This window comes from Calonectris borealis, chromosome Z, assembly GCF_964195595.1.
Source record: "Calonectris borealis chromosome Z, bCalBor7.hap1.2, whole genome shotgun sequence".
In the NCBI taxonomy this organism is placed as follows: Eukaryota; Metazoa; Chordata; class Aves; order Procellariiformes; family Procellariidae; genus Calonectris; species Calonectris borealis.
In genome coordinates, this window is record NC_134352.1 from 4,479,831 (window position 1) to 4,624,009 (window position 144,179).

The 144,179-nt window shown below is 40.3% G+C and overlaps 1 protein-coding gene across 3 annotated transcripts; it reads left to right on the forward strand.

Annotated features, from left to right (window-relative positions):
* Positions 1-16,589: 16,589 nt before the first annotated feature.
* On the forward strand, positions 16,590-73,464 carry TMEM161B (transmembrane protein 161B). Of its 3 annotated transcripts, XM_075137253.1 has the most exons (13): positions 16,590-16,727; positions 28,029-28,132; positions 34,219-34,299; positions 39,170-39,267; positions 41,013-41,169; positions 46,973-47,124; positions 47,665-47,725; positions 49,421-49,561; positions 52,927-53,040; positions 54,165-54,339; positions 58,248-58,344; positions 68,757-68,958; positions 73,047-73,464. In XM_075137253.1, exons 1-13 carry the CDS (start codon positions 16,725-16,727, stop codon positions 73,087-73,089), a joined length of 1,428 nt encoding a protein of 475 aa, XP_074993354.1. In that variant the 5' UTR covers positions 16,590-16,724; the 3' UTR covers positions 73,090-73,464. The 3 variants fall into 3 exon arrangements, with proteins under 3 accessions (XP_074993354.1, XP_074993355.1, XP_074993353.1); XM_075137252.1 differs by lacking the exons at positions 68,757-68,958; positions 73,047-73,464 and adding an exon at positions 59,212-65,829 and having other exon boundaries at positions 16,598-16,727; XM_075137254.1 differs by lacking the exons at positions 49,421-49,561; positions 68,757-68,958; positions 73,047-73,464 and adding an exon at positions 59,212-65,829 and having other exon boundaries at positions 16,597-16,727.
* Positions 73,465-144,179: the final 70,715 nt, after the last annotated feature.

The window sequence follows — 144,179 nt, forward strand, 5'->3', positions numbered from 1 at the left end:
ACCTCTAAAGTAAAAAGAAATCTCGTTCCACAGTAAAAATGAACGGATTTCCCTTCATAAAAAACCAGCATCTGATATTAAAAAATTACCTAATTTTAAGTGCATAAATATTTCGGGTGGATTTAGAAGAGCTTTAATTACACCTCTAACCTATCCGGGAACAGTAATTTCTCCTTTAAGTAGTTTTTATTTCCTCTTGCAGATTGAGTCTCCAATTCTGTAACTTGCCTACATTTATGTCCAAGCGTGCGTTTTGAAGGTAATGCTAAAAAATTACCGAATAAAATATAGTCTGCATCATCCTAGAGAGAAACAGGGATTGATGAAAGGCCTTTCTAGGCCCACTGTTTCTTTAAACAGGGTTCACAATACACTAGGCGAACATTGTGGATTTAAAACGCTTTTAAATATTTATCAGAAGTATTTTATCACCATATTCAAATGACACCTGGAGTGCACTCACCTTTATTGACAATCTCTGTTCTGAAAGTCCATTTGCTTCACGAAAGCCCCCCAAGCAGAACAAGGACTAACCGTTTTCATTCAGTTAATGTTTAGTAAAAAACCAAGCAACCTTAATCAGCATGCTGATTGCATCGTCAACTAACAAATAATTTACTACTCTGAGCATTGCATTCCATTAAAAGCTCATTAAATTTTCTGTTCTCCAATGGGAGCTTTAGCTTTTGAGCTGCATGCTTTTGCTCCGAATTATCACTTATTCCATTTTTTTTGCAATTTTTTTTTCCCCGAAGCATAGGTGAGAATTTCAATACCTAGATACAAGAAAGACACGGGGAAATAGACCTCCGATTTTGATTTCTGTTGTAAATTCAAGATCCTTGGATGTCGGGGGAGGTGCAGAAGGAAACTACTTTGCTGGATTCTCACTCAAGCAGTTTAACTTTGGTGAAACACCCCTCTTCGACGGAGAGGAATGGTGGGTGATTTAGACGCCGGTATGCTTTGAACAATTGCCGGGGCGGGGAGGGAGGGAGAATATCACACGACAACATTTTGTCCTGTAAGTTGGAAGCGATCGCTTAACAAAATAAAAGGAAAGGAGAAAATGTAAAAAACCCCAAGCTGCTCCTATTTTATTCGTGTAAACAATGAACAAAAGGAAAAAAACTACCCTTTGGGTTACAGAGTACAAAACTTCTTGCCTGTCCCAAATATCAGGGACTGTAGTTAGGATGCTTTGGGGAGCTCATGGGGGGAGTAAAATGCTCATCTTCCTCAACCTTGCATACTAAGCTGCACATAATCGTTATATTTAATAAGTAAAACGCAAGAAAATGTCAGCCCCTAAATTAACATGCATCTTTGGATTGCTAATTGTGCTCATTGCAAATTTGGGTCATTTTGCATGAGTGACTCTAATGCAGGGCTGAGATTGCCATATAGCGCAGTGGATTTCTGATTCCCTGTGCTAATCCTGAACTCGGTGATTGTGTCAGGTGCAGTTCTGTATGCTCCAGCAGCTGGTTCATCCTCATCAATGCAAATAAGGCAACTCCTACAATCAAAAGCCTCGTGAGTCTAAAGCCTGATTGCCGAGGGCAGGCTAAAGCGCTGCACAGGCTCACTTTCAAATCACACTAACTGACAAGACAACTGTAATGTCCCTCCTGTTCAAAACCAGCCTTTTGCCAAACAAAACAAACCAACAGCGGAAAAAAATAGTAATAATAATACAGGGACGTGCATCGGTTTGGGGGTGTACAAAATGTAGCCAGGTCTTCCGTGGTAGGTGGGTGAAATAAAAAGAAAATATATATACCTTCTGAACTTGAATAAAAATCTGCAGTGGCGATAATTAAGGTAATACTTGAATGCTTATGAGGAAGACGGGCAGCCAGTGATTATCTGTAAAGCCGGGGCCGCCTCTTTTCTCAAGGACGTTTCCTCAGGACTCCTCCACAGCGCCCGGCCATTTCCAGGGGTGCAGCGGAAAAGCCCGGGCGAACGGCGGGCGCCGTCCCGGGGCTGTGGCCCCCCGACCCCCCCCCCCCCAACCAAAGGGGAGCTCTGCCCCGCCACCAACCAAAGGGGAGCTGGGTTTGGGGGGGTCTCTCACCCGTCCACGCACTTCTTCCTCCCAGCTCTCGGGAAAACTCTAAGGAGACACCCCCCCTCCCCCGCCCCGAAATGTCCCCCCCGCCTGCCCCCAAACTTCGGGTCTTGTTCTAGCTGCCTTTCCAGAAAGCCTCCAAACGAGAGCAAAACGTTGCTTGAAAACGATTAATGGCGTGATTGAGACTGTAAAAACCCAAAGGCCACTCCAGTGGATCCGAATCAACGTATATAACACGTGCATATACTATAAATATAATACATACAATAATATAAATACAAAACAGGGAAAAACTAGTTTTTGCAGCAGCAGCAGGTTACAGATCCTCACGGACAGGGGAAAGCGGCGACCTGCAGCCCCAGCAGCACCGCCCAGGGGCTGAAAATCCGGCACAGGCAATATTTGGTGCTGGAAAGCCGCTCCACGCAGCGGGAGCCGCGCCGCATCCCTCCCTCCTGCCCGCAGATTGGCATCAGGCGGGGATGCGGGGATGAGGCGGGGATGAGGCAGGGATGCGGGGATGAGGCAGGGGTGCGGGGATGGCGGGATGCGGGGATGATGCAGGGATGCGGGGATGATGCAGGGATGCAGGCGCCCGCAGCCCGGCCCGGAGACAGGGCTCCGAGCCGACCCCCGGACGGGAAACGCGGAAAACAAACGTCCCCTGCAAAGTTTGCGGAAGGAAACACCAAATTTCCCTTTCCCCTTGCCCCTTCCCTCCGCGCCTCACTCCTCCTGCCGCCCCCTTCACAGAGTTTGGGGGGTGGGGGGGCAGCGCCAAAAAGTGCGGCAAGTAAACCCAACCCCAAAATCCCGGATTTCCACAGCGGCTGCAGCCACACACCCGGTCCGCGCCCACTCGCGCCTCTCCCCCTCCCTTCCCCTAATAGGATTAACAGACATTTTCCCGAAAGCGAATCAGAATTTGTCAAATCGCGTGTGACAGTCGATTTGCTCACGATATCCACTTTCCTCCGGTGCGGGGACAGCACCGTCCTCCGACAGTTTAATCCTGGGCATCTTTCAGGCAAACGTTTGCCTTGGCAAAGCCCCTACACCCCCCTGAATTCTTCCCATCTCCTTCAAGCACCCCCGAGCGGGGGGTCCCGGAGCCTCGGGGGCCCTGGCATCCTGATGATGCAATCCGTGCACAGGATTATTGCCGTGAAAGGATCCCTAATGGTTTTTTTTTTTGTAATCTGCTTTCTGCTCTGCCCCAGGTTCAGTAATCCTTTTTGGGGTCCCCGAGCCGTGCCAGCGGGGGGGTGTGTCCCTGGGGCGGCACTATGCCCATCCCCTCCCCAAAACCCTGCGACCCTTCCTTGTTTCGATTCGCACAGGAGGAAAGCAAGCTCTGCTCATCCAGAACAGGATCGAATCCTGCAAATTAATACACCTGAACTCCGGCTTTCAGGTCGTGCCGGCTCAAAATGGGACGGAGCAGCTGCCCCCCCTGCCTTGGGCTAGCGGCAGGGCTGTCCAGCTCGCCACGGGCGCTGCCGGGCCCCGGCGGGCTCGGGGGAGATGCTCTGCTGCCTCCGGTGCTGCAGCTACCCATCCTCTTGCAGGGGTCTTAGAAAGAAAAACCCTGTTCCACTCCGAAATTCTCTTTACCTTAGGGGATTTCGGGTTTGTTTATTTGGTTTTCTGTTGTGGTTGTTTTTTCCTCCCCCCCCCCCAGCAGGAAGATTTTCTGGCTCTTTCTGTAAATAGGTGCAGTTAGGCAGCAGAGACCTCCCCAAAGACGACTCACTTATGCAGAAGCCCATACGAAGTCTCTCACCGCAGTTAACATTACAGATAAAGTTTTTTAGATTGATCTCAGCTCTGATTTTGCTACACATTGTGAGGACAGAATGAGGAATCTGCAATTATCTAACTTCCAATAACTATACATCTCTCTCTCTATAATTTTGTGCTGTTTTCCTTGTTCTTCACAGGTGAAGACATCAGATTTGAATCGAAGGCTACTTGACTTTTCAGTAATCTTCTTAAAAGCTAACCAGAACTTGGTGAAAATAACAATAAAAATTATTTAAAAGGATAATTACTTTAAATTTTCACCAGTCACATTCTATTCTAATGTCATTCTCCCTCCTGCTTTTACAAACATTTCCTTTATTTGCAACTGATGATTTTTGAAGAATTGGGGTGTGTGTGTACACATTACCAAAATGATACACCAACTTGGGAAACTTAAGAAAAAGCCACATAGCCTGAGTAACTCAGAGTGAGCTGATGGAGCAGTTGCTCCACGGTTGGCAGTCCTGAAGAACATGGCACAAAAGCTTTAAGTGCGTCGAAAAAGAGGAAACAACACTGCATATGCAAATAATCTTTACAGCAAGGGAGCCCCCAGCCAGCAGCAACCTCCTCAATCCATTTTACTAGATACATAGGCGACTCTTCCCAGCGCAATCTGAGAGCTGTTTGGCTAGCAGCTTTCCAGGACTACAGATTGCAAATTAGATAAATTCCTCCCCTCTTAGGAAGACTGAAAGGTACCTTACACTCATTTGTACAAGCCTCTCGGTGGACTTGATAAACTCGTTGCAGCTTGAGCTAGCCTCCCGTCTTCTTCCTGACCAGAGCAGAAACAGATACTGCTTTTTTTATAATACCAGCTAAGGATTTCTGACTTGTCCCACAGTAAGGGACATATATTTCTTTTTCACCCATGGAAAAATTGTGACAGAGGTTCATGCCCATTATAAACACACAAAAATACTTCAAGAGCCTGCTCCTGATCAGTGACTGTCCTTGAAAAGGTTATTTCAGTATCTACCGTTAACTGACCTATTTTAATATGGCTCAGCCTTTGCTCACACTCCTTGGAGCCACCCTGTGTAGGTGATTTTGTAGCAAATGCTCAGTATGTATTATGTGTTCTTATACTTCATGAGTTATCACAGCCATTACATTTTATGAGTTGGGATGTCCATTCAGTACAGGCTGAACAAACAAACCAGTAGGCGAATAAAAAAAGCAATGTAGCTCAAAAAAAACTTAATCATGAATACACGAAGATGATCTAATGTTGAAATGGCTCAGTGATACATTCTAAACACACAATTTCTGGATAACAATAGCATATTCCACGGTAAGAGTCACGGTTTTGGTCAACACAGGCTTTTTAACTGACAGTGTCTGGAGTGAAACATTAGTCCTAAAGCTAAATCTAAGAAGTCAACCGCCATGGACAGAAATTGTACCAAACTCAGTTTTCCTTGCGGTTCAAGTGCAAAGAGGAATATATACCAGGGTACACACAAGAAAAGCTCAGCGAGACACAGGTTGCAAGACAGCAGGGAAAAGACAGAATGACCCGGGCTAGCAACCCGGAGGAACCTCCCTGCAGAGCTGGTGGGGATAGGTGTGTAGGAGCGGACTAAAGCCTGGTGCCAGTGGCTGCCTGAAAGCCCATGTACACCACACCACCTCTCAGCTAGCCACAAAATATTCAGTCCTGTACTAGACAAGAGGGAAAAAAGAGATGCCAGAACATAAGGTCATTTTAGGTATACGCCGTAATCTTCAGCATTTGTAATTCCATCTTTACTCCATCCTTAGTTTGAAAGCACAGCCATGACCCTAACACATTCATGCAACTATCACGCTGTTCCAGGACAGGCTTTCCAGTGTCTTGAATTTATCCTATGTGTACACCAAAATGCCTTAGCCAAAGTTCATATAAAAACTGGAAAATGATCATATAATTTGTAAAATGACAGCTCTGACCATTAAGGCAATACCCAAGATATTCTGTTGGCAAACAAAGAGGAACAATTCTTGCTATGATGAGCAATGTGCCAAATCAGAGCTATCAAATCAATTTCATTTTCCATTATTTCCTGGTTTTCTGCTCTTTCATTGCACAGACAACTAGCCAGTATTTAAAGGAACGTGGGAGGGTGGAGCTGTTTGTAACGTATTTACTCAAGTAAGTACTTCGATGTAGTAATGAGTTTGTTTTAAAATATTCATATTATATAAACGTTAGTTGAAGTTGACAGTAAATATTGAATAGACATGTCAAAAGGGCAGCACGTCATCTTCACTTCCCCTATGTTGTCTAACATTCAGGCAGCTGTTTGCTCTGTTTGTGTCCATTTTCTCACAGAAAATTAATTTTTAAAAATTATACCAAAACGATGATTGAGTATGACAGAAGAAGAAAGAAGGAGGGAGTTTAAAGATCGTGCTGCCCACAAGAGATTACAACCAAATTCCCAGGACTATTGTTTCATTTGTATCAATAATTAGTACTTAGTTTCTAGGTTTCTTTTTCAGGACCTCAGAATGAAAGACACATGGAAGAGCGAGGTCTAAAGCTATTGTAATTTTTCAGCACAAGGGAAGCATCAGGAAAGTGCTGTTACTAAAAAAAACTTCCATCAGTTTTTTCTAAGTGATGCACGACAAATGACTGTTTCATAAGCATTCACGCAGATATGGCAAAGATCAAAACCACTCCCGAGACGGGGACAGAAAGAAGAAAATAGGACTAAAAGCGGTGTGAGAGAATGCCTCAGCTACATGTTCCCCGTCGTGTCTAAAGGCACAACGCTCCGATTCCCTCCTGTCTTTTACAATATGGTTTCTAAATATGGCATTACTTACCAAGACAGCTGATACTATTTACATCCTTTTTAAGCTAAAAAAATTCTCCCACACCCAAAAGATCGCAGCATAAATGTCTCTGCAACACTTGCGCTCCTAAAGATGCTACCTATAGGAGTCTGGAACGGAGGATGGGTCTACCAGACTCAAAATACTGCTTGTGTGATGTGAACAGAGATTTGAAGAGGGAAGAGATGGTGTGATCTAATTTCCTCCTAATTTAATATTGACATAATTCCGTCTGCTACTTGTGGGTTACTGCGGGTGGAGTTCACATTCCTCGTGTCCTCTACAAACCTTCAGAATTTATATGGGTAGATTGTATTAAGCATGTGTAAATGCAAATGTATTCACAATTACGTTTGTTTACTTTCATGACTAAAATACTATTTGTTTGTCTGTTGGGCTTGTTCGCACTTGTATATAACCGATGTTACTATTTGCAAAGCACTTCTGAACTAATACCCTATTATGAATGCTTCCTTGTTCTGCAGCCAGGCTGAGTTCAAACATTTTTGTACGGAACTTAGTTTTTGTGGGTTTTTTTTTCTTTTTTTTTTTTATCCATAGACAACTAAACCAAAAAGCTTTGAAATATTTATAAAACACTCACAAAGGGGGAAAAAAGCCTCAAATGATTGCAGTGAATAGAGAAACATTTTGAAAGCCAAGGGGCTATTTAAGCATTGTCTTAGCTCTTCTTTTTCGCCTCACAGTCAGCGAAGTCTTTCTGCTGAAAAAAACTATCAGAAGCCTTCCCTGTTAAGCTGCCATGTGCAGTTTTGGTTAGAGAATTACTATTAACCTGTTGTTTTCCAAGTCTTACACCAAAAGAGGATGTAGATGCATATAAATGCCAGGAAATCGAGACACATGAAGTGAAAATTGTTCTTCTTGGAAGGCTTTTGCCACTAGCAGTTTCATGATTTTGAAGTTTCAGATTTGACTTATTTCTTATTTGACATAGATGGTCATAGTCTCCGGGCTGTAATTGAGAAAACACGCTTCTTTTGCAAGCGCTCTCACGCCAGAGGCACGCTGGACTCATCTCTCCCAGATTACCTAAAGGCCCACTCCTCTACTTACCTGGAATAGAGGAGTGGGAGGGAAGGGGAGGGAAGGGAAGCACTTGCCTGATGCGGTCCTTCTGCCTGAAGACCAGTATTTGCACAAGACGTACATAAACTCATTTTGATAAAGCCATTTTTTGGTCACCTGAGTGGCTCACTTTTCAAAGATTCACTCAGCAGTATTCACTGGCGTCCAAGTGCAAAGTCCTAAACCAAGACACCTCTTCTTAAAATTTTAACTAAGAAGGTGGTGACAGCATTTTGTCTAGTTTTCTGTGGCTATAAACATATACAGTATATAGACACACATATGTGTACATAAACACACACATAGATATGTATCAAAGATTTTCATACATTCATACATATATATACACACACATATATATAGTATTTCGATCTCTCTCTCTATACATGTACTTCTGAGTACCTGCAAGGCCAGGTGCAGACTGCCTTTACGATTTGTGAAGAACACTTCACAGATTATTGCATAAAAGTCAGTGCATAAACTCTAAAAAAAGACTTTAGAACAGACAGCTTTCTCTGCCAGGGTGCTATTAAATGTCAGACTCAAATTTGCCCGAGTACAAATATCACATAGGCAGCGGAGCTAATGAAGCCTGCTCTCCTCTATATTTGTGCCTTGTGCTTGGATTTGCCAATGTCCGCATAAGATACGAGGGCCAGCTGATGCTTTTAGCGTTTAGCCGCATTTAGCGTGCTCTTCCACGTAGATTTTAATAAGGGGTGAGCTCACACCGTAGCGCTACCCTTGCTGGTAGCAATAGTGAGGGTCTCCTCTTGACACTGGCTTCACATTTTCACCAGACTTGTAAAAACTTAGTATCTTTCAGGCAGGTTTGGTGGGAATTGGACAAGAAGCTCTGAAGTATCCAGGTGAAATGATGATGAAACTATCATGTACACACTCACACACAAACACAGAGCGATTACAAACAGTTTAATTCCTTAGGAAACAGGCTGAAATGTTGAAGAATGAAAAACATGCTTACTTCCACTGTGTTTGAGTTTCCCCCTGCTCCACAGTATTGCAGGCCGTTAGGAGAATCATTTTAGAGGAGGTACCTCTATAGCAGAGAGTTTGCCAGCAGAACTATTTTTATTTTTTGTAAGTCCTTTTCAATTTTTATTTTATTATTCCCCTTTAATCTCAGAGAATGAAAAGGGCATGATTGAAAACATTCAGCTTTTTCAAATATGTCCCAAAACTCAAAGGTCCCGGCATTCAGAACCATGTATTCCTGGTTAACGCCGGCACACCAACTGTTTCAGCATCATTTACCCAAAGCCAGTTTATAAAACTCATTGATCTCTCCTTTGCATACCGGAGAACTAATGCTCGCGCTGCCTCTGTGAGATTTCGCATTACAGAAGGACGGCAGAGTCCTTCACATTTTTACCTCAGGGCGACGTTGGACTCACAGTAAGGCACAGCTGAAAGCGCTCAACAGATGTGTTGTTCTGTTCCACTTTTTAATTTGAGCCTTACATCTCGACTACATTTATTTTAAACATTTTTGACCCAGATTCATCCTTAGTATAGCTGTGCTGAAATAAATGGATTTACATCAGGGATTAATTTGGCCGTTATGCTAACATCCCTATTCCTTCATAATCAGCCTGTATCAAGAGGTTTTCAAGGTTTCCTTTATTTTAAACTGAGTGAAGAATTGCTCCTATAAATAACACTCTGACAGACTCGGGGAGAGAGAGCGTAAAGAGAGAAAAAAATACAGAGATGGATAAGTACAGGCAACAAAACTCCTCAATAGCTTTTATTCTGTGATCACAGAGCATCATTTCCAGCTAACGCTACTGAAGCAATGCCAGACTTTACTATTGGGTATAAACAACACATAATGAGCATCTACGGGACACTGGGTAACTCCCATTAGTGAGCGAAGATCTTCATAACTCACATGTTGGTTTACCACTTCATTTTATTAACTCTCACTCATTAGATGGTAGCGCTGCCTTCAGCTACGACGACAGTTAACTTCGTCAGGGCCCGCTGCGTGACAGGTTTCCCGATGTTGGCCATTTGGGGATTGTTCTGAAGAGAGGATCACACATCTGATTTACTTGGCTGTTGTCAGGAAGTCAGAGCTGACAAATACTGCTTGGTTTTCCGCGCGTGCAGCCCTTGCCGCTCTGCACAGAGCTGACCGAGCCAGCCCTGTCCCCTTCATAGACAGCACGGGGAAGTAGAAAATTCATCAGCGACCTTGTCTCCTCTTCTAGCAGAGGGACTGGGATGGGGGAAACTTGTCTCCTGATGCTCGTCTCCCTTTGGCAGCAAGGGACTGGAACAAGAGGATGTCACTGCCCGATGCCTACCCGCTGACGGTCATTCGCCCCGGGGCCCCTTTCACGGTGCAGACTCTACAAACCATCATTCTTGCGAGGAACACAGAGGCGTCTGCTGCGAGTATCAACAGGGGGTGGAGGAGTCCTAGTCCTGAGCCTTGCAGACATTGCTTCTTTAATCTGATTCATAGAAGTAAAGGAGAAGAACAGTCTTGGAGTGTCAAGTTTTTGCTTACTTTTTTTTTTAATTTTACAAACAGAATCAGCTGACGGCTCGTAATAATACCTGCAAGTGCTTGGAATAAATTTCTGGATGCCCAAGGAACGAGATGCTGAGGCCTATGGCACTTTCGCCGAGTGTTTGAAGAATGCTCCTATTAGGTTGCTACCTTGCTCCCAAGCCTCCAAATATACCGGAGTGACTTTATTCATTGCACTGCTTCCCCATGAAGCAGAGGATTGATTTTAAAATTCTCTTTCTGACCTGCAAGACCTTCAGCGGTCCAGTTCTTGCAAACCGCTACAAGGTCTTTTCTTACACTGCAGATTTGAGTGCGCTGTTTATCATCTGCTGCTAGCTCTAATACCAAAATACCAAAGAACTTCACCCTTTTTTGCATTACACACCTGGAACACTTTGCCAATTTCTGCTCCATTCACTCATGGTAAGATTTTTTACACACGAATGCTACTCCAGGAACCTGTAGCATGTACTGGCCCATAGCTGATATAATGACATTCTGATTGCTGCTGTTACGACTTCATTTTTCAAGCACTTTAGTGTATATTAAAACAATGTAGATGAAACCTTAAGGTGCAGTACAAAGAAGAACACACCAAAACCACTCAGTGCTTTTTAAAAGGAAATATTACTGTCAAAGACATTTATTTTTAAATTCTTTTAACATGTAGTGGTTGAGTGAAGTCACAACACATCACCAGGCCTTTTTAGCTCTACTGCATTACTTGGCAAGAAGGTACTTGCTGCTCAGTAACTTGATTTTTCAGGAAAAAAAGGAAATGTGTGCTCACCATCAGAAAGTACATTTCAAGTTAGCTTAGTTGAACAGAACAGTAACCACTTCAGAAGTGACACACAGTAGATAAAATGAGGAGCACCTTGTTTTAAGTGGCAAATTTGGATCCTACAGTTTGATTAGTCTGCTATGTGTTCTGTTCCCATTTGGAGGGGCATGTGTTTTAAATAACACAAGTTTTCTACACATGTAAGTATATATATGTGTGTGAATGTGTGTCTGTATCGCATAGCCATGGGAACCAAAAAATAAAAAGATGTACTTTCATACATAGTTAAAATAATTTGGTCATAATTTCAAAATATGATAGAGAGGTTGGGCGTGGGGATTAATATCTAGAAAACTCAGGCCAGACCTAGGTCCTCTGAGGCCACTTACTACACACACACACACAGAGATGAACCTACAGCCCCTGTAGTCATAATTTTCTGACTTAAGGCATGGTAAAACAGGTGAAATGAACACACTGCTGGCACAAATACAAGTGTTTTCTCTCCTGCCTGATTTCCTATGGAAATAATCCATATATGGTCCTGCAGTGTGGCCATATGTATATTCATATGGATGTGTGAATCCGTCTGCTAGTGATTTTTCATTCAGTTTGGAACCCACTGGCTTGTATCAAACACATTTGTAAAGTAAAATCCTCAATTATAATTGCACTGCCTGATTGTAGAACAGAGACATTGTAAATGCCCGAAACAGACACACTCTTAAAACAGAAACTTGCATTTCTAATCTATCAATCACAAGAGAGAAATCCACAGGAAACCAAGCTTCATTAGTCCCACTATTCACAGAACCAGCTGAAATAAGCTGAGCAGCCAGCTACCTCAGTCAGAAGAACCACCAAGTAAACTCCCTTCCATTTTGTATGCTAAATGGCTATGTTTTTATTTTAAAATGCTGGGAAATATTTTTATTTTACTCAGAAGATTTAGAATTATTCATCTAAATGGAAACTTTCCAATCTGACACACTGTCTTCCAAACTAGAAACTAATGAGCCCTCTCCAGAACAGATTTTGATGGTTTTGCCACCATTTTGCTTCAATATCCTCTCATGTGTCAAATGAGGCTTTAAGTGAGTCTCTTAATAGTCTTCACCTTACAAAACCTGAAAGTGTCCAAAAAACCTAAACGTGGAGAATAAACAGAACACATTGCAATGACATGTGTTCTCATTGTTCCCTTCATAACTTTGTACTGACATAGGACTGTAAATTTTCACATATTTACAGGGATCTATCCACCTATAGAGAAACTCAGTGATTTTCAAAGAACTTAACACAAAGGTCAGCCCCGGCTTTATCTCAGATTCCTCTTCACGAAATAATAGCAACTTCCCTTACCTGGTGGGTCAACTCCAGTGCCAAACACGAGAGATCCCCACGCTACGGTAGTGGTAAAGGAGAGCCACCCCTGTTGGTGCATTCAGGGCTTGGCAGGACCAGGGAAAATAAGGGAAAATTTTCAGGCGGCCAAAACTGCACCCAAGTTTCAGTGGGTGAGTAGGGGGCAGGCTGTTCAGTATCCGAATCAGATCTCTGAATGACTGTCAGAGAGAGTTGAACCTCTTCAGTAATTAGCCAGAGAGACTCAGGAGGTATTTAGGCCATCTGCATCTGAACCATAAGACTTACGGATATACTCTAAGTGATAAACCTGGTGTGACATTTCATATCAACTTTTGGAAGTCTTACGGCTGGCTCTGCTTCACTCTGTGGAACAAATTCTTCAGAGCAAGCAAAGATGCTCTTTAATTTTTCTCATAGATCCACCGAGAAGCAGAACTTCCACAAATCTAGGAAAATAGTCAGGAACATTCATTTCTTCAACCAGTTCTTGTTCATCCTTTGTGGAATAACAATGGTGCAGCTGGAAGAAGAGGTTCCTTAAATATGTCTCTGTGCTTGATTCAGAAGAACACTGAAATTTCTAGTACATTTCATGTTTTGGCTTATGCTAGACAACTGAAATCCCAGCATATTGTAGGAAGTGGAGCTCTTATTCTTTCCTGCAACTTGCTCTAAAATGTTGCTAAGTAACTGCATCGTTTTTTTTTTTAATTAGGTGACTTGGCCCTTGTTGATCTAAACTTACCTTCTGCTTACTGTCCTGTCATCTAGGGACTGTAGATGGTATTATAATAAAATAAATATTCTTGTTTAAATTTTTGTTTCAGCAGCTCAGTTGCCTTGCTTTAACATTACATTGCAGATTTCTCAAGTGTCTGTAAGCGTTTCAACTCCTTCCAGGCTTGTTTTCCAAGAGGAACATTGCTTGGGTTTTTTGCCACATGGGAAGCTGTGAAATAAAATGCATTTTCAAAAACGTTTATAACATTTTATCACTTTCAAATGATGAGGATCAGATGGAAGTCACTGAAACCCCCCAACTCCTGACAGCAAAGCACCGACCCACAGACAACCATGAGATTGGATCTCCTTAGCACTTACCTTGAAAAAAGGGAATCTCTTTGATAGAAGTTTTCCTCCTCTCCGTTTCCTTGAAACTCTGCCTTTGTGTGGAGCAAGACTGCTGCCATATCAGAGAATGCAGAGTTATTTCATAACATAGCTGTATAGGAGATGAGAAACAATTGTGCCACCACACTGCTAAGCTTCCTTATAGCCCCAACGATGTAAAGGTCTGCTGGATGCAGAAGTGAGGACGATCCTTAACACATCAACTGTGATGTCACGAGGAACTTTGAAGGCTGAGGACCCTGTTTAAATATTTTCTCACTAAATGTGATTAAGATGATGTTGTCTCCCTTACTCTCTTTGCTGGAAGTCATTACCCGTGTGGCCATGGCAGCAGAATGAGACCCGTGGCACAGCCTCCCTTCGTAAAGAAGGTGGGACAGTGATCAGCTCTAATACCAAGCTTAAGGAGCCTGCAGAGATCATAATGAAAATGCTCTCTGAGCTCGTCAGCATTGCGAGTCCTGCTCCTTCCTACACGCGCAAAATTTTTGTGAACCCCTAACGATGTGACCTCAGGATACATTCGGCAAAACTGGCAAGCTTATGTCTGCTTAGACCTAAAGTAGAGTTTAAGTCATGCTAGTAGCCGTATAACATGTCGCATGTTATGCAGAAAATTGATTTTCTCCCATGGAGGTTAAAGAATACTTGGGAAGGAAATGGTAACCTGCAGGAAAAGTTTAGCAATGTGAAATAAAGGGAACAGAGAGGCTGCTGAGACACATTTGATAGTCTAGAAATGGCTAGGTGTTTTTGGGGAGCCTTGCCTGCTTCCTGAAGAACGGGGCATACATGTTGCGCTTAACGCAGCCTCGTATGCAGGCGACACGGGCAGCAAGGCCGTGTCTGCACTAATGGGTTTCTTAAAACTTGCCTGCTGTGCGAGACGAGGGTCGAGGAGAGCACCAGCGCAGGCGAGACGGTGTTTGTGTCAGCCGCACTTAGTAACGCACAGGACAATCTTCTTTAGCTTGCTCGCTGCAAAGGTCCTACGCAGCCCGTATCAATCCTTGCAAACAATCCATTTTTGCATAGCGATTACAACAACTTTGGCCTCGTTTTTGTGTGAATAGATTGTTTCCCTTTAAGCAATACTAGAATTAAATTACTAGAGCTCTAAACTCATGCTTGTAAGAGTTCAAGCCCACCAATACGTAATTCAGTTAGTGAAATAGCTCTGCTTGTCACCAATTTCGATTGCTTGTTCTTCATAATATGCCACCAAATTATCAGCGATGAAATCTTATGCCAGAGTTCCACAGATAAGTAATGAATTTCTTTTAAAAGACACACTTTTGAGACTTTTACACTCAGAAGCGTTAAATGCGTCTGAAATCGGTTGCTCTCCAAATGCCTCTGCTCTCTTACTATTCCTACACTAACAAGATTAATGCTTTTCAGTTTTAACTTTTTTAAGAACCTACTTATTTTCTGTAGTATTCTCTGTATGCCAGCAACACGATTAATGGTGTGAACAGAATGCCTTTAGAATTTGTTATTTTCTTAACTCGACAGTGTTGTTCTCTACCATTTGCCACAAACGTCACCAAATTAGGGTTAATAAATTGGGAGGCTGAAGACTTGTTGACTAAAATGGAATGGTTTAAATAGGTCAAAACTGTCTTGTCTTTGTCCTTGGTGCTATAATCTCTGGTATCTGAGAGGATTTCCTGTGAGGTTTGTTTGCTCTATTCTTTTATTATGTTGATGTTGAGTGGGTTTTGTCAGGTTTTTCTTTCAGCTGGCATGTTTCAAAGGAACAATTAAAAATGTCGGAACGTCAGAGTTTGTAAGTCTCCGTGACAGTTGCTAAGATGCTATCAAATTATCTTTTTCTAGGTATTTGCCTGCGGAGCGAGATGAGATTCACTGTGAATCCCCCTCTCGGGATTCTCTGAAAGGCAGGTAAAGCTTATCAAAATACGAAGATGCAGATAAACATTTTCTGTAAAAATACTATTTATCCATCCAAGCAGAACGCTTGCGCTTCAGTTTCCAGTTCACACACGACAGATCGCGGCGGTGCATCCAAAGCAGCGGGATTTACAGGAAAGCTGTTTTTTATTTCAGTTAAGAAATGCGACAATTTGCCATCGCTCTTTGGGGACAAGCGGGGCTACCGAGGCGCGTCCTCTTACGCCAGGCGCTTAGCGGAGATCAACGGCCCGAATACTCTTTTGCCTTGGAGAAGCAGACAACACGCTACGTTTTCCCTCAGCTCAAACGCCTCCCCCGCCTTTTCCCGCCTCCGGCGGGGCCCGTCAGGCGGCGGTTGGGCCCCACTCTCCTCAGAGCCGCCGGCGGGTCTCTCTCCGGGCGGGAAGGGCTTTTCGGAAGGCCTGGCTAGGCCCTCGCAGCCCTCAGGTATCACCGGTAACCCGCCGCTTGTCCCCCCGCGGCAGCGCCTCAATCGCCACCGCCGGGGAGGGCGGGGGCGGCCTCCGGCGCCGCCCCCGCCTCAGCAGCACTTCCGGCTTCACCCACCACCTCTGCGCATGCGCCTCGGCGCCGCAGGTCCGGGGGTGGGCACCACCGCGCATGCGCGGATGCGCCGCCGTACTCCCCCCTCCCCCCGCCCCCGCTTCGCACCGCCGCTGAATCTCCGCCGCCCACCCCCCGCCCCCGCGTCCCCGTTTCTCTCCCGGTGCCCCGCGGGGTGGAGTAGGGAAGTCAGCGCTCGAGAAGAACTCCCGCGTCACGTGGTTGAGGTCGCACCGGTGCCCTGCCCGGAGCCGGCTGTCCGCGCGGCGCCTGACGGGGCTCGCGCAAAGGGACCGGCGGGCACCGTGTCCCGGCGGGCGCCTCCCCCCGCCGCCTTCCCCTCCGCCGAACGGCAGGCGCGGGGGTGGCCGCCGAGGCGCGGTCTCCGCTCTCCGCTTGCCCCGCCTCCGCTCAGGCAGTCGTTTGGACAGCTCAGGCGGTCCTTGGGCTGTCGGGGGTCCTGACGTGACCTCCGCGGCGAGGCGTGCGCCGGGCGGGAGCCGGCGCGGCGGGGCCTGGCGGGGCGGCGGCGGCGGATTTATGTGCTGGGAGCGGGGCCGGGCCGGGCGGCTGGAGGAGCGGCGGCGGCGGCGGCGGTGGCGGGCGGGGCCGGTTGGAGCACCATGGTGAGCGGGGCAGCGCGGGGGGTTCGGGCGGCGAGGGGCCGGGGGGTGAGGGCCCGCCGCCGCCGGCCTGCCCCGGCTGCCGGGACAGCTCGTGGGTGTGGGGACGTCTGGAGCGGGGGGACACACCCCCACCCCCCGTTACCTCTGTGATTAGCGCTCATGGAGAATATACCGTGCCCTTGGCTTCCTCGCTGCGACCCTACACCGGCGGGTTTTTACCTCCCAGCGGTTATTTCCCTCTTCGCTGCTTTTCCACCCAGACGTAGCGCGGTGTGCCTCAGGTTTAAGGTGTGTTTTTATAAGCGTATAAAGCTGTCTTCCCGTCTGCTATAGACCCCTGTAAATAGATCATTAAATCGCCTGGAATGTGACTAGAAACCTTTGCCAAAGACTTTGGTTTTCACGACCAAAGCGCTCGGCGTCGCACGGCAGCTGCAGCCTGTGCTGTGGCGAATACGTCGGGTTTGTGAAAAATCCCGCCTCGGGGTCTCGACAGATGTTTTAGCGCAGACACAACTTGCTGCGCCCGGCGTAACCCACCCAAAATGAACTTCTCGTAATAGAATGGAAGAGCAAAGTTTGACTGATGTCATTGCTGCTAACGACATGAGCTTATTGCATACATGTGGCTTAAATAGTGGCGGCTCAGTGTTTCATGAATGGACCTCTTTTGCCATAAAGGTATGCTGAATTTTGTATTTAGGTCTTAGGTATCGTTTAAAACACCGGAGTTGGTTGGTTCTGCTTTTAACATACGTATTTCACAGATATGAGGTATATGGAGCACTGTAGCTCTATATATCCATATAGCACATGAGTGCAGGTGTAAAAGCATGTTTTGTATGTGCCATTAGTAAATATATTTCTCTTCCATATGGATATAAATGTCAATGTGTCATTTTAACATAGTGTTTGTTTAAATGGTGGAAGTCTTGCTTAGGGAATACACTTTAGAGTTATCCTTTGAGTAAAATCTGACTTTTAATTGTTCTAACATTTAAAGGTTTCATCACCTGATTCTACTAAGGTATTTTTTAATAGTGTATGTTTTGAAATCTGAAAGGAACTGTGTAGTTTTTTTTCTCATTACGTCTTTTCTTCCATTTTTCTTTCTTTTTCTTTTAATCAAAAGGTCTTAAGAGACTCCTGTCTTTTGTAGGAGTGCACGGGTGCTGTCATCTAGCTCTGTATTTGAACCTACTTTTGGAAAGTTGCAAGCAAATAGAGCTTTTCCTCTCAGTATGGGTCCTTATTTAAATAAAGTGAGTGCTTGCTTCTGTTGACTGATGGGGTTGAAAAAATCAGGTCCAATTTTCTGTGCTAGTTGCTAGGACAAATAATCTTTGTGCGTGATTCCATGACGTAAGCAAAGTGAAAAGATGATGGTCTACTTTTATGCTGTTTGGAAGCTGTATTTTCCAGTTCCAAAGCAGCAGGAGAATGAAACGTTCATCAGTTTCTTTTGCATCAAGAGGTTTATAAATCAAGTCATCAAAACAATTTGCTGGCAGTACTCTGCCAAGTTGGGGCCGCCAGGACTCGTCTATGTTGTTGCGACGCCGGTTATGCTCACAATTTTAAAGTTTGCACAAGTATCTTTATACTACATAAGACCACGGTGTTTTAGAGTGTTCAGCAGAGGCATTAAAGTCTTTTTACTTTTTATACTTGGAATGATTCCTGTACTGGCAAAGCCTGCTATTTAAAAAGCAAATGTTCTGGAGAGTGAGAGCTTCCATAGCTTGTGTTAATTAGGGAGGTATGGGTAAACTAGATTTTAAAAATCTTTGAATAGTATTGTAGACTATAACCTTGTTTTTTCCTCTGTAGAAGATCAGTTCTCTCAACTGGTTTTACTTGTGATTTAATAATACATTGGATATGTATTGGTGTTTTGCACAATAGACATTCTGTATTGGCTTCTTCAGTAATAATGATAATTCTGTGATTTTATATATGCCCTTGTTCTGGTCATGAGATTTCTATAGCAATAACTTGATTGCCTAATGATCCCTAGTTCCATAATCTTTAGAGAGCCACAGTGGAAAAAGAAGCAAGACTGTCAGGTAAAATGTAGTTGGCTGACTGGAATGTAGTTTTTTTTTAAACAAAACACCTCGTTTCAAAGGGAGTCACGCTGCTGGTGACTGCTTCCATCTAGCAGTCTGTGGCTCTCCTTTGAATATGTGGGAAGACACTGGTCAAGAGAGAAGCCACCTCTGGGTGGGAAAGACCCGCGAAGGTGAGCAGTTCGGTCATTCCTTGTATGTTCTGCATGCCACTTTATGCATCTTGTGTTCATCTCTGCTGTGTTGTAAACAGTGGTAGGTGTAAGAAAATACTAATTCAGGGAAGACTTGGCCATGAAAAAAGGAAAAACAGAATCTGAATTTTGAAGAGGTCTCTTGGCATAGATTTCTTTCCCAAATTAGCTTTATGAATGTCCGATTTTTACAGATCGTAAGATTTGAACTGCCTCAGATTGCCGACTATGCCAGATATCATTCTGACTATAGGTATTTTGTGAAAGTAGTCTTTTTCACAGGAAGCATTCATTTTAAGACTTTGCACTTTTCTTTGGCCATCCCATATAATGTTTTCTACTGTTTAGCAAACAATTTTAAATTACATTTATGTTTTGGGAGAGCACTGTCTTGCTTTTGCAAGCTACAGCTTGAGCATGGACATATACATATGGAGAAAATTTTGCCTAGGGAAAAGTCTCATCTAATAGCAAGAGCAATAATGTGTCATGCATTAAATGGCATTTCAAATAGGTTGTATTGATTTAGCTTCTAGGCTTCACAAATACCATTGCGCTTTTGGATTGCAGAAGGTAAGAGTATTTGTTATATTCTCCTAGAAGTCTTGCTGGTCACTACTAATATAAAAGCTTTTCCATTTCTTACTTGAAAATTCACAACCTTGTTAGTATGTTTGTGTGCTACCATTGAAAGAGATTGATATGTCCTGAATTAACTATAGAATGGTCCAGTGCACTCGTGTAAAAATCTTGTTTTTACAAGACTTGCCACTTCATAAAGTAAGTAGCTGGCAGTGCATTTCTGAAGGTGAAGTTGTAAATTCGACTCTACTAGCTGCTTTTTCAGGCATGCAGTTGTATTACTGCTGCAATCCTGGTGCGTACGGCCGTTGGCTTCAGCTCAAGGCCCTCGTCTTGCAATGGTGGTGATGGTAGAGAACAAATAGTTTCAAAGTCCCGTGTAAAGCTAGGTGTTCGAATTATTTGTAGTATCTAGGTAGGTGGTAGGGGAAAAAAGAGGGGAAAAACCTGACCTGTTACTACAGGTGTGGGAGGATAACCTTGGGCAAGGTCAAAATGAGGAGACTGGAGTGGTGTCTTGGCATAAAACTATTAACCTTGGCTATCTTTGCTCTGCATGTTCTGTAAATCAATTCATGATGAAAAGAAAAATGTCCTCTAGGCAAAGCAAAAATTTGTTTGGTTTTTTTTGGTTACTGTTCTGAGATAGCTGTCGGTGTATATAAGTACACTTAACTTGTAGATAAGAGTATTGTAACTTTATCTTAATCACTTATTCTTACTTTTTGTTCTCCTAGTTATCAGCAACTGTGTCTCCAGGTACGTAGTATAAAAGGTATAGACTGTGAAAACCAAAGTCTAGGTCGTACTTTATTCAACCTTATCACGTTGCCTTTTGGACCTGTCATCTTTTTTTCATGATTTTAAAAAATCTGGCAATCTTCCCTTTACTGTACCTGCTAACACTTCTCTGGTAGACCGCTTACGCATTCTCTGCTGTGTTTTATGAAAAGCTTTCTTATAAAACATGTGCTGTGTTGCACAAGCCAAAGTAAGAATGCCATGCTTACTGAAGGTCCGGGAGCTGAGCACAGTGCTCAAGACTTTTAAGACACCTCTAACCAAAGACCTTCCTCTCTCACAGAAACACAGCCAGACTGCCGTTTATTAGACAGCGTAGTCCCTACGTGTTCCTGCTATTTCAGTCTCATCTTTGACCACGAGGTTTCTTTGCAGAGAAACTGACTTAACTGTCTTACGTAGCCGTCTTTTCTTTGGGCCGAGTGCTTCTCGGCGTTACGCACATTGGCAGAAATGTCTCTGACCAGCGAGATGCTGACTTCTCTCTCCAGGGTCTTGAATTTGGATTTCAGATTCCAAGCTGCGAGGCTGAAGTATGATAGGAACATGGATGCATGTGGAATCAGAGGGCGCGAAGGTCTTATGAAATGGATTCAAATAATGTCATTTTCCACAAACTGTTCTGTAACTGCAGGCACTTTATTTAATCTGTGCAGCAGTTCCTCATCTCTAAGAGGTGAAGAAGCTTCTATTACTTTTGAGTAAAGCCTGTCAATGATTGTGTGCTCAATTACTTTATCACAGATCACAAGGGTTGATGGGTTGAGGTTTTGTTCACCAGAAGCCCTCAAAACCCCCATGTGATTGTGGACTTTGCCCTTGAGCATCTTCTCCCTCAAACATGTATTATACTCTGTTAAGCAGGGCTAGACTTTTTGTTTAAGTTGTGGATTTCTGGCTAAATTCTAAACTCTGTGTCCTCTAATTTAGAGTCCAGCAAGTAGAGGATATAAGATATTGGTGGGAACCAACACCTAGTCTTCATTCATGTTCCTGAAATGAATGGTTTTGAATTTAAACTGGTATTAGTGGTAATGGGAAGACTTAAAACTCTGTGGGAGGCTTGACCTAGACACAGCTTGAATTGGAATGAACCCTGTATTTTGTGGTTTTGTCTGTGTGTGGGGAAAAAAGATGTATTCTGGTGTTGTAGTATGAGATAGTTTGGGATGTTGTAGATTTTTCCAGAGTGCATTAATAAACATAAGTAGTGTTTAATCACGTACAGGCAAAAGAGTAGAGTTGGCAAAATGTTGTGCTTTGCCTATAGCATGTTGTTTTGAGTGGGCATATCACCTCCTGTACTCCTGTGCCACGTGTTCTTGGCTGCTTGCAAGAAGATTAATGCAGTGGAAGTTTTTAATTTCATGTGACGGCTTTACTCTGTTAACATACTGCTCGTGGTTGATTACTAACCTTCAGGAATCAAAAGAAAAATGCCCTGATCAAGTGAGTGGGTATATCCATTTTTTTAATTGCTTGTGGAAAAAATACCAGAAGGATATTTCCACCACAAAGTCAGATTTAAAATTAAGATTAGGGATATCGTTTTTAGTTTGTTTTGGGTTTTTTAAAAATTCTTTTAAAATTTTTTTTTAATGGCTTAAAATTTGCTAGGTTGTTTTCAGTTGTAAGCTGAAATATTTTTGTAAGTATTTCTATTTCTATTTTTGAGAAATACAGCAGTAACCTTTGTGGGAGTGAGTACGGTGAATTTTTGCTGGAAGAGGGCAGGGAGGATGCGGGGAGACATTCAGTGGCTTCAGACGAAAGGATCCTAAGGGGTTCAGTTACAACCTGCAGCCTTCACTTGAGTGAGGAAATGGGTTTCTGTAGGTGCACTTTTAAATAGTCTGTTGAACTGTAAGTATTTTAGCTTAGCTAATGGACCTGCTATCCTGTATAAAAAATAACTGCTTTGATTTGCATCATTTTCCCTCCTGTTATCTTGGGTTGAAAAGGCATTTTCTTTCCCTTACAAATAGGAAGCCATAGAAGTAATTGAAGAGACACACGGGCACCTGATTAGGCAGTCCTCCTAATAAAAACTTTATTCTAGAGAAATATTAATGAAACTTCACACTGAGATAGTGAACTGTGAGGATCATGGCTTAGTAGGCAGGCTAGATGGAGGGACAGTGGTTTCTCTCGCACATTGGGTGGAAGTGGTTAGGCTTATCATGAGGTGGTCGGAATAAACATTTGATTTTAAAATGCATGGTTTGTTTTGTAAGCAAATTAAAGAGTGTATACTTCCTGGGCAATTTAGTAATTTAAATATATGAAATACATTATGCAGGCAGCTTGTTTTAATAACGCTTCCTTTCATTTTAAGTACAATTCCCCTTAGCTAGGGAATTGGTTTGAGTAATCTTATGCACGGGACTCCAAGGTGCAAAGAATCCCTAATACAGGCAAGAGTATTTAAAATAACACATCGTACAGCTTTCAGTCCTGATCTTGATCCTGGTCTTGGTGACATGGAGCATAAGCAAAAGTGAGGTCTTACTTTTTGAGGTACCTCAAAGAATAGACGGCGCCAATGTAAAGGAGCAGTAGAAATTTCAAGGAGGGAGGAGGGCTTGGCAAAGAGAGGCTTGAGTACTAAAGAAACTTAATGATATTTAAAAAAAAAAACCCGAAGGTGTTATTTCAAGTTATAAAAAAGTAACAAGTACTTCTAAATGATACTTACACTTTGTTATGAGATGTGTGGTAACATATTGAAAGTGTTTATAAATGCTGAAAGGTAATTTATGCTATCTTAGTCTCCATCAATCGTGTTTTATTAAGGATGATACTGGACACCACCTGTAACATTTCATCTGCCTATAATTTTTAATAAAAACAGTATTGACACAATTTATTTAAATGAAAAAAAAAGCATTGAAGGGAGAAAAGAGAACAACTTTCCTTAGTACAATATTTAAGACCAAAGAAGATTTACTGGTGAGGAGGGGGAAGGTGGAGAAGAGTGGTGGATCCTGTAGCTGGTTGCATAATAGGTGTTGTCAGCAAGGACTTGGCTTGTATGACCGTAGGACCCTTTCTGAGGTTTGAGGACTGCTAGGAAGGGACAGCATCCACCTGACTAAGTGGGGCAAAAGCATCTTTGCCAATAGGCTGGCCGAACTGGTATGGAGAGCTTTAGACCAGGACTGAGAGAGGAAGGAGGTGATGACTCTCAAATCAAGAGGAAAAAGTGGTGGACTGGGTTGGTAAGCAAGGGATGCATGTGATGTGGTGATGTGGAGAGCAGTCCTTGAAAATGACAAAACAGGGCAGAAGGGGGCCCACACACTTATATAAATACAAAATAGGAAATACCTGTACGCAGATAATGAAGCCAGCATTATGGGGGAGAGGCTTTTTTACCTTTTCTGGGCAATTGGCACCCTTGGGTGCATCTCTGACCTGCCTGTACACTAATGCATGCAGCATGGGGAGAAAATGGGAAAGTAGGGGGGCTGTATGAAGTTGCAGAGCTATGATTTCTTTGGGATAACACAAAAAAAGATGTGATGGGAGAGCTCATACGATTGGAGTGCAGCCATGGATAGATGCAGGCCCTTTAGAAGGACTGGTGGGATAGTGAGGAGGGGGACTTGCTCTTAAGTGAAAGAGCAGCGGGGATGCATGGAGGTCTGCCATGGGATGAATAATGAGCCATCTGAGCGCTTATGGGTGAGGACTAGGGGACGGAGCAACATGGGTGATCCTGTTGTAGGTGTCGGCTGTAGATAGCCTTAATCATGAAGAAGTAGAAGATAAGGCCTTCTTCAGACAATGGGAAGAATCCTCAGGTTTCCAGGCACTGGTCCTATAGGGTACTTCAACTACTCCAGTACCTTCTGAAGAGACAACACAGCAGGGCACAAGCAATCCAGGAGATTTTTTGTGTGCTCTGCTGGCAGTTTCCTAACACAGGTGATTGAGGAGCTGATGAGGAGAGGTGCTCTGCTGGACCTCAGACTTGCAAGCAAGGAAGAACTGGTTGGTGATGTGAAGGTCACGCAGCCTTTGCTGTGGTGACCGTTGGATGGTAGAGTTCATGATCCTGAGAGAAGGAAACAAGGCAAGTAGCAGGTTCGCAGTCCTAGACTTCAGGAGAGCAGACTTTGCGCTGATCAGGCCTCAGCTTGAAAGAATCCTGTGGGATATGGTCCTTGGAGAGAAGAAGTGTCTGGGAAAGCTGGTTGACTTTCAAGGATTACCTCCTCCAAGCTCAAGAACAAGCCATCGTGATGTACATGGATGAACAAGGAGCTCATGACTAAGCTCAAACATGGAAAGGAAGTATGCAAGAGGTGGAATCAGGGTCAGGTCACCCAGCAGGAATATGGAGAAACTGTCTGAGCATGCAGGGGTGGGATTAGGAAAGCCAAAGCCCACCTGGAGTTGAGTTTGATGTGGAACATGAATCGCAACAAGAAGACCTTCTATAAGTATATCAACAGCAAATGTATTATGACGGAAAACATGGGCTGCTGCTGGCTGGGGCAGGAAACTTGATGGCAAAGGACATGGGAAAGACCAAGATACTAATGCTGCCTTTGCCTTCGTCTTCACTGATAAAGTTTGTCTTCAGAAATCCCAGGCTCCTCAAACCAGTAGGAGAGTCTGGAGCAATGAAGGCTTGCTCTCCATGGAAGACTCTCATGGTAGGGAACATTTAAAGAAATTGTAGATACACAAGTCCATGGGTCCTGATGGGATGCACCCACCAGTGCTGAGGGAGTGGCCAGTGTTGTTGCGAGGTCACTCTCTTTGGCCATCCTCACTCTATCTTTGAAAGGTCATGGCAGTCAGAGGAGGTTGCTGAGGACTTCAGAAGTCAAGTGTTACTTTTGTCTTCAGGAAGTGAGAATCTGGAAACTACACGCAGGTCAGCCTCCCCTTGATCCCTGAGGATGAATAAAGCAAATAACCCTGGAAACTAAATCCAAACATATTGAAGACAAGACGAAGGGTTTGGGAGTAGTCAGCTTGGATTTATGAAGGGAAAGTCATGCTTGACCAACTTGATAACATTCTACAATGAAATGACTAGTTTGGTGGACAAGGGGAAAAGTGGATGTTGTTTATCTTCACTTTAGCAAGGCTTTCAGCACCGTCTGCCATAACATCCTCGTAGACAAACTGATGAAGTATGGGCTAGATAAGTGAGCAGCTAGGTGGACTAAAAACTGGCTGAGGTGCTGAACTCAGTGTTGTGATTAGTGGCGCAAAGTCCAGCTGGAGGCTGGTCACTATTGATGTTCCCCAGGAGTTGATACTGATGCCAGTGTTATTTAGCATCTTCATTAACGACCTGGAAGATGGAAGAGGGTGCACCCTCAGCGAGTTTGCAGATGGTCCAAAACTTGGAGTGACTGTTACGTCAGGTAGTTGTGTTGCCATTCAGAGGGACCTCTACAGGCTGGAGCAACGGGTCAACAGGAATCTCGTGCAGCTCAGCAAAGGGAAGTGCCAACATTCCTGAGGAGGAATAAGCCCAGGCACCAGTACATGCTGGGGGCTGTCCAGCTGGAAAATAGTTTGGCAGAAAAGGACCTGGGGGTCCTGGAGATCATAAGCCAGCAGTGAACCCTTGTGGCAAAGGTGGCCAACAGCACCCTGGGCTGCATCACGCGGCAGGTTGACAAAGGTGCTTATCTCTGCTCAGCGCTGGTGAGACACTGGAGTGCTGCGTCTGGTTTTGGGTTCCCCAGTACAAGAGAGACATGGGCTTACTGGAGAGAGTCCAGGGCAAGGCCACAAAGATGGTGAAGAGACTGGACCATCTGTCATGCGAGGAGAGATTGAGAGAGCTGGGACTGTTGAGCCTAGAGAAGGTTCAGGAGGCATCTTATCCATGAGTATAAACATCTGATGGGGAGGAATAAAGAAGGTGGAGTATGACTCTTCTCAGAGATGCCTGGTGAAAGAACAAAAGGCAGTGGGTACGATACAGAATATTCCATTTAAACATACGAGAGAAAAAAACTACTTAAGGTGAGGATGGTCAAACACTGGCATAGGTTGCCCAGAGAGGTTGTGGAGTCTCTGTCCTTGGAGACATTCAAAACTGAACACAGGCTCTGAGCAACCTGCTCCTGTTGACCCTGTTCTTAGCAGGGGAGGTTGGACCAGCTGATCTCCAGAGATCCCTTCCAACCTCAGCTGTTTCACCATTCTGTAAGAATTGCTCTTTGCTTTCCCAGATTATATTTACATTGAGAGAAACTTCTGGTAAAAATAACGTGCGGTTAAATTTCCTCCAAGAGAACAGGTATGCTAGGTGGGAGAGGACGTGTTTGAATGATGGCAGTGCGGCATGCTGTGCTGCTAGTGAGGTGTTCTTGAGGGATGAATCTCGCTTCTTCCTTTGGGGAATTTTGGAGAAAATGTTTCTCAAGTGTATGAGCTAATCTGTGTTTTATTTGCCAATGGTTAATTGTGTACTGCTTCCATATGTAGAAATACTTTTGCCTCCTGGCCTTCTATAGCACATTGCATCTGTACAAAGCTAGTGAAGTAATTCCCAACTTCTACAACTATAGAGGGAAATATTTTATCTTCAAAATGTTAGTAACTAGCAATACCCAAAAGTCAATATCTAAGAATTAAAGTGAATATGAACTTTTATATGCCACCAGTTAAATGTGGCATGTTGTGTCCTGATTGAAAAAGTGCCTGTATTCCTTTCCATGAAAAAGTATTCTGAAAAACAGTTTAAAAGAGTGGAAATAGCTTGTTTGTTTGATTCTTAGCGTCTTTTCACTTGCATGTTTTTGTAAATTTCCCTTGCCTATCTCTGTTTCATCCTTTCTATTATTGCTTGTGATGCTTTAAGCACGAAAATCTTGCATGCAAGTCGAGGAAATATGGTGTATATGCTTCATGCTGGTTTTTAACATGATGTTAGTATTAGTTGATAGAATTTCATGAGCAGGATAAAAGTAATACAATGCAACACTTCATTCATTGTTATTTAGCTTTAGAAGTTTAAAGTTGCTGTATTTAAAAAAAAAAAACCAACAAAACAAAACCAATATTGGGAATTAAAGCTTGCTGAGTGATTGGGAATGAGATTGCTGCTGGCTCTGCTGACGTGCCAAATCCCGATGAAGAGTTGGATGTTAAGGTGAAGCTCTGCCGATTCTGTGTGCCCTCCCCTGCCTTCCCCACCTCTGCCTGCAGCTCAGCGAGGAGCCAGTGCTCTGCACTAATCAAAGGCTGAAGTTTCACGACGCGGATGTTGTAAATGATTGTTAATTGCAGTGGGTTTTTGTGGTGTCAGCTGTTAAATCGTGTCAGAACTGAAGAGACCACAAAAACCAAGGTTGTAATCGGTGATGTAATTTTAAGGCATAATGTCTTGTGAAATGCCACATCCACACGTGGCCTTACGGTCTGTGAAACGGGACATACGTTACCGGCCTCGTGAGCTGGCAATGCCTTTTCCCTTCGACGAAGTATGTAACTGGTTATAGCAAGTTCCAGGGGATTTCTTGAAAACTGATACGGTATGGTTTCTTTCCCCTTCTAGTTTAAAAAGAACCAAAAAATGTTATCCCTACCATGCAAGGTGTTCTTAATTTTTTTTTTTTTAAAGGTACTTCAGCACTTCTCTGAAACACTTATTGACTTGTTATTAACTTATTCCCCTACAGGGTGTGATAGGTGTACAGTTGGTGGTTACCATGGTAATGGCTAGTGTCATACAGAAGATCATACCTCACTATTCTCTTGCTCGTTGGCTTCTCTGTAGTGGCAGGTAAGATAAGAAACAGTTGCTATACTGTGTGTGAATATGGTAATGCAATATGCATTAGAGTAGTAACAGTAAAACAATAATTTAGGTTGTTTTCTTGAAAAAAAATTAATCTGCTCTTCTTAAATTTATTACCATAGCATTGTGACACCTGACTTACAGGCTCAAGGTATAAAGACCGTGTTGCTGTAAGAGAACAGACTTGTTTGTTGCTATTAATTGTATCAATCATAAAGTTAGCTGTTGTCCAGCTCTTGTATTATTAAAGGCACAAGCTACATACTTTAATATTAAAAACCTAAACTGAATACAAGACACTGAAGAATGGAAGGATTTTTTTCTCTACACTGCCTCAGTGTTCTTGATAATCCACCTGCTGATTAGCCTTGCATATAAAGAGTGCTTAGGTATTTATTAAAAATTCTATTTTTTTTCATACTTCATAGAACAGGATTAGTATAAATTTCAATACACTACTTCCTTGTAACAATAGATCAAACAGGCATAATGAGTTGCAAGGGGAGCATTCCCTCTGTGGCTGTATCCATAATAACAGCGAAAACCAGCAGCTGTTTTGAATATAAATCAGTATCTTAAATATTAAAAGAATCATAGACACTGTGTTTTTTCGTTTGGGAAGAAGAACATTTTGTATGATTAGAAGGTAGCGTGCTGTCTCTTGTAATTGTTAAAATTTTGAGAATACCAAATCTCTACTCCCTGATTTCTGAAGGAGTGTCCTTGAATAATAATGTGCTCCATAGGAGTCTTAACCAGTCTTGCATAATTTTCCTTTGCCTTTTTTCCTCTGCATCTTAGAATTATCAACTTTTTTCTTTTTAATTTTCCTCATTTCATGACCCAAAGAGTTGCTAATGAAAAACGACTCTAAATGTTGTTTAGATGCGTGTTAGGTATCACTGGTTAGGTATAATGGAAAACAGTAGTTGTCAGGTGAATAATATGAACAGGAATCATACTTTTAATTGTTGTGTGAAGTTTCATTGTTGACCACATCTGGCAGGGTATTGATTACCTTTTTTGTGCTCTAAAAAGAATATTACATTAATGAATATGAAATTGCATACCGTTTATTTTTAAGGTGTGTTACTACCAAAATGTTTTTTATCAGCAGTTATTCAAATGACATTTCCTACTTTTTATGTCCTATTTAATTGCTCTTTCTAAAGAATTGCTCAATATCATGCCTGTGTTCTTCATTCTTGTGAAGTTTTCACTTTCTGTGTCCTTGTTCTAAGGCATGCCTTGTGCCAATGATAGGGAGAGGTTTGCTGTTCAAATATTTTTCCTAATACTTTTCTCCTTTTATCTTTGCACACCTGCAGATTGATAAATATGTAAAGCAGGATTTCTGCACTTGTGCTTATGGAATTCTGCTCCCACTGAAGTCAATGGGAGTCTTATTATTGCCTTTCATGTTAGTAGCCTTGAAAATCTCATTGTTGCTTTTCAGTGTTCTTCTATTTATCTGGTAACTATTTTAGTGCATTGTAATTTCAGTCATTGTGAATAACATCCTTGAATACAAGAATTATGTAAAGAGCAAGAAATAATTCTGTGTTCCAGAAATAAAAACAAGTCAGAAGCTTCACTGCAACAAGAATCTGAATTCTAATGGCAGAAAGAAAAACAGTTCTCTTCTTAATTTAGCTGACAAACTATCTGTTATGTTAACCCATTTTCCTTAGTGCTGTTTTTTTGCCAACAGTGTTTTCTTCGACAGAGCTGTGTGGGTGGGGTGATGGAGGGTTTTATACACACGTAAGTGTACAGGCGCAGGCAGACACACTCTTAGGCAGCCCAGCTTTCCTAGGAAAAGTTACTGCCTGCTCCTCCTTTCTTTTGGCAATATACTTCAACTAGTCTTTGGTTCCCAAAACTGTTTTTAAAGTTATTTGGCTTAACTGTCTGTCTTCCAGAGGGTTGGGAGGCGTTTCTAAGCAAGGTAGTCTGAAATGTCTACAGTCCTTGCCAAACGGGAGGGAGGATAAACACATTACCAGACAAGCCAGAAACTCTTAAGTGACCAGTTGGTTTCAAGATGCCTGTATGTGTACATTCAAAGTCCATTAAAAGGAAACGTAGACACTTCAAAATTTAAAAGAATTCTTAGAGTAGATAGGCGTAAGATAATACTCGTTTACAGAATGAACAGCTATCATTGACTGTTGAAAAACTATTTACTTAAATTTGTAAATTTTAAATAGCATTTTCAATCAATGCTATTTTCAGAGCTTGAACAGAATTTGAATATTCATATTTATTGAAGTCAATGAGTTGGCAGCCTAAGTATCTGCATAGGCCTTTGCATTTTTAACTAATAAAATATACCCTACCAACGTGTTGCTTTTAAGTTGCTCAGCTACGTTCTGTTTTCAGGCCACTTCAGGAAGACAGGAGAAAACGGATGTTTTGTTGTGCATTCATTACTGACCTTCATTCAAATTAACTGGGGCATATCTGTGCTGCTGTTGCTATTCAGACTAACTTGGATATGTCAAAGCTACAGAGTAATCAGTTGTGGGATCTCAGTTTTAAACATACATAAGCTAAAGCAGATATGAACTACCTTTTTTTAGCTCTACCTTTATGAAAATGTTTGTTCAGATCTCTTGGTTTTGAGATTTTAAATGCAAGACGTGTAGGGTTTATTAACTAAAAAAACCCCAAACTCTTGTATCCTATTAGTTGCAATTATGAATCACTTGCAACATAATTCTGTAGTGTAATTAAGAGCAAATTGTGGTTTAAGTGTTTGATTTGTGTTAATATGTTACACAGAGCAAGAATTTTGTCTGTTCTGCTGTTATAGGTACTATTTCTCTACTTGTGCAGGAAAGATTGTGAAAAATTAGCTTCCAGCACAGGTGATTTTCATCATTACAGAACTATTTGTGGTACTCTCAGCGTGACAAGTTCAGATCTGGGAGATGGTGAATGACAAAGCAGAAGACTATTTCTCTGCTTTCCCCCACTTTCTTAGATCGTGTGAAAGACAGGAAGAAGTTAGTATCTCCAATGTAGTTTATCTTCTCGGATGAGAAGGTAGATGCTCTGGTTTTTGTGTGATTCTCAGTCTTAAGAAAGTGTCTTTTGCAGCAAGGTTTGCAAACAGCAAACTTTTCAGCTGGGACCACACATGATAAAAATAAATTAATGAAACAAATTTCACTCTTACTGATGCCTCAAAAAACCCACAAAATTCAGCCCCTCTCCTCCCCCCCCCCCCAAAACTCCTTTTTCATGCAAAGCCTGTAGTAGTTGCCATTTTCAGTTTTTGAAGTGGCAGTGAATTCCTTCAAGGGAAATTTGCATGCAGTGGTTTGGATCTCTGTGATGTATTATTGGTTGGTACTGAAGTTCTTTTCTCCTGAAGAAATCCCAGCATCAGCTGATTCTTTAGCCCAGCAGTGCATACTGACACAGGCTTGTGGAACCCCCTATTAACCAGATTGTATTCTTTGTAATATTGCTGGCTTGAACTCTTACTTATCTTTTACACCAGTTTTTAAGTTATTTTAAGATGATGTCCATGAGCTCTGTGTAACTGCCTGTTTAATGCTTGATTATACCAGCAATGAAACTGCAGAAACTGGGAGCTCTTCCTGAAATGTATTGTATTTTTGTCGCACGATTTTTCTTCATTCCCACTTCCCTGTCCTCAGCCAGGTTTAGTGCAGTGTCAAGGACAGTGGGGCTATGTCTCCCGTTTAAGATCTGCCAGGGAGGCATATGCTCAGTGATACATACATTTCATTAAAATTGTACCTATTCTTTCCCATAGTCTTTATCCAGTGTCTCTTGCAGCCTGTGTGCACACACGAAGTGTCCATGCCATCGTGAGGAAGGTGGAAGATGTATAATATTGCTTGTTGTGGCTGCTTGCATTTAGGACAGTTTCTGCTTTTAGTATGAGTCTCGTAGCAGTGGACGTCCCTCAGTATTTGTTGTGTAGACAATCTTCCATGAAGAATGACAAAATTTTTTATATTTTACATGAAAGACCATATTCTGTAAATATAAAGATGGGTAGACCAGACTTCCACTTGGGACAGAAAGCCTTTCCAAAATAGAGCTGGGAATCAGGTGTTTTCAAGTGGCTTGAAGTTATTTGGGTTTGATGTTTATTTTCCAAATTGGCCTTGCTGTCTTTTTGAAATTGGATGTAACACAATCTCTAATTTGCCCATGTAGAGCTGAATGGTCCTACTTGGTGTGGTTTTCTTAATGTGAGAAGTACTGAAGGTTGTGGATTCCATTATCGTCTCTAACTATTACTCTGTGTTAACCCCTGTCACCAATTGGTGGCCTCCTACTCCAGAAAAGTACTTCCACATAAATACAGATAAATTTCCCAAGTCTGTTCCTGTTCATACTTGGGCTCCTTTGCCTCAGATCAGAGTGACATCCTTCCTGCATCTGGACAGCAACCCTCCCTTGCTGAATGTGGAAAAGGCCTTGTTTCAGCTGCTAAGGTTCTTGACATGCTTAGGGATTAGGGTAAAATGTACCATCTTGGAGACTTAACCATCTCTGGTTTTCCTCTTCAGAATTTCCTTGCCACTACTTGCCTTTTAAATAAATGAGCAATGGATGGTGCATTGACTTGTGAAAGTGAAAAACTTGCAGCTCAGCTACATGTAAATTAGTGATTTTTTAATAGCACTTTTTCTAGTGGGAGTTGAAGATATCACTGAGGACAGGGAAAGGAATGTTGATGTTACGGTCTGCTCTGCCTAAGAAAAAAGATTGGTAAAAGTTATTTGATAATAGCTATTCCAGATTCTGGAAAATTACTGTTTTTTTGAGAGGCATAATTATACTTTATAAAATCATTTAGAATATGGTTCTGATGGGTAATTGTAATGGTATAATTATTCTAGTGAACTTTTTCCAATATCAGTACAACCTTGTTTGCGGTATTTGATTTGAAAATTTGGTGTTTTGAGAAGTAAAGGGCTTTCACTTGAATGACAAAGTGGCAAAGCTTTCCAATTACAAATAAGCATCTCATATGCTGAAGAGAGCTGAAGTTTAGCAGTGATTGTTCAGTTCAGGCAGGGTTGGTGCTTGCACAGGGTATTTTCATAGCATCATAGAATACTGGGTTGGAAGGGACCTCAAGGATCATCTGGTCCAACCTTTCTTGGCAAAAGCACGGTCTAGACACGATGGCCCAGCACCCTGTCCAGCCGAATCTTAAAAGTGTCCAACGTTGGGGAATCCACCACTTCCCTGGGGAGATTATTCCAATGGCTGATTGTTCTCATTGTGAAGAACTTTCCTCTTGTGTCCAGCTGGAATCTCCCCAGCAGTAACTTGCACCCATTACCCCTCATCTTTTCCGTGTGACTCCTTGTAAAAAGGGAGTCTCCATCTTCTCTGTAGCCACCCTTTAAATACTGGAACGTGGTGATAAGGTCTCCCTCTTTTCTCGAGGCTGAACAAACCCTGTTCTCTCAGCCTTTCCTCACGTGGCAGGTTTCCCAGTCCTTTGACCATCTCTGTGGCCCTCCTCTGGGCCCTTTCCAGCCTGTCCACATCTTTTTTGCATAGCGGGGACCAAAACTGAACACTGTGTTCTAGGTGTGGCCTGACAAGCGCTGAGTAGAGTGGGATAATGACTTCTTTATCTCTGCTGGTGATGCCCTCGTTGGTGCAACCCAGCACCCCGTTGGCTTTCTTTGCCGCAGCAGCACACTGTTCACTCATATTGAGCTTGTTGTCCACCAGGACCCGCAGGTCCCTTCCCACAGAGCTGCTCCCCAGCCGGCTAGATCCCAGCCTGTGCTGCACTCCTGGATTATGTTTTCCCAGGTACAAGACCTTACACTTGTCCTTGTTCAACTTCATAAGGTTCTTGTTAGCGCACCCTTCCAGCCTATCCAGGTCTTCCTGCAGGGTGGCTTTCCTTTCCGAAGTGTGAGCAATTCCTTTGCTTAAGTGTTGCAAATGACCATTGCTTTATTATGCATATACATCTGTGTTGATATGTAGTTTTTTTTTTAAAAAAAACACTAAATTGCTAATACTGATATTGTTTTACTTGAGATTTTCTTTTTCTTTAGTTTACGGTGGTATCAGCATCCTACTGAAGAAGAACTACGCATTCTTGCAGGGAAACAAAGAGGGAAGAGCAAAAAAGATAGGTAAATATTTGTTCTAAGATTTTTTTCTTTTTTCTTTTTTTTTTTCAATATGATCCATATAATAACTTTGCCAGCTAACTTTTGGTTTTGTGTGAGTTAAAAACTGCTAGTTGCATATGACTGCCCTGCTTGCATTAATTGTCACAGCTCTGTACTGAACTGTGTTCTTTCAGAGAGTCAAATATGCAAATTATGCAGGACTGGATGATTTCCAGTCCACAGAACTGGTCTGTGAAATTACTAATTTGGTGGCAAGGAGTCTTTTTAGTGAATGTATTCATTTGGATGAAAACTGAGGAAAGCAAATCTTCTATAGGATTGAAGCTTTTCATCTTGAAGCAAGAGAAGAAAGATTTGAGTATATTAGTTCAACATAGGATTACTATGAGCCACCACTCTTACACAAGCTGTGAAGAAGGTGAGTGTGCTCCTAGGGTGTATTAGGTGAGGTATTTGTAGTAGAAGAGATAGGAAAATATTAATCCTTTTGGACAAGGCACCAGTGTAGAACTTTATCTGGATTACTGTGTACAGTTCTGATCACTCATGTTTAAGAAAAATGAATTTGTATGTGAACAGGTGAACAGAGGGCTGCTAGGATCATCCAGAAAACAAAGTCTGTGTTACAAGAGGAGGCTAAAAGAGCTTGGCTTGTTTAACCTAGCAAAAAGACACTGAGAGGGATGGGATAGCTGTCTATCAGCTTAAGGTGGAAACAGATTTCTGACATTCAGGTGTGAAGGTCTGGAACAGCCTTCCAGAAGTACAACTGCAGCAAGAATCAAGACAACTTGAGGTCTTGGAGCTGCTATGTTGATGCAAGATTTCTGAATTGGCTATATTTAAAACAAACAAACAAAGCCCTCCGGCTTTCTTTTTGGTGACATAGGAGCTTTCCTTTAGTCCTTTTTCTTTTATTCCAGTATGAACTCTCTTATAATCCACAAACTGCACATATAATCTATTCATTCTAATGTGATTTTTTTTTTTCTGTTTCGTAGCTCTTAAGCTACATGGTTAGCAACCTTATTTGCCAGACTTTAGGGTAAAGAATTAAGTTGTTCCTTTAATATTAAATAACTTTAATTTTAGAAGTTTGTTGCAATATTCTTTCAAATTCAGAAATGTTAATTTTATCTAACAGTTTTCTGTAACAAATTGAGACAAAATAATTGTGAATAGCATTACAATTTATAACTGTCCATTTAACCAGTGATATTTATTTATATGTAAGATTAACTTTAATTACGTAACTATACCTTTAAGTCCACCCATAGGAGCCTTAAACAGAAAAACACAATCACATTGCCAAATAGTAATTGTACATTGCTCTTACTACCTTTCCTTAGTCTTGCCAGTCTTTTGCCATCCAAAACGTGTGTTCTCATTTTCACCGGAGCAATTACATGCTCTCAGCTGAGTGGAAGCATGGCATGTTAATGTGTGCTGACATATAAGCTTAAATTTTGGAAAATTTACTGTGAAATTTAGTAGGAACCTGTATCACAGTCACCTATATATGCATTAACTCCTTTTTCAGTTACTAAACTTCTACATTTAATGTTTCAAATGCAATGCTATGTTTTCATGTCTGCGCAGTCAAATTTTATTGGTATAATTTAGTTATAATAAGATTGATATAATCATCTTCCTATATTAACATGTAAATTGTAATAGTCGTAGGTAGTTGTTTGTACTAGGGTAAATGTTAATCACAGGGAGATATGAAACCAGGATAGTAATGTGGCAGCTTAAGTGGCACTTTCTTTGCTTTGCTGTTGTAACAGCAGAATGAATAATACACTTATTTTTTTAGTCAATAAATACACCTCTGTGCCCTCTGAAGAAGAGGCTGTTGTTGGAGGAGAACCGTGGTTTAAAGTAGGAATTGTTCCTATTGAGTTGGTTTGGATGTACTGTTTTAGGCTGCACAAAACAGAATGCAATGCTCCTTTGAGCCAAGGAGATGTGAAACAGATGGTGTAGGAGAAATAAGGACACATCTATTTGATTATCCCCATGCCTTTTCAAGATAAAGAATTTGCTTTGTCAAGCCCATAGTCTTGCAAAATGTAGTACCTGCTCCTTATTTAAATACTTTTCCAATTTGGACTAATTAAAGAGAAATGGCAGAAGGAGATCCAAGAAACTTGTTTGAAAATGAGCCTTAGAAACAGCTGTAGTGTGAACTTGTAGTCCATTTTATTCAATGCATTATTACACTTCAGTATATTATGCTATAGGTTATAATAGCACATGAATTTTAGGCAGGTTTTCTATTTCAGAATCGTTTGTGTTATTTTAAATGGTTAGGCTAATGAAAAGGTCCATGAAAAGGTCCATAGCTACCATGAATTACTTTGAATTAAAGCTGTCAGTGATCCTGGGTATGTTCTGACTGTGTCTCTTGGATTATGAGTCCCCTGAGATAATTAAAGTGTAGGAACACCAAATTTTGTTGAGCTGAAATGGCTTCAGTTATCAAAATGCTCATCTCACTCAAGATGATGGTACTCCTGGGTGCATGCAGTAGCAAAACATCAAGAGTACAACTGTGGGCAGGGAAGCACACAGAAGCTTGCAGATAGTCAAGTGGCTGGGCAGTATTTGGGACTTCTTGTTTAGATTTGAGCACCTAAGTTTTTTGAGTAATGCTTTAGATTCCTATCCTCAGTTTTCAGTTTGTCCATTAAAATTCTTGTGCTTCGGATGGTATTAAGAATTAATGTCACCTGGAAAAAAAAATTTATTAATGCTTTCTGCTTCTATTCTCTTCTCGCACATTAGCTGAGAGGACATCATTCCTTAAAAAAAAGTTCACAATTGATTGAATTTCTTTTTAATGCTTATGTCCCAATGACTTGTCTTTCTATGGAAAATCCACCTCTCCTTTTCTAATTGCAGAGGTGCTATTCTAAAATCTGCCAGAGTTTGTTTCTGTCTAGCCATTTAGGGGTTTTAAGTTTTGGTTTTGATTTTCCTTTTTTTTTTTCTTTAAACCTAACAAAACATTTTCTGATCCGCTTTAATGATTTTTTTTTTTTATAGTGATGAGGTAAGTTTCACCCTAGTTAGTAATGGTAATCTCTCAGCCCGATTTCATGTAACTTGACTTTGTTCAGGTTCTTTTAAAAGCATCGTGTTTTCTTCAATTTAAAGTCTAGTACTGTGGCTTATTTTCAGGAAAGTGGAGATCATGATGTTAGTATAGTTTCAGAGCTGCAGATGAAAATGCGCCTTTTAGTCAAAATATGTCATATTTTATGGTCTTTACATATATTTCTGCTGTGAAAAATGATTCCTTAAAGACGTTTGTTCTCACGAACAATTTGGAAAACATAGTCTAACTTCTTATACATATAAGGCATATTTTTGTTTATACCGTATTTCAAAGATGATTCAGTAGAACTGGGAAAGGGGAGCGGTGGTGGCTAGAAGAAAGGCTTCCACACAAGGAGGAGAAGCGTAAGGCTTACCAGTCTGGGAACTGGCTGAGGGAGGGTTTTGCAACAGGTACGTATCCAGTGTGCACAGAGGGTGGGTAGGGAGTAGTAAACTTACTACTCTGCTATACAAGGAGGTACCGAATGACGTCAGTAGAGTAGATGTAAGGACTTCTCCATTTGGCACACACGTTACGGAGCTTGGTGCCACCAAGAGAATATGCAGCTCATCAAATTTCAGACTGGGTTCAGAAAGGGATTAGGCAAATTCATGTAAGTTTTGAAAAATGATGGTTTCAGAAGATGCAATCCCTGGCTCAGATTACCCTCAAATTGCTTAATGCTGGAAGCCAGGAAGGGTTTAGCAGTGTGCTTGCCTTATTCCTTCCATTTGCATAAGCAAGTAGCCACCTGTATGATAGGAGCAAATGAATCTGTGTGTAAGTCTGTGTGAAGCCCCTGTGTTTAGCAATGGCTAACACCTGGGACACCCTGGTGCTGTATTGCGATGGGCTTAGCTAGCTTTGTCTGTCTTCCCAAAGAGAGCACGATGGATTATTTCTTTTCAAGATAGTAATACTGTGATAAATATTTCTTTTTTTTGCTTATTTTCATAAGCAGGGTGTGAATTGAAACAAGTCTATAGGATTTCTACACATACCCTTTTAGACAAGAGAGTTTTCTAAAAATTGTCTTTGCTTGATGGCCAGTAGGATGGATGTTTCAAGTATCTAGGTTGGTCCAGCTCACGTGGCGTACTTGCTGAGCACCCTGTTGTGACAAAAAGGCCTAATGCTTTTTGGGGAAATTTGTTTTTTATTTTTTTCCTTATCAGCTATCTTCTGAGATAAATTACTGCCTGTTGTTATTTCCAGTGAACGTTCAATAAATTAACACTGTAAAGTCTGTCTGTCTCTTTTACTTTCAGTCCAAAGACTTTAACACTCTGTCTTTCAGCATCCTGGTCTAGACCTCAGTTAAAAAGTCTTAGTTTAGCTTTGATTTTCTTTGGGGTATCTGAATGGCAGGGTGGATATATTCTGCTCTGTAGGTGTACTAACCTTTTGAGACTGTGGGAACTTACAAGAACACCCTGTAGCTCCCTCAACAGAAAAAATCAGTGGGCTGAAGTAAATACTGGCCACCAGATCTTGCCCTAATACATGCTCAGAATGAAGCATATAAAAGCTATTTAAACCCATACCAGTACGTCAGAGCCTTGCAAGGTAAAGCTAGGAGTCATTGACATACCTGGTTGTTTCTCAAGTTTTGAACTTGAATTAATGCTTTTAGCTAGCTAGCTAGAAATGTTTGCATTTGGCAAAAAAGTGGTCTGCGCTTTTCTTAAATTTGAAATGCCATTATATATTGAAAAAGTGTATTTTATCATATCCATGTATTATCTATTTATTTATTTATTTTTACAGAAAATACAATGGTCATATTGAAAACAAACCCCTAACCATTCCAAAAGACATCGATCTTCATCTGGAAACAAAATCTGTGACTGAAAGGGACACTATTGGTAAGAATAAGTGGATGCAGTCGGTAATATATTATTTCAAATATATCCTGATTCTTTCTATGAAGTGTTTATTTGTGGTGAATGCTGGAATATCTTTTTTTATAGACAATGAATGAATAGAAGTACAGCTGATAATAAAGTTAAGCAAGAAAGCAAGAATTAGAGCTAAGTCTCCTTTGTTGTTCCATGTGACATCTTAATAGCAGTGTTATGGAAAAGAATGAGTAGGTGAAATCCAGCATAAAGCACATCTATTGTTGTATAGGCATCCATAGCAATATGAGACAACACTGAAAGGGTCACATCATGGTCTATTTGAAATAGAGATCATAGCTTTGTACAAGAAAATGTTATTGACAGATGTCGAAACATATACTTTCTCCTTATCTGAAATAGGAAATGTACTGTAGCATTGAAACCTAGACCTTTCAACCACATATCTGAAACATTGAGGTAAAATTCTTAGAAACCACTACAGAAATAAGCAGCATTAAGTGTTTTGGAAGTTGCTATTTTTTTAAAATGATAAGTTTTGATTACTTAATCATAACCAGTCATTCTGTTACAGAAAACTCATATATGGATATGTATGTATGTGTGATGCATGTTTTCTTCCTATCTACATTTTCATATGCCTGTATTCCATGCATAAATATAGAAAGAAAGGGAGCACAGTCCTATGCAGGAGATTTCTCAGCTTGAATTGTCGGAGACAGTGTAGAAAATACCTTTAACAGAAATGCAGAGTTTTTTTTAAGCTGGCACATAAATAAACAAAGCAGTCATGAAGTTTATTGAAACAAAGTTTCAATTAGTGTTATTTGCTTGAAATTATAGCATTTAACTATCTTCCTGAGTGTTTATAGATACTGATACAGTGTAGGGTTTAACTGTCTGTAAAAAGCAACGTATACAAACTTTTGTTGAATCTAACCAGATAGTTATTTCAAAATAACTATAGGACTTGGAAATACCTGAGTTTGGCCAGTTTCATGTGTTAGACATCAGGTAGCTTGTAGTCAACAGGCAAATGCTCAGTAATGTTTTGTGACTTTTTAACTGTGTAGATGTAGGGAAGGTGTTTGGGAGGGACAGGCTGCACTTCATTGTCACAAATTGTTCTTTGCAGTTCCCAGCACCTATGGGAGCTCTCTCTCCGTAAATCACCCAGCCTGCAGGCAACACAGTATGATCACCGGAATTTTTACAGTGGAATTTACACAATAATTTATTGCTGTGCAGGAGATAGTAACAAAATCCGGAAGAACAAGCCATCAGTATCTTAGATGTTGGTTTTTTTAAAGAAAAAGAGGAAGTGATTATATGTAGTATTTTAAATGATTGCCAATTTTAATCTTTAACAGAGTCAAAAAACCTCTTACCTTGAATTGCAGCTAGACTCAACTGGAGAGTTCTCTGTCGTGATGTCGAGATCTAAATTAAGTCTGCTTTTTGAATTTAGGATGTTAACGTATAAAAGCTGAGATGGTAAAATAGTAAAATCTCGTAGCCTTACAAATTTGAGTACTAATCAAGTATCAAATAACAGAAGTTAAGAGTGAAGTTCGGGTTGTTGAATGGAAAAAATGTGGCTTTTTTGCTGTTGTTGCTCTTTAATTGGATGATCTGGATCTACCTAGATCTCAGTTAATTGAAAACATTTTTAACTGTTGCTCCGTTCTATATATGTCAGTAACTGCCTTAAAATATCACACCTTTAATATTTGCAAACTTTTATTTTTCAGCATTGCATTATTTTCCGGAATATCAGTGGTTGGTGGATTTCACTGTTGCAGCCACAGTCGTGTATGTGGTGACAGAAGCCTATTACAGTATTGTGAAGCCCTCACAAGAAATGAATATCAGCGTAGTGTGGTGTCTGCTTGTCTTGGCTTTTGCAGTGTATCCTTTTCTGTTTTCTTAAATCACTCTATCTGTTCCAAATAGTTTACATCATTCTCCAATTCATATAAAGCTCTGTATTTTTGATGGGCAGGATACACAAATGTTTAGCATTTGGAAAAAGGATCGTGTAAGCTAGTGCCGTTGTTGGGTAATGTACGTGCTGTACATGCTCTTTGTACATGTGATATCAATAGCTTGTTAACATTAAGAGCAAACCATTTATGGAAAAAATACATGTATGTGAACATACAGGTAGGGCTCATCTGTTGTATGTAGTGGTTCTAAACTAATGTGGTTTTGCTCAGTTTGGCAATCAGGAATAGATTTCTGTACAGAAAGTATTTATGACTTTTGGAGAAGTGTGCAATTTACTGCGCGCTTTTTGTTTTCAGTACGTTTAATCTGATACTTCCTGAACAAAATAGCACAGTAATGTGTATAGTAATTTATTGCAAAGATACATGCCTGAATTCATAATTTTAAAATACATTCAAGACACTGTTACGAAGTTTACAGAAAATAAAGTGTGTAGACCGTTGTAGGAGCTGAGGTGGTACGTTTTCAAAGGTCTGTGAAAAGCTGAACTCCCCTCTGAAACTGAGGGAAACCAAAGCGTAGTATCTAGGAAATAGGCAATATCAAACCGTAAAAAGAAGGAGCTGTTATGTTTGTTTTTACTGGAGAAGGCAATATCAGACATGGATGCTTGCAGGGTAATTAACTGCTTTCCACATACCAATACAGACGTACACTTTAGGGAGGAAAGTTGTCTTTTAAAGGTGTGATAGGTGGTAAAGCAGTGGAATTGAATAAGGGCCTGCAAGAGTGCAGGTTATGGAAAGGCGAGTTAGAAAATTAATTTCTGCAACTCTGCTGCTGACAGCCAGATAAAGTGCTAAGTTAGGGTTGACGTAGCACTTGAATATTCAAAATTGATTTCTCTGTGTAAATGCCTGTTCTTCAATTGAGATTCTTACTGTGTTGTGGTTTTTTTGTTTGGTTGGTTTTTTGTTTGGGTGTTTTTTTTTTTTTTGGTGTTAGCAATAGCTGGTGGTGTTATGTAAAACCCTTGAACTCTAATGTTTGGTTATATTTGACTAACAGTTCTGGATATGTTTAATGCTTGTTTGTACTTGATAATTATTAAAATGTGTGCTGCCTTTGCGATAAGGACAGGAATTATTTTTCTAAGTAGCCTGAAGTATAAATGATATCCAGAATTTCCCTTGTAATGAGTGAGAACTTGCTAGAAGAGGGAGTCAGCTCACATTATGAAAATAAAGAGACTGTCAGTAGCTTCCTTCCAGACCAGGTATTTCTCCTTTGACTTGTCGGTGGACAGATCCACAGTCCAAAAGGTGTTTTTTCTAGTCTACTAGGTAATGACAGGAAAGTCGGTGTCTGGCTCTTGTGCACCTTGTAATGATATTATAGCTATATTGTAGCTAATATATAGCTGTTATTGCACAGCCTTTGTTTTATTTGTTTGGGTGAAGTTAGGAATTCTAGTTTAATCTTGGCAGAGGGAAGGAGAGAGAGGCAGGTACTGCTTAAGAAATCAGAAATGAAAGCCAACACCTTTGACTCCCATTTTGAGGATGAGGGGGAGGGTAATAGAACTAATAGAAAAACAAGCTTCAAATACTAAAGCCACAACGCGCTCTTATATTTATTGGTGGCAATGCCCCATTTGCTTCATCTTTCAAGTCCCGGGTGTAGCCAACTTAAATAATATTACAGGGATTGCAGCTCTAGGTGAACGGAGTTGTGAATTATATATTGCAGGAAAATCCACTGCCGTAATTGTTTTTTGGTGGTATTTGAATACAATCCTAATTACTGCTTTCATTCGGTTATCAATTCAGGGCAAAACCAAATGCAGAAATTAAAAAAGATTAAGTTGCCTGGCAATGCAAGCTTTCCATCTCAGTAGTATGAACACACAAGTAGCTATTAGGGTCTTTTTTTGACTGTTTCTTTCTCACCTGCCATTTTTATATGAATTAAGCCTAAACCAACATTTCCAGTTTTATCCTAATCTGGCTGAAGCACTTGAGATCTAATTGCACATTTGGACCTGGAGGAGATTGAAACAGATCTAGTATTCCCTGCATGTTAGAAGCACATTAGCTATATTTTCTCACTAGCGTTCCTACGTGGCTGAAAGGGAAGTAAGATCAGATAGGATATACTAAAAGCAAAAGATCATGTTCTAAAAGCTACATTTTATTTAACAAGCTGTGAACAGTTAATTGCATGCTTTAGCATTTTTGTACCTAGGCATGTATTGTCTAAGGGACTAATATTGTTTTGGGTTTTTGGTAATAGGCAGTATACTTTAGAGAGGAAATTCTTAAGGATGTCCATCAGTTTGTTGGGATGAGAGAAAGGTTAGAGAAGTTAAAGTTTAAAATTCATGTGGCACTTCTAAAAACATATGCAAATTTGGGAAAGCCTAGAGAAAAATGGCCTGATATGTAGGACCACGCCTTCAGAAATAAATAAATTCTGGGAAATAAGAAACCTGTATACAAGTGTAACCTTGTATAAGTATAATTACTTACCCAGTACTAGGTAGCTGAACAGTCATTTATTAATTATACAAAGGAAACAAATGGTCAGAATTAGTCTTCTGCCACTTTGTACAACTTTCATTTACTTTTTTTTTCTGTGGCATTAAATAGATCTTGTTTTTGTTGGAGGCTTCTGCACAGAGTAGGCAATTTTGTAGAAATCCTTGTGAAGTCCCTGCTTCTGAATATTGAATAGGGCTTTGCTTAAGTTCCGTGTATGGTTCCTGGGCTGATGGGATGAAGTAGTGTGATCCTGTGCAGTGTGAGGGGTTAGTGGCAGTGCAGAAGGCTGCAGTACCAGGAAGCACAGTCTAAAAAACTTTGTATTAGAGTTAACATCTCCATAAATATGTTAACATAACTTATTCTGGGCATTACAGCTTTTTGGGTGAAGGAGGAAGGTAGAAAGAGTGATACACAGGGATATTGATAACAATCCTTGTGATCACTGGAACCTAGACAGGTGAAAAGAGATTTCAGAAGAAAACTGGTTCGTTCATGTGTTGTGACATCAGGCCTCTGGGATGCTGAGAATACTTTAAAACTTACACAACTCTTTACTAATTCTGTATGTCAAGAGCAGAAATGATTCATCATAATTTAAGTGTTAGAAAAATTTGGTTGCCTCCATATTTTCAATTGCAAGCAGTCAACGTGATATGTCAAGAATTAATTCTAGAACAATTTTGTGTTTTGGTGGCAGGTGTTTCTTCTGTTTCATGGCTGTGTGTTAAGAGGTGGTAGGTTGCACTAAGGATTTAGCTGACAGAATGACCAAAAAAAGCTTAGAGAAGTTGGGAGTGATGATTGGAATTTTTTTCAGCCGTGTCTTCTAGATATGGATGTTTTGATTCAGTACAATAACCCACTATTAGCATTTTTTAATGTTCATAGTGTAGATATTCAGGAAAATTCCAGAAACAAATCCAGTCTATACATCTGTGTTTTAACAGAAAATTAGTCTGAAAGGAGTAGTACATAAATTTAGTATTTGAGTTCCAGTGTTAGAGTATGTTGGCACGACGTTGACGGTAGTTGTGCCAGGCACAACTAAGCTAACTTTAAACATGTTTCATGTGCTGAAATGTTTGTGCAGCTGCATTAGCAGGTACCTCAGTGAAAGATGCCGGGTTGTCCTGCCAGACTGGGTAGACGCTCAAGTGGCAGCTCATGCTCAGCTTACCCACTGTAAGGCTAGGGCAGGAACGTGCGCGTCTCCCTCGCTCCGCTGGACTGCAGCGTCAACAATACCAACCTCACAGTTGGCAGCTGGATAAATCGTTCGAGGATAGGGAACTCTCTTATTTTTAGCAGAACAGAAAAATAAATCTTTAAATGGCTAGATAGATTTTCCACATCCTTTAGGCACAATCCAAAGTTGAAAACATGAAGTCTCTAGGAGGTTATAAACCTGTTTATAGGTTAGAACTATTGATCACAAACTGTTATGAAGTCCTTTGTATAACTTCAAGCTTTGAAATTAATGTGTTTTCGATTTGTGATCGATGTCCCTAGCTGTAAAAAGACACTTGGTTTAAGAATGTATTATTAGAGAAACAGAGCTTTCCAGAACACAGTCTATATGACCTATTATGTACCTCTTTTTAGGATGATTTTAATCTTTCTTTAGATATATCCGTTCTTTCTGTGAAGTATGAAGGGAGCTTAAGTTGATTACTGTGAACTTGGAGTTATTAGATGCTGTGCTTAGGCCCCTTTATTGTGTGCATGTGAGTACCTCTCTGCATATATGTGAAGTACAATGTGTGTGTTAAATATGTCCTGCCTAATGAAGTGCGATATTGCATAATCATATAGTTTCTTGAGAGATTAACTGATGACTGTTCAAATGTTTTACTGAATAGATACTCTAAAACATGTTTTCATGTAATCCACATCTTAAAATACTTCCAATATTAAAAAAAGTGCAAATATAAATGAATATGTTATTGCATAGTGGGAAAAAAAAAGGATACAGTTTACACTTAAATTTTCTTTTTCCTTTTTCTCTTTCGTTTTTCAAAGCAGGTAGTGTTTGGAGTGATCTCGAAGTACTTATTTAAATATGGACTGGATATTGCCTGCCATTTGAAAAAAAAATCAATTATAATGGACTGCAGTTCATAGTAATAAGAATTGACAACATATCATGAAAAATTTATCCTAATCTACTGTTTAACTTTGGAGCTAATTATGTTTAGAAATTTGTTAAAAAGGAGGATACTCAGTAAACATTTTAAAAACAGCTTGATAACAGAGCAGGTGATGTCTTAAATGTTGGTATTTGTGGCATTGGGGTTACACAAAAGGACTTAATATGTCATACGAGACTATATGGGGGTTTTTAAGGTTGGTTTTTTTTTTCCCCCCCAAGATGAGCACGAGAGTGATTTTTTTTTTTCCTAGATAGTACTAAACGTGCTCTTGTTTCATTATCTTTGATAGCTGAGAAATCTCAAACACATGCATGTGAAAGAGAAATGTAAGTTTCATCTTTTCATGTTTTCTGTTTAGTAAACAGTCATGTAATAATCTATGCACCAATCCTGTGCCATTTGTCACAGTTTCTTGTAAGGCAGGTCTACACTCCCTGTGAGCAGAAATTCTCATAGTTGAGAAATTTTATCCCATTATTGATAGAAGTGCTTGTTGGAACATCCTGTTCTTGCTGTTTGTATGTATACCGTAGGGTTGTATACCCAGGAAGAACACGTATAGCTCCTCTGTGGTTAAAAATGTGTTTATTCACTTCCCTGCCATCACAGAAGTTGCATTCAAAAGTAGTATTTTGGATTTTGAAATTAAGATATATTAAGTCTTGAGTTAGGTAGTTTGATGGAATATTTTTCATTTAGCTTGATATTTTGCACTGAAGATACAATTGTCTTATTTTTTGTTTGATGTAACTTACTATTATGTAATCATTTACATTTAAACTGTGGTTTAATTCTCCTAGGTTGATAGTGAATATTGCTGCAATTGACTATAAGTAAGCCTAAATCAAAACTGTACTCCAGAGTAGTGTATTCCGGGCTACCCATTATGTGATTGTTATGCTTTACAGTATTCTGTAATTTTAACCTGAAATTGGCTGAACACGTATTACTTTTTTAAAAAAATTGTGCATCATAGAATAGCCCTCGTGTAGATGACCAAAATACAGCTGTATAATTCTTAAATATAGTTATTTTACAAACTTAATTTTCCTTGACATTTTTCTTGTGTAGCAAGGTACTGTTTTCATTGACTACCCATTATTTCAAAGTAGAGGATGGAGGTGAAAGATCAGTCTGTGTCACCTTTGGTTTTTTCTTCTTCGTGAAAGCAATGGCAATTCTCATTGTGACAGAAAACTATCTAGAGTTTGGACTGGAATCAGGTAACTCCTTTCTTTAGTGCTTGCAACAGCTCTAGTGATTGCATGACCTAAAAAATTTATTTCCAGTCTTTTAGGTGTTTTTGAGAATATCAGTGTTAAAATGAACTGTGTCATACACTTCTAAGAAATTTTGCTTTGGAATGCAAATTCTGAAGGATATCCTCTGTATTTTCCCTGCTTTCTTTTAAATAGTGTAATCTTTGCCTAGGATTTTGTTAATTATATTTGCCTTCCAATTTTACATTTAACCCATTTTGCCTTTCATAGTAAAATGAAGCTTCTTTACTGAAAAAAAAAAGAAATACTTATGTTTGTAAAAAAAAATGTTAATTTTATTCGTGTTCCTGAAGTGTACAAATATCTGAGATGTTAATAATCAAGTTTTATTAAATTATGGCATACTAATTAGCACATGAAAGAGCTATGCTAGATGTATGAAAATTTGTTTAAAAGATAACCTGTTACCTAGCATTTTATTTCAAAAAAGGGATTCTGCATTTGTATTGTAATAAAATACATATATTATATGTGTCTCTGCAGGATTCTCGAATTTCTCAGAAAGTGCTATGCAGTTTCTTGAAAAGCAGGGTTTGGAATCCCAGTAAGTTTCTGGAAATACATTTGTCTGTTTTATGTGTGCATTTATAACTGAACCACTTGGATTTTCTTAGCAAGCATTTGTCTTGCATGATTTGCTTATAATCTCTGTAATAATGTGAAGAGGTGGGTTAATGAAAATAATTCATCAGTAGTCACAAGTAACTTAAGTTGCATTTGTGTGTTCTCTTTTTAATTTGGAGTTAGTTTTTACACTGACATTTTGGTTGTAGTTCATAAAATACAGTTAAAAACTATAAACAGATTTTTTCCTGGTAATTCCCTTCAGCTTTGCAAGGATTGCTGAAAACAGGTGATAGGGTTTTTTTTGCCGTTTCTGTGATCTGCAAGAGGATGAGTGTGCAAAAGCTACAGATGGAGCTTGTGATAAAGTTGGCATTAGGAGTAAATTCTGGCGTTCAGTCCTGTTTTCAGGTTGTAATAGTGTTTTCCTATTATGCAAAAACATCTGCTTGCTACAGGACATCCAAGTTTTGTATAGACTGTCAAAGGAACATGCCATAGCTTGTGGTGTTACATAAATATACAACCGCTGTTGCAAACAGCCTTTGTATATTGTAAAATCGATTTCTGTTACTATTTTTTGCTTATACACATGCTCTAAAATGCATTTATGGGGTATGTCATCACTGTGGGAGTGCAACTTTGAATTTCTTGCTCGGAAGTTCCCAAGTATCATGCAGAAGCTATGGAATCTTTATTTTTGAGAAACAGAAGTTTCCTCAAACTACATTAATGTGTCATTTATGAATAAACTCATGGGAAACCCTTAACTGAATCCCATGTGTTTCTTAGCCTTTCTTCACTCTGCTTTTCCTAAGCTATTGCAAGTTTACTAACTTTGGTATTAATTTTCCTGTTAAGTGTTTGTTTATTTTTAAACTTTTGCAGTGCTTTGGCTGTTTAGAGCAGCAGTTGAGTTGATGATGGTGTCTCTTGGTAGCTTATGTGACGCAGATTAAAGAATCTGAAACTTGTGTGGATCACTAGATTTGTTTTTGTTCCTCTTTAATCTGTATTAGTTACATGTCACTTGTTTTTTTTGTGTAATCCAGTGTTTGTTAATTCCATAATTCAGTTGATCCTGGATAATTTTTTTCTGTAATTTTTTTATATACTCTATAGTTCATTAAAACAAACTATATTAATCGCTTGGAAGAGACACGTTAATTGGCCACATGTACGTTTTAGATAAATTTGTGAAAAACTGCAGTAATAAGTTTGATAGACCTGTTTAATGGATAAAGGTAGAATGTAAGTAGTATAACTTAAATATCCATTTTGTCTTTTACCAGTTAAACTTATGATGCATCTGTTCCTCTCTTAAAAACTTAATCATGAAATTCATTCTATTAGCTATTTCTGTTGTATAATTTATTGTTAATTACAATATAAAATTATTCTTTTTTTGTTCTTTTCTGCTAACAAACTTAACGTCTTATAGGCAGTACCTTAGGTTTTCTATTTTTCTAGGACATAAATAGGTGACTTGTTTTTTTTTTTTTTATTTTAACTCCTGATTGGTTTGTAATAATGCTGGTATTCCAGAGTAAAACTGTAGAATACTGTTTGCTTTTTTTATTAAATGTTAGATACTGTTGAGTTGAAGTAGTCTCTGATACCCCACGCCCCCAACTTCTTCCCCAAGAAAATGCTTATTTCCTTTCTTTTCTTTTAGGGGTCCTGTGTCTAAACTAACCTTCAAATTGTTCCTGGCTGTTCTGTGTTCACTTATTGGTGCTTTTTTGACATTCCCTGGCTTGCGACTGGCTCAAATGCATCTGGATGCTCTGAATTTAGCAACAGAAAAAATAACACAGTAAGAGAAAATATATGCACATAGGTATATGCTACTCAGTCTTAAATCTTTAATGTCTGAAAATAAAGCAAACTATTCCAACAAGAAGGTAGTGACTAAGACTTCTGTTGCTGCCTGCTTTTCGTATCTTGAGCAGACTCGCCACCTGCCTCTCTCTGCTCAACCTGTGCTCTGCCAGTCTGTTATATTCTTTGCTGTGTAATTAAGAATCCAGTTAAAGGAGCTTTCCTTTCCTCCTGCAAGAGCTCCACCATGAATGATTCTGCTTACTGCTTCCTTTTCCCCCATCATATCTTTTGGAAGTTAAAGTAACTTTCAGGAAGTAGAGGTGCCATCACAGACTTCTTTTTTCCACCCCCACCTCCAGGTGGGCATTATGCCTATAATAAATTTAGGGTAAGATACAAAGAAAAAATGACCCAGAATATTTAATAAGGGTCAGATGTTAATACCAGTTTAAAGGAATATTTTCATTTTCAGCTATCCTTGAGTTTGGTAGTAAAAAGTTTTCTCCAATTTAACTGTTTCTCTTCAGCGTTCTCTGGTTGAGGGAGAAAATCCAGATGTCATAGATCTTGACCTTTGATGTTTAATACATGTTAATGGCAGATTCTGCAGCATAGGCCATTGTGATCATTTAGTCTGGTCACTTTCCTAAGAGAACCGTCATATTTTCTGATACAAAAATTACTTATGTTCAAACTGCATTTTTTTCCTTTTCCCCCCAAAATGCACAGCTTAAAAATTAATCTGTGTTTAAAGTGGGTCTTTCACTCTTGGTAAATTTATAACCAAGTACTCTGTGTTATACTTGCACTCATTGTAGTTGAATGCATCCAGGTACAGCTGCAAGCTGTTGGCTTGTTGTATCTGCTGTTAAGTTTCTGTCTATGTGTAGACTGTGACTGAGTCACTTCCTAATCTGTTCTTTTCAGCTAAATACAGTAAACTGCTTAGTTTTTCATTTTTATGGTTCTCAATATTTTAAAATTTCTCGTGCTTTTTCTGTAAGTATCCTCTAATTTTCCAACGTCTTCCTTAATCTGTGGACACGAGATGCTAGGCAGAAATATAAAATCTCTGAAACAGAAGTTCATTAATCAAGAACTAAAAGGGTAATTAATATCCACTAGAATCGGTTTATGAAAAATAAATCTTCTCTAACTTAATGTTTAGAGGATATTGGAACTGATTGTTGAAGATGACTTTGTGCAACACCAGGCAAATTATTTTCAAAAGTCTACCAATACTTTGACTATTCAACTAGAACAATACAAAAATTACATTAAATGGATTGAAACTTGGTCAGATATTAATGTAATTAGGTAATGCAATTATAAACAAATATCATTGTCAAGTGATAAGTTCTAATTGGCCTGAAGAGATCAGTATTTGCCCTTAATGTGTTTTTTTCAATGAGTAGTAGATCATTATTGACTGTTCGCAGTTGTTTGACAGTGACTAAAGGGGAGTAGTAAATGAGAATGATGTGTCACTGATAGAAAGCTCTCTAATTTGGGTGGACGAAAACAATGCCTTTCTCTGCAATCAAATACATGGTCTACTTTTGGGGGGGGGGGGGGCGGAATCACCAAAAAACCCCCCAAATCCCCAAAGCTGCCCAAAAAACCCACCAGCCCCCAAGCACCCCCAAAAACCAATCAGAGGGAGGGGGGGTGGGGGATGGGGGAGAAAAAAGAAAAAAAAAAACACCACCACAGAAGGGAAAAAACCAAAGGGGACAAGCTTCCTTTCCCATTGCATTACAGAATGGGAGACTTAACTTACAGGAAACACTGACCACCCCCAAAAAAAAAAAAAAAGAAAAAAAAAGTAAAGATTAATGATTAACTACCACTTCACTAATATGTTCAAAATGGTTAACGTGGTTCTTTTATGTATATAAGGAGTAAATTTTTTTTGGGGGGTAAACAGAATAAAAATACTCTGGTGTCCCTTTTAGTTTTGATAGTTGGTTTGATTTTCTTCTTTAGCGGCAATTTCCTTCCCTGCATAGATTTTGGAGTCTTAATCAATTTGTACCATTTTCGTATGCAGTCCCTCATTTTCCAGAGCCTGCTTCAAGAGTCTTTCAGCCTTTCTCCCTGTACTCAAATAAACAGAAAGGGATTCTTGCCACCCTTTGGCATGTTCCATTCCTTTAACTCAGTAGGATGTCTTAAATAAGTAGAAGCTCAGGTAAAATGCTTTCACAAGTTACTGAAATGCTTTGGACTGTTCTTTGATGCTGTTGTGTTCCCTAGCAACACTGAATGACTAGCAGTGCTTATTTCTTCATCTGAAACCAATGATTTAAATGTGTGTGTGATGACATCTTCTGAAAAATGCAAACATTTTAATGGCTTTAGGAAGCTTGATAGTTTGAAATCAGTAAGGTCTTTTGTTCTTCAGAACAACTTTTGATTACCCCATTTTTTCTATAGCGTAGGAACACTCTGGTTGGAGATGGAAGTATAGACAAGCTGATTCTGTTAATGAGAAAGCGTTGCACTAGCAAAACCACCAGGTCTACAACATTGAAGTCTTCAACTGTTTTTGTTTCATTTTAGTAATAAAAATGACTGGGATATGGGGTTCAGAAATGAAGAAGGGTATTAACTTCAGGAAAAACTCCAGAAAACTATCTCCTCTTCTTAAATTCTGCTGTCTGTTTTGTACTCAAAGATTACAAAAGAGTACTACTTTTGCATTAACTGTGCAGTTTTGTACAATCCTTTTAAAACAGGATAGCTGTGCTTGCTTTTTTTTTTTGTCCAAGTATCTTTAATTGAATGTAAGTACCAAGTTTCATTTAGTCAAGGTTCCTAAGTAAAAATCTTCATTAAACTGGGAAGTCTGACCTCTGAGAACTGTTTCCCTTGGTCTGTATAGGTAATGGAAATTAATCTGAGTACATTTTTAATAAAGAAAAAAAATAGTAATATAGCAGCATATTTCCCATAATTATCCATCTGAGATGCTGACTCCCTAGATTAAAACTGTAATAGCTAGTGCAGTTTGGTGTTATGCCATTGTATGGAAGTTTTCAACAACTGTCTTTTACCGTAGTGTGGCATAATGCAGGTAGCACCTTTGGTTAGATTATTTGGAATAAATCAAATTTTCAGACATTCTAACAGCACTTTTTTAAGCCACAACCAGTGTGATTTCACAGTATGTACTATTACTGTTTTGTTGAAACGTAAGTCATACCTATAAAATAGGGAAGTAATTTTCTTGTTTACTTTTCTCCCAACTATTTTAAAATTTGGATTTCTCCTTTTGAATCTGTTCCCCTGGTTTCAACAGTATGGTAATTGTTTGTATTTAATAACTTCCCCCCCTTTTTTTTTTTCTTCTTTCAGAACATTGCTACATATAAACTTCTTGGCACCTTTATTTATGGTTCTACTGTGGGTAAAACCAATCACTAAGGACTACATTATGAACCCACCTTTGGGCAAAGAGAGCGTCCCTTTGTAAGATTCCCTTTAAAAATTCTTTTTGGGGTATTGAGAACAAAACCATAAGTCTAAGTAGTGCCCTGTGAAAGACATAGGAGCATGGAAGACTTAAAATTTAATAGCATCTGCTGTCAAAGGTATTGTGGAAGTTGCAGCTGAGCTCTAAAGAGCTGCTGTTATTTTGGAAGGATGAGAATTAGTTGCAGAGTGTTGAATGTTAAGGTGGTGGTTCCCAAAAAGCTGCTATCTTCTGCCATCTCCTTGGCAGTGATGCGTTGTTCTTCCTAGGGGTGGAACACCACCTCACTGCCACCTTCTAGAACCTTGTATTTTGCGTGTTGGTGTAGGAGAGGAGTGGTTTCACTGAAGACAGTCGAGGTACGCTGGCATGAGAACTGACCTAAGTGATTTGTCTTAAGATCTATGTGTAGACGAAGTGCATGTGGAATTGATAGCTAAAAATCTAAAACATAAAAAGGGAAAGAATTTTCAGGAAGAGTGGTATCTGAAATAAGTATTTTAAAAGTAGCATAGGTGATTATCATTGTCATTATTAATCTAGATAATTCAAAATAGTAGTATTCAAATAGACTTGAAACAGATATGATTGGCTGACTCTTTTATTGCTTTCTAGGTCTAAGATATGCTTCTAAGGTGATTCTGTGACCACTGAACTATTACATAAAACATTGGGAATATACATATTTTGTGCTTCCATTTTGTTCCTCAGTTTATCTTAAAATGAGGGTTGTGCTATAACAGGGTATCTAAGGCAACTGAAGTACACATTTGCTATCTAGAACTGTGTGTCTCAAAACCTGTAATTATCTGAGCGAGTTTGTTTTTTAGTGTCCTGTCTTCATTACTCAGAATCTAAGCTTTAAGAGCTGTTCTTGTTTACAAATGGATACTAATTTGGATCTAATGATGTAATAGGGCTACTGAGAAGTAGCAGTAGAGAGAGAAGCGGAGGGCAGAAGGGAATATTACTTGCACATGAACCTCATAATTGTAGATTGTGCGTTAAGTATTTTTGACAATATGCTTCAAGATTTCTTTACAGATGATACAAACAAATAACTCTGTAGCAATGGGTGACCTTTGGAAAACAGCATTACCCTTTTTTTTTTTATCCACAGAATGTCAGAAGATACATTTGACACCGTGAGGTTGTGGATTATAATCCTGTTGTGTGCTTTACGGTTGGCTATGATGCGTCATCATTTACAGGCCTATCTGAATTTAGCCCAGAAAAGTGTGGATCAGATGAAAAAGGAAGCTGGCAGAATAAGTATGGTTGATTTACAGAAAATGGTAAGTATGGTGGCACTGAGGTTACGTATTCGGAGTGCTCTATCTTTACAAATGCTTTTTTCCCAGTTATGCCTTCTGTGGCACCAGAGCTGAAATCTGAATGAAGCTTCCTAAACTATATGTGCTATAAAAATATCACCATTACAGAGAAATTCTGCAAACCAAAATATGCAGAGATGTATCATGCATATTATGCAGATGGCTTGTCTTAAGTTACTTGGAAGCTGTTATAAAAGATCCCTTCATGAATTGTTCTTTACAAATATGTACAAATATACTGTGTTTCTGTTTAGCATGAATAGATCTTGGGGAGTGCTCAGGGTGAGTGGTGATCTGTAGCTACGACATGGGAAAAAAGAGAAGTTGAATTTAAATAGAAGGGTAAAATAATGTTACCTAATCCCAACTATGATTTTTAAATTGAGGCAGAATTTAAGATAAGGTGGTTACATTTTGGGATAAAATGAGACATTTAATTCTGTCAGGCCACTCTCAAGTGCACTAGCCTGGTTACAAAACTGTCTGCCCATCTTTTACTGTGGCAAAGGAAAAATGTCTTTGATTTTTTTTTTTTTTTTAAGGAAAAGTAATAAACATACCATCAATTAAGGAGGAGGAGGTAGAGGAGGTAGACATTCACAAGCTTGTTGTAGAATGGCGTTGCGTGTTGCCTGCAAAATAAACTTACATTTCTAGTGTTGCATGATAGTGCTGCCTGATGATCCTGCTGAGTTGGGGTGTATTGCAGGAGGAATATTGAAGTATGCCATAAGACAAAGATTCCTCTCTTAAGATTGTCAATATTACTTATAATCTTACCATAGAATCACAGAACAGTTTGGGTTGGAAGGGACCTCTAAATGTCATCTAGTCTAACCCCCCTGCCATGGGCAGGGACATCTTCAACTAGACCAGGTTGCTCAGAGCTCCATCCAACCTGACCTTGAATGTTTCCAGGGATGGGGCATCTACCACCTCTCTGGGCAAACTGTGCCAGGGTTTCACCACCCTCAGCATAAAAAATTTCTTCCTTCTATCTAGTTTGAATCTCCCCTCTTTTAGTTTAAAACCATTATCCCTTGTCCTGTTGCAACCGGCCCTGCTAAAAAGTTTGCCCCCATCTTTCTTATAAGCCCCCTTTAAGTACCGAAAGGCTGCCATAAGGTCTCTCCAGAGCCTTCTCTTCTCCGGAAGAGAGAAGAGAACCCCAACTCTTTCAACCTTTCTTCATAGGAGAGGCGTTCCATCCCCCTGATCATTTTTGTGGCCTCCTCTGGACCTGCTCCAACAGGTCCATGACTTTCTTGTGCTGAGGGCTCCAGAGTGGACGCAGTACTCCAGGTGGGGTCTCACCAGGGCAGAGTAGAGGGGCAGAATCACCTCCCTTGACCTGCTGGCCACGCTTCTTTTGATGCAGCCCAGGATACGGTTGGCCTTCTGGGCTGCAAGCGCACATTGTCGGCTCATGTCCAGCTTTTTGTCCGCCAGTACCCCCAAGTCCTTCTTGGCAGGGCTGCTCTCAGTCCCTTCATCCCCCAGCCTGTATTGATACTGGGGGTTGCCCTGACCCAGGTGCAGGACCTTGCACTTGGCCTTGGTGAACCTCATGAGGTTCACACGTGCCCACTTCTCGAGCTTGTCCAGGTCCCTCTGGATGGCATCCCGTCCCTCAGGTGTGCCAGCTGCACCACTCAGCTTGGTGTCGTCTGCAGACTTGCTGAGGGTGCATTTGATCCCACTGTCTATGTTATTGATGGAGATACTAAAAAGTACTGGTCCCATTACGGACCCCTGCGGGACACCACTTGTCACCGACCTCCATCTGGATTTTGAGCTATTGACCACTACCTTCTGGATGCAACCATCCAACCAATTCCTCATTCATCGGACAGTCCACCCATCAAATCCATATCCAGGTTAGAGAGAAGGATGTTGTGGGGGAGTATCAAAGACCTTACGGAGGTCCAGATAGACGACATCTGTAGCCCTTCCCATGTCCACTGATGTAGTCGCTCCATCATAGAAGACCACTAGGTTGGTCATGGCCCTTGGTGAAGCCATGCTGGCTGTCTCAAATCACCTCCCTCTCCTCCATGTGCCTTAGCACAGCTTCCAGGAGGATCTCTTCCATGATCTTCCCAGGCACAGAGGTGAGGCTGACTGGCCTGTAGTTCCCCAGATCTTCCTTTTCTCCCTTTTCAAAAATGGGGGTTATGTTTCCCCTTTTCCAGTCACTGGGAACTTCACCGGACTGCCACGACTTCTCAAATATGATGGATAGTGACTTAACAACTTCATCCGCCAGTTCCCTCAGGACCTGCGGATGGATCTCATCAGGTCCCATGGACTTGCCCACCTTCAGGTTCCTTAGATGGTCTCGAACCTCGTCTTCTACAGTGGGCGGCTTTTCATTCTCCCAGTCCCTGCCTTTGCCTTCTGTGGCTCAGGCGGCGAGGCTTGAGCACTTGCCAGTAAAGACTGAGGCAAAAAAGTCCTTGGGTACCTCAGCCTTCTCCATATCCTTATCTATATCTTGTCCTTGGCTTCACTAAGTATCTGAAGGTCCTAAGTGGACTATGCAGTAGTTATTTACAAATAAAGTGGCTAGCAATGCGCTTCAGAAAAAATGTTGGGAAATACAGGTGGCAGCAACTGGTTAGGACAGAACTGTGCTGATTGCTGTGAATGCATAATTTTAGTTCTGGGAGCTTTCATCCTATGTATAAAATAATAATGTCTTCTCCATGCGGTGTTTCCTAAATCCGTTTATCCAGTATCTCCGTATCTTCTCTTCGAGAAGGCCATAGCCACTAAATGAAGTCATGTCTAGTTTTACTAGCCATGCCTGCTTTATCTTCTTCTGGAACTTCTGCCAGTAAAGTCTTTTCTATCTGTCATCCTACAGTGATCATTACTTTTTAATTTGTTCTTTTTATCGTATTCCATCAATTATTTTACAGTATTTTTTGTGTTATGCTTTTTCTTCTGTCAGTGTCTTACTGCTTAGGTTTTTGATGCTCGCTCATCACAAAGCCCTTTGAGGTTTTAGAGGTATTTCCAAAAATGTCATGTCTGCCTTCATCTTTTTTGCCACCCTGTATTCTGTTCTTTTCTAAAATCCAGTTAGCTTTATTTCATTGCTTGCTTGCTATTCGTTTTATCACTTTTTTCTTTCTTTATTTGGTCTAGTCTTTCAGGTCAATAGCTTCTATAAAATATGTAATGTAACGATCTTGAGAAAGATGGAACAGATTGGGAGCAGGGGGAGGGGTAAATCTGAGTGGATTTCAATGAACCATAATATATACCTGAAATAAAGACCATTTAAATGCTGTTATTGATCAACTACTAATGAAAAATCATCTTGCATTTGTTTTTAAAATACTGGGGTTTCATGGTTGGAAATCTTAAAAATATCTTGCTTTTGAAAAGGGATTGTGATATTAACCAAACTTTCATTTCCTTTTTATGAGGCTTTGAACTGTAACTACTACTTCATTTTTGAAACGGGATTTAGCTTGTAAATCACTGGGGACTTTAAAAATTAAACATATATTTAGCTTTGATTCTAGTGTCTTGAAGTAGGAATCTTTGAATGATGACATGCAGTTTGCAGAAGCAAAATTGATTCTGTTTGTTTTAACAGAATTGATGCTTTTAATTATTTCCTTTCAGCACTTCCTCTCAGATTTGTAAATGTCCTGAAACTTGAGTTCGTTATAGGGATTTCCTCATTAGGTCTTGTGAAGACAATATGTCACATGCCAAGATGTGCTAGAAAACTTTTAAAACGGCTTCAATGCATAAGTACTGGTTTTTTAATACATTTCTTATTTTTCCTAGACATGTTCATAAAGGTTTGCTTTGATCAGCCGGAACTCATGAATTACTCTCTTCTGTTTTCCCAGGTGGCTCGGGTATTCTATTATCTTTGTGTAATTGCACTGCAGTATGTTGCACCATTGGTAATGCTCCTTCACACAACTCTGCTCTTGAAAACACTAGGTAGGCAAAATTGGATCAACAAAAACGTGTTGTGTTCTACACAGGGCTTTTATATTTTCAGCTTACTGAAGAGAATTAGAATGTGTGGGTACTTGCAATACAGAAATACATTGTCATTTCCTGCAATTTAAAACATACTGATGTGTGGCTTTTAAGCAGTCCTCTTCTGTTGCTGCTTTTGACATCTTCCAATTATATACTAATTTGTTTGACTTATTTCTGAGAAATTGTGTAATGCAACCAATTAAGCTGTTTACTTCTGTTGAAATATTCGTCGTTTAAAAAGTATTTTAAAAGTGAGCTGTATAAAGTACTGTTGATTTAACCTTATGAGCACCTGTTAAAGGAATATTTTTTCAGCTTTTCAATCTTAAGTAGGCTTTTTGTGAGATATGGGGTTCATTTCATTATTGGGAGATCTGATGTCGCTCTGCTGTGGTTTTGGGTTTTTTTCCTTTCTTTCTTGTGAGGGATGTCTTTCACAGCCTGCCATGCAGTCGTGGCGTTCTTTTGCAAAATGTCAACTGAAAAAGATAGGCTTTATTAGGCTGTGATTCATCCCGTTCTGGAGCAGAGGTCTACCTCTGGTGAGATGAACCATACCCACCTCTGGCAGGGGTCCCAAGGCAACTGTATCACATGTAGATGTTAGGATGTCAAAAGGTAAAATGAATCCTACCCTAATAGCTTACTAGTATGATCAGGCAGCCATGCAGATGAACACGGTTAGTATTTACTAAGTTATAAAAATGGCAATTTTTTTTGTGTGTGTTTGAAAAATACATATAAGATGATCTATAGAGTGATAGAAATAACGGAACTTGAATTTAATGCTACAAAAATCTGTTACTCGTTTCTTTTTAACAGGTAATTATTCTTGGGGTATCTACCCGGAATTGAATTCTGACACTCCAGTAGAAAACAGTCTGCTTCCCAGTTCAGTTTATTCTGAGTCTCCACCTGCTGATGGAAAGATGAAAGTAACTGTAGTACAAATAACAATGGCTTTGGGAAGCCTAAAGAATATTTTCACTCCTCTCCTGTTCCGGGGACTCCTGTCTTTCCTCACCTGGTGGATTGCTGCTTGCCTCTTTTCTACAAGCCTTTTTGGGCTTTTCTATCACCAGTACCTGACTGTGGCGTGAACAGGTCAACTGACGAAGGAAGTGTGAGGTCAAATACTAGATACAAACCCAGGTACCCCAGAGGAGATGAAGAGAAACGAAGAAAACTATATATGAAGAGAAAACATATCAGAATTTTTTTTAAACACTTCCTCTGTGTTCTCAGGGTGAATATTCTTATAATCGCAACTGGGTTTGTTATTTTTGTTACCCAAATGGTAGGTAACTAATTGAATTATAGTATCAGGACTGACTGAAGTTATTGTGTGGTAGGTGGTGGTGAGCATGCTGAAAAGATACGACCTCTGAGTATCTTGGTTTCCATAAACAGCAAGCCAACCTCAAAACTTTGTGTTTTAAGCATCAACAGTCAGTGACTGAACTGTTAGAAGGGTACTGGTTATAGTGATGGTGGCTGCCTATCGATTAAATCTTGAAACTGAGCCATACAATGGAAGGAGAAAGGGGATTTAAAAAAAAAATTCTGTTGGATAGCTATCGATCACTTTTCTCCGTGAAAAATGAAATAATCCAACAGGACAAAAGAGATACTGTATATTACAGTAAGGAAAGTTGTATAAAATTTAAATTTAACAGGAATAGATGTATGGACCTGACAGGTATTGCTGCCTAAATATTTTGCAGGAATGCTTGTGCAGTAAGAGGAGAGTTATAAAAAATATATTATTTCAGTCCCTGCAGTCATTTTGAAGTAATGGCCATCTGTATTGGTGCTAATATTGATCCACAGATTCCATTTGGATCTTTTAAATTTCTTCTTTTCAGGTAATAGATAAATTCCATTGAATTCACAAAATAATAGAAGTAGATTAGTGACACCAATCAAACATTTCAAAACAAAACAGTTTAATCCTGCTGACTGAGAGTGTATGTATCTGTGTAATGTACATATAAATATATATTATATATTAAATATATAATATATATGAAGTTATAAAGTATGGAAACTTTATTTTAAATTACTGAATGTATCTTACAGGGCCGTGGGAGAGGGATGTATGTGTATCTAGTAATTTCAAGATCCCTTTTGAAATGAAAATTAAATTTTTTTTGAAAGTTCAGTTGAAAGGGCTATTTGTTTTTGGTGCCTCTTCAAAGGTACATAGCTATACTAAAGAACTTACGCTCTTTTGGAAGAAAAGATCTACTTAAACTGTTAATCTTGAAACTTCTGCTCTGTCAGATCATCATCTTTTGCCACTCTAATCTGTGTTAACTTGGCCATATAGTAACAAGTAATATCTCTTGGCTTCAGAAATAGATTTTCTGTATAATAAAACAGCTATAGTAAGGAGAAGCAAAGCATTAACTTTACAAGTTTTGCTTAACTGGAGGAATAGGTTCCAAGTATGAAACCATTGCAAAACAAAGTAGAATGACAATTTTTCAGATGTTTTGTGTAATTGCAAAACAGGAATGGGGATTTATATGCAGTAGCATTTTTAAAAAGTTAATATTACACTTTGCAGAGGTCAGTGGTTTTTTTAACTAATACTAGCTGTTTTTATGTTAGTTTTTTTTCTCTTGAATTTGTGTACAGCTTTGGCATATAATAAGCATTTATAAATGGAAAAGCTTAATGAAATATTTAATACGTAGCAAACCTACCATATGGGAAAACGAACTGTCAATGAATGCAGAAAACCAAGAATTTAAGCTGGTGATAAACTATCTTACTATGTTGAATGCCTTTTAAGTTATTTATTAGTTTATTAAATTGCATTTACTGATACTGAGAAAAGATTTATGTACACCAGCTAGTACCTACCGCATGCGTTTGGGATGTTTGAGAACACCTTGCATGATCCTACCAGTTCCATTGCAGTATAATATTTCAGTGCTACTGCTGCTGTAAGCTTTGTTTTTTCACACCAACTTTTCATAACTAATGGGGATAAAGGCTTAACTGTGTGAATTGGCCTAAAGAAAAATATTTGACTTTATAGATTCAGATCTCGAAACGTTCAGATGAATAGAATGACAAAATATGACAGGTCCAGCAATACTGGCCCGACTTTCTGTTAGTTCGAGATGTATCATTACTAATAGAATTAATAGGGCCAGCTTTTAAGTTATAGTTAGGTATCCCAATGTTAATGTTTTATTCAGGAAAATAAAACAATATAGTCCAGTTTGATTCTGATGTTGAACTTCGCCGAAGAAGCTCACTATATAGGAGATGTAACCTATTGTTGCAATCTGAAGTATAGCAATAAACTTTGGATACTGGAGAAGACTTCAAAATAACATTAAGTAACAGCGTTTCTGTTGGCATAGGTAATTATTCTGAAAGATCGTAGGTAAAAGTGAACTGTAGTTATATACTATTGCATTCAGCAAAAGTAATTGTGTGTAGCTGAGCTTCGCAGAGCTTTTGGTAAGAGCTTACTCTTATTCTTCAGACGTCACACTGATCACAGTGAAAAATAGGCACCTGGATGTTGCTGGCGTTAAGATCAATGCTTCTGGCCATTGCTGTTCCATTGTTCCACAGAACTGAGTGGTTGACCTTCTGGTCAGCAGTCTGATCTGAGTAGGGGATGGTCTTTCTTTGGATCCATTTAATCCTTACATGAATCCAGGAGGCTTATTAAAAACTGAAATACAGCAATAAACGCCTTGGAAATGCGAGGTGACAGTGAAACTAGAGAAAGTGTATTGCTATGGTTGTGAGCAGTGCTTCGTACAACTACGTGATACACTCAAAAATGACTTCTGAAGTAAAATAGCAACCCTGATAGTCCTGACTTCCATGTATGTTATGTAGGCTTCAGAGGAGTATCTGCTCACTTCTTTAGTAAGTCCCTTTAAAACAGCAGCTGGCAATTTTTTTTTTTTCGTGGAGACCTTTATCAGCACCTGGGGGGCAGGGGCGGAAAGCATCTTGCAGAAATGGAAAAGCAGGTAAAACATGACTGAAAGGTTAGTAGTTTTTATTCAGGATTCTTAAACATTTTGTCTTGCTTTTTGCCCACTACGTACTTAATTTCTGAGAGATTTTAGAAGGAAAGGTGCCTTTGACAAAAAATCAATGTTTCTTTCTTTCTGTCTTTCTTCCTCAATTCAGATCTCCCTTTCTCACTCCAGTAATGTGACTTGTTATCTTGACTTCTTTTTCCTATCCACAGTTTTTCCCCTACATTCCCTACGCAGAACTGACTGGGCTAACTTAGTTCAGGATTGTATTTTGATTTTTATTGTTTTGGTTTAAATGAACCTATTTTTGAAGGACTAAGTCCTTTAATTAGTTTAAATAAATTTGAATTCCATCTGAAATATGAACAAACTTGTTAACGATTGTTTAAACACTGCACTTTTAATACAGAATTCCCTTTAGCCAAAGTATTAAGATAGTGATAAATCTCAAGTCTTCCAGCAAGTGCAGGGAAACACTTGGGCTATTTCTGAGCTTAGAGGAGTTGATTAGGAGAAGGAGAATAGATTATAACAAGCCTTTTCTTTGACTTTGCAGGCAGTGTTCTCAGGTGCCACTTGTCCTCTTTTGATACCTTCTCAAGCTATAGGATTTGCCAGGTTTTGAGGGATTTTGAGCTGCACAGTTTTTTCCTCTTCCAGACTTCTCTTGCCTAAGAACCAACAGATAAAGTAACGGGGGAAAAACAGGTAGTATCAGTACAAGAGAACATCCTTGTACAGAAGGACATGCTTTAGAAAATTCATTTCTATGGCAGTTGTTCTCCCTCTCCGTGGAGTCACAACTACTGGAGGATGTGTGAATAGAGATGCATGCTTACCTGGGTTCTAAAGTCGAACTTGCCTACGAACAAAAATGCCACCAAGATACATCAACACAACAATTAGGTAGCATAACCTCAGTCTATAAACTGGCTAGCGAGTACAGAAATTTCAACTAACTTCAAAGGAACGATTAAAAGTTTTGTACTTTGTCATAGTAACTACAGCTAAGTGGTAATAGAGGTCCTGGATGTAGTGCATAGAAAATTTAAAGTACCTGATCTTAAAACTGTTGGATGGCTCTGCAAGGTGAAAGCCTTATGCCTCTTTATTCTCAAAGTCCTGTGTTTTCCTTTTGAATGTTAGTTTGTTTCTCCAGAGAGGATTTTGAACAGTTTTTAAATGCTATGCTTCATGCTTTGTCACATGACACAATTTGCACATCGATTTGTTAGCCACAAAACCCCCAGACTTAACCCCAGAGTTCATTTTGTCACTACAACGTTACTGGAAAGTTTTAGTTAAGATTGAAGAATTAAATGCACAGTGAAAATGGAGAAGTTGAATTAGAATGAGGCCAAAGAAAACTGTGTGTTCTCTTGGAGAAATCTTTCTATTACAGCTGAGTAAAATCTTAACAGAGGAAGGCAACAGCAGGTCACTTGTATCCTAAATCAAATATTAAATGTGAATGTTTACCATTACGAGTAAATAAGACTGTTATTTTCAGCATCTGCAGCCTAAGCCCTGAATCCCAAATGCTAAACTAAGAGCAATATTTTGACCTCACTGATATTTACTCTCAAGAGCATCTAGGCAACAAGTATTGAAGCCGAATGTCTGATCTAGTTAAGCAAGCTGATGCAGAGTAGTCAGTCTGTGCTTCGGAGTGATTTTGTGCAACTTCTTTAGGAAGGTCTGCCATGCTCTGTGGCTTTGGCAGCGCGTGCGCTGAAGTGGGTGGCATGTCTAATCTCCACTCCTGGTACGAGACTGAAAGGTCTTCCTCCTCTGGGAGAGATCGTGAGGCCAAGGTGTTATTTCAAGGCTGCTTTTACTGACATCTGTGTATGCTGCACTTAACTTTTTCAGGTCTCACTGTGGACTGCCAGGAGAGTAATGCTGCACTGGACATTGTTTTGCATGCCAGTGTATATGTATTTTTATAACTTTGATTTCAATGGCGTTTTTAATGGAAATTATTTTTAATCCTGATACCATGGATCATATTTTCTTTTTTTTTAAATTAATATCAGTGCCTGCAACTAGAAGTCAAATACTTCTACACTAAATTTTTTTTAAAACTTGATGTCCAGACTGAAGTATTAACAAGTATGCAGTTTTATATTGAAGTGTGAAATCCACCTGTAAATACCAAACTTTTTCCATATGTGATCACACATCAGTCAAGAATCCTTACTCGGATTTGCAGCATTTCTCTCAACAACATGCTATCCGTATGACTCTGCTATTTACAAAACAAACAAACACCTCAGTAGAGTTTTGAGAGTAGCTTTTTACAACCCCCTTAGTAGTAGCCATTTCTATTTATTTTATGATGCTGCTAAGTATTTTTTAAAACCTGGCTTAAAATATCTTGTGCTTCAAGTCAATCTTGTTCTGTTTTCCTCTGTTCATTGTAACTCTGCTTCCCGTATATGTTCTAAGCTTCAAGAATGCGTATTTATAGTATTTTTGATAAAAACCTAGGACAAAGAAAAACGCACCAAAAATTTTATTCCGTAAGTACAGTTCATACCCTTGTCATGACGTGCCAACAAACAGTTTTTATTTTTCTTGTCCTCAGTCATTCCTTTGTCCCGTTGTTAACAGTCTTGCACGTTTTCAGTATGTAAGGTTTTCTAGGAAGAATACATGTGGGGAAATACTCTGTAATAGCAGTCACAGGAAACTTTGTCTAATGTTTCAGTCTTCCCATTTTATGTGAGCAAGTATTAATGTGAAGATGCTATCAAATAATTTAAGCCTAAAGTTTCTCATAAGGTAGACTTGTTACAAATTCCAGAGGGAACATCCTCCAAGTTGTAAATATGTTACTTTAAATATGTCTCTCTGTTGCTGGGAACACACATAAATTCAGTGTTGTTGTTCTGTTCTGTTAATAGTCTTTTTTTTGTCTTTTTCAGTGAAAAGCACATAATACTTCCTACTCTAGAACAAACCTAAGAACAAAAGGCTCCCTTTCCTTCATTTCAGTATTTGCCAAATGGGGAAGACTCTGATGTTATTTATGTAAATTCTAGCTTCTACTCTATCCCAGCCGAAACCAGGACACTTACTGCTAAATTACCGTTAAAATACGATTTTTATAGTTACAGCTTTACAAGTATTAAGACCGTCATGCTTCACAGCGTAGATGGTGTCAAATGGTTGTTGCATTATATTGACCTGTCCTGACTGGTGTTGCATTACCTGCTGTTTCAAAACAAATTGTCTTGTTTGCTTTACGCTTTAGAGGTTCATTGGGATCTGTGAACAGGAGAGCACAGCACATGTACTGAAATCTGGGGAGTTTGCTGTATTTTGGGTTGGGATTTTGTGGGCATTTGTTGGTTGATTTTTTTTTTTTTTTTTAAGTCGGTGTCGATAATACTTACGTACAATTACTACAAATAATAAACAATCTACAGTAACACTGCATTCTTTTTGTACCCTATAGACTGAAGTGCCTAACCGTGGGTGGTCTCTAGAAGACATGCTTTAAATTTTTCCGTGTACCTTTGTAGTTATTTTGGTACATAATAGAACGTTAACTTTTGGAAAGAAAATGCAAGGACTGCTAGCCCTGAAAATGGGGTTTGCTGTAAAATTATTGTTTCCTTACAGGTTTTAGTATATAGAATGTCCATGTCTGTTTATGGGTTATTACACATTGGAGGCAAATAAGATTTGGAAGAAATCTTTTCCATTCCTATTACTTTAATGATAGTCTAAATAGCTTTGCCCAATACCTGACTGGTAATACAACACCCCACTGCCACCTGTGCGTTCAGTATTCTTTTTTTGTGACCGAGGGAAAGAACTTACACAGCTCTGAAAGGGTTGACTTCAACAAAGTTGTGTCGTGACACCCTGGGCGTAACTTATGCCCCAGCTGCGCAGGCACACGGGTGACTTCAGCCAGGTAAGTGAGCTTGGAAAGACTGCACTGAAGTTCACCACATCCGCGCGGATTTGGGGCAGAAAGAGTACAAAAGAGCTGGATTGTAACGTGGCTGGCTGGCACTGAGCAAAGCGGGTCAAAAATGAAAAGGCACAAGTTACACCTTGTACCAAATCTGTAGAATGCTCTTAGGGTGTTGAATGGCGAAACCACCCTTACCTTCCAGCTGCTTCCCCGCCTCCAAGAATGGCAGGAGCTGAAGGTGAAACCTGCAGCGGGGAAATCAGGAGAGAGGAAACAGCAGGTGCCTACTCTTGAGCTAATTATGCATTGTAAATGTGAAGTGCTTGTGAGTTGAGATGGTGTGGATGATTCAAATCTACCAAAGGAAGCCTTCCTCTGAGGAAGGCTCATAAAAGCATTTTGAGCTTTTAGCTCTAAAAAGTGGCTGTAGCAATCAGTACTGTATATAGTACACTGTTTGGGAAAACTTGCTCCAGTAAGCTTACTAAACATTTCCTTACACTATGTGTAAGAAATTACATTGCTTTTTTTACTGTAGAGCATTTAAGAAGCTGGTTTTGTCTTGCTTAATGTTACCATGTATCAGGCAGCATTTTATTAAGGTGAAAATAGTAGGAATTGGTTTGTCATATAAACACCTAAATTCCTTTAACATCAGTAAATTTTGCAAAGTGAAGCAAGATTATACTGTCTTATTCCCCATTCGTTCTGTTGAAATGTTATAATTTAACTTTGTTTTTATAATTATTATTAAAATTAAATTTATATCTATTAGTTGCTAATGGTAATACCACAGCAAATCTAAGAGAAACTGTGATATCTGCTGTATATCAACTGCCCCATCAACTTGCTTGCCTCTGTAAAGCGTTGATCCGTGTTAGACATTTAATGTCTACTGCAGCGATGCTCATATAGTATTTTAGTATCCCTACATGTACTCTGCATGCCTTGCATTTGTGCACTGTAAAAGGATAGACTGTTTTACAGTACTCTAGGTTTAAAAAAAACCTTCCATTATTTTATATAGTATTTCCCATATCCAAAATAGGACAATTTCTAAAGCCAAAGATCAATAAATGTTTATTGTCTATCAGTGTGATTTTTTTTTTTTCCTACTTTGTATGATACATCCCACTTGTTATCAACTTGCGCAAAATCTCCGTGTTTGCCAAAGAACGTGTGGTAACCATCTTCTCAGTTTCTATGCTAGCCTAAATTGTTTACCTTTTTTAGAAATAATTGAGTAGACCATTTATCCCCTCCTTGTTTGGGGTGCAGCAGAATAAACAATTTTCTAGTATGTATGCAGATAACGTCTTATTCATATGAATAGCAGTTTACCCACAAAGAACCACTTACAGATCTAATATATATGTTTTCATTTCTGAGTGTTTCAGAGTTAAAATTTGGGAACAATTTAACTTCCTGGGAAAAAGATTGGCCGTACACCATGGTGAGTGGAGGAAATCCTGAGTTTCCCAGTACACTCACAGGATTTATCACCTTTCTTCTTGACTGTCACCCTTCCTGATAGGAAACCACTTAAAAAGAGGTTGTATTTGTGGTCTTAAAAAAAGAGAAGTAATGTGTTTAAAAACACCTTACATGGTGTCTTTGATTTGTTTCATCCTAACAGCACCAAGAAGGAATATTCTTAAAGTAATAACATCTTGTAACCTTTGGGGATTTTTTAGTTTGTTTTTTGGAATATCGGATTTGGTTATGCATGGATTTTCTTTCCATGTGTGCAACACGTACAGATGGATGATGCCAAAACTGCTCAGTTTTGCAGCAGTAAAAAAAAATCCGTGAGAAAACAGCCTCCTTTAACCTACAACCAAAGTGGTACCAAAGACCTCTTCAATTATAAAGGACAGTCCTGTTGCAGAGAGGAAAAATGCCCCACAGTCCCTAGGAAGAGCCAGTCTTGATTTTTGGGGTGGGGATTTGAAAGTGTACAAGGCATTTGAGCTGTGGGACCCCTCCTGAAAGTGATCAGCCTAGGTAATAGGGTGAGTTTAAAATCATGGTTAGGAGGAAGGTAATGAGCTATGGTGGGAGATTTGTTTGTGTCTCAGAAGCCATCTCAGCCTTCTGCTTTCTCCGTGCAACCTGAAGCTTGAGACTGCCTTGAGGCTCTACGATCCCCGAGACTTTGCTGTAGAATGTGTGTTTAGCCTGGCGTGTTCTTCTCAACGTTTTTTATAGTCCATGCTTCTGCTTTGGATAATGTATTGATGCTAGTTTGCTGCTTCAAAGTTCAAGTTAATAGTAGGTGCCAACACAGTGTAGGTGCTTCTCAAGACTTTTTTTCTAGGCTAGGTTTCTATGCCCTACGAAGTTTGTTGTGTTTAACCTTCGACAGGACTTTGGCTGGAGCCATAGTGAACACAATCAGGTTACTCGGGCTGTTGACTCTACAGCATCTTTTCTACCTGTGAAATGTTCAAGTGCTGCAGAGCTCAGACAATTGAGAAGTTGCCTGGAAAAAGCATCCATCCCTCTGCTAGCCACAGCCTTGACTGCCACAAAGGTGTGTGCTCTGCTCTTCCAGCTCTTCACGTTCATCTGCTCTGCAGCAAGAAGCTGCTGTGAAAGCCTTGGCAGCGTGCTCCTGGAATGGAAGTGAGCCTTTGGTTTCAAGGGTTATGTGAAGTCTTGCTTTTGAACCCACCAGCTTCACACTAAAGCCCCAATAATTTAAAAGGTACTCAGTGAGGAAAACTAGCAAAGCTGATCTCTGCTGTAAAGCACAAGCATGCATGATTCAATGTAATAGCCTAGGGACTATCCAACTTTTTGAAATGTTAATTTTAGCGGAGTATGCTGTGGGGTAGAGGAAGGCCTGGAAGTGTACTCCAGCCAAGAGGGCATCTGGTACCTGTCCTGTGCTACCTGGTCTGGGCAGGGCTGAGAAAAAACCGAAGATGTTGCTGTTTTGATTCAGATTTTATGAAGAATTTTCAGAGAAGATATAACACAATTTTTGTTGCTTGCCTGCTTAACAGACAGGCTATTGACTGGTGGACTGCAAAAGGGATGCAGCAGGGACTGGGACATCACTATTCGGAGGAATATTCAGTTTCCCTCTAAATCTATTAAAAAATAGAAAGTAATTTGTTATACTCGTTCTGGAGTCAATCCTGCAATATTTTCTGCTTCTTATAATATCTGAGTGTTTAAAGACCTCACTGAAACACTTGAGGGTTAGCATTTTGCTTTCCCAGGGGTGCAGCCCTGATGGGTCTGAGGGACAGGCGCCATCTCCGTTTGTGAACCGTGGGGCCACTTTGTAATTCTGTCGAAAGCCGAAAGGAAAATAAAGCATCTTTCTCTGAGTTATGAGATTCTCAAGCTACTTTCAATGATTCTGGGTAACCAACCCATGCCCATGTTCTTCTTACCTGTCAAATTTGAAAGCAGTTTTTCAGTCGGTGTAGAACGTGTGAGATTTCCCAAAATGCTCATTTTTACAGATGTATGGGGTATAGTGTGAAGCAGCCGTGCATATGTGAGAAACTAAAAGAATACAGGCTCTTAGTTGGAGTTAGATGTATCTGATCTTTCAGGATCACAGATGCCCAGTTGCTTCCCGCTCATTTGGGTTATACTGGGGATAGGACATACCTGCAAGTTTTGGTCCTGAAATCCAGTTTTCTTCCTTGCGTGAGCACGTGCTATTCCACTCCTACTCTGTTTTTGGTATCAGCCTGATTACAAAAATCTTCAGCCCAAACATCAGTATCTTGTCCAGATTGCCAGTGCCCCTCTCCTCTTGTTCACAGCGTGGGATTAAGCTGTTGCTGTCATCTCCCAGGCAGCACGAGCTCACAGAAGTGGGGAAGGGGATGTCATATATCAAGGAATTTGGGCTGCAATTTACAGAACGAAAGATACAGAAAGCCGTTGATCTGGACAGACATTTGTTGGCCCCAGTAAAGCATGACGTGGTGATCCGGCAATTCGATATACGCTGCTAAAAACCATCAGGGAGGTGGGGAGTGAATGTGTCTGAGATGTAAAAACAAAAGGGGTGAGCTGGAGATTGTGTTGTGTAGCGCAGGATAAGCGGGACCAATGCCGTAAAGCTGCAGGGTGAGGTGGTGTGCGTTGTTGTTGTTGTTCATGTGAAAACCTGGGAAAGCTGTAGAGGATTTAATGACTAGAAAAAATGACTTTTAGCGACAAATGTAAAAGGAACTCTGCGGAGTATCAAGGGAAAATTCAGAGGATGTCTGATGATGGTAGTTCAAGCAAGCTGTTGCGGTTGGTTTAGGATGTTTCAGTAGAAATTCAGAGGTTCCTTGTCTGTTACCAAAGTCTTCATAAACTGGATTGGAGACTTTCTCCCTTAGTAGCATCTATATTCTGTTAAATTTTTTTTCCTCACATATATTGTTTTTTCTTTCCTATCTTAGTTGTCACTGTGGAGTCTGCTCTCGAGCAGTTTTTAGCTGAGGGGTGTTGTTTTCAGCGGAGCAGCCTCCGCAGGTGCCGGCTGTGTCCCTGCCTGGGGGTTCCACCTTCGGCCAGCCCGGGCACTCGCCCCCCATCTCTCTGCATCCCGTACTCATGCCTCCTCCTCACCCAAAAGAGGGACAGCAGACACGTGCGCTCCCCCACGCATCTGCGTTTACAGATTTAGCCAATTATTACTGACCCCTCATATACTCGTAGGGACTTCTGCTGTGTTCTTGGTCTTTTTTTCCTCCTGCCCTTGACTGCAAGCCCAGTTCTTTCAACCCTCACAGACGATCACCTCCCAAGTGTTAATAAGACAGCCCTATTAATGTATCTCACAATTAACTCTGCCTCTCATTTGCAACAACTTTGCAACACTTGTTCTTACCTGGATATTTGATAATTCCCAGATTCTTTTATGCAGTACTGTTGCAAGACAATTATTTCCTATTTTTGTATATATGCTTTTTTCTATTTTATAAAATATAGTACTTGGCACTTTGAAATATTAATTTTAGACCATTTCTCCAATGTATCAAAGTTACTCTAAATTCAAAGTAATTGTAACTTGGATCTGTTAGATTCATTAAGTGTTTTCTACGCAAACATTCTAAGATCATGCAATCATAAAATCATAGGATAGTTTGGGTTGGAAGGGACCTTTAAAGGTCATAGAATCATAGAGTCATAGAATCATACAGGTTGGAAAAGACCTCTAAGATCATCGAGTCCAACCGTCAACTCAACACCACCATGTCCACTACACCATGTCCCTAAGGGCCTCATCTACACATCTTTTAAATACCTCCAGGGATGGTGACTCCACCACTTCCCTGGGCAGCCTGTTCCAAGGCCTGACCACTCTTTAGTAAAGAAATTTCTCCTAATGTCCAATCTAAAGGTCATCTAGCCCAACCCCCAAGATGCTAAGGAAAATATTGAAGCGTATTATCCTGATAGGAGTGTGCACACAGATGCATTATATATATGTTTACATGTCTGTGTGTTTATATATAAACACCACCCCCGTTATATACTCCCCATCTAACAGTGAAATGCTCATAGTATTTCTGCATCGTATCCTACGTGGTATGTATGTGCTTCATACTCTTAATCCATATATCCTAGTCTGCATATGAAAATTTCCTGCTGGATTGCCTCAAAGACCTTAATACAGGCAAGACAGATGGCATCTCTTACTTCGCCCTTCCCCGTCAGGCCAGTTGTGTGAAAGAAGGAAATTAGATTGGTTTGACATGATCTGTCCTTGGCAGATCTGTGTTAGCTTTCATTATCACTTCACCCTCTCAGAGTTTACAAATTGATTAGGAATCTGTTCGGGGGCTTTGTCTGGGTATTGAAGTTAGGTTGGGTGGTTTAATAACCCCAGTTACCCCGCTGGGTTGGACGTCGTATTTCCCTGTCTTCAGCCCCATGAAACTTCTTGTCCTCCATGAGCTTTTTGGGGCTGGTCAATAGTTGTGTGGTGACGCTTTTGGCCAGTGCGGTAAATATTCCAGTGACCTTCCTCAAGCACTCCTGATTAAATGCATCTGACTTTTCTTAATATTCGGTAGTCTTTTCTTTCTGTATCCTGGCCTGCCACCCTGAAAAATGAACAAAAAAGTTAAGGAGCATTCCAGCGGCTTATTTGTTTAATTTCCCTATTAAGTAATAGACAGCTATTAATTTTCCTTCTTATTTCCATTGTGCCTTAGATATTCTTAGCTTTCTTGGTTTTGACCCTGACTGCCTGTTGTAGGTTTTTTGTGTGCTGTTGTTTGGCTGCTTTTGTTCTGAGTTTGGTTACGAAAGAAATCCAGTTTTCTTCTTGCTCTCATTCCTTTTCTCCTTCCATGGTACCGTTATTTATTACCTCTCTTTACTCCCACTAGAGAAGTCACTTTTCTTACACATTTTAGCAAATGAGCCGTTGCAAGAGATTAAATATACTTAAGTCACTGTGCAGCATAAATTTATCCTTTTGGGACAGCATGTAAAGTCCAGCTTGGCTACCTTTCGTAAAAACCTCCAATCTCTGTCAGCTCCACAAGTTCCTGACGTTTGCATGTGTACAAAATAAAGTTATTCTAAAACACAGAAAAAGGATTCTTACTGCAGAATTAACAGTTGCTTTCAGTGGGATGATCTTTATTTTTACCAGATTTTGATTAATACGATGCTTTCCATCTGTGTTCTCTTAACTTCCCAATCAACACAAAAAAATTGTAAGTATTTTCTCTCCATTGCAGAGCTGTAGCAAAGAAGGAAGTAGCCTTCTGTGAAAGGCATTAAATAGGAATAAATATGCCCAAAGTCAGCCGCTGATGTCTCTGATGCAGACCTATGTTAAACAGAGCAGCTCTTCAGCAGGGCAGGAAGAAGTGCCCTGAAAGTTGGCCTGTTTGCCTAAGTGGATTTAGTAGTATTTCTGCTCTTTAACAAACAAATTAGGTTATGTTAACATCACTGTGAAATACTGAGAAATAAGTTTTGAAATGGTCAGGGCATGTGCTGCTTATATAAAATATCTGTCTTCAAATTTTATTTAGTCTCTACAATCCTGTTTTTACTTCCATCTTTTGTTTCTTTTGATTCAACTGCATAGAAGTGTAAAAGGTTTGTTTTTCACAAGCTCTTTGCTGGGAGAGGGATATTATATCTGAGAAAATGACTACGCTAAGCCTTTCACGTACAAATGTTTCATATACTTAATAAAAAATAAAATTGTCAAAACATTGAAAGAAATTTTGTCTGCCGGTGCTTATGTGTTTCAAAGCATGTTCTGTTGTAGATGAAAGTGCAACTGGTAGAGACGGAACATATTTATTTACATTGTTCTGTACTCAAATAAAAATGCCAGGTGGCAGCATCAGTGTGAAAATACTGGATTTTAGAAGCAGCATCGAGGAAACATATTTTGGTTATAAGAAAAGCAGAGACTGAAGAATACAAGTGCATTGAGGGTAAGTTACTGGTGAAGTGAAGAGGATGAGGAAGGTGGGCTTAAACTCACCTGCTGACGTATCTGCAACCGTAACATTTCTGTCCTGTTTTTTCTGCAATAAGAAAAGTCCTTAGGACACGAGCAAATCTTGCCCAGACACTTGACTTGGGCCAATATGCTTCTCAGCCATGTGGGACTTGTCTCCCTGTCCTCCGTGAGGCTTTTCACAGACTTTCTCCCCAAAAGATCCCCCCACCTTTCCGTGGCATAGTCAGTTTGAGGACCTTATGTGGTTTCGTGCAGTGAAGGCAAGAAAAAATAAGGCAAAGCTGTGGAATTATCAACTTTTAAATTTTGTTTTAAACTCTATTTTAAAATTACCTGACTAGATTTCACAGTTTTAGTGTCTCTTTAGCCTGTTTGCTACCTGGTGTAAAATTAAATGCAAGGGAGGAAGGGGGGGATAGAATCTGGGTGCTGAAAAATGGCTACAGCTGGTGCATGTGAAAAATGATCACTATGCAAATGACCTTTCCTTTAGGAAATTTTAAAATAATGAAATCACTTTAATATACTTCTAGCAGATCATTCAATTAAAAGGGTTTTAAAATTAAGTTTCCGCCGCTGAACAAACAAAATTGCAATGAATCTGAATTAGCAATGCAAATAGTTTGTTTAGTGGGTAAATATTAGACCACTGTGTGGTTAGGACCGAGGAGAGGGAGTTTTACAGGGCAAAGTATTCAAGGCTGTCCACTTCAAGGTGAGCTCTTAAATCCGAACGGAGCCCCTGGTCTTGTTTTGCTGCACCGGTGGCTTTTAAACTTGGGCATCTACCTAACTGGCTAAGCACAAGCAAATTGATACTGGATTTAGATGTAGCAGTGTGGGCCCAGCAGAACTTACGATTGAATTCTTCTTTATTTTTTCCCTACGAAAAATCATCCGTTAGCTGAGGGCTGGGCATTGCCCCGAGGACGAGGAGCAATCCAGGATGCAGCAGGTTCCCCTCCTACGTCCCGGGTGGAGATGGCGTCGTGGTACGAGATCCACCACGTTCGCGTGAGAGTTATTCCAGTTCTCCTCATTCCTGCTGCATGTGTGGTTCCCTTTCACAGGGCTGGTTTTAAACTCTTGAGATACCTGGGGAATGGTTTGCTTATTTTTACCTGTATTTGTTGTTTGCTTATTTTTACCTGTATTTTCTTTCTTATGCAGTCTTCTGTGGGATTCCCGTTCTGGTCCTGCTTCATCTTGTGCTTTTTCTTGTACTTTGAGTGAATTATGCTATGAAAGCAGTTTCCTTTTAACCTGTATTTCTGATAAATTCTGATATTCTGATAAATGTATGTATATGTTTTACACACTATGTATGTGGAAGGTTTGTAAGGGAATCTGGGCACTGGTATGCTTGCTTAGTCCCTGCTGAATCAAAAGGGATGGGTTTTGATTAATTTGGGAAAGGGAGGAAACTTTAATTGAAGTTTTTGCAATTTAGTGATTAGTTTATTCTGTCGTTTGATGCAAAATATAGTTCTAAAATTAGTGTGAAATACTGGTTTTAAACTCGCTTGTAAAAGCCAAGAGTAAGCACATTTAAAAATCGATTAGAGTTGCATGAAGCTGTTCCCTAGAGCTTTGAACTCTGGTGCATATGCCCTCCCAGCTACCTTCCTCGTTGCTGTTTTGCCCGTTTAGTTTGCAGCTGGCTCACCTTGTTCATTTGTGCTGACCTAGTTTATCTGATTACTTTAGTTGGCCATGGCAGAAAAGGAGAGAGAAAGGGAAAAAAAAACAAAGCAGCAGCAGAAAAAAAAATGAAGCTGCTGCTTCCAGTTCTGGCCAGGCCCTCGTTTTTCTCCCTTGCAGCCATCTCCGTTGTTTCACATCTTTTAAGCGTGAGATTGCTTATACACCACACTGTGTTGCTGCGTTATAATAAGCTTCAACAGGACGTCTCTCTTCAGGCCTGTTCTCAGGGACAGAGACACGAGGATTTCTGCAATAACAGCGTATGCAGAAATGCACATACTTGGCAACACATGTTTATACTTCATCAGTCTGCAGCATGAGAGGAAGCAGTGTTTTAATAAAAAACAAAAGCCATACTGTTCAAGGGACTGAAATATTTGTGAGTTAAATGAATAACTGTGGCAAAACCCGTGTTTTCTTATCATTTTGAATTTCTTTTTTGAGAGTAAAATTTGAACTATCCTATTCCCATCCTTCTTTAAGTAAGAGTTTTGGATTTTTGTAGTTGATTTTTTAATTGAGGTTGGATATATTTTCATGTTCTTCTGAGCTATTCTGGAATTTCCCCTCCCACACACCAATATTCTTTTGGTTTAGTGGCTAAACTGAGATATCGATTATTCACACAACTTCCTAGTTATGAACGTCTGACCTGGACAATTCAATACTGCTCTCTGCTGTGTGGTGTGAGTTATAGGAAAAAAACATTAAGTTTAACATATTTGTTAACATATTTTCAGTACCCAGCACAACATGCTCCAAGTGTTCATTTTCTCCTGACCATAAAACACTTTCTCTACTACAGGAAAATCTCTGGAGATTGTTCACCCCCTTCATGGTGTTTTCTTTATTCATGGGGTGGATATTAAAGAAAAAGTTTGTGATAGCTTAGCCAATGTTGCATAAGATAACTGTGAGGTTTTTTTATCCACAAGGTTTTTGGAATTTGATTACATAAGAATGCAGAAAAGGGATTTTTCTCCTGTGTCCTTATGACCATTTTGGGTTTTTTTTGCGCTTGGTGAATAACAAAAATGACAAGGGAAAAACAGAGAACAATTTCATACCTGAGATTGAAGGAGTTGATTACAGTCATTTTGATGATGTGCCTTTTACATGTCTGCAGTGGTTAAGAAAGACTTTATGGTTTTGGAGCATGAGCACTTTAGAGTGATTCAAAATTATTGAAGAGCTACAGATTTTGTAAAGTGCTTCAATTTGTTAGTGACTCAAGCGGCACTGTAGTGAGTTTTGTAGGGCTTTTACTACGGTCGTATGCACAACCTATAAATGTTTTTGCAATCTTCCCTAGCTTCCCCCCCTCCATGTGTTGGTGCTGTTGCTCATAAGGCTCCCTCTGCTAACATCAACATTTCTGTTCAGCATCCTCAGCCTCAGCCTGGTCCAGGTGAAAGGAGGGGGATCATCGCAACACGACCGTGATAAAAATACCCCGAAGCTGGTGGTGACATTAGTCACGTTAAAGGCGCATCACCCCCTTGCTGTGGGAAAAGAAGATGCATTTCACTCTCACATGCTTAAAGACTAAACGGTTTGAGGTCAGAAAAGGCTTACTATTTAAAAAAAATAATCCTAGCACACTTCAAAAAAAAAAGAAAAAAGTACTAAGTTGTCACTTTCTTACTAACTCTTATGGACATGGAATTACTTTCTTGTTCAAAGTGGTCTTAGGTATTGTGGAGAAACTGTCTCTTTATGTGATGACATGATTTGGTTATCCTGAGTGTAAATCACAGCTTTTGCGCATGCTTTCCCTCGATTTTTCTCCTCATTTTGCAAAGCAGCATGAGAATAGTTCAATTTGCTTAGCAATCTGAATTGCCCATCCTAGTCAGGCAGGAATGCCTGAAAGATGTGGTTTTATAATACAAATGTCCTGCCTTGAAATAACGAGGAACATCCACATATGCTGTCAATAGTGCATTTCCTACTCAGTATCACACAGAGCAAAGTAGAATTTCCTAACAAATTCACACTAAGTTTTCTGCAAAAGCTTCATTATTTTTTCAGCATTACATATTTGGAATGACCTGTGTCTTCCCTTTCATGGGTTGCTTTTGACTTTTGAAATCCAACACCTTCTTAGCTGTGATAGAAATTGCATTTTGTCTTCTGAATGAATATAAACCCAAGATCGTAAACCTCCTGGATTGAATCCTCATCGTGAGCAAGATTTATGTTTGTCTGTTTGGGGATGCATACTTGTTTTCTTGGGGATTGGCTGGAAGCAAGTGTCAGCAATTTGCTTCCCTCAAAGTTGATGGGAACTTTCACCCAAAGGGGAAAAAAAAGCCAAAACCAAAAATCACCGGTATTCACATAAAATTTGTGTCAGTATTCAGCCAGCTCCACCCATAATAATGAGCCTGAAGTGTTTCCTCTTTGAAGCACTTCTATTAAGAACACATCTATGAATTAACACATGATTACAGATATGCCATACTCTGTACAGTTAAAATTTTGAAATACTGGCAGTAAGGCACTGGCAGTCTGGTTTTTATTTGTAGCCTCTGAGACATCTGACCTTTTTAGAGCTAACTAGGAGAGCAGTGTTCCAAAACAAATGTGCCAGTCAGCCAAACACAGTTATGCACAAGCTTACGCAAAAAAAAAAAAAGAAAAAAAAAAGAGAAAAAAAAAGAGAAAAAAAAGGAGGAAAAAAGGAGGAAAAAAGGAGGAAAAAAGGAGGAAAAAAGGAGGAAAAAAGGAGGAAAAAAGGAGGAAAAAAGGAGGAAAAAAGGAGGAAAAAAGGAGGAAAAAAGGAGGAAAAAAGGAGGAAAAAAGGAGGAAAAAAGGAGGAAAAAAGGAGGAAAAAGTCTCAGTCATGAAGTTGCAAACCCCAAAAGGCTTGAGACATTGCAGCTGATTAACTATCAGCCCGGTGAAAGCAGAGCTGAGCCAGTGGTGAGCGCCTGCTAAACGCCCCACTTAAAGCCCACTCAGACCCCCACGTGAAGGGGTGAGAGCTTTGGCAGCTGGAAGGGGACAAAGGCTTGGTTTCCTTTGTTTTAGTTTGCAAAGTAAGCAGCCATTCAGTCAACAGGTGCCCACCCTGCGCTCCGGCTGCACCCTTAGCACTGGGAGTTTGCGTTCCCACCAACGAAGCCTGGCACGACATAAGGAGGGTGCAAGTCCTGGTGAGAAAAGAAAGAAGTGATGGGAGGCCAGGTGACAATTCGTGCGATACGGCAACAAGGACAAAGAAATAGGGCTGCGTCGGGAGTGGTGGCAGAGCAAAATACTACAATATCAGGCACGCTGCAGGTGTTGTTTTCCCCCAAATCCGTGCCATCCCTCCGTGGAGGATGGTGGGCAGATGCATTGCAAAGTCCTGCTCCAGCTGTGTCAGGATCTGTCTCGGAGCTTCGTCCTTCCTCCAACAAGTTAAAGCAATTCCTCTTCGCTAGGGCCACTTTGGAGCCTCCAACAACACAATTTTACAGCTTGTACAATTTACAACCTCGTGGGACCTTCTTCCATCATTTTTCCTCTCTTCTCTCAAAATTATTTTCCACTGTTTGTCTTCTCTAGGTTGTCCGGATCGCTCCACATCATAAGGGGTATCCCTTACCCCTTCATAGCTATAACTTTTCATCATCATCTGCTCCTTTTTCAGAGTTGAGCATCATCATCATCGTTTGGGATACATCTGCCTGCTCCAGTGATGTTTCTGTCAAACCTTATTCCTCCCTTTGCTGCAGTCGCTAACATCTTCTGGCACTAGAGCAAGTCACTCCTCTGCAGGTTATCACTTATCATTGCACCTGCTCTTGGATCTTGATCCCTTCCTATATATATATATATGTATGTGTAGGGTTGTGTATCTAAAGGAGAAAGAATTGCAGGGAGGAAAGCACAGTTAGAAAAATGACTCACCTCTTGACGTAGTGCTCTCTCTTCCCATCCTACCACCCGCCTTTTCCTCCCCTCTGAAGGCAGAGACCTGCTGCCACCTCATATATCTCCCTGCAACTTTGTCCAAGTGAGTTTGTTGCCAGATTCCTCTCTGCAAGAGAAATCTCTTCTGGAAGTTGCTGAGCTGTGGCCTCAGCGGCAGGATTTGATTGATAGGTGGTTCGTTCCTCTGCTGAGTTATTCAGCGATGCTTATGCGCTTGGTGGTGGTGGTGCCCAGATGATGTATATGTGTCTCCCTGCATGAGGATCAAGCCATCAACTTCTGAGATGAGATAATTTAACTCCCTGCACCTTGTGAGAGATGCTGAATGCACAGCTGGGGATGTGGATGTAGCAGACAGCTACCTCGCTCCTCGTTTTAGGTCGTCCCTGCAGCTTGAGCCCTGGCTTGGCTCTGTTGCCATGGTGCTCTAAGCTGTTTTGTTAACAAAGAATGAAAAAAAAATATAAATACAGGTAAGAGGGAAATGAGGTGAGAAGTGCAGCTTTGGGGTATTTGTTGCTACGTGTCAGTGCTAACAGGAAAGTCTTCTGGAAACCTTGTGCTGCACCTAAAAGATAAAATTGCATCGATTTTAAGAGCCAGCTTCTTGTGAGTGGCTTTGGGGTGTACTGCGCAGGGAAAAACTTTGATAGGACACTTTAAGCATAGATGACATCCTTTTTAGGACAAAGAGTCTCAGAGGTGTAAGCAGGAATAACCTCTACCCACAGCCTGATTTTAAAGACTATTACGCAATTATGTGTGACTTAACCGTGAGACCTCTGGGTGACAGAGCAGAGCTACGTGGCCAGCTTAGGTGGTCCAAAGCAGGGGGCTTTTGCTGATCACAGAAATACAGAAGAATTGGCTGACTCCGAATAATTTGATTGGGGTTTTTTTGTTTTTGTTTTTTTTTTTTTTTAAATTATTGCTATGTCATCCCAAGAAGGAACCAAAAATACTGGTGCCTGAAGTCAAGTTCTCAGCTAGTTAAAGTTGCTGAGATCTTTTTTAGCCGCTACATTATATATGCTTTACACTACCAATTGCTCCACATTCAACAAGTTTTTATTTTGAGAGAAATAGGGCCTTTGGCCACAAGAGTAAGGATATACCAAGAGGCCTCCAGCTGAAGGCAGTCTGTGCTGGCAGTTTCTCTTGGAATTGGCTAGGAAATGCAATGGCAACATCTCCCTGTTTCCCTGCAAGTGACTTAAATATAGGCCTTGATGAGGGCAACAGGATTACTCCTGTGTTTTACATTAAGCATAATTAAATATGCTTAATTGAAATATCTTTAATTAAGCATAATTAAGTAAGCTTAATTAATAAACTGAAAATGCCTTTCCATCAGACTAATCAAAGGTATTTTGGGAGAATCAAATAATTAATATCCTTATATTTCTGTATCTTTAATCAGATGTTTAACCAAATAATTTCAAACAATGTCTGATATATCAAAGCCAAAAGTTTTTTTGCATATTTTGAATTACATAATTTCAATATGTTGCACATTTATAGGTTTACAAATTTAAGAAACAATTCCCATAGGCTCTAAGTGAGCTCTGCAATGAGTGAGCTAAATAACAACTGTTAGAAAAATAAATAAAAACAGAAGAGGAGGGAGTGAGCCCCTGTTTCCCATGGCTGTAGATATACTTTGCTGCAGGGCTAACCCCAGAAACAGGTTGTGGTATTGCTTAGCTGACTTGAATGTTTGACATTATTAATAAATAAGGGGCTTTGGTTCTTTTTTTAGGCTGTGTCACATCACATGGGGCTGCCAAGGGACTGCAGCCATCAGCTGAAGCAGAGACAGGGAGGGTTCCTCTAGTCCTTTCTCTTTCTGGCTTAGGCTCTTGCTTGTAGCATCAGCGTCTCTTAAAAGATTGAAGCGAAAGCTTGGCTTTGCAAACAGATAGTGGGCAGAGAAAACATTTTAAAGCACAGGGCTGTCAGTCTTGTGCCTTTCCTAGGAATGGATTTTAACTCAAAAAAGTAAAAGGATCATTTTGTGTGCATTTGCCAACAGACAGTTTACCTTTAATAAACGGTCCTGCATATATGAAAAGAGCCCTTTGAAAAAAAAGGATAATAATAAACACTCAATATTTTAACAAGAGGATCCTACAGAATTTCTTTTTTTATCCCATTTGGCCTGTGAGAGGGCAAAACATATTAGCTTTTTAGGAAGGTGTGGATTTGAGAAACATAAAGGTTTTTTTGTTTTCCTTTGTTGATAATGATAATAATAATGATAATGATGATTAATAATAATAATAATAGTAATAATAATAATAATAATAGTAGTAGTAGTAGCAGTAGCAGCTTACATGTGTGGGAAGTAGCAAGCCCATCTGAACTCAGTGCACTTGCTAGAAATGTCCCCCAGTCTCCCGTGCCTCTACAAAGCATTCCAGTCCGAGTGGCAAAATCAGGGGTGGAGGTAAAGCTTCAGCAATTACTCTGTAAATAAAACCATCTATTTGGGAATCTTTTTGTCATGCGATGCCTGTGCATCATGTGCTGGAGGGAGCGTGTGGGTGATTAGCGGTGTGGGAAACCCCCGGCTGCAGGGCGAGCCCTGGGTGACCAGGGCTGAGGTCTCCTGCCCCGGCACCCCACCTCCTCGCCAGCCCACGCAGCGTGGTGGGTGCTGCCTGCTGCTGCCCCACTCCGCCAGCACCCACTGCAAGGAACCCGACATGCTTCAGCATCCGGATCATCAAGTGAAACGAGAGTTTTCTTCTCTTGCAGATAAACCAGACTAGAGAGACAGACAAGTGCTGGCCTAGCAAAATGCTGTGGTTTTTTTTTTTTTAAGAGTGCTTTGCTTTTTTGCAGCTGCCTGCAGATCGCTTCAGCAAAGCAATGAAGCGTGTGCGGCATTTGGTCCGTTTATATTTATTCTGTTAGCCTGGTCTCTTCCCTCACATTTCTGCCATTCTGCATGCATAGGCAGTGCATTGCTCTATCCAAAAACTTCCCCTACTAAACCAAACAGGTCTGTACTGCGTTGTGTGAGGGAGGTGACCAGTCCCCATTCCTTCCCACCGAATAACATTGCAAGGAAAACATGAGAAGAGCTGTGAGAAGCTGGGATTTGCATGCCCGGTTCTGTGGCAAAGCCCCTCAAGCCAAACCCTGCCAGGCTTTACTCATTTTGGTCCGCAGTTTCCCAGGGGCAGATGTGAAGTTGTTTTATTGCTAGGGAGCATCCACAGCAGCCTCTCTGGACCATCACCACGCAGAGATTTTTCCAACTTAGAAAAATTTCTGCAGGTAAATTTTCCAGCTGTCGGGTTATTTATAAGGAGGGCAAAGCACTTGGAAACAAAAAGGATCTGGTCTTCAATATTTCTGTGAAGCTTTTTGTTTTAATAAAATCAGTTTCTTAGCAAATTATTTTGTGAGAAGAAGAGCGGGATCGCCACTTCTCTGCCACTCAAGTGGATCCATCCAAGGGCTGCTGAGGAATCGTGCGAGCCATGGTAGCCCAGGCTCCGCTGGCTGGTGTGGAAGGCAGGTCATAGGTTGAAATCACACAAAATTGCTATAGGAGTTTCAGCAACGGTTTTTGTGTTTCATCTATGTGATGGCTACCCTCGCTGTCCACGCTATTTTAGATTAAACAAAATCCTACCAACCCACAACAGAGTTTCAGAATATTGCTGAAGAAGGAGTCCTCCTTTGTGTTAATATTCTTGGGTCTTTTTTTCTTAATTAAAATGTTGTGAATACAGATTTTGTAAGAATATGTGTGATTTGTTCAGAACTGAAGAAAGTTTAAAGTCTTGTCTGGCTTTTTTGAATTTTTTTTTTTTTTTTTTGGAAACGGCGCTCTCACTGCAAACTTCTCTCAAACCTTAAAGGGCTATGGTTATATAGTTGTATATATATATATATAACCCCCTTGAAGGGCTATAGTTGTGTAGTAGTATACAACTACTGTGTATTTTAGCACAATCAGGCTGCAATGAAGCTTTTTTCCTTTTTTTTGTTTAAACAATTGCTTCCTGAAAGTATTGCTCCAGCTGAAGGAAGGAAAGTTTCTAACCGTTGTGCAGACTGCTGACACCCGCAAGGACACATCTCACACAGTCCTTGGTTGCCTAATTGATGATACGAAGCCTTCATTCCCAAGAGAAAATTACAAAATAATGAAATGTATTAATGCACTCGACTCCAGCAGCCACGTATCCCCCAGCTGAATACTTTCGAGCCAGGAGCAGGCGATTCTGACATGACGGACCTTTCCCATGAACTTCCCCAAGCTGCGCTTTTACCAAAACAAAAAGTCTCCGATGGCCTGGAGATGCCAGCACAGCTCCTTTTAGTTCACGCAGCGTTTGGCGCTCCGCAAGGCAGTTTTCCGTGAACTCCCCTCCTCTCTGTGGAAGGGAGTTGCCATACCTGCAAAAAGCCCGGGTTTTTGTCCCAGGCAAGCTTGTTACATCTGTCTGGACAAACACAGCAGACGAGGGCTGATTTGGAAGCCGCAGGTGCTCAGATTGGTGCACAAGAATAAAGCAACTGTTGAAAAATCCCTGCATAAATATATTAATTTAAATTCAGTCTATTTTGGATTAAATTAGATTAGATTAGATTAGATTAAATTAAAACTTTCAAAAAGTCAGATAACCCAGTATTCTGGATTATATTGCAAACACATCACCCGTGCAAAAAAAAAAAAAAAAAGCTATGCACCCTGCCCCTTATTAATTTAATTAGTATCATAGTGGTAGTTTTCTGAAAACTGTAGTAAGGTTATTTATACTTTGTGACTAAAAAAAAAAAGTTGGTGATTTTTTAAGCAGTGTTCTAGTTTTTGCAGATACCTTTGTAATCCTACAGTCTTTGCTATTTATTATTAGAAGATTGATTAAAAAATCTACACTTCTGCTATGAATCTAAACACATAGGTAACTGTATATGTTATACTAACACAATGTATATTGCCAAAAAATTTGTGTTTAGTCTGTGTTTAGAAAAGTTAAGCATCTTCCTGCATCTTTGCAAAAGAGCTTTGGAGCTCTCCGTTCCAAAATACTGCAAAATGTTGTAATTAGTTTTAAAGTGAAAGCAAATTGGAAAAGTCTGTAAAAATTATGATTTAATTATACTCGTCTCCCAGAATTGAAGGAGATTATGGAAAGAAAGGAACAGGTCAGATTATATGAGAGCTTATTCGTTAGGCAAAAAAAAAAAAAAAAAAAAAGGAAAAAAGATAAAGATAAAGTGTCTTTTACATCTGTATTTCATATTGAAATTAATACAGAATTCACAGTTGTGGGAGAAAAATACAGGGGTTTATGTCACAATTTGTCTTGTTGAAGTAACTGATATTTATAAGGCATCCATTTAGTAGCAAGTCCCCTTTTCAACAACAACAAAGCAAATACTGGACTAATTGTGATCCATAAACCATCCTGGATTACTAAACAGAAATAATTATGAAAAACAAATAAGTAACTCAAATGTGATTTAGTATGGATATGCAATACATATCCATATGCAATACATATGCAAAGCAGAACTCCGTGCTGGGTGGGGGTCATAGCTATTATTATTAAATTATTCAGGCAATGTAGCATGGCTTTATATACTCCAAACTATTTTAATCCGGTTGTGTAAAAAGCCTTCTGTAAAGCAAAACAGAATTTTAAAAATCATATTTACAACCATTAACATGATACCTCACACTAATGTAACTTTCGTTTGCAGCTCCTTCATCTTCAAGTGAATTTAAGCGAGATGAGCAACAGCATCTGCTTTAACATAAATAAAAATAGCATTTCTGTGCTTTTGCTTCAAGTCGATACCGACACGGCCCTCCTGGTCCTCCCCTCCCTGGCGGGCGGAGAAGGATGCTCCTGAACCTTGGGATGCTGTAGAAAAATGAGTCAGTGCCTTCACACACCCCCCTCCTCCGCCTTCTCTTCGCCCCCTGCTATCCCTCGTTTTTTTTTTTTTTTTTTTAATTTTTTTTGTTTTGTTTGTTTGCTTAGTTGTTTTTGTTTGGTTGGGTTTTTTTAATTTTTATTTTGTTTTGAAAGACAGCTTTCAATGGCTGAGTAAGCAGCCGGGCAGATCCCTGGCAGAGCCCCTTGGACTGCAGCCACGGAGGGGAGACGCTCCCGAGGGCATCCCAAATGCATCTCCCCTCCACAGAATTTTTGGGCCCCTCCCTGAGTTTTGGGGACTGGCAGAGGTCGAGGGGGGAGGCTGTACCCTCCGCCCCCCCAGACCACTCATGTTACGCACACGGGCTGCAACGTGTGGACATGCAGCTCTCATCCCTTTGCAGCTTAAAATGGTGCAAGGCAAAGGACGGGATGGCAGGATTAGCTAAAAAGAATGGTTTAAAAAACCCTGCTTTTTTCCCTTTGTGTGATTGAAGTTGAGTGTATTTTGCACTTTTTGTCTGGGAAGTGTTGCAAGACCAATCTGGCAATTATTCCTTTCTAAGTTGTTTGTCATAACCTGGGTTTTTCACACATCATCTTGACAATTGCTTATTTATTTTTTGTAATAATGACTGGAGCCTAAGAATAATTCTTCTATACTACAAATGCTTTTCTATAAAATGCATTTTATGTTGGGCTGTAAAAGCACTTTGCTCTTCAGCACACATGTAATACAATGTGGAGATTTTTTTTTTTTTAATAAAATTTATTCAAAATGGTGTCTTCAATAAAACTATTCATTTCCATGCTAGGTTATTTTTGTAATTAAATAATACTCATATTAACATCTTTTAATGGCAAATGTAACTAATGTTTTACTACTACTCTAAATTTCATCTACACACACAGCTGATGAAATAATGGAAGAAAACGAGTTTAATACCAAGTTGAAATAAAGAGCATTCAGAAAAAAATAAGAGAAAGGAGATTTCATTATTTTCATGTCTCCTGGGAGGTGGATTTTTTTTTCAGTAGTAAGTAGAAAACTGACTTTAAAAGATTTTCCTCCATATGGTTGTAAGATCTAGCCATAGTGACAATAAATAGTAATGATATTTTACATCAACTGTGGCAAAGGAAATAAAAACTTATTCAAAAGAAGAAAGAACATGTAACTGAGGCATTACTCTTCTCTCCATCTGCTCCACGAAACCCTCAGACTCTGCTCCACACCCCTTCATCCTCAAATACGTTTCGTGATTTCAAGGTTGAAATATTTGAGCAGAATGATAAAGATGCAGGAAGGCGATAAAAATGTGGTGCTTTTAATTATTCTTCTTTGCAGTATGGCCCAAACAAGCTCCCCCAACATGTGTCCTGCCTGTGTGCCCTCATCATCGGCGGTGCTGGGGACCCTTGGGGGTCCTCAGTGCTGCAGTGCAGGGTAAAGGGCTCTAGGAGTGGGCAACAAACTTGGACTAAACTCCTGCATCCATCTGACAACTTGTCTCCTTTTCAGCTTTTCCTTCTCCCATTTTGGTGTCCCCCATCCTGGCTTTCCATTCACCCACTCACTTTGTGAATCTTCTTGGAGACAGCCAGCCTTTTCTTACCCAATGTTAGCCAAAAAAACCCTCAACAGCTGGCCACAGGCAGATGCACAGATTTGTGCATTCTCCTTTCTTCTCGCTTAACCCCTCTCCCGGCGGGCAAGCATGGTCGGAATGCTGCACGGCATCAGATGTACGGTCCTTCAAACCTAGCGTTTCATCTCTGGTGGTGCCCGGCTGAATTTATGTCCATGCCTAGGAAGGGTCAGGTTTGGTGAGGTATGATCATACCAAGGGAGCCACATGTCCCTGTCAGCAGGATGATCATGCACTGAAGTGTACGTGACCAAGTCTTGATATCAAAAGGGAACAGCAGAAAAGCATTTTTCACTAGAATGTACCCCAAATCCCTGAAATGCTTAAAAAACTGAGCCTAAGTTTCAGTGATGTAGCAGGTCACACCTGCAACGTCTGATTCTGCTTGCTCTTACCGGAGTCGAATGAGGATTTGCTTTGTGTAATAGTTTTAAATTGGCAAGTTTTATTCCTAAGTGTGAAGAGAACAACGTCAGGGTTCCTCCACCACGGTTTCGTCAAACTTAGTCACCATTTATCTTGATGAAGATCATTTTACAAGTTAGAAAATTCAAGCTTACTGTAAGTCAAGTGGTAAGACAAATAGTTGAAAAATGCTTGTTTGAGTTAGGACCCACTTTCAGGGGCCGCATGAGTACAGAGATGCCCATATCTTAATGAAATTTTATTGAGCTTTCTATGAAAACTGGTCTTGAGCTCCTGCAAGGAGGAAGTGAGACTTGTGCTAGTTTTTACTGCTTTTGATGATTGTGCTTATTCTGAGACTTCTCCAGCACATTCTTCAGAGCGGCATGAACTTTTACACAAGGATGGATGCAAAATTGAGAGAAATGAAGAGAAAAAAATTCTGAGTCAGGAAGGAAACTATCTTCCATCTCCGTGATGAATTACTCCTTTTAAATGGCCATGCTATGGGTTAGGAGAGATAGTAGGGCTTTTAAAATATAATATAGTATTGACATAATGCACAGTTACTTTTGGAGTTGTGGCCTTGCTGTCATTGGCTTTTTTAAAAAACAAATGAGATCAACAGCTATCAAGACAGGTTTAGGTATGGTTGGCTCTGCAAAAAAACACTGAGATGGATTAGATGTCTTAAAGTTACCCTTACCAATGTATTTTTATGACTTGGATGATGTTCAGGGACTTTGTCTCACATGGAAGTCATTGCATGAATGAAGTCGCTTACTTGGGTTGATGAGAACGTATTTTTGCTATAGGTTCATCACAATCATCCCACTGATTCTGGCAGTTTTTTGACAGGGATTTGGCAATATTTGACAGTACATATTATATTTGCATATTTTCAGCAGCACACAACTGCCCTCGGAAATGTAAAAGGATGGGAGTGGATCCTTTTACAAGATGGGAATAATTAAGGCCACCACCCTCATTTTGAACCACATTTACGTTAATGTAGTTCCATGAATATATCTATCAATCAAGTCTCAGGTCAAAAAGTTGGGTTTTTTTTTTCTTTTCTCCATGATTCCTATAAAACAGCCCTTCCAGAAGATGATTTCTGTGATAATCAAATTTCTCGTCTAAGTTTATTCATGCTTGGTTTGTATTCACTATATTCTGTGCAAAATATTTCCTTTCGCTCATGTGGCTTGCTTCACTCTTTTTCCCCACCCTGCCCATGTATTTCCAGAGAGTAATCGTATTGTCCCAGCGGTGGTTTTGGTAGGCCAAAAGGTCCCTTTGAAGGCATTTCTTAATACACTCATCTCCCTTGGAAGCAGAATGCAAGGTATGTGAGATAAACCAGCAGAAATGGTGAAGCACCTAAAGTGTTTCTGTATAATACATAAGTAGCAGATCTTCTGTGCCGTTTTTAAATTCTGTGATGACGTAAGTTGCGGTACGACAGGCTTGACACTGCATGATGGCTCTGCAGAAAATAGAATTAGATTTCAATGTTTTACGAAATTCAGTGTCTTAGAGTCCTCAAGAAACTGTGAGGGCACCTGAACCAGAGATAAATAATATCACAGCAGGAAAGAGAAGCCACTTCTGCAAATGGATCGGCATTTCAGGTTTGGATTTAAAGACAGTAAACGTGATGCTAAGGGATTTTAAGCCTTTACTTCTAAGCCGCAGTAAACCGGCAAAACGATTTTTTTTTTGCAATGCCACAGCAGCGAAATGATGACATCTCAAGGCCTCAACAAGCAAGAAAAGTCCCAGAAGTAGGTTGACTCAGCAGTACCTGACCAGACTGCTGGATGAGCTGAGGAAATATCATTGCCTTCAGGAATTAAATGTAGAGGCTCCTTTAGCTTGTGTAAAGTTCTCTGTGCCATTTGGAAAGGTACTTAGAGGAAAAGTAGGCTGATTTTTAATTTTAATGTTTTACTCATCTGTTTAAGTACATCTCTGCTTTGCTTTGTTAAATGTGAAGAGGCATCCCAAGTGAATAACATTTAAAAACAATCAAATTCCTCTATTTACTCTAAGAACAACTGAAGAATGTGGATATCGATGCCTACGGTTTCATCTTTCTAGCATTAAAACAATTTCAGCAGTTATTAAAAATACGTCACTTTATGTTATCTTCTAAATCCGCAACCTCTTTATTGCATCCGGGTCCAACAGGATAGATGTGGAAGTGCTATTCAGGTCCTGTTATTCTGCAGGCTGTTCCAGTTCCGATATCCAAACAGAGTATTTCTCCAAGTACAGAACAAACATCGGCGAGGTTCACAGAGGGCTTTTTGCGTGCCTATGGCTACTTTCTGCAGTCGTCTTTATTCTGTTACAACTGAAGTGAGTGCCTACGGGAAACAGCTGCAGTTTGCTCGCCATCCCCACCTTCAGAAGCAGAACCTCATGCCTCACCTCAACAGGAGTCTTTCCGAAAATCCCCCTCTCCTTGCAGCAGCCCTCGCTCCATGCCCCCACTTTCTTCTCCTTTGTGCGCTCTCACCCGTGATGGATGCTGCCAAGATCTCTGCCCCTGTAGCGTGGATGATATTTGCTGTCCCTGGGTGCCTCAGAAGAGGCAGAGAGATATATCCTCACAGCCAAAAATCTTTTGCCCCCCTGGCCCCGTGTGAGCTCCGTTGGCTCTTTCTGCTTTTCAGCCACCCGCTGCACAGCTGGCGGGGGACAATACTCGGTATGCCTTTGTCACTGCTGCCACCGCCAGATTGAGAGGAGAAGGGATTAGGGCTGGAGAGAAAAATGGATTAAGACAAGCCCTCATGAGGCCCTGAGGAATATCAAAGTGGTGGGGAAGAAGAGCGGGGACCAGTGCTACTGTGGTGTCAACAACTGTGATTTTTTCTCAGCTTTGAGTATTCCTAGCCCTTGTTCTTGCTGTGCGAAGGACATCAGGGAGATGTCTTCCCTTCTGACATTGCTCTCTCTCTACTCTGAGGCTGACCTTTTCTCCTTCCAGCCCTATCTTCTCCCTGGCCAGGTCCTCTATTTCTCCTCTTTTATCTGCTCAGAGATTTCTAATCCGTAAAAGCTCTTTGCCACCTCTGACTTCGTGCTTAAAATCTCATCTCCAACCCTGTGTCTCTCTTATTTTGCTTGGGGTTTTATTAACTCCCTGCAAGTAGGATTGGCACCATCTGAAAGGAGCTCTTTGCCTCCTGTCTCCCTCTGTTTTACTGCCCTTTCCCTTTCTGGCTTCAGCCCCTGCTGATTTCCAGAGTCCTCTCTGGTTCAGGTTCCTTGACCCATCCACTTGGCCCACCCACTCCTGTGGTGTTTTTTCTTCCCCTCTTTCCTCTTAAAACCTTCTCCATCTCACACTGATCTGGGGTCCCTATGAGTCCCTCTCTGCTCTGCCCTTGGCATTCAGGCAGGCTGCTGTCCTACACCTCCCAAACGATGACCAGAGCTCATTTCTGCCCCGCTCAGACTGTCACCCTCCCTTGTTTTGTCTCCAGATCCTTGATCCAATTGCCCAGTCTCAACACCTCAAATTCTTCCTTCTTTCCTGACCACTTCTTTTGTACCCTCTGGTCTGAATTTTAAATATTTCCTGCCTATGAAAACTGTCCTATGGCTTTCCCCCCCCGCCTCTTATGAAGAATGGACTTTATTTTGTTTAGTTTTATAGGTTTGAAGCAAAATGTGAAGTGTGGAAAGGTGGCACTGACTTGGCCACTGTGTATAGTATTTCTGCCCATTAACCCTCTCTTTGTTAATGTAACTTTTCAGGAGATTTCCACCACTATAATTTTTAGTACTTTCTGTCATTTATGCCTTGAACGTGGCTGCAGAAAGATGTGTAAGAATGGATATTTCTGCTTTTTACTGTAACTAAGGAAAAGACTCTGAGCCCAACACCTCTCTATCTTTTTCCACAGTATTTGTTGGTCAAATAACAGATTTTAGCTTTTCCTACAAACCCTGTTTTTCTACATTTGCAAGTGCTCTCCACAGGTATCACATAACGACCTTCCAATTGCCTTCAAGTGCGCACAAAGGTATGGCCTAGGTTGAGGTTTCCAACACAGTCTTTGTGGCTGGTACATGTTTTCTGCTGATTTGAATGAAACTTGTCCAAAGTACTTTTGAAACTCTGAACATCTGAGCGCTGAGATTTTCTGCTGCAGATGTCGGGCAGGGAGAGTTCAGGAGCCAAAGGGTAATGCTCGTTTATAATCCTGCGTTTGCCGCTCTTCCACCTCAGAGTAGGTTACTAGCTCAGAAAAAGAGATTTCTAAAGTTCAAAGCCCAAATATAACCAGCCTGTTAAACCAAAATGTATTGGGAAATTCCTTTTGGAAAATTGTTTGGTTTATCTCAGTTTTCATCTTTAATCTTTACGAAAACTGGATGCATGTATCTGAGGGATGTGTTATGTGAACCATGTTCCTTTCTGAGGAGAGCATGGTTGTATCCCTACCTATGTGCAGAACCCTGGGCCTCAATAAGATACATACTTTTGAGGGCACAACCCATGCCTCATTTTTAAGAAAAATGTGGCCATTATTGTCCTACAGAAATTCAGATTGCCATGAATCCTGCCTGGGATGTAACACACTCCTGAAAGAGCTCTGGGCTGCTCCTCCGACAAGTCCTCAGGCAGCCTGAGGGTGTTCTCCACCAGCAAGCAGTCACTGCCCTTTCTCCATTTCGTGATGGGGCAGTGGTACGGCAGCTTCCTTTCCCACCCTTTTTAAATGCATCGTTCACTGTTAGTAAACCATGCTGTCTTATATCAAGCCCTGCAAAACCTAGATGAAAAGAGAGTCCTTAGGGGTGTGGAGACTTAGATTTTTACCAGCTGCTTTGGGTGCTGTTACCTGTCGAGCTTGAGCACCACAAGCAGAAACCCACCAGAGGATTTGGGTAGATCAGCCCATCTGGAGCCCCTCTGCCCACTACCTTTACTATATGCTAAGTGCTAAATCTACTGCAGATCCAACCCTGAACCTGAGGAGCACCATGAGGTCAGTCAAGTGACTCAGGCTTTCTGTCTTGCTCCAGCACGTCCTGAAGATGTTTTCCTTCACCTGCAGTAACTGAGAAGAGGTCCAGAGCTAAGATTGGCAAATAATGAAACTAGAGAGGATCGCAGAACAGCCTCTTTTTTGCTTGTGTTTTTTTATGTTGTGATGTTGTGTTTATTTTTTCTCATTTATTTTTTCCTGGGGTGGGATGGGAGGGGGAAACATCACTGGGTATAATTAGAATAGGAACCTAATCCTTGGGTTTGACCTGTGCAGCTGAATTCATTCTCAGTTTAAACCGCTGGAGCTGTGCTTTCACTGCTCATGACATGAGGAGAGCCCTTCACAGAGATTACGGCTTTGTAGTCACCGTTGGGCCATCTATTATCCAGTACCTTCTATTGCTTTTGAAAAACTTAATAAACTCACCACAGGAGAGCTGCACTGTCTATCTTTACATATGTTTTTTCCCTACATTTTCTAGTTTTTTTTTTTTTAAGCCTGTTTCACAGGATCTGGTATTACTGCAATGCTGGCGCAGTCATGATGCTAACATATGCCCCTTAAATGGAGAAGCAATGTGTGCAATCCTGACAGCAAAGGGATTGGAAATCTTCAGGAACTGATGGATAGCGTTATGAAACCATCTTTCCAGCTGAAATGGAAGAGCGAATTCTGCATGCACACCTTGTGTAGTCAGATGGATGCGGACAAGTATTTAGGCTCTTCTCTGTAGGGCACTCACACTGAGTGAGTGCGACACTTTCCAATAATCAAAATTCTATAATTGTTTGCTCCAGAAAGACTGCATTTGGATGGTTTATGAGCAGGCACAGCTTGTATGTCATTGCTAGGTGAGCTCATAGCTGACTTTTGCAGGGAGAAAGTGGAGAGTTTAGAACTGCAAGGGAAACTCAATCACATTTCTAAACTGGAAATCTCCATTTTAAACCTGCTGTGGTCTGGGTGAGGTGCTGTGTTTGTTTACTCCTTGTGGATCTGAAGCCAAAAGATGAAGCACGTTCTTTTTCATGCATTACTGGCCAATACCGTAGATTTCTGTCTTGAAAAGGCTGATCTGGCCACTGCTGTCACGGCTATCGGTAGCTTCTGGCAGGAGGACAAATATGGTTCTGCTGTGTCTGGAAGGGGACCTCTGGTGTCACATGCAGGTGGGCAGCGGGTGGCGTGGGGCTGGGTAAGGTAGGAGGGGAGGATGGAGCACCTCTTGATGCACAAATCTGTCTGTTCCCTCTGGCCTCTGCTCGCCGATGGTGCTCAGAAGCATCCTTCAGCAGTGGCGTTGCCATAGGTCCATTCTGCCTGCAATGCATATGTTTCCCGGACAGGGAACAGGTCTTGTGCAACTTCTCCTGGGAGCGTGATGGAGAGTTGTCTGGAATGGAAAGCTTAGCTTTCTCAGCTTGGTATAATTGGCTTTAGGGCTAGCTGTGTTAATGTCACTTTCACAATTACAATAGGACCGCTTGCAGGTTGACAGAAGAAATAGTTGTTTTATAATCCTCTCGCTGCACATCCATATTGCGACATCTCCTAATTTTAGCTTAGTGTTAATTGGCTTTGGAGATGACAGAGTTAATAAGTCACTCGCAATTGTGGCAGGATAGCTGGAATTCATTTTGTACCCCTGTCATTAAACACCACATTGTTGTCCGGACTTTTGTACGAGGAAGACGAGCGTCGGTGATGGCCGTGGGTGCGGAGGGACATCGGACCAGGCTGTGGCTTGCTCTTGCATGTTCTTGCATCGCGCTTCCCCCATAAACTACCAGTGGTAAAATACTTCTTTATTTGTTATCTGAAGAAGGATGAGAAGGCAGGTGAATTAAGCGTATAGCATGAAGGAGATGACTTCCCGGCGTAGTTAGCGTAAGTGTTTTGTTCTTTGATGCACCAGAAGAAAATTGTTATCCACTGCCTCTGACAACAGCAAAACAAAAGCGGTGAGGACCTGTCCTGTGGAGTGCACCTCAGAAACTTTTCCCCAGCATCACACAGGCTTTGATTAATCTTCAGATGGTTCAAATCCTTCACCTTACACCTAAGATTTCTCTGAAGAAGAACATGAAGTACTGCAGCTTGGCTACAAACATAGCAAATGTTTTGCAGATGCCAAAGATTAAACTGACTCATACGGTTGCTTCACAGGCCGGGGATATTTCAGGAAATAAAAGGCAGAAAAATGAATAGTCAACATAGTGCAAGAAAATTAAAACCTTTTACTTCAGTTGCCTTGAATAACATCTTTCTTGCAAAGAACAAGTCAAGCACTTTGCAGACAAGGAACATAATAAATAAGTGTAACGGGAGTTAAAAAGAAATCTTTTTGCTTTTAAAGTTATCAGATTTGGATCTGGAAGTCATAGAGAGTTGAAAAATGTGCATCCCATGGTATCATTTTTACAAATGCTCTTCTCAGATTAGAAAGACACTTTTAAACCATTAAAAAAAAAAAAGTCCCAGAAATCAAGCAGCACAAATTCCATTTTCTGTTAAAACTTGGTGTTGTAATTCCACTATCTTATTAAAAATATTGCAATATTAAAAATGTTGCAAGATAATTTGAGTTCTTAATAAAAGTATTTTAAAATTAAAAAATAATTTGATTTTCTGTACTCCAGGCTATAATTTGATGTTCCGTATTCTAGAAAATGTTTTCCATTTACCTTTTATTTGATGAATAGAAAGATTAAGCCAGTGCTGGAGAAAATACAGTAAGTAATACATCAAGGGATTAAAAATAGATGTTTTAATTGTCTGTCTATTTTTGGGTAGTGCCCCAGAATTATGTGACATAAATTGTCTTAACTGCCAATACTGGGATCCTTCCTCAAGGTAGGGAATGCTTATAGCAATGCTATTCCAAGGAAAGATGTGGAAGAGGAATGCAACTCTAATTCATCTTTACTATGAAAAAAAAGCATTTTTGATTTGTCTTGGGGTGACTACGAAGAGGAGATGCCCCTCCACCACGGGGAAGTCGCAGTCCTGTACCTGGCTGCCTTCTTGCCCCAGTGAGCAAGCAGTGGTTTAAGGTAGTGTATAGCTTTCCCATGTGTCCTGCCTCAATCTCACCACTTCAAGGTGAGATTTGGAACTGATTCTTAAAGTCTTGCTGCCCGCACCTAACTTTTTAGGCAGGCTTTTCTCCCTCAGTACTAGAGTTGGTGGGCATCTGACATGCACAAGAGAAAAAAGGCAATAAGACATTGTCTAATATGAATGGGTACAGCCAATATTGCAAAACACAGTGTCATGTGAGCTGAGAAATAAAATGCAAAGTAAACTTAACCCAAATGAAGCCCATGTATGAGGATTTATTTTTGGTTTTGTTTTCCAATTTATTTTCACCATTATCTAATGATGCTTACTTGGGTTCATTCTTCTACAAGTGGAGTATGATGGTGATGATTAGCAACAGCAGGAAAAAAAATAGTAATGCCTACTTTTGCAGTGCTTTCTTATCCATGTAATTCAAAGAACTTGTCAAGCATGTATATCTTTGTACCCACTTTACAGATGATAATAGAGAAGAGTTGTAACTGTTGGCTCAAGTCAGCTTGATTTCATTTATGTAGCAATATTGATTTTCTTTAGTTGAGGATCTGCCGTTAGTATTTAAAGGTTGGCTGGAAACTGTAATTTGCAAAGTTGCATGGGAGAAAGAAAGACGTGATGGGAGGGGAGGTAAATGCAGAAGATTGTAGTGAGTCTGATCAGCTCTGCAAAACGTGAGCTAGGAGGAAAGGCAGAAGGAAACGAGGATTAGCTTCGTTCAATGAAGAGGTGACTAAGAGGAAGCTGATAATATTCTTTAAATGTGCCAAGAAGCTTGGGAAAAAAGAGAGGAATAAACTCTCTTTTTTGTCTGCTGTAAATTAAAAGGGAATTAGGAGTTCACATTACAAAAATCACAACTGAGATTAAACATCAGCGAAACGTAATGGACAGTAAGGAGAGTTAAGCACTAGAATCTGAGTTTTGTCTTGGGAAGTGCTGAAATACTGACCATGAGTCATTTTTAAGAGCAAGCTGGGAAAACTTGCATCAGGAAAGATATAGATGAGTCAGCTCTGTCTTTAGACAGCACTATGGATCAGAGGGTATCCTTACAGGACTCTTAAACTTTTAAAACTATGAAGAATCCATCCTGTAAGTAAATTCAGATCTGTTTTAGGAATCCAACAAATTTTTGACAATTCAGATAATATATGTGTAGTTTTACAGAAACTGAAGATGTACTGATTCAGTAAATGAAGCTAAAGTCCTGATCACTTTGAAATTCATCCTCTAATTATAAAATGTACTTTTACCCTTGGGATGTGGTGGGGTTTTGCAAACCTTTCAGGGCTTGCCCTTGTAATTTATGGTGTCATCAGAATCCATCCACAGAAATGCAACCTTTATTCATATTCATTTTTACAGAATATAAAATCTGCTGACAATTTGAAAAGATGGATGTGAAAAGCATCAACAATAAAATGACCCCTTCCTGTAGCTCAGCCATCGTGGTCTGAGCTGCCCTGCTAAACTGATGACGAGATGTTGGGGCTGTGGTTAACTGTAGCATAGCGTTACTGCCAGCGGACTGCTTTTTCCTCCATCGCTGCCCAACACAAAAGTGTTGGTGGGGCTGCCGAAGGACATGCATGCAACTTTAGACAGAAAGATAAAAAGAGCATGTGCCTTCTACGGTAGCCTGTTTATTTTGGGAGACATTGCAGTTGACTGAAACAAACGTGCTCCTAGCATAGAAACACAGTTGTGCCTTTTTTTAAGTAAGATTTGGGAAGGGGGACATTGTGTCCTCCCTTCTCTGACCCTTAAAGAATTACAGCCAAGCGATGTCTGGTGGCACTGTCCTCATGTTTTTCTGAGAAGTGGTGCATCTGTAACATTAAAAACGCAGTCCGTTTTGCACAGTGGTGGACCCCATGCCACAACCTGACCTAGTGGTGCAAAACAGCTCTCCTTCAAAACCCGCCAAGAGCCCTTTCACTGTCCACGTGGGGGAGGAGGCAGGTACCTCTGTCTTCCCGCTGTGCAGACATCGTATTTTCTCCCGCACCAAGCGATAGTTTTAGGACAACAGGGGCACAGTGCACAGGCTCGAGGAAGTTCACCTTATCGTCTTGAGCAGCGCATCCGAGGAAAGGCTGCCTTTATGAGGGAGTTCCCCCACTCTTCCCCCTCCCCACCCCTGTTTCTCACAGAAGGTCCATTATTAATCCTATAGAAAGGGTTATTCATGCCCAAGCAACATCAATCATCAATCATTACAATGCCTAACTGTAAATTATGACATTATCTATGAACAGCAGAACGATGACAATAACAAGAATGATAATAAAGCTCAAGGCGCACCACCAGTAAGATGAAAGCCTCCACTAGACCTGTCAGATTTGTCTCCATCATGAAAGGGTGGCTTATTTCCCCCCTCACTTCGAGGCCCATACATCACTGGGGCTGTCAGGAGTTTCTGTAGGACCAGCTGATGTGGCTGAGAGCAGCAGCTGCCCGGTGGCTTTGGGTTGCGGGGCTGGGGCAGGAGTTGCTGGGGTGCAGGAGCTGCAAGCATCCTGCTGCAGACGGGCACCCCGGCGAGCCATCCCGCCGCTGCCCTCCCTAAGTCACAACCAGAAGTAAACCGCTGTCACCGAGATGAAAGGCTCCTTTCCTCTGATCTCTCCACTACGAAATTACTTCAGTGCCACACTGTATTTTATGTCAATACCTGTTTTATTTTTCAAAATTGAGAAAGATATAAGTACATTGCTCCCCGAATTCCTGATGCTGGGGGTAACCTAGCAACTCCCGATGCTGCGCAGCACACACCAGCGCGCTATCCTGCTGCACACTCGTCCTAACAAACGAGCGGTGCAGCATTCCACTTGCAGATGATTTAGCTAACTCATGGTTCCTGTCTCCCTTTAATTTCGGCAATGATAAAGCTCCCTCCCTCCCCACGCCCTCGCCATATCCCCATCCTCAGCATACCCATGGGGAAAAGAAAAACAAAGTGGTCACTGATGGTTTTATTCTCTTTCTTTTGGGCAGCCCTAATTGTCCAAGAGCTGTCAGCGTTCACCGGAGCTGAATAACCGAGGCTATTTGCATGGGATTTGTAGCTTACAGCACCCTGCAAACTGATAATCACTGGAAACACGAGAATATATTCAGAAGCACATTTTCACATCATGCAAAATTTTCAAGTTCAAAATGTACCTGTGGAAAGAGCCTTTCGGAAAAATCCTTTTCATACAGGGATTGCTCTGAAAGGTCGGGTGGTAGAATCACAGTGGTCAAGCCCAGGTCACCCCCCGACAGGCAAGGCAGCCTCTCCTCTGTGCTCCCGGTGAGCCGCAGCCCTGCTGCAGGCGTGCAGGGCATGTAATGGCAGGGCCAGCAGCGCTGGGGAGGGCAAGGGTGACCCTGGTGAGGACTGGGGAGGAAAGGGGCTGGAGATCATAGAATCATTAAGGTTGGAAAAGACCTCTAAGATCATCGAGTCCACCATCAACCCAACACCACCATGCCCACTACACCATGTCGCTAAGCGCCTCATCTACACGTCTTTTAAATACTTCCAGGGATGGTGACTCAACCACTTCCCTGGGCAGCCTCTTCCAAGGCCTGACCACTCTTTCAGTAAAGAAATTTCTCCTAATGTCCAATCTAAACCTCCCTTGGCGCAACTTGAGGCCATTTCCTCTCGTCCTATTGCTGTTACTTGGGAGAAGAGACCAACACCCACCTCGCTCCAGCCTCCTTTCAGGTAGCTGTAGAGCGCGATGAGGTGAGATGTGAAAACCCACCAAGGATCAGCTCCTCCACTCGTCTTCCAGGACTCATCATGAATCAGGGTATCCTTCAGTTTTCCACTGCTGAGAGCCTTTCTCAAGGGGTGTGAGATATCCCAAAAGTCTCTCTCCTGCCTTGCCCAAGACCGTTCGGGTGTCATTTTGGTGCCTTGAACACTGGAGGGGCTGGTGTGAGGTGTGGCCAGGGGTGGGTGCATGCACAAATCTCTGGGAAGGGAGCAAGGGGCGTTTTAGACGCGTACATCCCAGGGCTCTTCTCGTGGCACAAGATACTGAGGCATTTCTCTAACCCTACGGCTATCCAAGCAGGATTGAAAGAAGCCTCACAAATGCTTTAAATTAAAATACTTGACAAACCAGGGCATTGTGGTCCTGTGAATGCTCCTGGTGAGGTTATATTGGCTGGAGCCCAGAGTATTAGGGAAGATCTGGTATCTCCATGTTATCCAAGGAGTCTTACACAGGGGTATCAGCTGAGAAATTTATGAAGCATGGTAAAGTGATCCTGTCAGAAGGGATAGCTAAAATATTTTATTCTGGTTTTGTATTTAACAAACATACACGTGGCTCTTTCCTTCTTACTTTTTTTAATTCAGTGGCATTGAGTATTTTTTTAAACTGCGTTTGAACTCATTTCGTTAATTATAAAGTAAAATTATTTTCCCCAAGTTTGTTTTATATTGCTTTGTTTTTTCTTTTTTTAACCCCGCCCAGGGAAAAGAGAGAAAAACAAAACACAAAAAATAAAATTCAAGATAAAAAAACCACCACACTCAAGTCATTGTTTCGTGAAACATCAGAAGTTTCAGTGAATTCCTCCAACACTTTCAGAGCTGGAAACAGTCCTTTGAATACCTGTGCTGTGTTTATTTGTACTAAAAAAGAAATTGGATGTGGTTTGAGAAGAAAGTATTTAATTGTTGATATGTCTTTCTAGATGTTAATATTCTACAAGAAAAGAAAACGTTTTCCTCTCTGGTGGCAGTTGTTGCCAATGCCATTCCCACAAATCTCTCTTTTCAGGTTCACAACAGTATTGTAATATTATATTCACTGTCTTAGCCACACAGAATTGATCTAAGTTTACTAGTATGGAGGTAAAACACAGCTGACCTAGATTCCTTATTTACTTTGTTCTAGCAGCATGAAAAGGACCTTAAATTGTGAATAAAGAAATTACATTTGCATCCTTTTTACACAGGCAAAATTGGGTAAGACTTCGTTTGAAAGAATCAATATAAATAGCTCTTTATTTTCCCCATCTCATGCTCACTATTCAAAATCACAAGTTTTACACATTTTTTTCTAAAAGCCTGTGCACATTTGGATAATAAAAGTTCAGTAAATAAGTATCTCCCAGCTTGATTTCTCAGTGACTGTGATTTGTGCTGAATAACAGATGACCTGTTTCATTAAGCCTGTTGCCACTGACCGACTGACAAGATGGTAAATATTATTGCTAATGCAGCACACCATGGTGATACTAGGAGGGCAACAATGCTGAAAAGCATGAATACAATGTACAGTCTGTCTGGTGAACGGCCAAAGGGTAATCTTAGTCCTGAAATTAACCGCATTTGAAAAAAAGGAAGGAAAAAAAAAGAAAAACAAGAACACGTTTGGCTTTGCAAGATCCCGAGTATTTTAGGAGGCGGGGGTTCCCATGCTGATCTTTTCAGGCAAGTTTGAAATCTAAAGTGGTGCATGATAAGAAAAGAAGCATTTGTGTTTCTGTATCAAAGTACCACAAAAGTACAAATGGGAGTAAAGCTGAGACCACCCACGGGAAGCGGGTCCTGGTCAGAGCGGCTGCCAGCTGACCTGAGCCCCAGCGAGAGGGGGGCTGTTGCTGAGGCGATGGGCGAGGGCTGAGCTGGTGACCACATTCCCCCTTCTCAAGAACCCTTCAGGGTAGGAGCTCATAAAACATGAATTTCTTTTTCTTTCCTCTTTCTTTATTTTCTTTCTCTCTTTCTTTCCCTCTTTATGTCTTTCTCTCTTTCTTTTTCTTTCTGTCTGTCTTTCTTTCATTCTTTCTTTCTGTCTTTCTCTCATTCTTTCTTCTTTCTTTCTGTCTTTATTTTTTCTTTCTTTTTCTTTCTCTCTTTCTTTCTTCTTTCTTTCTCCTTTCTTTCTTTCTTACTTTGTTGCTCTCTCTCCTTCTCTCCCTCTCTCTCCCCCCCTCTCTCCCTCTCTCCCTCTTTCTCCTTTCCTTCCTTCCTTCCTTCCTTCCTTCCTTTCTTCCTCATCTTTTCTGGAAAGGAAAAACTTTTTATTATATGGTATTTGTTCTGACAGTGATAGAAGGGAAGCAACAGCAGGGGAATGAGGCTGGATACAGAGCTCGACCAGCACAGGCCTGCTTTACGATGTTGTTCTATCAAACGCCTACTATTTCAATTATGTTCTAACATTGCAAAGTCTCTTTGGGAGGATGGTAATGGCAAAACCCAGCCAGAGCAACATGAAGTCATCTGGGAAGTAGGTCTAAAACATAAGAGCTAAGCTTTATCTGAGACAGCACGTTGGGAGTCAGGCAAGACGTCAGCAGTTTTGGTTATGGTCACAAGCATGGCAGATCAGACATCCTGCGGGTGGCATGTAATTGGTGGTGCTTTCGGTGCTGCCATCAGTACATCAGTACCCGCTGAGGCCGTGCACACTACCAGTCCTCTAATTGCCGAGGCTGGTCTGGCCCTGGTCCAGCTGGCTATTCAGAAGGCTTTGTAGCAGCCCAAGTTCAGACTTGCCCCATCCCCGTGTTCAGAGAGGGACGTTCTGCTGCTGCTGAAACGCCCCGGGATGCCTCTGCTGCCCTGCCTCCCGGGGATGCGCAGAGCAAGCAGCAGGGAGGGAGGCCAGGACCGGGGTGCAAAGGTCCTACGGGGGACTGCAATTTGGGATCCCTCCCCCAGAGAGGTCCCTGGAGTATGGATGTACTTGACATCTTTGTGAAAGGAAAAAAACCCACCTGTTTGAAAAAAAAAGCAAGCGAAAGAAAAAAGCAACAGCAAAAAAATACGTTGGGCTCCATTTGATCCAAAACAAAGCATTTTTTCCCAGTTGAGCATTTTGTTAAAATCACAACTCCGCAGCCAGGGAAGTCTGCAGAGAGAAACTCTCAGACAAACAACGCTTGCCAGCTTTATGTTCCTTGGAAACAAGGATCCACAGGTTTTCAGACGTGTTTGTAAAAATTTCGGAGCCAGCCTTATTTGTTCTTTGCCCTTCACGCTTCAAAGTACACCCAGAGCCCACTTGATAGTCCAGGTCATGGTGACCCTACAACATCGGATAAGGGATACCGGCTGGGGGACGGCCCATGGGAAGAACGAGTGAAACCACAAATTTCACAATCAACTCTAGCTACAAAGGAGCATGGTAAAATTCAGGTCCTTTGGCTGAAGCAGAATTAAACTTGCAGCTGGGGGGACAGGGCTGCCAGCACCTCGGCATACACGGAGAGGAGTCTGCAGCAGAGCGGGGCAAAATGTTGTGATTTTGGTTCACTGACACACCAAAATATGGTCAGGGAGAGGGAAAAATTGTGGAAGAAGAAGGAGGAGCCTTTTCAGATGTTTGGCAACACATCAAAGGCATGAAAACCTTCTTTGGGCAGCCCCCTGTATGTAATTCAATCTGAGCACTAATTTTCCTTCATGTTGCGCTATGCTATTCATGTTAGTTCATTAAGGAGAATTGTCATTTCTAAGTGGAGGGTGAAAAGTTTCATTTTTGAATTATAGAAATGAAATGTTTTTATGGAATTAATGTACTCTTCCTTTTCTCATGTCTTGACTGTAGCCATTTTCAATCTGCCGTTCCAGTTATCAGTGAATACACAACTAATCCTTTTTTTTTGGGGGGGTTTTTTTTTACTTTTTTCTATCCTACTCTAGATCAGAAAATTATAGCAAGCTCATGGAGAGATGCCCAGAAGGGCTGTGCAGGTTATGGTGGAGGACTGCACGTGGATTGAGCCTCTCTGCTGCAGTAAATAGTACTGTGGATTTCAAGGCAAGTGACCTCTGACAGCCAAGGAAAAAATGCTACTGCTAGAGCAGGCGTTCAAGGCGGGCACGTGAATGAGTTATGACTCAAAGAAAGTTAGCTGCGGTGAGCTGGGTATGCGCACGGCCAGCCGACAGTGCCTAAGCATCGCTGGCTGATGTGCCAAAATGCAGGATAAACTGTGACCGCTGAATTGGATGGGGGAGTGATGCCCCTGCAATGAGACCTGCAAAGACCTTGCTGCACAGACCTTCTCCCAACGAGCTCCTTATCAGGGAGAGGATTTCCATTGCTAGAGACAAATCACTCCCAACGCTTGCACAAAACATTCAATTTCTTTCCTCTCATTACCACTGAATATCTATTTCCCTGTGGTTTGTAAAAGGCTTTGTAAGTAATCCTCCAGCATTTTATTTCTCATCAAACGTTACTTTAGGAAGAGAGGAAACATTCCTTGAAAAGCCAAATTTCAAAGCAGGGCCTGATGTTACTTTCAACTTTTTTTTTTTTTGACCACTCAGCAAAATACCATAAAAGCAATCTCAGGCAGAGAAGCGGCTAGGACCTATTTTCAAAACCTGCGGTAGGAAAAGACTGCTGAGTGCATGACAGGTAGGCATATCTTTTTTCAAACTATTAATGTGTTTAAGATGAGGACGGTAACCTGCTCTGTGTTTCGGTGCCCCCAAATTTGCATAGCGAGCTCTCTGATGTTGGGTAATGAGCCATCGCAGGACTGACACTGGTTATGCTACACACCACGATTTTTACAGTAAAAAGCAAGGAGAGATATAAGGACTTTCTCCTCCAAAAGGAGTGCTTTTCCTCCTGCTAGACTCAGATACTAGTCATGGTGATCAAATTATTCATAACCCGCAGTCTCAATTACTGTAGTTCATTGTACGTGGGCATGAAACCTCTACCATTAAGAAAGCCACGGCCAGGCCAACAGCAGGTTACTCAGCAGCAGGAGTGACGGTGATCCCGTTACCCATCGCCACATCCTCAATCCCGGGTCAAACCCAAGGTTTCCCCCTTGGTGCCCACAGGGGGGGCTTGAGCAGCGCTCGCCGCCCAGTCACCACCCCCCCATCGCAGCTTTGCTCTACTGGGACAGTGCAGGCACGGGCGCCATCTTCAAGAAAGGAGAGGTACGTATCACCTCTATATGTGTGTTTTACAATTTTTGAAATGCGAACCCAATCTGAGAGCATAAAATCACTGTGGGAGTTGGGAAACACAGGCTCCCTTCAACTGGAAAGAAATAATAAGTTTGGATTTTTAACAAATCCAGTATTTTTTGCCTACGCAAGCACTAGGTGGTATGCTGCATGGGAAGTAACATGTGATGCAATTTCCTTTGCAATTTGGGCTTTCTGCTCACCAGAAGGAGAGGTCTTGAAAAAACTCCCAAGCCATTCAGTACGCCTGCAAAACTGCATGAATATCTTTTCTCTGTGTTTGAAACTAGGGCAAATACCCACGTTTACTGAAAAGTTGATACCCAAGAAGTTTTGCAGGTGGATGGGCTAGACACGTGAATCTTGGGAATTAAAATAACGGGTCTGTTATTTGGTAACTCACAGCTGTAGTTTTCTAATCTTTCACACCATTTTACAATGAGAAGCAGAATTGACTGGGTGCCAGACTTTACGACAAGCTCACACCAGAATATTGCTAGTTGTTGTAGCTGATGTTGGCATACAGGTCTGAGGGAACACTAAGAAAAAGCATCATCTTTTAAATTGTGGCTTAACTAAAATGGAATAGTTCTCCTAAAGGAGAAAACACAAGCAAAAAAAGAAATAGTGATCTACCTCTTTGTATCAATTCCAAAATGATTAATGCTGTCACTCTGAAACACATACAATACTCTCATAGTTTCTGTATATGTTTTAGAAGAACATCTAATGGAAAACACATGTGCAATGAAGATCTCAAAAACTGTATAGTAAGGAATTATACAATAACAGTTGCAACACAATTCCTGTTAATTATATTGGTATATTACCTTTTTAGAACATGTGATGCATAGTTATTCTGTACAACCTTCCCTAAGAAATACGAAGCATTTCTTTGCCTACCAGCATATATCTTCTGAATTATCTCCACACAACAGGTAAGAAAGATGAGTATAAACCCCCTATAGAGGTTTCTGGATTACTGCATACCATTTAAAATTCATTCCCTTCGCCTTTTCTTTTCTTGTCTCTTTATATCTTCTCCCATTCAGCCATGGTGCCTACTAAGAGGGAAGCCACCTGTTCCCTAAATTAAAGAGGAGCATGGCAACAAGTACGGGTGAATTTAGTGGTTATAACACCAATATAGCATCACTGCACACCTGTCTGTCTTGATGTAGGCTCTGGACGACATCCATTTCATAAGCAGTTAACCTCTGTGCAATCCAAGCAGTGCCATATGGATTTCTGTGTATTACTTGGAAACACTTAAATAAGACATGGGGGTAGACAGTGCTGCAGAACAGCATCCTTCCCCAGTAATACACTTAAGATTTCATCGTGAGGCTGCAGGATTTGAGCCTTCAGGTGGTGAGATGTGACAGATTCACTTCAAAGCCATGCATATTTACAAGGGCTTTTTATATCAAGTTTTAGCACCCAATTTTCTAGGAAGTAATTCCCAAATAACTCTTTCCTTTTCACTTTCTTCAATTTCCTTTCCTTCCTACTCACCTGTCTCTACCTGTTTCTTCAATTCCTAAAAATATGCATAATTTTAATAATTTGGTCTGGCTTTGTGCTTTAAGTATATCTTCTGTTTTTCATGTATTTTTTTCTGAACCTTCTTCTCCTTCTGCTTTCTTTCCTTTCAGTGATCTCTCATGGTCTGGTATTTCCCTATGTGCACCTATACTTACTCCTATATCTCCTAGTTCCTCTCAGGTTCTTTCTGAGTTTTTCATCCTCTGTGGTTTTCAATCTCTCTCTCAGAGAGACAATTGTGCCACTTTCTCAATTTTTGTTTTTTTTCCCCCTGCTCTTTAAAACATCTCCTTTTTCTTCTCATTGTTGTGGTTTAACCCCAGCCAGCAACGGAATACCACATAGCCGCTCGCTCACTCCCCCCACCTCTGGTGGGATGGGGGAGAGAATTGGGAGAATAAAAGTAAGAAAACTCATGGGTTGAGATAAAGACAGTTTAACGACAGAAATAAAGTAAAATAGTAGTTGTAGTAGTAGTAGTAAGAATAATAATTAATAAATAATAAATAATAATAATAATAATAATAATAATAATAATAATAATAATAAATATACAAAGCAGATGATGCACGATGCAATTGCTCACCACCCACTGACCAAAGCTGAGCCAATCCCCAAGTAGCGATCACTGCCCCCACCCAACTCCCCCCAGCTTGTACACTGAGCATGACGTCACATGGTATGGAATACCCCATTGGCCAGTTGGATCAGCTGTCCTGGCTGTGCTCCCTCCCAGCTTCTCGTGCACCTGGCAAGAGAAGCTGAAAAGTCCTTGATTTAGTGTAAACACTACTTAGCAAGAACTCAAACATCAGTGTGTTATCACCATTCTTCTCATACTGAATCCAAAACACAGCGCTACACCACCTATTAGGAAGAAAATTAACTTCACCCCAGCCGAAACCAGGACACTCATCTACACTCCCTTTACATTTCTCTCATCTATTTTTTGTGCCTGTCTAGATCCTTTTCTTTTTCTTCCTCACCTCTACAACTTTCTGCTTTCTGAGTTTTTCACATTCCTTTCATTCTTCTCACACATTCCCCACTTTGAGACAAAGTTGTAACTGAGAAATGAAGGAGTCTGAGAACATCTGCAAGCAACATTTTATTCAACTTTCTGAGAGAGCCAGTTTCTCAGGGAGATCAATATTTGTGGTATATCCTTCATACTAATACTAGTACTAACTGCAGGTGTTAAGCACAAAATCTCCATTTTCACTGCACAAATGAAGCTCAGTTCCCTGTATAATTGCTTTTTTTTTTTCCCCTGCAGGTTTACTAAAGATTTCTGTTTTGTAAGTAGCCATTGTCCAAATAAGTGGTAGTTGTTTGAATATCATCTTTCCTCTCTACCCACATTGTCCCCTTCATCTCTGCAGGCTTTTGTATACTGACAATCAAATTTTCACATGCATGTATTGCCCTACAAACTAGTCATCTCAACAAGCTGAGCAGGACTGGGAGAATTAGTGCAGTATCTTTTTTTTTTTTCCTGCATAAATATTAAGCTTTTCTCTTTTTACTTCCAGCATATGTAATAAATACAGCACTGGATTATCCAGTCATACAGTATTATTCTCCTGATTCTGACCTTTTTCCTTGCCTTAGTGAGAAAAATTCTTCCCTGACTGCAGCTATGCAGCCCCATTGAATGTGGTACTGTCCTCCAGTAAGGCTGCTTGGCTGTAAAGGAGAACAGAACCTGGCTCAGAATTACTATTCTGCATTATTTTTCTCCTGTCTTGTTTTGTATATTCCTTCCATAGATCCTTTGCTTTTCTGCTTCAAGTCCTACGGGTCCTTCCCTAGCCATCCTGTACATCCATTGCTCTCTGCCCCATTTCATGATGTTTCATCCAAATTGAAGGCAGACTGCTGTCTCTCCTGCAATTCAGAATGAAGCAAAACAAACCCAAATGAAAAATACATAGCTTACCTCAACCCTACCTGCTGTCACAGCTACCAAGGGTATAGGATGGTATGCCAGTATCCACAGAGGAATATTTTTGCGACAGCCCTGGACTAAGTGGAATAGGTAGGCTTGATGAGACAGGGAGGCTTCATCCATAGATTCTCCATAGGTACAGAATGAGACAGATACACAGGCTCAGGTTCCCTTTACATACAACCTAGTTTAAAACGAAACTAGCTGTAAGGGCCTTTTTGGCCAAAAAAGAGAACTTCCTTCCAGGTCCACATCCCAAGACTGCTGCCTAAGACAAGTGAAATCTGCTCTCCGATGGAAACACTTGTACCCCCCAGATTAAGGGTGGCGTGTTTAGATGTTGATTTTTAGACGTCTGAACTTAGGTGAATCTTGGCACAGTGGCTACCTTTAAATATATCGCATTCCAAACAATAGACCACTCTAACACGTATACATATTTAAGGTACTGCTACTTTATTTTCTTCTGTTACTGAATAATTACTCCCGTGTTTTGCAGGGCACAAGAACCCTTCATGTCCTCATGCCTGAGCCAGCTCCTGGTGTGCTGCTGTGCCGTTTTACTTCCAGTGATACAGAAGAGGAAAAGAGCTAAGAGCAAGCCCTCCCCTCCCTGCCCTCTCCCTTTCTTCTTTCTGCCAAGAAAGGTGACCTCAGCCCCAAAGAAACCTTGCAGATCTCTCGGTTCCCCAGGTAGGCTTTCGCAACCTGGGCTCACGTGTGCTGAGAGGGAGCTTTCCGAGGCAACAATGCCATAATCCTGTGCCTCTCTCTTATGGCCCAAGCCCAACCTCTTCACTGCTCCACTTCACCCGATCATTTTATCCACCGGGGATTTTGGGAAATAAAGGTGGCTGCAGAGCTCTGTTTTTGTTGAATGGCCATTCATATTGGGGAATGTGGTATGTTCCTCCATCACACAGGATTCACATTAAAATCAATAACATAAAATGGTAAATTGCACTAATCCGAGTCTTGCCAATTTGCTTAAGTTTTTTTACTTCTCATACTTAAACAATCAATACAGTTTTTACATTATGAGAAAAGTTTACTCCAGAGGTACAGATATACAGAAATATGTATTACTGTAATATATATTGTAGTTCTCAGATTTTACAATAGTTTTCCAATCATTTCAGTATTGGAATATACTGTCAGAAACAGTGTAATGTGGAAATAATGAATGTTGAAATGGAGATATTTGTCTTGAAGAAGAAATGTCAAGAATGTACGCAGCCATCTGGGCTTCTACGCTCAAATATTGGTCAGTGATTAGGGCTCGTCAAAATGAAAACTCATATTTACAAAATATTTTAAAGTTATCTTAATTTTAAAAAATACCTTTTTTTGCCCACATATATTCGTTGCACCATCAAAACTGATCCTGGCAGTGAAAATTTTCATAGTGAGTTAGGAAAATTACTCTTTGACATCCTAATTTCTTATTTGCTTCTAGAGAATCATTTACTAAGTGTTACCTGGGTCAGTTCACAGAATGAACAAGCTCCAGGTACTGGTGATAAATTTTCTGTCTGCCTATCTCTGAAACAGTGAGGAGGTGCTGCAAATTTAGCCAGTTTATCTGAAGTTTTACTTCACAATTTTGTGTCAGATTGCCATTCGAATTCCCTGCTTGCTTACCCTCCTCAATAATAACTTGACCTCCAGGAAGATTTGATTTTTAAAAAAGCTAAGATGTTGCCAATAGTTTACGAAAATCTAAAAGACAACTGAAAACTGAATGGTTTCAATAATTGGAAGGTGTCTACTGGTGCTACAGCTCTTCAAAAAAGCAGCATCAAACCCAAAGACTGTAAGAGTTGTTTATCAAACTTTTAATTATTTTTTGTTTTAATATTTTTGAATTTTGGATTTTTAGTGAGATATTTCACAGGTTACAAACATCTTTGAATGTCGCTCACTGACAATTAATGTTCTTAGGAGGACAACACAATTTCGTTATCTTTGAAAGCCAATTGCTCGCTTTTGCTGATGTCAACAAGACAGTTTCACATACATATGGCCTACCTGACCAAGATTAGGTGGTCATCTCCATGTTTGCTGGATTTAGGAAAGATAACTACTACTTCTTGCTTGAAGGGTGTTTTCAGACGTATGTAAAAGAAGTGCATGGTCCTCCTTCCATGAGCGTGCAAACATTTCTGTTGCTGATATTCAGCAGCTATTCAAGTTTTTTTTACTTTTTCTGCTATTTTTTTTTTCCATAGGCAAATTCTCTCATTTGAGAAAGTAATTTTGTTTTATTTTGGAATGTCCTTCATTTTCAGTGACCTTTTTGCCCCCTCAGCATACATGTATTTCTGCTACAGGGTTTGCATGCTCCAAGCTCTTGAGACCTTTACATAGATAGTTATAGATTATACAGATATAGCAGGAATGAAGAACAGAGGCAAATCCAGCAATCCCAAACTTTGCCATTCAGACTAGTGTCATGTGCAATGTTGTATTACAGACATAGTGCTTTTCTGTTTCAGATTCTCTAAGCCTCTGTACCTTTCAGGGATGTTGAGATGGGGAAGCCACTTATAATTCTTCTTGCTCTGAGAAAGTAACTTTCCAGGATTCTCATTCAAATATGCCATTTGCCTCAGTGTATGGAGGTTATTCCCTTATGCCTTCATCTTTACTTTTCTCTGAGTCCCAGTTGCTGATCACATTAAATTAGTTTTTCTTTTTAAAACAATTTTAGATCTATCCCAGCCAAAGGAAATGACTGGAATTCTCAAGTGGCAACAGGAGATATAACAGCCTCTGGCGAGGATGTAGCTCATTTTCTACCCTAGTATCATTGTTCTTAAATATCACAAAGATTTAAGGGGACTCCCTACCCTGCTATGGAGCTGATGCTGGAAATAAGAAATTTCTGGGAACGTACTGGGACATTCAGTACTGGGCTGGGCCAAGATTCAAGGTTGTCTGTGCCCTGTTTTACGGTTCAGTCCTAATCAAACAGGTGGGCCAACCCTGCCTGAAGTTGTAACTCAGGAATATAATATCTATTCTATGTATATGTACTATATAGCTAATAACTATAGCAAGTCTTCAGTGCAATGGGTTGGTGAACACCAAACCTAGACACATCAATTTTATTCGCCCCTCCCTGCCTTCAGAGCAATCTTCCAAAGACAAAGTCAGGCAGGATAACATCTCATGAAGAATAAACATTCCAGAAGCCTGAAAAAAATGTGCACATATATGAACCAATGTCACATTTTGATCTTTTTTCTCCAAACTAAACACTTTCAGCAAGGACCATACGAGGTGTTAACTGGATCACCTTTCACTTCAATTAAGGGCATGTCTACCCAACACACTGGAAGGATCTACCCTTGTTTTAGTTCAGAGTTGTCAGTCAGACCTTCATCTTTCTAAAAGATTATAATCTATTTCCACATTATGTTTCAAAATATGAATGCCTAACCTATAGAGTGAACTGGAGAGGGATTTTTGTCTTGTTAAAGTCAGAAAAAGTTTTGTAATTGATTGCCACAGAATTTTACCTCTGATATTTAAGGAAAAAATTAATACAGCTCCTATCAACCTCACTAGGAACTCAGTATTACAGAAAATCAGTTCATATATTAACATGTTTTTATTTCAACAGCTAGTATTTTTTAGCTATGTTCAGAAATGTGACATTTCAGTCTACTTCTCAAACTACTGAGAGAGCTTTATATCAGCTGATGCTTGCGTGATCCAAATCTTATTCTTCAGTAGGAATCTAAAGTCTAAACAAATGGGACATTTCCTAGGAGCCAAGCCCCTTCCAGCCCAGAGTCATAAAGCCACATGAGAAGACATGTGGCTTCAGCCCCCTGAGCTGGAAGACAAGGATGACGAGCAGGATAAACCCCCCATAATCCAAGAGGAAGCAGTTAATGACCTGCTATGCCACCCGGACGCTCACAAGTCTATGGGGCCGGATGGGATCCACCCGAGGGTACTGAGGGAGCTGGTGGAGGAGCTTGCCGAGCCGCTCTCCATCATTTACCAGCAGTCCTGGTTAACTGGGGAAGTCCTGGACGACTGGAGGCTTGCCAATGTGATGCCCATCTACAAGAAGGGCCGGAAGGAGGATCCGGGGATCTACAGGCCGGTCAGCCTGACCTCGGTGCTGGGGAAGATCATGGAGCGGTTGGTTTTGAGGGTGCTCACGAGCCATGTCCGGGACAACCAGGGGATCAGGCCCAGTCAGCACGGGTTCATGGAAGGCAGGTCCTGCTTGACCAACCTGATCTCCTTCTATGACCAGATGACCCGCCTCGTGGGACATGGTGTAGTGGGCATGGTGGTGTTGGGTTGACGGTTGGACACGATGATCTCAGAGGTCTTTTCCAATCTTAATGATTCTATGATTCTATGACATAAAGTTCCTTCTCCAAACAGCTGAAGATGTGCTAGTGTTCCTACGTAAACAGGGTGCCAACTGCAAGTGAATAAAATACTTAAAAGCGGGACTGTCATATTTTCGCATACGGTCAGGTTTGTTATCATAGTTTTTTAATTCCAGGTAACGGCAGGCGCATGCATAAAACTACAGCAAATTTATTGACCCTAGCTTTTCCAGTGTTTTTATAGCTAAGGTCATGACACCATCTCTTTTTCAAACAAGAACTATTAATAAATTCGGAGTCCTTCACGTGATCCTAAATACATTTCTAAATACTTTTCTAAATGCCAGAGACACAAATCCAGTGAAACCAAGCTCCATCAGAAGCGTTGGCCAGTCTCTTTGTTGATGCCTTCGCCGTTTGCTTCGCTTTCCCTTTGCTGTGTCAGGAAACACTCACGAAACTCTCACACCAGGCTGACCTAACTCCAAGCCTAAGTTTACAGCTATTTCCTAAATCAGTACAGCCAACTTTTTAAATCAGGAGCTTGGAAAGCAAATTATGTTTATATTTAAGCATAACCAAAATCCTAATCCTGTAATTTTTATTTGTCCATAGCTGAGGTGCCTGAACTCCAGGTAAAAAGAGCACCAGACTTCAGCACCATTACCTCGATACACACTGAGAATGAAAAACTGTGAGGGTTTTAGATCAGCAGTACCTGGTATTAGTGTCTCTACATCTCAAAATTAGCTAACGCTGGGTGTGCCAGGCAACGTTTCAGGCAGGCAGCATTTATGGATTTGTTTGCATTGCAGTCCTGACAAATTTAAACCAACCTCTAAAACTCAGCACAGAATTTTGCACCTATACATGTTTGAATCAAAAAATGTGCAAGTACAACCCCTTGCAAATAAAAAATACTGAATTCAGGAACAAATGTGTCTACTAATGAGCTCCAGATTCTATTATTTTGCATTTGAAAACAGTCAAGTCATAATTAATTGCAGAGATAAGTCTGCAAGTGCAGTTCCTGATGATGGATTGTGTCTAAATACTGCCTGCTTCTGCAGGTGTGTATGCCAGCTTGTGGGAAGAGAGAGACAGGGAGAGAGAAAAATCAATCATTAGGTTCTCACTGTTACCAAAGTACACATGGAAGCCCTGAAGTCCGTTCTGTATTGTCTTTCTCTGCTTCTTTTGATGCTATGCAGAAACCATTAGATGTGGAGTCATGGAATCAGAGCAACAAGGACTCCCGCAACGTTGGACTCACGGGCATGGCACACAACAACGTATGGATTGGACTGCGGTAACAAGTCAAAATATTGAGCTCAAAATGTTTTATGAATGGCTAGAGGATGCTTCTGTTTACTTCTAGCTCAGGCTCCCTTTGATTTTACACTCCTAATTTTGTTTTGTTTTGTTTTAACGTTACAGACTGCTTACTTTGCTCATATGGGTAGTCCTTTCAAAATAAACATACCTGAATAAGCAAGAAAAATAAGCTTCTCTCAGTCAGCAATTACAAATATATAAAATGCCAACTAACCCAGGGAAAAACCTAGACTAAATCAATTTCTAACATTTAGTAAACACTAAAGTACTTGCATCAAATTAAAAATTCCAGATAGTGATTTGTAATATCTGCCAAGATAGTGTGAATATGGCCTGGTTGCCTGAACCAAAGAAGTAGGTCACCCCAAGCCAAGTACCAAGCTGAGGTACCCCCCTCCAGGCTGGGATGCACAGGGCAGCGTGGGGCCAGGCAGCATCACCTAGGTGCCATGGGTGCTGCATCACCTCTGAACTCACGTTATTTACCCGGAGCCCTAAGGTGACTCATGCTGGTTGACACTGATATTCTGTGAAGACTTAAGAAATTAAACCCCTCGTCTTGCATCTCCCAGGCAATACATTGACTTCAGCGAAACTAAGCTTTCAACCTTTGTATGGAGCTCACTATGCCTTTTCACGAGCAACAGGACTTAAAATTAGTTAATGAAAAAGGCAGCGGAAGAATGTATTTTCTCTGTTGTGCTGTCGCTTCCTCATACATATTTCCTGGAAGTACACCCTGACCATCTATGGCAGAAAACAGCTTCAAACTATCTGCAAATCTTTATGATTGTGAGGTACGATAAATTGATAATACATTTATTACAAATTGAGGTAAGTATACAAAGATCCATGAAAAACAAAACAAAAGAAACTACACCCATAAAGCAGTGCCTCTAGTTCCTTTTTTTCTTGTAGGACAGATGATACATGTTTTAAGAAAATGTGTTATGTTGGCTATGTACTCTAAGCATCTCCAGTCAAATAGGTAGATCGCAGAATTAGAGATGTGATACAACATCTTCTTCCCTTCTCTTATTCACAAAGGCATCAGTGAGGATGTGGTGTAAACTTAGACTGTCACTCTTCCAGCACTTCTCTAGTTGTGCCACATCCTTAGCATCTAAGCACCGTGTGCATTGCATTTATGAGCTTAAAAAAATCTGATCCTGCACTTTCACCATTCTTAGGAACTACCAGGGGAGAAGTGGACAACCACACAACAGTGTATAACAAATGTCATTAGAATGCAGGAGGTGTATTGAGGTTCCTAATTCTATTACAGCATGGACAATGAGTGCACTTGTGTTAGTCAGCTTCTCACTTTGAGGTTAAACAAATTGGTAATCTGGGTGGCAGCAGAAAGAGGTACTAGAGAGGATGATGCAGGCAGACAAATGCCAGGCCAATGTTTCTTAAGAAAAACACAAACCCAACCTTTTCCCCGACTTCCCATGAGTTCCCACTAGTTTGGAGTCTACACATACGTTTGAATGGTTTCTGCCTTTCCTAAGCCCTTTCATTCCGTAGCTTGGTTTGGAGGCTCACGTGATACATTTATCTCTGAGTCTGACTCTTGCAAAATATACCTTATCTGGAGAGTAGCTGAATAAGCCCCAGCACATTTGTCCTGCCTCTTTCTGTATTAATATACCCCACTGTCCCCAGAGCTGCTGTTTACAATGATTACCAGACTGAATAACATACTGTATTTTTCTCCACCAGTGCCACCACGGGATTTTCCCTGCTGTTTTGATTAACCTATCATACCGCTATTAAATTAAAACAAAAACCCCTTTTAGATAATAATGCAACCTGAGTTCCAGGCCTTTAGCCATTGTGCCATCCATCTGTTGTTTGTAAGAACCACTTTCCCTGAAGGGGAAGGTGTGCTGAGGCTGAATCTACCACCTGCCACTTGCTCAGAAAAAACCCCTTTCACTCCATGCTATGAATCAATACTATTGGGACACAGAAAGCTTTATAGAAAAACTGAGGATTATGCGATTAACTGGTTTGGCTTTCTGAGGACTAATCCTCATAGGTAAGGGGTAGGATATCAGGATGCATGGAGAAGAAGAGCAGGAATACTAGTAATTTTTTGTTTCTGGTTGCCTCCAACCAGACACGTGGTCATCCTACAGTTCTGACAATGAGGTTATGTCTTCATGACTATTCCTACCACTCTTGCTGGCTCTGTCACTGCTGCTGGGAGGATGACCCAGGTGTTAAGGTCTACACTGGTCCACCTACACAAATACAACCCAACCACGTATTGAAGTGTTTTAGTAAATCCTTCACATAGAACAAGATGGTTTGGCATGGTTAGATATCATAGAGGGTTAGTAGTTACCTGGAATGGGAGGCTTTTGAGAGGAGGACTTAACTTGCTAGTATTTCATGGGATTTCTCTATGGTTTTAGTCATGAATCCTCCCAGGCTGAGTGCTCTGTAAGTCTTTGCATGAGTTGGACTCATGGATAAGAATAGCTTTGAGTTACGGACTTTATCATTGGAATGAAAATGAATTTTGAGTCTGTGATGACTTGACAAATCTTTGCCCATTTTTCACTAGAGTGTTATCAAAACTGTCTCTACCATGCCTTTATCAACCTTTCCTTAAAACCTTAAATATTTAGGTGGCTCAATATATTAAACAGAGAGATACTTAAGATTGTTTTTTTTGTTCCGGGTCCTGTACTTGGGCCACAACAACCCCATGCAACACTTGGTTTGGGGAAGAGTGGCTGGAAACTGCCCAGAGGAAAAGGACCTGGGGGTGGTGGTCGACAGCCGGCTGAACATGAGCCGGCAGTGTGCCCAGGTGGCCAAGAAGGCCAACGGCATCCTGGCCTGCATCAGAAATAGTGTGGCCAGCAGGAGTAGGGAGGTGATCGTGCCCCTGTACTGGGCACTGGTGAGGCCGCACCTCGAATCCTGTGTTCAGTTTTGGGCCCCTCACTACAAGAAGGACATGGAGGTGCTGGAGCGTGTCCAGAGGAGGGCAACGAAGCTGGTGAAGGGCCTGGAGCACAAGTCTTGTGAGGAGCGGCTGAGGGAACTGGGGGTGTTTAGCCTGGAGAAGAGGAGGCTGAGGGGAGACCTCATCGCGCTCTACAACTACCTGAAAGGAGGTTGTAGTGAGGTGGGAGTTGGTCTCTTCTCCCAAGTAACAGGAATAGGATGAGAGCAAATGGCCTCAAGTTGCGCCAGGGGAGGTTTAGATTGGACATTAGGAGAAATTTCTTTACTGAAAGAGTGCTCAGGCCTTGGACCAGGCTGCCCAGGGAAGTGGTGGAGTCACCATCCCTGGAAGTATTTGAAAGACGTGTAGATGAGGCGCTTAGGGACATGGTGTAGTGGTGTCGTGGTTTAACCTGGCAGGCAGCCAAATACCAAGCAGCCGCTCACTCACTCCCCCCGCCCCCCCAGTGGGACGGGGAGAGAATCGGAAGGGTAGGAGTGAGAAAAACTCGTGGGTTGAGATAAAGACAGTTTAATAGAACAGAAAAGGGAAAATAATGATAATATAAATAATGATAAAATATACAAAATGAGTGATGCACAATGTAATTGCTCACCACCCGCGCTGACCGATAACCAAGTAGCAATTGGTACTTCCTGGATCACGCCTACCATTCATACACTGAGCATGACGTCACATGGTATGGAATACCCCATTGGCCAGCTGGGCTGGCTGTCCTGATTATGTTCCCTCCCATCTTTTACCTAGCTCAGTCAGTAGGCACGGGAGCTGTCCTTGGACTAGGAGGGCACTTAGCAACAACTGAAAACATCAGTGTGTTATCAATATTCTCCTCATACTAAATCCAAAACAGCACTAGGAAGAAATTTAACCCTATCCCAGCTGAAACTGGGACAAGTGGGCATGGTGGTGTTGGGTTGACATTGGACTCGATGATCTTAGAGGTCTTTTCCAACCTTAATGATTCTATGATTCTATGATTGTTAAAATTGTCACATTTACTAAAATGGTATAATTCAATGAGTCACATTTGAAATACTGTTGTCGATGTGCCATTCCAGTCCATTCAGAATTACTGGATAAATTTGTATCTTGGAAATATCGCAGTAAAAAATTGAATTAAATACTGCTTAGCAGCTTATCTCTGAGATACTTATTGAAGAGTCTTCATTAATCTGAAGTGGGATGCAGAGAGGCCCTCATTTCTTGGCATAACATCTTAGCTTCTTCACGAGTCCACCTTAACTTCCTCACGAAGACTACCAAAAAGGAAGAAATTTACCCAAAGGCAGACTTTCTTTCCTCTTCCTGCTCTCTGTAATCTGAGGAAATTGGATTAGTCAGATAACCAGAGTGATTTTTTATGTGAAAATCTATTATTTTACTAATTCATTTACTGTAAGGCCTAGCTTAATAACAAGCAGTTTTAGCCTCCTAAATCAGCTAAGTTAATAATCTACATCCTAGTGGAAAAGAACTTTTAGGTGAGCTGAGTTGCTCTCTAGAAGTGCTTATCACCTTCCGTGAAAAAAGTTCAGGGCTCTTGACACTGGGCCCTCGTGAAGTGCTTAGAATTACGCGGACTGAATCTAGGCTGGAAGCCAAAGGGACTTCTGGTGCTAATGGGATCTGACCTCTTGAACAGGCTATGTAGATTTTCCCCAGATGTTGGATTCAGAAGATACAGGAAACCTAGATATTTCAGTGCTGACAAAGACCTAGCATCAAGAAATCAAATGAAAATGTAAAGATAATATCTTAAATAGTGTGTTCTTCATTTCCTTCAAATACACAGGTTGGCTTTGTTGGGTGCTGCCTCTCCCTTCTAGCTCTGCCTTGACATGCCTAACAAGAAACCCAGAAGAAAGGACAGGGCTTGTCCTGCAAGGGCAAAACTGTCCCATCAGAGCCAATTTTCAGTCTTAGTTAAGAGACTGTATGTGTCATGGTGCTACCAACCCATGCAAAATCACTTGCAGAAGTCTACTGCCCCTACCGCTTATGGGGCAATTCAGGGCTGGACTCATGAAAAATTTGCATTTGCTCACTTGACCAAAGAAATGCTTTTCACTCAGTTTCACTACTGTAAATATATGAATTGCAGAGATGTGCCATAAATTAATTGTTTGCTCATGTCGTTTCTGCCCGCAGGGAAACAGGCAAGGTCCCTTTTTCCTGCATCATATAAACAAATATTAAATCAGCAATCTTTCAACTGTTGAGAAATCCACACTTCAAAGTTTCTTAAAAGCTTTTTCATAAAAATCATCTCAGACTAAAGGATTGTAATGAGTTATTACTCCACCTGTTCCGATATTCTTGGAGAAGCAGTGCTGTATTGTGTAAGTAGCAGAATAATCCATCACACTCGAGTATATTCGATGCAGACAATAATGAGATTTTTTTACTTCAATTTAAATTAGTAGTTACAAAGCAGCTACCAGAAAAACCACATTAAAAGAAACACAAGTAAACAAACCTCTGACAGAATAAAATGTTAAATTGATGTCGAAAATAGACGTTAATGTCCAAATGAAGAGTGTGTGAAACTGTTCCTGTTTATATGTGACTGGTATGTATTTATTTTAGTGCAGTTCAGTATAACCCTGAAGTTAGAAGCCTTCGGTTGAGCTGATCAGAATACGTTGAGTTTTCATTCAATTTTACCTGACACTCCCAGCAGTATATATTTGAATATAATACTATGCAAAATCATAGTCTAGATGCCATCTTCTTTTGGCCACTGCCCTCATTCAAGCCTATTTATTATGTGTGTCCCAGGGAAACTTCACTAACTTGCATCTATGCGTGCGAGTCAAATGATTGAATGCTGCTTATCAGTGAGTAAATGAACTGATAAAGAAAAGACAAAGAATGACAAAATGTACTTTTTCTAACTGGATTTTACATTTATTTTCTTCCAGTGTGTAGGATTGGAAAAGGACTTCAGAAAATACAGTAAAAATAATTGGCCTCGTAATGTGCTGTGGCATCCACTATTAAATCTTTCCTAGGAGCTGGAGAGAGATGACCATACTTTTCTGCAGAGCATGAAGTGTGTGTCTGCGTAAACCTGGATTATTAGTAAAGTTCTGCTATAAAGAAATCTGTCTTAAGGATGACTTGTAAAGGGAAAGAAATACATTTGATCTCTTTTTTTTTTTTTCCTTCATGGTATATAAGAAGTGTCTATGGGAAGAGTTTTAAAAGAAAAGTGTTTTGTTTGGGTTTTTATTTGGGCTATAAATTCAAAATCCATGTCTTAGCTATCCTTGTGGCAGAAGACTCCTCTGCTGACTGGAAAATTCATAGTACTGTCATATCAGGAGCACAAGTGGAGCCTGATTAATTGACAGAAAGAATTACCTTTGCTACTCCACTTAAAACTTTTTTTTTTTTTTTGTTAATGGTTTTTTGATGTGAGTGCCTTAGAAACACTTAGGTGTAAAGATGGTCTTTGTTAAGATTAATCACTCTCTGCCCTTTGAATTACGTGTTGACATGCTCACAGACTGCACCTTTGAAACCTCCAATGAGCCCTCCAGGAGAAACCAGAGAAGCAACATCTGGAGTTTCTTACATTTTTATTTAAGTTGAGGATGAGAGAGGGGAACAAGGAGGGAAAACAAGCAGCACTTTTTATCAAATGGCCTTAAGGGTCTTCTGTATATATCATTTAGAAGGAAATAACGTATAGGTCCAAGGACTCTTTTAAGTACCCTCTTCAGGACCAAAATAATGCAATGTTTTGGAGTGGTCATTTCAGATGGGAAGTAGTTTGAAAAACACAGGGTGCTTGTATAGTTTTTACTGTCAGACAAGGTATATTTTATCACCACTGAAAGTCACTCCAAAGAATAAGGAGAATAGCGTGGAGAAAAGGTAAAAACTGGTGTTTCTTGCTTTAATCCTGAATATTCAGGTAGTGAAACCATCACAAGTCGGAGAATTATTCAGTGTGTTTCAAAGGCAGCTTTCAAAAACCATTTTTCCGTTAAAACTGTCAGTTTTGTAATACAGTCATGCTTTCAAAGCACAGCAATGCAATATTCTGGCTCAAATCAAAGACAGATTACATATTTTATGTTTATATATTCTCAAGCCTTAATACTAAAGCTGGTTGCGGGGCTTTTTTTAGAACTTCAATGTAGTAAGAAAGGAAACCATAGTAATGATGCTAAAAAGAAAACAGCAAGTGAGATGCCTCAGGAGTTAGGTCTCCAGGCGAAAACTGGAATTCTTTCCAGCAGTCAGCTTTCATTTCAGCTGTGAATTTCTGGTCTGGATGTAGAAAACATACAATAATATTCTTTGATTTATATTATGAGGAAATGATCCTAACAGTCAGTATGGATCAATCCATTAGTACTCTTGGCAAATAAAAGTTAACCATTTTTTCTTACAGTCCACCCATATGCAGACAAATTAGTCATCATTTATATAAAACTTCTGTGTCTAGTCCATCACAATAGTCTAATACAACAATTTTTTAAGAGTGGGAATGATCCTGATGCAATCACCATAACCTCCCTCAGATGGGAACATCTAATCTTTCTACTGTGCCCTTCTTAGATTTGTAACTATACTGTAGATAAATGATTTTGTAAAATAAAACAATTTAATATATATATTTTTTTTTTGCTGGCATTGAGAAAATATCCTGCCAAAATTGTGGGCACCATTTATTTAAAAGGAAGCTTAACCCCGTGAAGAAGAAACAGCAGGTTGTGTGATGAAATTGCCATACGTATCTAAAATGTAGATGATAGCTATCCTCTCCATTCAAGGGGTGAGATATCTACTTTCCAGAAGCAGCTGCTATCCTGCCAGTAGCAAATTTCTAGTTCATTCTCCAAGCAAGCATTTTTAGATAACGTAATGACCTACCTCCAGGGTCCAGCCTTTGGGATACGGGTAGCGAGGAGCCCAATCTGACATAGCATTTAGGTATTAATGTGGTAGATTACCTAAGCCATTTCCTTGGTCAAGTGAGAAGCTTCTATAAAGACAATTTAAAGCACAAACGGGGAGACAGCCAGGCAGACCAATACTGTTTTTAAATTCTCCAAGAGAATGCAATACCTACAAACTTGTAGCCTGATCTGGGGTTTTTTTTGAAAGCTGTGTGAGAAGACATTGGCTCACACCAGTAGGTTTGGGTCAGACCCTAATTAGGGAGTATGTTTCAAATCTTCTCAGACTCAATAATGTAGCATGGGGAGGTCCACGAGAGATTCTTACACTCAAGCACTTTTCAGTGGGTGGGTAGGAGACCGGCAGTGGTGCTAATTCAAAGGGGTGCAGCACTGCGCATCGGCTCTCTCGGAGCAGGAAAGTACAAACATTACAACCCTGTGACAGCTGTGACTCCTAAATTCCAGATCTTAAGTGCCAGTGAGCCAAAGTCCTAGTGTTAAAATAACAGGTTGCCCTCATGTCTGTGGCTTAATAACTAAGATTGTTCTTTTACAGGTTTGGAAAAAAGGACCTTCCAGATAAAGAGTGTGAACTGGACTCTGCCCTAATTACAGTATGATTGAGTAGACTGTGAAATCATCTGTCCTGGTTTCAGCTGGGATAGAGTTAATTTTCTTCCTAGTAGCTGGTACAGTGCTGTGTTTTGGATTTAGGATGAGAAGAATGTTGATAACACACTGATCTTTTAGTTGTTGCTGAGTAGTGCTTATTCTGAGTCAAGGACTTTTCAGCTTCCCATGCTCTGCCAGGTGCACAAGAGGCTGGGAGGGAGCACAGCCAGAACAGCTGACTCAACTGGCCAACGGGGTGTTCCATACCATATGATGTCATGCTCAGTACATAAACTGTGAGTTGGTGGGCGAGGGATGATCGCTGCTCAGGGACTGGCTGGGCTTGGTCAGCAGGTGGTGAGCAATTGCATTGTGCGTCACTCCTTTTGTATATCTTCTTCTTCTTCTTCTTCTTCTTCTTCTTCTTCTTCTTCTTCTTCTTCTTCTTCTTCATTTCCCCTTCCTTTTCTGTTCTATTAAACTGTCTTTATCTCAATCCACAAATTTTACTTTTCGGGTTCGCTCCCCCATCCCATGCAGGGGTGGGGGGAGTGAGCGAGCGGCTGTGTGGTGTTTGGCTGCCTGCTGGGTTAAACCACAACATCAGCCCTCCCTCTCCCCCTGCCACAGGTTTGCTAGGAAATGGACAGTGAATACACTTACACTGAAGTGGATCTTTGTGTTACCCAGGATGAAGACTTTTCTCATTTATTTTTTAAACCTCAAACATGTTCCTCTCTCTTAGAGACGTTTGCTCTTTCATCAGCATATAAAAAGTCGCCTGTGATATTTAAAACAAACATCCATTTGAAGTTTTTACATAGTATTATTGCTACTCTGCCAAATAATTTTTGAAATTAAATTATGTTTCATCAGTGGCACCAGTTTGCAATGCTTCTTAACTAGTTGTTATGGTGCTGCAAGAGGGAATTGATAATTTAAAAAGAAGCTGTAAAAAGAAGACTTAAGTCTTATACACCCCAAGAAATTATGTGGCCAGGGTTGAAAACCACGTGGTAATATTGTTCATTTTGGTTTGAAAAAAGGAAGATTCAAGGATCTTTACAGGAGAATCCTCTTTCCAGCTTGTGCAAACAAGTAGACTTACAGCACATGAAAAGTTGCATTAACCTGCAAATGTTCTTACCCTTGATCTGTGAGAAGAGAGCGAGCTTATATAGGGACTTGCTCACCAGGAAGGTACGGTGAATTTCTAAGGAGAAATTCAAGCAGAAGTCTTACAGACTTAAGCTGCTCATGGGAATGCTCCTTTTTAAAGCAGACTGTGACAGCAAACTTTGAACATCTATTCAGAGAGAAACTTGCTGCTCCACCAGAAGAATTTAAAAAGGACAAGCAAAATTCAGCTTTTATTAGTGATAAAAAAAGTGTCAAAGATCATTATATATTGAGTTGGATATCATTTGAATACTTCCCTGGCCAGAAGCAGTGAGATGGAGATAAATGTTTCTAACAGTAGTTTAAAGTTTTAGTGTAGAAAGGTTTTGAAAAGCAGCCACAAAGAGGAAAGTAGAAGGATTTTTAAGGGAAGTGTGGTGTGAGAAGGAAAAGAACCAGAGTTCAGGGGTGAGTGTGCAATGTTGAACTGAAATGACTCCACAACTCAGGTATAAAATTAAGTGGGGCTACTTGAAGAATATGCTTAAGTTGATAAAGAGCATGAGACTCCCCTTATCTAAAAGGTATCCATGCTTTCAGAGGAGATAAGTTAAATTCCTTAAATACCGTGTAGCTAAAGCAAAGTGATTGCGCATGTATGTCATTTACTTTGAAAAAATATCACAGGTCTTGATGGTTGCTTGACATTCATTGGTCTGTTTAACTAATCAATGGAGGAGCAACTGATTGAAAAGCTAATGTCACATGTGGTGGGAATACAAAATCTTTTGTTTCCTCATTTGTTTACAATAAGGGATTTCTCTGAAGATGAGCTTTAGCGAGCTGTAGCTCTGTGTTTGTCTGTGTCTGAGAAGTGCCAGAAGTTTGATTCTGACTTTTTGAGGGAATGCGTCCCTTTTTGGGGACTCAAAAAAGTGCAAACAGCTTTAGAGAAGAATGACCTGTTTGCATCAGAACTGAGTAAGCAGTTATCGTTCAGAAGAAATCCAGTAGCTATCAAAACACCAGAATTTGTACAATCTTGGGGATTTCTGTGAATGATGGGCAATCCACAGTTCTGCTGCTATGGGCTTGATAGTTTTCTGTCACTGAACTACAACTATATATTGTTAATGCCATTGACACTATAATTTTTATAAACGGAGAAAATCTGTCTTGCAGAAAATAATGAGCTGGTGTCATGATAAGTTGGCCAACATGTAAAACCATATGAAACTCGAAACTGGTGTTTACTGAAGACTGTAGGACTGGACATGTGCTTCATTTAAAAAATATTATGAAATGAAATGACAAAGTGGAATATCATCATGCATTTAGACAGTGCAGGAACACCTGATACGTGCTGTGTAATCCAGATACCATTATTGTAAGTGCAGAGGAATCTGCTTAGTTACAATATTTGGGCTGAGTAGACCTGTCCTGTGCCAGCTTCTGGTTTTGTGCTTCTTCTCTTTGGGATGCATCTAGCGGTTCTGGACAGACACTGCTGATACCACTGTCTATTATTAATATGAAGGTAATTAATCTAATAGTTAATACTGAGCTGTTACTATTATTCAGTGGAGTTTAGGGGTGCACCTCCTTAAGCTTCTCTACTTAAAAAGAGTAACCTAAAAACAATAAGGTGTTGTCAGTCTTCACATTTATATACTCTGTATGTCTATTATTTAGAGTAGACATACCCCAGCAAGCTTTGAATGGGTTTTCCTTGTAAATGAGCCCGAGGAGAGCTCTGCATTACCTGATGCTGCCCTCAGAGTGACTTACAGCATGTGACAAAGCCACTTTGTCTTCTTTGTCCACAAACAAAAACCATATGAACACTTTCCAGCTAACCCAGTATGAACAGAGCTCAGGCTTTGGCTAATAACTTCATGTTGTGCCACACCGCTCTTAATCTTTACTCTCTTTCTTTCAAGTAAGCTCAATGTGTTTCCTTACTATGCAAGTGCACATTGCAAGTGCTTTTTGTTACCCAGCTGACAGGTGCCAGGCTATACTAAGCACAAATATTATCCTTACTAGAAACAGGGAAAAGAATTTCTCCATGAATTCTACCACCTTTCTTGAGCACCTCAAGCTTTCTCAAGCAATTAGTTCAGAGAGATTTTTAACTACATTTCCATACGTTTCCTTCTCACATGATTTAGATTATGTTTTTTCCTTGTATTTGTAGACATTGGTGGCAATGTGCAGGTATGAGGGAGCACGCTGTACTTCCAGAAGGCACTCTAGGAAGTTAATGAGGGCAACCACCTCCCATTTTCTGGTCACCTCCAGCAGATTTACATGTGAGTGTAATGAAAAGGAATGACAACTTGGTCATGGGGCCACTTGTGCAGAGACAGTTTTAGAAGCAGGTAAAATTTCGAGTTTGCTTAGTATAGGGAGATGAGGAGAAAATAGCTCATTAGAGATGTAAATCTAAAACTAGTCAGATCAGACAGAAAAAAAAGATTATTTGAGCTTTCAGAACCCCAGGAAATAAAGTTGGGCATTTGGGTCATGCCTAAGACAGGCCGGGTAAAATAAGTGGGTCTTGTAACGGTTTGTCAGGGCACATATAGCTTCTGTGACCAAGAAGACAATTTGATGGAAAGGTCCTTCATCTGGGAGCTGAGCTTTTGTTCTCTTTACATCCACTTAGCACATGGAAGTGTTCAGAAATCTGATCTTGAGTCATGGTCTAATATTCCCAGAGATCTGGAGCTTAATTGTAATAACTCAGATTTTAGGTAAGCTTGAGATCTTTATGAATGAAAGAAAGGCTCATACAGCCCTTTTCTCCACAAATATTTATAGCTCTATTAGTACTACTATACCCACAACATTGCTGAATAATTGGTGGAACCCTTTTTGGCCAGAACATATTTTGTAAAGATCCACTTTAAGCCCATCAAATTATTATTATGACTGCAGAGATGTTTTAAATATTTCCTTGTTTTTAATTGGGCTCATTTTTCAAAATAGTTTTAATTAGCCTCATTCCTCAAAGCAAAGCAAGCTTTGCTGATGCATTCAGACTTGTGATAAAGAATAAATCTAGTAAACTAAGGAAAAAACCTAAAATCTGCAAGCCAAAGTGCATGCATTAGCATACTTTTAAAAAATTTTATTTCTTGCGTTTATTTATTGATGATTGATTTTAACCCAGAAAACTTTCTATTGAGCCATAGATATAGAAACAGGCTCAGAACCAGTCTTTTAAAAATCTCTTTGCAGTTCTGACTTTGTAGAGTCATACATTCACATGCTGGCTACAGCTTGTAGTCCCAGTCAGCCAAGAAATAGTCTGTAATTCTGGCCCACCCAGCACAGCTTTTGGTCCCCACCATTGGGTCCCTGCTGTGTCCAGGCCATAAACCCGCTCTTCAGCCTGCCTTGGCTTTGGACCGCAGTGGTTCCCGGTGGGTCTGAATTTTGGGGTTGCTCAAGTGGACTCAGGCCCCTCTTTCTGTTCGTACTGCCTTCGCTGCTGGTCATCGTCCATCCCCGTGTCCTCATGGCATTGCTGGATTATGGTCTCTCGGTGTGATTTGAAAAGGCTCTTAAAAAAGCCAGCGCCTAGAAAACTATGGTAGATATTTGGTTTACAAGCATTCTTATTTATACCTTATGCATGTTCAGCTATTATTTCTCTGTTTTATTATTCTGAATATTGGTCAAAAAAAGGCTTCTCAAGAGGCCTAGTCCAGTTGCTTAATCCTTATCTAAAACTTGGCAACAGCTGCAGCACTTTCCAGTCTTTGAAACAGAATGAATGTTAATTGATTTTTGACTCCTTTGTGTACGTACAACTATTATATTTGTGCTGTAAATATCTATGCAAGATACATAAACGATGATGGTTAGTCCTGAGGATTAGAATAGTCCTTGCCTTTTTCTTCATGCTAGGCTCTTACGTAGACTAACATTAATAGCTTTACATAAACAGGCGAAGCAGGAACTGTTTGCTTGATTTAAGAATAGGATGGGAAAAAGTGGTTAGTTATTTTCATAGCAAAGTTTTAAATAAATAATTTAAAAAAATTGTGTGGTGTTAAAGAAATAAAAGCAAAAGCTGAACCACCACATACAAGTCTTCTTGTTTCCAAGAACAAGATTTGGGAGCTCTGTTTCATTTTCAGTAAAAGCTGCTTTGGTGGACAATTGGCATATTGACAACAGAGGGAAGTTTCTGGTTTGGCTGGGAGGCTAGGTCTTTTTGAAAACATATTGTTGTGGTTTAACCTCAGCCAACAAGTAAGCCCCACAGAGCCACTCGCTCACTCCCCCCCAGTGGGATGGGGAAGAGAATCAGAAGAGTAAAAGCGAGAAAACTCGTGGGTTGAGATAAAGACAGTTTAAAAGGGAAAGCAAAAGCCGCACACGCAAGCAAAGCAAAACAAGGAATTCATTCACTCCTTCCCATTGGCAGGCAGGTGTTCAGCCATCTCCAGGAAAGCAGGGCTCCATCACGCGTAACGGTGACTTGGGTAGACAAACGCCGTCACTCCGAACGTCCCCCCCTTCCTCCTTCCTCGCCCAGCCTTATATGCTGAGCATGATGTCACACGGTATGGAATACCTCGTTGGCCAGTTTGGGTCACCTGTCCTGGCTGTGCTCCCTCCCAGCCTCTTGTGCACCTGGCAGAGCATGGGAAGCGGAAAAGTCCTTGACTAGGGTATGAACTACTTAGCCATAACTAAAAGATGAGTGTGTTATCAACATTCTTCTCATCCTAAATCCAAAACACAGCACTATACCAGCTACTAGGAAGAAAAATAACTCTAACCCAGCTGAAACCAGGACACATATTCTGATGGAAAATTGCTGATGAGTATTTTTTGGACAAGTTAACATGAATTAGCCATTGTGACATCATAATCTTTAATAAATAATAATGTGACTTTTTTTTAAGGTGCTTTTTAGTAAAAGCAATTGTCACAGTCATAGCAAGTGTTCACTCTTGTATTGCATCTTCATGGCAATAATTCTCTGCTGCTTGTGGTATCATCCGTTGTGTGCCTGACTGCTTTTTGTGAAAGCACCCCATGATCTGAAAACCTTTCCTTTTCTCTCTCCTGTTCTCCCTCTCTGATGTGTATCTATGTACACACACTTATGTGTACAAGTAAACAAATACATGTACAAAATCCAAATAAAAATACACTAATGGAATTCTTGGCTCCTGAGACAGCTGGGATTTAAATGGAGCTTAGGTATAAAGCAGTCTTGCAAAACTATCATGGAAATCTACCATCCAAGGTGCAATTATTGCTCATCACCCTTGCCACAGTGATGATGATGAGGATACACAATCTAGAAGAGGAAATGGTGAGAAAGCATGAGCCGATGGACATATTCTTGTAATGAAATAAATGCATCCTAAAGCAGATTGAAATAGTTATGGAGTAATTGATATAACTGATATAAATAAGGTTGATGAAGATTTGGCTTTTGTAAAAACAAAGAAGGTCCAAGTCTGTGGAAAGCATATGCCCTACATTTGATACATTGAATGTAGACAATTGATGCTTTCCAAATACAGACTGCCAAGTGCACAAAGAGTAAAGTTTAGTCAAAGTTCATGCTAAGGTCATACACTCAGCGCAACCATCAATCTGGACAACCTCTCAGTAACCTCCACATACTTCCAGACAAGATCTGGGCTCCTTTGTGTCCTGATTAGAGCATGCAACAGTTAATTTGTTTTAAATAGCAAATTAAACAGTCATGTAAAGTGTTATATGAGGGTCATAAAATGGTTCTTGAGGTGCATTGATGAGGGCTGTTTGGGATCCCTCCTCCACATCTTGCCACAGTAAAGAGAAAGAGGATCAGAATGATTGGAGAAAATAATTCAAACTCTTTGTGATGAAAAATCATGACAGAAAACATCTTGACCGAGTGCTAAAACGGCAAATCTTTAATTTTTAGAGACACCGTCTCTCCATCCGAGTCAGGAGGCCATGCAGAACTTGTGTACCTCTTGCACTGCAGAAAGCATGTTGCCTGCTGGAGGCTAGCAGGAGCACTACAGGATTAGGATTCTGGCAGAAAATAGCTTAAGAGTTTGTTTAAGCTAGAAAGAAAGAAAGAAAAACAAAGAAAGAAGAGTTTTTAAAAAGCACCAGAACGTGTCCTCCGCACTAGCACTGGAAACAGGGTGATAGCCGTGGAGATAAAGGGACATCGCTTGGGGTTTTGATGATTTTTTTTAAGCTGTGGGTTCCAAAGCCATTGGTGTTCAGACTTTGGAGCACAGCCAGCATTGGCGGAGTGGGCAGGATGAGAAGGATGGGAGAGGCAGGAGGTCAGTGGAGAACACAGGCAGCCTGACGGCGTAAGTGACATGGGGCTTGAACCCAGGTGGGGCAGAGGAGAGGACTTTCATTGTGGATTTTAAAATGAAGACAACTATTACTGAAGAGGGCGGCTTCTCATGAGCAGAGCCAACATTTTTCTGCTTCTGTTCATGAGCCCAGTTTCATCTATCACCATCAGGATCAATAATATTTTAATAATGATTTTCCAGCTCTTTCCTTTCTTGGTCACTGAAGTTATTGAGGTGATTCCAGACAAGTGCTTCCTGAGGAGGTGGCCTAGTGATACATCTTCATTCCAAAAACAAACAAGAAAAGAGATTTAATGGGTTAAATACAATTTTAGAAGGAAAAGAATAGATTCAAATCCAGGCTGCTTCATTTCAGCAAGATGAGATTTACAACTGTTGAAATATTAACCTTGAAAATCATGATTTATGAATGATAATGGAAACACTGACAAGACCCCTTGGTGTACTCACCTGTGTTACAAAATCCTGATATATGCAAACCTGATGAGATAAGCGAAATATAATAAAGGAAAAAAAAAACACTATTGTGGAAGAAAAACAGTTTTAATCTGTTTTCATATCAAATAACACCAAAGACCTGATTCCCATACCTTGAAAGAGGACAGTAGAATAGAAGCAGACGTAAGATGAAACAAAAATAAGTCAAATACTAATAATAGATGACACGCAAGCCTCTGCAGATGTGGTGGTGTGATTCAGGGAAACACCCAAAAGTTTGCAAGTTTATTCTTTACATGTCTCTCACCTAGATATTGGATTTTCTTGGGAGATTTCACTGCAGTTAGATTCCTGTGAAAATAAGTTTTTCTGTTTTCAATACTCTGCTTCTTGCAGATGATGGAAACATGAAGCAGAGCCACAAAAGTAGAAACAAAGCCATTTAAGTGATTTTTTTAAAAAAACCCCCATAGTTTGCCATTTTATACTGAGCAATTACCATTTTTAAAATAGTATTGAAACCAGTTCTTGCAGCATTATGGAAGTCAGGTGAAGATTTTTACTACTCATAGATATGGTGTTTTGATATTATCGATACAGTCAGTTATATTTTTTGGGTAAAACATAGCAACTTTTGAAGATTACCAGTAACAGTACATCAAGGGTTTCCAGGGATGAACAACATAGTGTGACCTGAAGAGGACATCGTTATGACAATAAGTGGCAGGTATGGACAGTCCGGAAAGAAAATCGTGATGCTTCTGACTTCTGTGAGCTACAGATTTCCAGCAGGTTACTGTAGGCATGACACTGTATAAGACATGGATGCGACTTCTGATGTGATTTCAATTGCAGTGTAATTAAGGAAAATTTCTGCAGAACTCTGCACATTAAGTAGCCTCTATGCAGGAGCCCAGACTGGAAGGGATCTCACATGGCCTCCTCCTATTCATACCACTGCCCTATGATTTAGAATATGCCAGTCAGCGATGGGACAGGTGGAAAGTTCATAATCATGTTACACATTAATAAACAACGAGCTGGTTTATCCTGAAAATAAAAATGAGAGACTAAGCTTGCAATCTTTTATGATTCTAGGCTGTAACAAGAACATATTCTTTTTTTCTCTTTATTACTAAATGGGCATTAAACATGGGTAATTTTAAACATTTTAAGGAACTCCCAAATGATAAACCAATTATGATTATTTTAAAAAAAAATGCTGACATCTGTACATGACGGTTTGTAGGTGTCATGCAGTTCTTTATACCCGTGCACAACATCACAGGATGTTGGGAATTTTGATCACCAAGCACAGCATTATATGTGTGCTGGGAGGTGCTTAGCTATGATAATTCTGCTTTAAAGATCCTCATCATCCAACTGAGGAATGCTAGCTTCCTCATATGACCAAAGCGAGTGGTCACATAATCAGATGAATAAATGTCAAGCAGTCAGGAAAAACAAGTTGCAGATTACCCACATACATACTGAAAAACTGTTCTTCCAAACTACTTAGTGAATACTTATGAAAAATTCTCAGGTTTATGAAAATCTGGATAATTCTCGGATTTATGAAAGCCTAGATTGGTTCCTAAGTGATTCAAAACCACAAAAGACAGAAATTGCAATTTGCTTCATGTTCTGTAATTCCTCTTCAGAGCCTGTCTGAGCTGGGATCAAGGTCTTGTGGCAGAGAGGAAGGAGGCAGGACCAGGATGGGTAATGAATAGCATCTCCGCTCTGCTCTTTCAAGCAGTGAATCAGTGCGGAAGAGGGAAAGTCTGTGGCATGCATTGGGCAGGCACAACTGGGAAGCAAGGAGAAGATTACGGTTGGACTCAATGATCTTAAGGGTCTTCTCCAACCCTGATTGATTCTATGATTCTACAATTCTGTGATCAAGACAGGGCTAGAAATTAAACAGGCACAACAGGTGACCATAGCTGGCCAGCCAAGAGGGTCTTCAGTTGATGTTAGCATCTTGGTTGAAAAGTGCCTCAACATCTCGCTGCAGCGAGCACAGCGAGAGCACTGGGGCAATGGAGGACCTGTGCCTTGTAAAGAAGCCTACTGAAAGTCCTGCACCAGAGGTGAAGCTTGTGTCTGTCAGGCAAGAAGCACAGGTACTGTTGAGGAAGACCTGCTCACGCATGGTACTCTCCTTACCTTATAGTAGCCGTGGCACAACAGAAAATTCCTGAGAGGTTGGCTCGGGGAAGTGGTAGCCCAAACCAGTGTGCTTGGTCGCTAGGACCATGAATTTTATTCTATTGAAAAAGCTCGGCTGGCTGGCACACACAAAACGTGACACAACATTCTTTTAAACTATTGATATTAATGCGAAATATGTAACCCAAAGAAACGGTTCTCATATGTTAAATAAATATTACAGTGTTTTATTACTTACTGTTAACTTGCTCTGCAGTGATATATAAGTAGTTTAAGTCTGTAAGTAGAAACAAAAGCATCTGCAGGGTAGTCCCAAGGTTATAATTTCCCTGAGGATTTCTCTGATGTCATAAACTGAAAGAGCTGAGTCATAGGAACCCCAAGATGCAAATTACAGCCTTGTAATGCACAGCAGGCTAGATTTTATACATTAACAGCCTTAAGTGGGCCATCTGTGAGGATTATACCTTCTCTAAAGACTCAGGGTTCCAGTAAAATGGTTTTCATACCTACAAAATGAGTGTTTTTTTCCCATCTATTTTTGCCATTTTCTCTTTGAAGGAGGAGATGTCACTTTATACTCAACCAACAAGAAGGCATAAGTGTTACCCCATTTAAATTTGCTCATAAAAGAGGAGAAAGAAAGTTTGAATTACTGTAGCTTTTAATCTGGCTTGGATAAAATTTCAAAGTGCTGTCACTCCAGTCACTCTGCTGGCACCAGTGTCGTAAGACATATCAGAAAATAATCATACAATTCTGACAAAGATAAACCAATGCTGAGCTTACATTGAACATTCGGAAAGGTCGTCAAGCAGTCACATACTGTTCATATCATATTTATCTTTTGGATCTTCAAGCTAGAATGGCAAATGTGGGCTACTGTAAATCTTGCAGTTGACAAAAACCCATCCTAGCAAAACCTTATTACGGGAGCAAGAGCAGCCTTCTGCCTGGATCAACGCTTTCTTTTTTTTTTGTTAATTTTAACAGATCTGTGTTGATTTGTATAGGTCATCCTGAAGACTGACATCTCTAATGAATAGTTTGAGAAATAAAATGAAAAAGGAAAGGTAGTTTTAGAGAATACAATCAATGCCTTTTTTTCCCTTTCCTTGATAGTGGGATAAGCATTTACTTCTGTGTAGCAGAAAGATAACAGAAGGAAAGTTAAACGGAAATAGAACTAGTGAATGAACATGCTTCAGTTGTGTTACTTAAACGATATGCACAAAAGACCTTGAGAGACCTATCAGGTAGCAGATTAGCATGCGCTATGTTTTATATACAAATTTGATATGTAAGTTAATAATTTATTTACTGTGTATTCTATGCATTACCTTTGTGGGAGAGACAATGTCTGTACACCTCTGGGGCAAGAAATCAGAGAAATTGTCTGGCATGCAGCAGGGTGATATGCTAGCATCAAACACCTATGCCACTTGGCATGTTCTGCTCCTGAAAAGGAGAATTAACGATCACCAGCCACGGTCTCAAGGCATCATTTTGTAACAGAATTTCCAACTTTCCAATTTGATTGAATGGAATACATTCATATCTGCAATTACTTGTTTACGTATATACATACAAACATATTTAAAAAACCCAACATATATAAAATTAAACATGTTTGTTTTACATTAGATGTATAAACATACTTATCCATGGAAGCCTTTGAATTTAGAAGAATTCTGAATTGATCTTACTCATCATCAATTGCGTAAAATTCTCTTGTTTATTCCTCTCCTTTTTTTTTAGGTATGCTATGGCACGTTATCTAATAGGTCTCCAAGACAGAGGATATTAAGTAGGGGAATTATGAGGGAAAAACATTTTTAAAGAAGGTTAGATAATCAAATCACTTAGGAGAAGTGTTATCACACATTGCTCAATGTTTTCCTGACGCAGTATCTACTTCCAGTTGAAACTTAATTGTATTTTCCACTTAAATATATGTGCAAATAGGATTTTGTTTTTGAACTTTCCCGGTTACAACAATGTAGGCAGTTCAGAAAAACAGATTAATTTGCAGAAACTTATAGCCAAGATGGGCAAGGCCAATATTGGCCACAAAATGCTAACTCATTTGCCAATCATTTCAAACAATGGATGAGTGGTTTCCATCAGCGCTTGCAGTATGTAATTTGCTGAATATTTCAGACTATCCTTTGGCATCTTAATTTCTCCAGCAGTTCTCCCATGTCAAAGGCAACTGACTACTAGCTCAGTTATTTATATTTCCAGAGTGAATTAACAAAAGCAGCTTTCATGGTTTTCTTCGGTGTTTCATACCACAGATATGCCTGCTTGGAAAAGTAGGTTTATATTGAATCACCATTGAAAATAAGTTTTGGATGATTTATGGAAAACGATTTCACATAATGACTGCATTTGGTAAAGCTGAAAACTGCTTCGTTGGTTTTCTAAGTTTGTGATGTTCCCAAGGCCTGGGGATGAACTCGCTGGCTTCAGCCCCTCTTCTCCAATACATTATATAAAAAATGTCCTAAAAAGTATTTCCTGTGTTGTTCCTGTCTTTCTCTAAGGAACAGTGTGTTATAGAAAACAAACATGCAGGGAAGTTCAGAGCAGAGAGTTATGATGTGTAATCTGTTGCTTTTATGTGAAAGATGTTTTTTTTCTTTTTAAAAACCTCTGGTAAAGTCCAAGGCTGGATCCTGTGAAGTGCAGAGCACCTGGTGATGCTGCCGACTGCAATCACATCTGTTGTCTTCAGCGGGCACTGATAGCACTTGGAAATTTCCATCAAGTCTACAGCACTTTTCAAGGATTTGTCCTTGCATAAACATGTTCCTAATTGCCAACAGTTTAGGGGAACAAATACAAGACAATAAAGTGAACACCTCACAGCTCTGCTGGAAGGATCTCAAAGGAGAAGTGGTTATCAGCCTAGACAAAACCACGAGTCACGACTTTATTCTCAAGCAAGAAATGCTTACTTTAATTGGCAGAAAAAAAATAGCTAAGCCCAACATCAATTAATGAAGGGGATGAATGCCTGGGAAAGGGCAACATGGGATTGTTTGACAAGTGACAAATGTTGGAGATTACATGGAGAAATTAACACCCAAAAAATACCCAGAAACTGGCGTGAGTGACCTGCTCTGTATTTTTCTCTGAGCGTTCTTTTATACGAGCCCATAAAAACACAGAAAAGTTTCTTTCTCCGGGTTACCTCGCACCTGCCCTCACAGCCTGTCACTTTTGGCTATTTAATGCACAGAACCAGCCCTTACATAGTCAAAGGAAAGAATAGTGAAATAGTAAAAAAGATTGTATAAAAGCTCAACGCCTCCGTTGGAATCTGTAGGAAATGAAAACAGCTCCCCGTTGTCAAGAATGAAAGACTATTGTTCTGGAAGAGCAAGAGCCATTAAGCTAATTACACATTTGCATTGATTTGGTGAAAACTGAATGAAGTTAAATTAATACAAGCCAGATGTAAACCAATTTAAATGTGTTCACATAGGGGTTTTCACCAGTTTAATTGATTTAAAACCAATTTTGTGCATAAACAAGGCCATATATCCTTCTTCTTCTCCTTTACAGACTGAAAATGAGGTAATCATTTCAACTTGGATTTTGATAACTCTACATTAAAGACATAGCTGTATTCCTATAAAAGCATAAGTCTCCTAATAATTAGTACACTGCATATCATTCCAAAAAGAGATCTCAAATTCAAACTTTTCGTTGTAATCAAATCCCACGTGCAATGAGTTGGATCCAAGCCCGGGTCTAAGCCACCTTGGCTGGCAGGATCAGAATCATGGCATTTTGGTTACAGGAGGGTGAAATTGTTTCCTTAGTCCACACTTGTACATTGCAGTATAAGTAGGTAATATCATGCAAGCTCCAGAATAACGTTCAGGAAAATGTTAATACAGAGCCCGGTTGTAGGCAGAATGGGTTACTCCAACACAAGAAGAAAGCATCCCTCTGTGCCTCTTCTCTTCTCTTTCTTGCATGTCGCTTCATGCTCCTTCCTCAAAAACTCCTTCTGTCAAATAGGCATAGCAGTTATTTACTGTCATGTTCATTTCATGTTGCTTATCAGAAAAAAAAAGAAGAGAAAAACCCTTAAGATTCTTATAATATACAGAAATGAAGAATGTTTTAAATTTCGTATCACTATAGAGGCATAAGTGTAAAACGATGGTACATTTATTTCTGATTAAAACACACTAAAATATGTGTTTAATGTCAGATCTTTGCCTGGGTAGGTACTGTCCCTCTAGGTCCTTTATTATCCACATTTTTTAATACTCAGCCTATTTCTTCAAGTCTCCAAACTGGCAGGTGCTGTAAGGTGTAGCTATCTCCTACACTTTGTACTGTGGCAGATTTGGCATCTGTAGGTATGAGTGGGGTTGGGAGACCATTCATCTGCTCTAGCTGATATCACCCCTGGCTACATGGACATTTTTCTCTATTTTCCATCAATATTTATGGGATCTCAAAATGCCAAGAAGTCTTCAGGCATTTCTGAAAGAAAGAGCTTGTGCGTGTCTTAAACTCTCTCACTATCTCCAGCTCTGCATCTCACCCCTCACTGACTTTCTGCTGGTGGGAGTTTTGGCAAGGGAACAAGTACAGTCTATGGTTTGTACTTTGAGCCTTAAAATCAGCAGTTTGGAGATGTTGCAGGTGAAGAGGGGGAATCCACAGAACTCCTAAAATATGTCCTAAAAGCTGCTTTCTCTGCTGAAAAGTGAGGAGTGGGGATGCTAATGCCAAAGTGATGGACCGGCGAGGACCCCACCACTGCCACATAGCACAGAAATTAAGGAAGGGCCATTTCTGAGACGTAAGCAGACACCTATACACACACAGGCAAATGCTTGTACATACATGCAAAATAGAAGTAATATAGGTGTGTGTAAAAAAATGGAACTCTATAGTAACATACACATGCAGGAGAAATAGAGAGGTTGCAGGAACCAACACTTGTCTTCTGGAGAAAAATGATTGATTTGTTATATTAAATCAGTTTAGATAAGCCGAGACTAAGGAGTCCTATATCTAAGGGAAGCTCAGTGTGTCTCCTTTAAAGCAAAGATGTATCTACAACATGCTAAAACTGTTGAAATTTATCTTTATTCTTCTTAGTTTGTTTAAAACCAATAACTCTTTATTTGTTTGTCATAATAAAATAGATATAATTTACAGTATTTAATTATACCTTATATTATATTTTATTTAATTATTAACATTAAAAATTACTTAGTATGGCATAATTCATAATAACGATGCAGAAAATTCATTAATCGAATTAAAAATTAAGCACTTGATGCATTTACTTGCTCAAAAATGTAGACAGTAAAAATTGGGTTTTTTTTAATTAAAAAGTTATCAACTGTGGTTTGATGAGTCATTTTCTGCCCCGCTGCAAATGTTTTCATGATGAAATATTTCACGTCCAGCAAGTAAAGATGCCCAATTTTCTCCTTATCAGAATGGTGTGCAGGCTGAAGTCACTGTCACACTCCCAGAGCGGTAACCCAACTTGTAAATCTAAATCACCCATTCCCATAGTTCCATTTTGTTGGCTCTTTTTCATTGCAAATAGCTGTGGGAGTTCTTCACCTGAAAAAGACGAATTCCTGTCAATGGATCATGCTCTCTTATTTTGTTTCAGGGCTTTCTGTGAGGCTCTGGGATGCGTGCATTCATGGATCCTGACACCTGCATCAAAACGGTTGAGGCTGCTGAACCTTCGATGCAGGCTGCCCTCCCCCGAGGTACTCACTAGTGACAAAAATGGAATTTAAAAAATCTGAAGGGAAAATTCTCTGTGTCAGAATTTTCTAGTTCTCTGATCAGCTGAGATCCCTCCTGTGTGGAAAAGTCTTGATTTTAGGCATTAAACAAAAAGCAGTAAACCTCCCATAACTTGGAAACTTTCTTCCTGTAAAGCCAGGAGTAATAAAAAGGCAAAGCTTGCAGAGATTTGGAAATATTTTTTACAGCCTAAAAGTGGGTATTAGAGACAACGTATTTCACTCTGGTCTCCTCTCCAGTCACTGAAGTTTCAATGTCGCAACGTGCTGCTTCACATTTCTAATAGAATACAATAAAATGGAGTCAGAAAGTAATTTCTTATCAATAAATTCAACCTGCAATTCAAGTTATTTAGGAGATGATCAAACTCCTTTTCCCCATTCTAAAAAATCATGGCACTTCCTATCATACTGTGGATGTGAGGGATTTAATGGGTGTATAGAGAGACCTTTTGCCTGTCTCTGTGTTGAATTTGCCTATTACCCTGAAAACTCATTGGGTCAGAGACTGCCTGCTACTGTGTGTTTGTACAGTGTTTAATATAATAGGGACTGAATCCTTGGCTGCCGAAAAGGCAGCAACATAATACACATCATTGATAATGATAATTTCATGCTGTGATAAAAATTATCCCTCCAACAGTTTCTCTGCTTGAAAAATAATACTGAAAGCAAGTAGGAAAACGTGGTCCTCAAAATTTGACCTTCTGGTTTGCTTAGTCATTTTAAAATATTGTCTGTGTTTATCTTAACTTTGGCTAACTGTCAAGCTTACAGAAAATTCCACCGTAATCAATGCGTGTTTCTTTTTTACTTATGTACCTCTGCTTTCTTCCTATTGTCATTATTTCACAGTGCTTCGGGCACTGCCTCAGAGAGCTTACAGCCAAAAAGATAAATAATACTGGAAGAGAGAGAGAGAAAGATGCAACTGGAACATGTTCAAAATTTCTGCGTAGCATCTTTCCCTTAGGGCATATAAAAAGTCTAATCCACTTTTAGAGGTGGTAAAAATTTCAGAAGTGTGTTCTATACCTGTGTTATCATTTCAACTGCAAACACAGAATTGGAATTGTCTTTTAATGTTTATTCAGCTATAAAGTTGTAAGGAGCCGTATTGATGTTGATTCACAACTAATTAGGCTGTATCATCTCTTCCCAGCCCACATTTATGTAAACTTTCAAACATGCTCCTGGAGGTAAGCAACTGTGTTAGCATATGTTGGTACTTAAGTGCATTTACGGTGTCTAAAGCATATTTATAGTTGCATAGTCTCGCGAACACATACCAATTCTGTAATGCTCATATAAAACTTGTTTTAACCCAGACACCGAACCTAAATTAGTAACCCGTTTAGATATCTCTAGTTGTCTGTTTCTCTGATGTAATGACTAGACCGAGGCAATAACAATACTTCTTTATGTTATTCAAAGTGTGTATTAGGATTCAGGGGGGAGCTAGATTCAAAACACAGTCCCAGGGCTGAATACAGAGTTAATGCATCATTCTATAGTAACTTTCTCCCGCCATTCCCAGAGCATTCACTACACAAGCAATACCATTTTTCACCAGGAAATAAGGTTGTTTCTTAAACCTAACACATGACAACGCTTCTAAGATGTGCTTTTAAAGCAGCTGTGGCTTTCCACGTTACACTACTAATGCATAAATATGTTGGAAAAATAAACAGTTAAGTTCAAGTTTAAAAGAAAGCAAAACAAAACAAAACAAACAAAAAACCTGCCCCATCTGTCAAATTGTGTGTATGACATCATCAGATATTCTGCACTTGTTTGCAGCCATTCAGACCGACCTGCCCCACAGTCTAAGCTTTGTGCTCCAGCTCTCTTTACAGGGTCAGCGGGCTGGAAAATTACCACATGCTGTCACAGTTAGCTCAGCCGGGTCTTGTTATCATTGTTTCCAAGGAATCCATTCATTCCATTATTTTACATATTGGGCAGACGTCCTGCCACTGAGGCTTGGGCTGCACTAACTTGAAGGGCCAAACGTTAATGGGTCTCTATTGTCGGCAGAATAGCAGCGCAATACGTGGGAAAAAATACCCAGACAGCTCACTGACACAGGTTTAGGACCTCTAGACTTAGGGGGTAGCCCACGAAGAGCTTTTATGTAAACAAGACTTCAATAAACAAAGAATATCTTCTCTGTCAATATTCATAACCCATAAATTTTTCCTTCCCTTCCCTCCGCTCCAGTATAACTCTTCAGATACAAAGAGGCAAGAAAGTGCCTTTTGCAGAGCAAATCTGTGGGATGTGTGCAAGAAACCATACAACCGATCCTGATTTATAAGGGATATTATTGAACTCCCGGGTGGAACAAAGCAGTTTTATTTCGAGCTTGCTCTACTGTCTGTGTGGCTGATAATGGAGCATGCGATTGTGGAAATTTAAAGCTTGTGATTTGTGTATGCCATGGCTGATGTGTCAGAATGAAGGTGGAGCATGTCTGTCTGTCTTTCCTGGGCGTGGAATTTCAAGTAAATGGGTTGCACTGATGACAGATTTTATTTTCCTTTTAGGAAACCGAAAAGCCAGGAGATGCTCAGGAAATACACAGTAAATTTTGAAAATTCAGTAAAAGAAAAATCAGGATAAAGAAAGATGTGTTCAAGTTATGTTGCTGCCCCCTGAAGTTGATGGTGTCTTTGTTTTCTTTTGTTAGGCCAAATGCTATTCTCAGTTGGTTCCCACGAACGTCCTTGACTTTGGTGAGTGCACTAGGACTTGGTTCTGATCTGAAGGAGCTCTTACTTTGGGATAGCCCCGCTGACTTCCCTTCTTTCACCCACCACGAGCGAGAGGAGGGTCAGGCTGACGGGGGGTGGAAATTGGCAGAGTGCCTCCAAACAGGAGGTGTCCCTGTCATCACCAGCGGTGACTTTTCAGGGTCCCCACTCTCGTTAGAAAGAGATGTTCAGATTCCTTAATTTAAACAGAGTGAACTGAAGAAGATTAAAAACGCCTCACGCGAGCAAGTTGCAAAACCCTACATTCCAAGAGGCAGCCACTTTAAAAACTGCTTAAAAATTAATTCAGAGAGAGAGAGAGTCTCCAAATGCCTGAGGCTTAATTGTCAGATCTGAATACACTCTCCTGCTGCTGGTACCAGGCTGGCACTCAGGAGGGGAAGGGGCTGGGCTTGGCATCTACTGCCCACAGCTTTTATTTCAGGTACTGAGTATTTTCCTCCCATTATTTTCTTTGCCGTTGGACAACAAAAGTCCTGATAACATGACCTGGCTGCTCTCACCGTGACAGCATGTGGTAATTAGCTGAGTCCACTGGCATTTTGAAAACTTAAACGCAAGTCTCAGCTTTTTAAAGTTGCCTGTAATTAGTTCAGCTGTTACTTCAGTTAATTTGTTGTATTGATATTGTAAAGCTCTCCAAAGAGCCCCACAAAAGTCAGTGGCACAATATATGTTGTTTTCTGCAAATATTTTGAGAATATTAGGTCACGGTACTGAATGCAAGAGAAGAATTCATAGGCTTTCTCTAAAGCCCATCTGAAACACATTCCAGGCAATAATAAGATGTGTTAAAATACTTGCACTACCCAAAAGCCAGGTTAGCCACTTCACATCTTTATGAATATATTCTGTTTCAACTAAGATCATTTCTGTATCTGGAATCTAATTTTAAATAGTTCCCTTCTTCAGATAACATTAAGGACCAATTGAGATAAATGTATTTTTCCATAGAAGTAATGTGTGTCAAGGCTAGATTTCCTAAGCCAAGCCCTCCAAGCACTCATCATAATCATTTTGTAAACCCTAGGTAATGTCATCTTGGAATAAAAAGGTTTTTTCAGGGTATGAAATGTTACATTAAGATAAACATTAGAACTCAGTGATGCCAGTGTGAATATAATCTTTTCAAAAAATCTTCCAGGGTTTTAAAATAAGCGTAAAAAAGACAGAGAGAAGGAGAGAGACTGAGAGAATGAGAAAATACAAGGAATAAATAACACTTTAAAAAAATCAATTATTTCAAGTATTCTGAAATGTGATGTTTTGTCCTTAATTTTTTAAGGTTTGTGTTTGTGTGCATGCACGCTTTTGCCGATGTACTTAGGGGAGATGGGGTCTGGAAGAAGTGAAACATGAATGAATTTATAGAATGGGTCCTGCTTTATGTGGTCTTTTAAAACTGCATCAGCAAATACACAAATTGCATTATTCAATGCAGCAGTTTCTTACCTAGCTTTGCATGGTAAAAGTGTTTTTGAATGGGGGGAAAAAAGTGCAAAAAGAAATTTTAAAGTACAATGGCAGATAAGCGCCTAAGTTACACTAACCTTTAGGGACATTAGGGCACTTAATGAACCTTTTTTGTGCACTGTTTCACCCCGGGTAACCTAATGTTCAGCCTTTAAAAATGATAAAAAACCCATCACTTGCCAGGGAGTCAAAACATCTCCCAGCAGGAAAGGATATTTTTTGTCACTTAATTCAATACTACTGTCAGTCCTTTGGGACATTCCTCCTTTCCTTGTTTAGGATATTGATCTTCCAATTTCAAAGAACTGGACTAAATCTGCTCACCCTGAGCCCATGGTCTTGTGCTGTCTCTAGAGCCATCAGAAGCTCAGATGACGAGGGAAGGTGTAGCCCCATCCTGCACCGTCAAACTGTCACTTGGTTTGTAAGGACTCAGCTCCCATCCTCTTGTGTCCAGCAGCATGAATGTGACAGAAAACATCACTGGAAATTTTCACATATGGCTTTTTCTTCTTCAGGAGATCTTCTTTTTGCAGGATGATGATTAAAGCCTGGGAACACTGCAAGGATTCAACCTGTGCTGAGGATCAAAATCCCCTCCTTTTCTCAGGTTGCATTTGCTTTTGGAGAGGTCATATTCATCAGCTGGATCAGGAGCTTTTTCCTTCAGGAAGCAGATGAAGATGTCCCTGCCAGCTGTGGGACGTTGCAGCTGCTGGGGCACTGGACTGATGGAGACACAGTCCTTCAGAGATGTAGACCAAGTAAAATCTTTTCTAAATTACAAAACTTACATTATCTGAAATGTTTGGGATAAGGTTTTAGAGGAGAGGAGAAGAAAACGAAAGACTTACACCTTCTGATTAGTGGTCCAGATGGTCACCTCAAATCTCATGAGAAAGAACTTAACTGTAGACTACCAAGAAACATGTGACCGTGAAGTATAAGCACAAGAAGTAACTTTCATTACTTACCTCACGCATGGAAAGCTACTATTTATCTGAAATTTTGGGCAACTCTTGTCCATATTCTCTGGCAGGAATTAGATGGACTATTGTCCAAAAAGTAAAAAAAAAAGAAAAAGTATGTTATACCTTTATTTTTGACAGACATCCTTTCCTAATAAAAGTGCAGATAATTAAGGAACTTATTCAGTGTCCTGAACTGAAGAGAATGAAACAACTGAAGAAGAGCTCCCACTGAATTTGGTGGGATTTCGACCGAGGAATACCCTTGGCATTCATAAAATTCACGAGAAAGGGTATTCAAGGGCATACAAGGCATTCAGCAGCCTCTGCATTCTTGTGCCTTTGTCACCTTCCATTCCTTTTGCAAAAAAGGAGTAAAAATAGTTCAGCAAAATATGTGAGAACAATACAGACTTTATCTACATGACCCATCGTAACATATTAGCAACTGTCTATGGTATTAGCCATTTTCTATCATGTTACATTAATATCATAGAATTTTAGCATTTGATTGCCCTAATAAGATATGACCTTGCAATCATTTCAAGCAATTTTCATATCAGATTAGTGAAAACAAAGGCTAACACACTCAGATGGCAGCATGTAAGTTACTAATAGAAGATGACAATTTTTTTCATGTTTTTCTTGTGTATTAATGTTTTCCTTTCCCATTTCAACGTTTTCCTCCCATTTTTCATTACTGGACTTGGAGAATTAGTGCTTTATCACTCGGTTTTTGAATGAAGTAAGTAAACTAGGAAGTATCATTGTAGCAGTCAATTTTTTATCAACCTTTTATCAAATAAACAGCTGTGATGGGAAACAATGATGTCTATTGGGGAAGATTGTATGAGAAAAAAAAATCAGAAAAGATGTAATGAAACTACTGAAGCTTATTTAGGATGTAGATAAAGAAAAATTCCTGAAGGAGATGTTTTCCTAATGATACAGTAATTGTCTCAAA

Coding starts and splice junctions, on each gene's coding strand:
- TMEM161B (XM_075137252.1), top strand. Junction 34,300..39,169: donor GGGAAGAGCAAAAAAGATAG/GTAAATATTTGT, acceptor TTATTTTTACAG/AAAATACAATGGTCATATTG. Junction 53,041..54,164: donor GGCAAAGAGAGCGTCCCTTT/GTAAGATTCCCT, acceptor TTTTATCCACAG/AATGTCAGAAGATACATTTG.